This window comes from Hyperoodon ampullatus (assembly GCF_949752795.1).
Source record: "Hyperoodon ampullatus genome assembly, chromosome: 4".
In the NCBI taxonomy this organism is placed as follows: domain Eukaryota; kingdom Metazoa; phylum Chordata; class Mammalia; order Artiodactyla; family Ziphiidae; genus Hyperoodon; species Hyperoodon ampullatus.
Genome location: NC_136917.1, coordinates 47,673,053 through 47,817,231, shown reverse-complemented (window position 1 = coordinate 47,817,231; position 144,179 = coordinate 47,673,053). Strand labels below are relative to the sequence as shown.

Sequence of the window (144,179 nt, the reverse complement as noted above, 5' to 3'; positions counted from 1 at the left end):
GGTATAATAAGGAATATGTAATTTGACAATATTCTATATACATAATTTGTTCTACTGACCATTCAGTTCATGACTTTAAAAGCTTTACATGCCATGGTGAAATGTCCTTCATTTATGTAATTATTTCCCATAATCTCTGCTGAGTTAGGTATCACCACACTACAGACACGAATTCTCTTGTAAAATTTTCTCTATAAAGATGTTGTCCACAAATTTATCAAATTAATCAGGTTTCTGTTGTTTATTAAGGCTTGAGCTAATACTGAAAGCTTGTCTGTGTTTTTAGTTTATTATTATTTTACCACTGCTGTGAATTCTCTGATGTACAGTGAGTTGTGATTTCTGGATGAAGGCTTTCCCACATACAGCACACTGATAAGGTCTTTCCCCAGTATGAATTCTCTGATGTAAAACAAGGTCTGACTTCTGAGAAAATGCCTTTCCACATTCAGCACATATATAAGGTTTCTCTCCTGTATGAATCCGCTGATGTCCTGGGAGGTGAGACTTTTGAGAGAAGGCTTTCCCACATTCAGTACAAACGTAAGGTTTTTCTCCTGTGTGAATCCTCTGATGTCCAATGAGATGTGATTTCTGACAGAAAGCTTTTCCACATTCACTGCATTTATAGGGCTTTTCTCCAGTATGCGTTCTCTGATGTATAATGAGCTGTGACTTCCGGGAGAAGGTCTTCCCACATGCAGTACATTCGTAAGGTTTCTCCCCAGTGTGAATTAACTGGTGTGTAATGAGTTCTGTCTTCCTGCTGAAGGCTTCCTCACACTGAGCACATTTGTAAGGTTTCTCTCCAGTGTGAATCCTTTTATGTATGATGAGGTGGGACTTCTCACAGAAGGCTTTCCCACATTCAGTACACTCATAGGGCTTCTCTCCAGTATGAGCTCTATGATGTATAATCAGCTGTGACTTCTGGGAGAAGGCCTTACCACACTCCCTACATTCATAAGGTTTCTCTCCAGTGTGAATTCTCTGATGTATAATAAGGGGTGATTTCTGGGAGAATGCTTTCCCACAGTCACTACATTCATATGGTTTTTCCCCAGTATGAACTCTTTGATGTATAATGAGGGATGATTTTTGAGAGAAGGCTTTTCCACATTCAGAACACTCATAAGGTTTCTCCCCAGTATGAATTCTTTGATGTACAATGAGGTGAAACTTCTCACTGAAGGCTTTCCCACATGCACCACAATTGTATGGTTTCTTCCCAGTATGAATTCGTTGATGTACAATGAGCTGTGACTTCTTAGCAAAGGCTTTTCCACATGTAATACATACACAGGTTTTCTCCTTAGTTTCAACATTCTGATACTGAATAAGGGATTGTTTCTTGCTGAAAATGTTTCCACACTCATTATCATCACAGGGAATTACTTGATTGTGAATTTTCTCAAGATCAGGATTGGACACACCATGGATGGATGATTTTCCACATCCAAAACTCTCATCAGGGTTTTTTCCTGAATTGCTCTTATTACAACTAGGTAGGTCAATACTAGATTTCAAGTCATTTTTAAATGCACCACAGTTATGGGGTCTTTGTCTTGAAGTATCTGACCCTATGCATTCTTGAAATATTTTCCCCAATGCATTATATTTGTGGTCTGACTCCACAGTCATTGTTTTGTTGTTGATGACTGTTACTTGCCTGAAAAGTCTGTTTTTCTGACATCTCTGCAGGTGGCCATCACCTTGACAGACTTTTAAAATGGAGTAAAGTGAACCATCCTTTGTGACTCCTTTCAGTATCTTATTATGGAAGGAAACAGACCCCAAAATACATGATTGGGTGTTGTCAAGGTTACTTTTCCTGTCTAAAGGAAAGAAAGATAAAATAAAACAAGTCATAAAGAATAATTAACAGAATGCAGAGGAGTATAAAAAATGACTGATCCAATGAAGGTGATGAACTCAAAACAGGGATGGAGACAGGCCATTTCATAAGACAGACAGCAAATAGTATGATGAGGGAAATGGTTAGACAAGGATGTTAAAGTGAAATATTTATGGAAAAACTATACCTGAAGGAGATAGAAAACTATCTGAGTTATTATCACTCTAATCTTGGATTATTCTTCTAGAGTCTTCCCATTTCTCCTGCTTTCTGAAGGGAAATGCTTTTCACCTTTCAAATGCGTTTATTTTATAATTTGCTCTATATACTTGACTAGTATTATCCTGCCACCACTAGCCAAAGAAACAAGGTCTCTTATGTATTCAAAATACTTTAACTCTCCTCAGTCTACTTTCCTAATTAACGACTAATACAAACAACAGAAAAACCCAAAATCCTGCTGTGGATTCAGTATCAGATTCACACCAAGAATCCAAGCTTGAATTCCACAGTTCCCCATAAATTCTTTCTATACATTATCAAATAAAACTAGCAAAGTTCTCCCAGAAAAGCCATATTTCCCTAACTTCAAGGTTTCGTTCATATACTCTTCATGCCCACCCCCCATCAACCGTTTGTCTTCACCTCCCTCTCTCAGCATCATCAATACTCAATATATTTTTCAAAGCAGCTACAGCTGCATGCTCTGAAAAATGCCTTTTCAAATTCTGTTTCATTTCTTTAGACTCTGATTGTCTCTGAACTTTTAAAAACAGTAGCAGTATTTGACATTTAATTCTGTAATGCAACCTGTGTTCTTAGAAGGAATTTGCCTTCTATTGCCTATTAAGCCTTTTCATAAAATGCATTAAATATATATTAAATATATTAAACAAATATATATTTAATACATAATATATACATATACAATCAATAAGAAATAGCTATCCCCTATAAAGGTTCACAGTTATTTGATAAATTATTTGTTGAATGCCTACTAAATTCTCAGCACAGGAACAAAGAATAAGAGAATTCACTAAGGAGAGAAACATAAGCCTCAGGCATCAATCAATTAAAAAAAAACCTGATATTTCACTTCCCTTGTCGCCCATCTGCCTGATCTTCATATGGGTAGATCCAATTTGGTACGTCTCTCTTTATGATCCATGGATCTTCTCCTTGTTCCAACTTGGAGATGACATCTGGCTTGGAAACTGGATGCCCTATTAAATGGAAATCACAGAGGAACTGGGATAGACTGCACAGAAGGCAAAAGAGAAGGTGCAGTTTAAGGAGGTCTACAATGAAGTAGTACGTTTGGCCCTCAGCAAAGTAATGACCTCCATTGGGGAAGGTACGAAGATCATAAAAGTCATTCATATGTCAGGAACCACCTAACCACAGAGACTGATAAGGAAAGGCACTTGAATGGACAAGTCTGAGTTATACAGGGAAGTCATCCTTACCCATTGAGACAAGGTGGCTGTAGTTCTCCAGCATCACATCCCTGTACAGGGTCTTCTGAGCAGGGTCCAGTTGCTGCCACTCCTCCTGGGTGAAATCCACAGCCACATCCTTGAATGATACTAACCCCTGTAACAGTATATTCCTGTTCAATCTAAAGTGATCATTCTTATAATCTCTAATACAGTATGCAAAACTATACCTACATCTAGTTTTGTATCAGAGTATTTGGGAGAACCAATGTAAAATCCTGCCTTTAGCAAGAAGACCCAGACAGTACAAGAAAACAGAAGAGGTAAATCATAAAATGCCTACCTAATACAAATGGTAACTTAGTAAGTGATAAGGGCAGCATTAAAGCAGCCGAGAGGAATTTTGGAAAACAATTCAAGTATCTAATAATAAGGAAACAATTACTTAAATTTGATGGAATAATATACAGCTCTTTCAACATGTGGAAATACTTACATGAAAGAATAAATGAAAAGAAACAGCGTAAGTTAATATGTACACACTGAATATAACTATGAAAATGTATCTCTGTGCACTAATAAATTAGAAAAGAACTAGCATTACATAAAGATTTGAGTTTAATATTAAAAAGAACACACAGCTGAGAGGAAGATGTATTATTCAATGAATAGTACTGAAACAACTGGACAGTTAACAGGAAAAGAATAATGTTGAAGCCATATGTTAGAGGCTGAATTGTATACCCTGAAAATTCATAAGTTGAAGTCCTAACCCCTAGTACCTCAGAATGTGACCTTATTTGGAAATAGGGTTACTGCAGATGTGATTAGTTATATGAGGTTATTAGGGTGGACCCTAATCCAATATGACTGAGATCCACATCAAAAGGAGAAATCTGAACAGAGAGACACACACACACAGAGGGAAGACAGTATGAAGAGACATGAGGAGAAGATAGTTATCTACAAGCCAAAGAGAGAGACTTGGAGCAGATCCTTCCCTCACAGTCCTCAGAAGGAACCAACCTTGCTGATACCTTAAGTTTTGACTTCTAGTCTCCAGAACTGTGACACAAAAAATTTCTGTTGTTTAACCCACACAGTGTGTGGTATTCTGTTAGGGCAGCCCTAGCTGCCATAATAAAATACATCAATTATAACTAATACAATGATATCTTATGTCTTGGAAAAGAGAAAAAAATATATTCTGGATGGGGCAAAAATTTCAGCTCTAAAAATACCCAAAATTATATAACAACAAAACAAAACCTGGCTAGGAATATTTTCATTAATAATTTTTAAAATTGATTTATTAGTTTATTTATTTTTGGCTGCGTTGGGTCTTTGTTGCTGCACACAGGCTTTCTCTAGTTACTGGGAGCGGGGGCTATTCTTCCTTGTGGTGCGCGGGCTTCTCATCATGGTGGCTTCTCTTGTTGCGGAGCATGGGCTCTAGGGATCACAGACTTCAGTAGTTGTGGCACGTGGGCTCAGCAGTTGTGGCTCGTAGGATCTAGGGCGCAGGCTCAGTAGTTGTGGCGCACGGGCTTAGGTGCTCCGCGGCATGTGGGATCTTCCCGGACCAGGGCTCGAACCCGTGTCTCCTGCATTGGCAGGCAGGTTCTTAACCATTGTGACACCAAGGAAGCCCTTTATTAATAATTATAGAGAAGGATTTTTAAAGTATAACATATAAAAAAGAGAAAAGCCGCATTTAGAGAATCAGAGAATGTCAGAGTTCTTGAAGATTCTAATCCAATCCCCTCATTTCATAGGAAAGAAATCTTAGCTTCTTCTAAATCTCACAGTTCTCCTATATATATGCAATAGCTAGGAATATAATGAAATACATCAATTATAACAGCAATATTGAAAAACACACTTAAGAAATATGCAAGCAACATTCACGAGAAAACTATAACAAATTATTGACATGACACTGAAATAAAGGACTTGGGTAACTGCAGAGCCAGAGGTGTTTCTGGAGGGTAAACTGACTATTTTAATTATGCCACCATTATGTATGTTCATAATAGTTGTCACCTAATAGTGGAATCTGAGTGATTTGTATTATTTTAAACTACTTCTGAGGGTTTTTCCCTAATTATTCCATTATTATCAAATATTGCTTTCAGAATAAAAAAATTAAATATCAACATTCCCCTGCTTAAAAGACTCCTTTGAGTCCATCCTTGCATATATAATTAGTCTCATCTCAATCATCCCAATGTTAAGGTTTCTCTCACCCCACATCAAGTCTCATATTCACACCATCAAGCTGCCAAGCATTCAGTTTGTTCCCATAACAACCCCTTTAGTTTTCCCACTTTACATATGAGAGAATTGAGGATTACAGTGGTTAAGTCACTTCTTGCCAGAGGTTACACTGAATATATGACTGATTAACTGTCAGATTTAAAAGTGGGTGTCCTGACTCAGTAGCTGGGTTCTTGACCACTGTACTTATTCCACAATGCCTTCCTTGATACTGTAAACAAGACCTTTTATATTTTATTACCTTAATGCTGCCTTCAGACAAACTTGCCATGAGACACCCTCCGCTTTAGTTTTCCTCAAATTCTCAGCCTTTTCTACTTTTTCAAATGCTGTTTCCTATCCTCATCCTACTTCCTTCATGATCCAGAGTTTAATAATCTTTTAAGACTCTTATCCTTGACTTATTTATAAAGCTGGCTGCTCCCCCTTATCGACTATAAAAGTTCCTTGCTCCCATGTCTATTATAGAGCCTTTATGTGTTAATGTTAGTTTCCACATCTGTTCACCTCATTTTTCTCTGCATTCTTCCCAAGAAAGAACCATGTGTAACTCTTGAGATATTCCACAGCCAGCCAGCACCTGTGACATATATTGACTACTCAAGAAATGTTTGCTAAAAAGGAATGAATGAAAATTATAGAGAGTAAAATAAATTTCATGCTTAGTTAAGAACAGTTTTGTGCACTGTCAATAATATTCTTGTGATCTAAAGAACAGTAACATGAGGAAGATAAATGTAGAATGTAGAGGGAAACCATTCTGATAAGAAAATTAATAAACGTAATGCTGACATTCTAATTTTGCTTTATCAATGATACTAGAATGCTTTAATATACTAAATATGTATAAATTTTGTTAATTTTGAGTAAAATTGAGTAAAATAGTGCATAATCAGTGGAAAATTGTACTTTCCAATCAGCTACAAGCAATTTTTACAGCTTGAGTGACTGGAAGAATGGAAGAGATGGAGGAAATGGAAGGGGAGTAGGTGTTAAGAGGGAGAAAAGAAAGATAGGTATGTGTGAAAATGATGACTTCACTTCTGGACTGTATGGAAAAAATATAAATCTTTCTTCCTGAGCTAACAAGCAAGTTAATTAGCCATGATAGTTGGATTTATTGGGCCAATAAAACATCCATTTTCATCTTTAAAGCAGCTCTAACAGAAATATAAAGCCAACCAGATAAGTAACTTTAAATTTTCTGGTAGCAACATTCAAAAACTTATTTTCAATAATATATATTTATCCCAGTATATTCAAAATATCATTTCAACATGTAATCAATCTTTAAAAATTATTAATGAATTTCTGCAATTATATCTTCAAAACCCACTATGTACTTTACACTCAAAGCACACTTCAATTCAGACTAGCCAATTTCAAGTGCTCAATAACCACATGAGGCTGGTGGCTCTGTATTGGACAGCACAGCTCCAAAGCTACTGAGATCCAAAAAGGAAAAACACCTGTCTTTTCACAATAGAACTCATTTGTTAAGCTCCATTGTAAAATATACATAAGAACTCCTAATGCAAAAGCTGATTCCAAGATTTGACAATAATAATGGTGATATAATAATAATAGCTAACACTTAAATATAAAACAAACCATCCCCAGTTACAGTTCTAAGCGTGGTTTTTACTCAGTTTTCACAACCACCCTATGAGGATTACAATCTCCATTTTACAGATGAAGAAACAATTCCAGTCCACAAGGATATATTATGGATCTGCTAAAATAATAAAGGAGAATTCTATATACTGGCATAGGAAGATATTCAAAATGTATACAAAAATTTTTATACTGGACAGTAAAGTTAAAAATCAACTTGCAAAACAGAATGTTTACTATAACATTATTTTTCCCCAAAGAAGAAATAAGAAAGTAAGAGACACCCCTGGCACTGGTACTATTACACATGTACGCTCCATCACAAGGTTAGAAACAAATGGCTAACACTTATAATCTCAGGAGGAGGGGAGTTTAAGTTAAAAAGTCCCTCAGTGTTTAAATTTTTATCTTTTTATATAGTTAAAGATTTTTATACCACATATATAGTGAATATTGGCAGGGAGAAAAAATAACAGACTGTTAAAAACAGAAACACAGAGAAGGAACTAGCCCCAAGTTAGACAGTAATCCTACAAACTCTGAAACCACAGTAAAGGGTACAGAGCATCAGTGACCCTTGCTCTCCAAAGCTCTGCCAGACAATTATATTTCAAGAACTGCTTTTTGAAAGAAATATGTATTTTGGAAGATCATTCAAAATGTATCCATCCTATATTATCTAGACTTTATCGGTAGAGAAAGCTGGCCAATAGGAAGCCTCTATAATCAGTCTGGTCCTCTAAAGAAGAGGTCAACAAACTTTTTCAGTAAAGTATATATTTTCAGCATTGCAGGCCATATGGTGCCATTGTAGTACAAAAAAAGCCATAGACAATATGTAAACAAATGGCATGGCTGTGCTGCCAATAAAACTTTATTTACAAAAACAGTTGGAGAACTGAATTTAGGCAATAGTTTGATGACTCCAGCTCTAAAGGATAAAGTTAAGGAGTTTGGCTATGACATTATGATAACTTCCCTCTAAAAGAAATCACTGTGTGATACAGCTACAAGAAATTTATTATTGCATTTACCACAGGAGTGTTGGTGAGAACACTGCACGCTCCACCACCTAGAGAAAGATCCAAAAATGAAATCTTAGTCTTATATGGCAAGAAATAATTTCTTCCCATGGGAAATGTATCTGCTTTCTCTTCAGAGGTCTGCAAATCATGTAACTGATGTCAGCAAGAAAGATAAGAAAAATTGGTACCTCAGTTTTTTTTAATGGTTTCAGGCCAGGTTATCTAAATATTACCTAGCAACTCTTTCTAGGTCTGGGTCTTTATTTTGGCTGTCTTTCCCCAATCCAAATTTTAGCTATCTTCATTTTTCCATTTGATTGTATGAAGAACCAAAAAAAGAAATTTAAGAAATTAAAAATTAAAGCAACTCACCTGGGACTTCATCATTTTCTGCTCTCTTCTAAAAAGGTAGATGCCTGAAAAGGCAAAATTGGTTATCAGAAGGACGTTTTCACAGATCAGACGCAGACTGCAGGTTCCACAGTCACCAGTCTAGAAACAACTACCACAGAAGTCAGGTAGATGTTAGGCCAACCTGTGGGAGAAGACTGTTCGGTCTTTATAGAAAGATAAGCACGTATCATGTGAAGGAAGTCCTCTTGTGACTACATACTATGATCATACAGAACTTGGACAAGGTTTTTTAATTTAATTGTATAGATGTGAACATATGTTTCCTGTTGATTTATTAACAACTTATTTTCCCCACTATGAACCAGCAATTCCACTGTAATGTTTTCATAAGGCAATACACACACACACTCACACACACATACACAAAGATGAAGCTCCCCGGCAATAAGAATGGCTAATGACCAAATGAAAAACTGAGGAATGTATTCCCTTATTCCCCAGAAAGGAATCAGCAGCTGAATTCTAATAATCTCCCAAGAGCTCTCATATTTTCCTTCAACTCAGCAGACTTTCCTGCCAATCAATATTCATGGACCAAAATGTTAATTTTAAGATGTTTTCCGTTTAAATTTTTATTGCTGATTTCAACAGTATGGTTGTCTGCATATAAAAATGGTGGTATGTTGGAACCACTGATACAACGGAATATATCCTAACGTAAGAAGGTACATACCTGGGAAATCCTTCTCAGTCCCAGAAGGAGTCAGGTAGGTAAGACTTAACTGGTTCAGAGGAAGTGGGTGCTCCCATGATAGACAGACTGTTTTATATGGGGTATTCCAGGCTTTGTCAAAATAGATCTGGAAGGAAACAACCAGGAGAAATAGTCATACTTATCTCTGGGCACCCAACAGGTGTTCAATAAATGTTTCTTGAATAAAATATAAAATGATTTCAATAAACTTAGAAAGAGGTAGGACGAAAATCACACTTTTCATAATAATCCTATCTTTTTTGATTTGTTTGGTCTTGTTTCAAAATGATCATTTTTATGCAGGGCACCAGACTAAGGGCATAATGGTTGAGAAGAGATTTGACCTTTAAGGCTGCCTATGACCTGTGGAAATTTTAATGTATGTAAAAAAAAGTAGGGCTGATCATCAAGACGCCCTGATCCCGTTACTGCGCCCTCCAAATCTCTGAGTCCTCGGACCTAGCAATCACATACCCCACAGATCTGCCCCATGCCCACCACATCACTGACTGCCACATGGATGCCCTCATCATTTAGTCCACAGTCTCCCTCACCAATCACTGATTCCTCAGAGTCCCCTAAATCCCTGACCCAGTCATCACCAGTCAGTCCCCCTACACACCATTTCTGATCCCACAGACAACCCCGTCACTGACACACCGTTATCCAATTACTAACCTCATAGCTCACCCCATCCCTGACTCCCAAATAAGCCCAACCCTAATCCTACATACCTTCCCCACCAGTGACTTCATCAGTCTCCAATCACTGACACTCACGGACCCCTCCCTTCCCATTACCAATCCAAAAGACTCACTCATCACCACACATGTCCGCCTTCTGACCTGCAGTTCCGTTATCAGATCTAGAAACGCCCTTCACGGCTTAACCCGGGACAGCTGTCACATCCATAGCGGCGAACTCTCCCGCTTCCTGTCTGGGTGAGCAAAGCACTGGGCTCCCGGGCCTGCGCTGTTCGGTACCGGGCAGCTTTGCCCACTCCGCACCCTGGGTGGCTTTGTTCAGGAGGCAATGTGGCCGCTCCCATGCGCTGTGTCTCAGTGGGAGCCGCCATCTTGAGAGGCCGGCCAGTTCCGTACAAGCAGAGGAATTCGGTTTATTCGGAGGCTGGGCTGTACCACCGCGGCAGCGAGGGGAGGGGGAAAAGATGACATAAAGGAGAATTATACAAACCAGTAACATGCAAAATTTTGCAGAGAGATTTTATAGGAGGACTTGGTAAGAAGTTTGAGTGAATGTCCTCTATTAGAAAGCTTCATTTGGTGGAAGATGAAGAATTTGGAACAGTAAAATATTCTCATTGGCGACTTTACCTAAAAGTGTTTGTAAATGGCACAGCCCTCTACCGGGAGATTCTACTTGCTGAGAGGGGTGAAAACGTGGAATGGAGATTCCACTGCGGGAAAAAGGGGCCAGAGTGATGGAAGAGTTCACTGAGGAGCAGAGAAAGAGGACACACAGAAATAATGAACTTTACGCTAAAAACGATTATATGGAATTCTCTAGGGGAAACTACTACTACTACAGTAACAAGTTGCAGAGGCCGACTGAAGAAAATAAAGTGAGAGGGAAGAGGAGATGAGAATCAGAGACTAAGAGAAAACAAGAATAATGGGGGCAAAGGAGAAGCTTGTGGAGACAGAGAGATGGGAAACTTAAGCGTGAAAAATGGAAGCACAGGAACAGAAGTGGGAAACCGGACACAACACGGGAAACTCAGAGGGAGACTGAGACCGAGAAGGAGGAGACTAAAACAACAGAAGGAAAGAAAAGAGAGAAAGAGAGTGAGGAGGTTAGACTTCAGGGGAAAATAATCACTTGATTAAAAAAAAAAAAAAAAAGAACCAACGAAACACTTATCATAACCTATACCTTACATCAAGCTTTTTTACTTAAAAAAAAGGCATACTAACAAACTGATGTTTCCTGTACATAAATAGATACAATTTTGAATCACCATAGATTTCACAAGAGCCATGATTTCTGGCTTGTGTGTAATTAAATGAGCAGCAATTTTACATTAGCAGTTTTGTTTCCCATGTCAAATAAAAACATGTCTGGATTTAGATATGAAGAGATTTTATTCAGAAAGATTATTGCAATAGGGAGAATGCACCAATCTCAGAAATCTGCAAGCACCTCACAAAATCAAACAGAAAAAGGCTTTTCTTTAGTAGGGAGGTGTAAGAAGGGTTAGCAGGAACTTTCAAGAGATGGAGGCGTGGAAGTGGCAAAACCAGGGTACTTTAACAGGAAATGTTTCTAGGGTCTTCGGATTCTGAGAATAAGCTGTTGAGGGAGGATGTTGTGCGTATCCTTACCCTCTAGTGTATGTTTAAACCTGGGGGCAAGCCAAAATTTAGGAGTATGAGGGGAGGAAAAAGGCCTAACATTTGGTCAAGACAAAGAAGAGGGTAAGAAATGGGCAACCAACAGCACTCCTATTTAAACTTCCACAGTTACATCAATCTTTATTGCATGTCTTGTGCGTAAGACACTGTAGTCACTCCCTGTGTTATGCACTAAGGGTATAGTAATGATTAATTCAGAATCCTAAAGCAGTGGTACCAGTGGAAGTTGATATGGGAAGGGATCAGATTGTGCAGAGCCATTTAGAAATTGTGAAAACGTTAGCTCTTTATCCTAAGCATGATGGGAAGCTGTCCTTATTTTAATATTTAATTTAAAAAGAAGGTGGAGAGGAGTCCTCTCCTATAATGAAAGAAATAAAAATTAAAGCCACAGTAATTTACTATTTCTCATCTATTACCTTGTTTAAAAAAAAAGTATTCTTAGTTTGGAAATACACAGTGTTAGTAAAGTCATGGGAACCTGGAATTCTCATATATTACTCATGGGACAGAAAAATGGTATAGCCCCTACATAGAAGATTCAGCAATAGTTAACAAAACTATATGTATTCATTATCTATTGCTGTGTAACAAATTACCTGAAATTTAGCAGTCTGAAACTATATACATTGTTGTAGTTAACTGTTTCATAGTTTCTGTGATTGGAGAATGTGGGAATAGCTTAGCTGGGTGGTTCAGGTCTAGTCTATCATGAGGTTGCAGTCAAGCTGTCAGCCAGGGCTGCAATTATTTCAAGGCTGAACTGGAGGAGGTTATGTTTCTAAACTCTATCAAGTAGCTGATGACAAGCCTCAGAATTTCAGTTTCCAAGCTCAGTTGCTCACCATGGGGGGATTTCCTTCGGCTACTCTATTATCCTCATGACATGGTAGGGGTCTTCCCTCTCAAGCCTCCCTCTTAGTATGGAAGCGGGCTTCTACCCAGACCAGTGAGTCAAGGGAAAGAGAGTGAGAGAGCAAACACAAGATAGAAGCCATAGTCTTCTTATAACCTAAATTAAAAATGACATCTCATTACTTCTTTTGTATTCTATTTCCTGAAAGTGAATCACTAAGGGTGCCCATAATCAAATGAATGGGAATTGAGCTCTACCTCTTAAGGGGAGGATTATCAAAGAGTCTAAAACCACAACACTACATGTAAGCTTTTGCCTTTTAACTCAGAAACTCCATTCCAGGAATATATCCCAAATACACATTGGCAAAAAAAAAAAAAAAAAAAAAAAAGTTACTCATTGTGCTACTATTTTTAATACCAAAAGACATCAGTCAACCCAAACATCTACTAACAGGTCTAGCTGTATAAATTACAGTATACACACAAAACAGTACTATTCAGCTGTAAGAGAGAGACAGAGAGAAGTGTCTCTATATACTAATATGGAGGTAACTTCAGGATATAATGTTATATGAGGGGAAAAAATGAAAATAGTTTGTTATTACCATTTATTTTCTAAAAATGTGAATATGTATACAGTTAATTCTACTTATTCATGGTAGCTATGTTCAGTTAAGTTGCTGCAAACACAGAATTAGTGAATACTGAACCATTTCTCCAAAGGGGAATAAATCAACATAAAATAGATTATAATCTTAAATTACAACTTTGTATAATTAAGATTATAACCTTAAAAACAACTTATGTTGGTGGATTCTATTTTCTTTATTTTACCAAAAAAAAACCCCAAGGTTCAGAACAGTTAAGTAATTTGCCTGAGGTCCAGTAACAAAGGCCAGAGTTAGATTCAAACCCTATCCAACTGACTCCAGAGCTGGAGTTTCTTGCACTACACTGAATTGCCCCTACCATCCCCGTCATCTGTTCATCTCTGTATGAGAGCTGAAGCAAGAAGGCAGAGCATCCCCTTGTTTAAACTCAGCCGGGAATGTGTGCATGGGGTAACTCAAATTTTTTGCTACTCTGTGCATGTCTGCCAATGACTGAAAAAGCACTGTGAGTATCGATTTTGAGATTATAAATACATTTTAGCAAGTAGGTGAATTTACAGATACAGAATCTGTGAATAATGAAAATCAACTGTATATGTTTACCTTAAAAATAAAAAGCAAATGATGGAAGAATAAGCCATCAAATAAAATATAATCTACAAAAGGTATTATTAGTTATCTATTGAATTGTAGCAACCTACCCCAAAACTTAGTGGCTTAAAACAACACACATCTATTGTTTCACAGTTTATGTTGGCCAGGAATCTGGACGTGGATTATCTGAGTCCTCTGCTTCTGGGTTTTCTACAAATCTATAATCAAGGTATTGGCCCAGGCTGGGGTCTCTCTCATCTGAAGACTCAAATGGGGACAGATTCATTTCCAAGCTCAATTACATGATTGTTGGCACAATTTAATGCCTCAAGGATTGTTGGACGAAGGGCATTCATGTCCTTGCTGGTTGTTGAGAGGAAGCCACCCACAGTACTTTGCCATCCAATTTACAACTTGCTTATCTAGGGAGTCAAGAGAAGAGTCTGTAAGCAAGATGGAAGTCACAAACTTTTATAACCTTATTATCAATATATAAGTGACATCCCCTCTATATTGCCATATGCCATTGGTTAGAAGCTGCTTACTTATGCAGAGGGTATTACAAAAGGCCATGAATATCAGGAGGTGGGAATCACTGGCAGCTACCTTAGACACTTCCTACCCCAGGGAGCAAGGAAATAAGATAGAAGAGACAGAAATCATACCTAATTTTCTTTGAATATACCATGTTCTGTTGATTTGACTTTGTAACCACAAAAAATTGTACATAATTATAAAACAAAATTAAATTTTATAAACCAATTCCAAACTTCTGCTTCTGATCAAAGTGAAGTAATAGGGAACGGATGGGAACTTTCACCTGAACCAATGGAAAAACCAGAGAAGTGTATGAAGCAATGGCTTTAAAGGTATTAGACATCAGGCTGTGAAGGACAGTGACCCTTGAGAGATGGAAAACAAATTGAGGTGACCCCTCTGATTGCCCAGTTTACTGCCTTGAGAACACTTCTAGGTATGACACAGGACAAGAGAGTCCAGGCAGGGGCCAACAGACTTCCAGAGTGGAGGAGAAAGAACTAATAGTACAGAAAGACCAAGGCAGCTATATTCACAGCAGAGGCCTAAGAGGAGAAAGCTGCACAGAAAGAGAGCTCCAGAGACTTGCAGAGGGTCCACTTCAAGTATTTAGGAGAATACTGCTCAGTGCACATATGTAAGGAAAATCAGAGTGTGGGAAAAGAGACACCAGAAAGGAAGGAGGAAACAGTAACTGGAGCTCACAAAAAGCCAAGATCAATGCCTGTCCCCACCAGCCAGACTGGAAAACTTTACAATTCCCTGGGAAGAATACACAGAAGGGTCTTGCCTCAATAGTGGGAAATTATTAGCTCTATATTTAAAGCTTGCTCTGGTGCCACCTAACAACTGTTTCCAAGTAACTTAACTGAACTATAGAAAAAAGCTTCAAAAATACGTATTGGAACACAGAAGTATCTATCATCCAACAAGGTAATATTCACAATGTCTACCACTTAATCAAGAATTATCAGGCATGTATAGAAATTGGAAAATGATACTCATAATGAAGAGAAAAATCAATCAAAGAAGAAAAAACAGACCAGAATTGAAAAAGATGTTGGAAATTGTAGAGATAGATATTAACAAGTCACTATAGATCTTGCAGTCATTAAAAGGATAATGTGAGAATATTATGAACAACTTTAGCCTCATAAATTTGGCAAGGTAGAATAAATGGACCATTTCTTCAAACACCAAAACTCAACTAAGATGAAATAGATCATCTGCATGGTCCTATAACTATGTAAAAAGTTGATTTTTAAAGACCTCACAAAAAAGGAAAAATGGTTTCACTGGAGAATTCTACCAAAATTTAAAGAATTAACACTGATTTTACACAATCTCTTCCAGAAAATAGAAGAGGAGAGAATACTCCCCAAATCATTTTATCAGGAAATTATTGCCAAAACCATACCAAGACTGTACAGTGAAAGAAAACTACAGATCAATGTGTCCCATGAACGTAGACATAAAAATCCTCAAAAAAATATTAACAAACCAAATTCAACAATCTATAAAAAAATTATACACTATGACTAAGTGAAATGTATTCCAAGTATTCAAAGCTGGCTCAAAATAGAAAATTAGCCAACAAGATACAAAGAAAAAGTAAATGATTATATCAATTGACACAAAACAGGCATTTGACAAAAATCTAATACTCATGAAGGATAAAAAAAATTCTCAGCAAAATAGTAACAGAGAGGAATTTCCCTAACTTAATGAAGAGCATATACCAAACAAATAAAAAACAAAAAAATACAACCCACAGAAAATATAATACTTAATGATGAAAGACTGAATGATTCCCCTCTTAGATCAGGAACAAGACAATGATGGTTGCTATCACCATTCTACTTCAACATAATACTGGAAATTCTACCCACTAAAATAACACGAGAAAGAAAAATTAGAAGCATACAGATCAGGGGGCCTCCCTGGTGGCGCAGTGGTTGAGAGTCCGCCTGCTGATGCAGGGGATACGGGTTCGTGCCCCGGTCTGGGAGGATCCCATATGCCGCAGAGCGGCTGGGCCCGTGAGCCATGGCCACTGAGCCTGCGCATCCAGAGCCTGTGCTCCGCAACGGGAGAGGCCACAACAGTGAGAGGCCCGCTTACCGCAAAGAAAAAAAAAAAAAAAAGAAGCATACAGATCAGAAAGGAAAGAAATAAAACTGTCCCTATATGCAAATGACATGAATGATTGTCTATGTAGGCAATCCAAAGGAATTTACCAATATTATGCATAAAACTAAGTGAGTTCAGCAAAGTAAGAGGATACAAGATCAACACAAAAATCAACCACATTTCTCTATACTAATAATAAAAACATGCAAGCACAAATAAAAACAGTACCATTTTTAATCACTCCAAAGAAATTGAAACACTTAGGCTTACACTTATCAAAACATGTAGGATTTTAGGAAGAAAATCACAAAATGTCATTAAAAGAAATCAAATAAATAGAGATATACCATGGTCACTGATATGAAGACTACAAACAGTAAAGATGTTAATTATGTCCAAATTGATCTATAGGCTTAAAGCAATTTCTCTTAAAAATGACAGCAAGTTTTGTTTTGATTTTTGTAGACTTAGACAAAATTATTTTAAAATTTATATGGTGTTCCTTAAAAAAACTAAAAATAGAGTTCCCATATGATCCAGCAATGTCACTCCTGGGCATATATCCAGAAAATATGAAAACTCTAATTTGAAAAGATACATGCACCCCAATGTTCATAGCAGCACTATTTACAGCAGCCAACACATGGAAGCAACCTAACTGTCTTCAACAGATGAATGGATAAAGAAGATGTGGCACATATATACAATGGAATATTACTCAGCCATAAAAAAGAATGAAATAATGCCATTTGCAGCAACAAGGATGGACCTAGAGATTATCATACTAAGTGAAGTAAGTCAGAAAGAGGAAACACAAATATCATAAGATATCACTTATATGTGGAATCTAAAAAAAGATACAAATGAACTTATTTACAAAACAGAAATAGACTCACAGACATAGAAAACAAACTTATGGTCATCAAGGGGAAAGGTGAGGAAGAATATATGAGGAGTTTAGGATTAACAGATAGACACTACTGTATATAAAACAGATAAACAACAAAGACCTATTGTATGGCACAGGGAACTAGATTCAATATCTTGTAATACCCTATAATGGAAAAGAATCTGAAAAAGAATACATATATATATAAACGAATCATCTTGCTATACAACTGAAACCAACACAACACTGTATATCAACTATACTTCAATAAAAAGTTGCTTGTTGGGCTTCCCTGGTGGCGCAGTGGTTGAGAGTCCGCCTGCTGATGCAGGGGACACAGGTTCGTGCCCCGGTCCAGGAGGATCCCACATGCCGCGGAGCGGCTAGGCCCGTGAGCCATGGCCGCTGAGCCTGCACATCTGGAGCCTGTGCTCCGCAACGGGAGAGGCCACAACAGTGAGAGGCCCGCATACCGCATTAAAAAAAAAAAAAAAGTTGCTTGTTTTGAAAAAAAAAAACTTACATGGAAAGGAACAGGCCCTAGAATAGCTAAAACAATCTTGACAATGAAGAAAAAAGTGGAAGGAATTACTCCCACAACTTCTATTAAACATTGTACTGGAGTTTCTAGTCAGTGCAGTAAGGCAAAAAAGAAATTAAAACTGTCTGGTTTGGAAAGGAAAGGGTAAAACCACATTCACTTGTAGATAACATGATCTTCTATGCAGAAAATCCAATGTATTCTACCAAAAAATGGTACTAGAACTAATTAGTAAGCTCAGGAAGGTTGAAGTATACCAGATCAATTATACAATAATTAGTTGTACTTCCATGTACAATCAATAAATAACCAGAAATTAAAATTTAAAACATCTACAGTAGAATTTTTAAGTATGAAAGGTTTGGGGGCAAATCTAACAAAAGATGTGAAACACCTGTACACTGAAAACTATAAAACAATGCTAACAGAAATGAAAGAAGACTTAAAGGAGCTACATCACATTCATGTGTCAGCTCATTATTTTTATAATGTCAAATTCTGCAAATTGATTTATAAGTTCAGTGCAATCTATTCAAAACAGCAGCAAGCTTTAGAGGAGAAACTGACAAGGAAAGAAATAAAACTGTCACTGTATGAGAAGGACAGTTTTATATTCATATGGAAAGGAAAAGGACCAAGAATTGCCAAAACAACTTTGCAAAAAAAAAAAAAATTAACTTTGAGGCTTCACACTACCTGATCTCAAGGCTTATTATACACACACTGCAATAATCAAGAGAGTGTGGTATTGGTGTAAAGATAGAAAAATGTATAAATGAAACAGAATAGATAGTTCAGAAATAGATCCAACTGATACAATAACAAGGCAATTCTGTGGGGGAAAGAATCACCTTTTCAACAAATAGTGCTGGAATAATTGGATATTGATCACTTAAACTGAACCCTAATCCATTCTTCATACTACATACAAAAAAATTAACTCAAAATGGCTCATAGCCCTAAATATAAAATCTAAAACCATAAAACTCCTAGAATAAAATTTAGGAGAAATCCTTTGTGACCTAGGATGAGGCAAAGATTTCTTAGTTGACACCAAAAGCATTAATCATAAAATAATAAATGATAAATTGGACCTCTGGTATTCAAAAGACACAGTTTAAGGGAATAAAAAGAGAAGCCACAGACAAGGAGAAATTGTTTCCAAGTCATATATCTAATAAAGAACCATCAGCCAGAATATATGAAGACCTCTAACAACGAAATTATTTAAAACTGACCAAAAGATTTAAACAGACACTTCACTAAAGATATACTGATGGCAAATAAGAACAGGAAAAGATGCCCAACATCATTATTCATCAGGGAAATGCTATGGTATCATAATGAGATACCATTAATCACTTACTAAAATGACTATAATTTTAAAAACGAATATTACCAAATACTGGCAAGGATGTAATGAACTTTTACACACAGCTAGTGGGAACGTAAAATGGTGCAATCCCTTTGGAAAACAGGCAATTCCTCAGGTTAAGTATTCACTGACTATATGATCCAGCCATTCCATTCCTAATGTTTATCCAAGAGAGTTAAGTATTAGGCATGTACACAATACAACATACAATATCCAATACATGTGCATGCAAACATTTGTACAGGAATGCTCATAGCAGCTTTATTTGTAAAAGCCAAAAACTAAAATTAACTAAAATGTCCATCATAGGCATCCATACGATAGAATACTAATCAGCAAGAGAAAGGAATGAACTCTTGGTACACATAGAAAATCGGATTAAATTCAAAATAAGTATGCTGAGTGAAAGAAATCAGTAAAAACAAGAGTGCATACGTTATGATTCTACTTATATCAAATTCTAGAAAATGCAAATGAATATATAGTGGCAGAAAACAGGTCAGTCATTGCCTGGGGATGAGGCAGAGAGCCAGTTGGGGAAGAGGAATTAATTTCCAAGCGATAAGAAGAAACTTTGGGGGATGACGGACATTTTCATTGTCTTGACTGTGGTGACAGTTTCACTGGTGTATACATAAGCCAATGTTATCAAATATGTGCGATTTATTGTTTGTCTATTAAACCTCAATAAACCTGCTTTTAAAAAACCCTACAGCATGCCTTAAAATGCCCTACATTATCTTCCTCAATTTTTTTGACATCATCATAAACCACTTCCTCTCATTCATTCCACTTCAGACATTCTTGTTCTTCCTCAACTCACTTTCACTTTAGGGCTTTTGAGAATGCTCCTCTTACTAGTATACAGATTTATCACTACTCTCACCAATTACCATAGCAAATAAGAAATATTTAGATTATCTCCCCAAAATGAAAATACCTTTTTCTTCTGGTCTTCCCTTCTCTTCTCATCTTTCTTACTCCCAACTTAGCCACACCTTAAAAGCTTTCTGATGTATAAAATTTTGGGTAGGGCTTCCCTGGTGGCGCAGTGGTTGAGAGTCCGCCTGCCGATGCAGGGGACATGGGTTCGTGCCCTGGTCGGGGAAGATCCCACATGCCACAGAGCGGCTAGGCCCGTGAGCCATGGCCGCTGGGCCTGCGTGTCCGGAGCCTGTGCTCCACAACGGGAAAGGCCACAACAGTGAGAGGCACGTGTACCACACACACAAAAAAAAATTGGGGGGTAATTCCACTCAGGTTATTAAATGAGTAAAACTGTTCATTCACTCTATCATTTAGTTGTTCAGCAAATATTCAGTGAACATCTACTATGTGTCATGCACTCTTCTATAGCTTCAGCTATATCATTTTAATGTAGCTAAATATTCCTGCTCCATTCATGCTTAAATGCTACCAAAATAGATAGACAATACACAATAAACAGGATAAGTTACAATATGACAAAAGTACCCTTTAAAAAGTGAAATAAAACAAGGAAAATTAGGAATGCTTAGGGGAGTGTTGTTGTATCAAACATGGAGGTCTGCTAGTCTTAGAGAATTCTGATCTAACCAGTCATCTAAGAACTCAGACTCATAATACAGTGTAATTCTACAGTGATAAAACACAGTATAATGATAATTAAGAGTCTATGCTCCCTAGATCTACCAGATGAAAGAGAATAATAAAGATTAGAGCAGAGATAAACAAAATAGACAATAAAAAACAACAGAGAAAATTAATGAAACCAAGAATTGGTTCTTCAAAAAGATCAACAAAACTGGCAAACCTTTAACTAGACTGACTAAGAAAAAAGAGATTTAAATAACTAAAATCAGAAATGAAAGAGGGGACATTACAACTGATTTTACAGAGCTTAAAAAGATTGTGAGAGAGTACTATGAACAACTGTACACCAACGAATTGAATAATCTAAATGAAACAGACAAATTCCTAGAAACTCAAAACTTACCAGTACTAAATCATGAAGAAACAGAAAATCAATAGATTTAAAACCAGTAAGGAGATTGAATAAGTAATCAAAAACCTCGCAATAAATAACCCTGACTACAACTGTTGGGGGCACTTTCCTCCACAGTAGAGGTCAAGGAGACATGAAGGTCATATTTCACCCCATTAGAGATGAAGAGTCTGAAACGCAAAGAAAAGCAAGATCTAGACAAGCAAGACAGTCTAGAAGATCAACACAGCATAGATTGATCTTTAGGAAGCTGAAAAAACAACATGAAGAAGTCATTGTACCCAAATCAGAGAACAAGAAAAAGAAAAAGGGGGAAAAGGAAAGCAGGATAAAGAGAAGGAAGAAGAAAAGAAGCAGAAACATCTAGAGAAGATGAATATGAACAAAAGTACTTCAGAACATATGATAAGATTTATCAGCCTTGTCTCCCAAGGCAATAGAAATAAAAGAATAAACAAATGCGACCTAATCAAACTTATAAGCTTTTGCACAGCAAAGGAAACCATAAACAAAATGGAAAGAGACAACCAACAGACGGGGAGAAAATACTTGCAAATGATGTGACTGACAAGGACTTAATTCCAAAATATATAAACAGCTCATACAACTCAATAACAAAAAAACCCAGTCAAAAAATGGGCAGAAGAGCTAAATAGATATTTCTCCAAAGAAGACATACAGATGGCCAACAGACACATGAAAAGATGCTCAACATTCTAATTATTAGAGAAATGCAAATCAAAATTACAATTAGGTACCACCTCACACCAATCAGAATGGCTGTGATTAAAAAGTCTACAAGTAATAAATGGTGGAGAGAGTGTGGAGAAAAGGGAACCCTCTTACACCATTGCTGGGAATGTAAATTGGTGCAGTCACTATGGAAAACAGTATGGAGGTTCCTCAAAAAACTAAAAATAGAGTTGCCATATGATCCAGCAATCCCATTCCTGGGCATATACCTAGACAAAACTATAATTCGAAAAGATACATGCACCCCTATGTTCATAGCAGCATTATTTACAATAGCCAAGACAGAGAAACAACCTAAATGTCCACTGACAGATGAATGGATAAAGATGTGGTATATATATGTACAATGGAATACTACTCAGCCATAAAAAAGAACAAAATAATGCCATTTGCAGCAACATGGATGCAACTAGAGATTATCATACTAGGTAAAGTAAGTCAGAAAGAGAAAGACAGATACCATATGACATCACTTATATGTGGAATCTAATATATGACACAAATGAACTTATCTATGAAACAGAAACAGACTTACAGACATAGAGAACAGACTTGTGGTTGCCAAGGGCGGGTGAAGGGGTGGGGAGGGATGGAGTGAGAGTTTGGGATTAGCAGATGCAAACTACTATATATAGAATGGATAAACAACAAGGTTCTACTGTATTGCACAGGGAACTATATTCAATATCCTGTAATAAACCATAATGGAAAAGAAAAAAAAAATGTATCAGCCTTACAGACAATAACTGACTTCAAGTTCAACCACTCCATCCTGTTCACTTTCTTTTTTTTTTTTTTTTTTTGTAACTTGTTAGTTTGTTTATGTCTCTCTGGGCATCGTTCCCCACATGTGGGGCCCAGCTCTCTGGAACCTTCACTGGCCATCCTTTCCTCGTTTCTCCCCTGGGCACCAGAACCGCGTAGGTAGATACATCCACGCGTCTCCCGCATCTGTAGACGCCTCCTGCCTCTTGTGCTATTTGGCCAAACACTGAGGCTCCCCCCACACCTTCATCTCCAGGTCTGTCCTGGTGGGGCCTTCCTCCCTGGGGTAGTAGCGCAGGGGATTGGGCCACAGTTCCTCGCCGATGATCTCAGCAATCCTGTTAGGCCCTGGGCAGTTGTGGTCAGACAACCAGTTGAGGAAGTTAAGGCTGGTGGTGTCCTGCCTGCAGGTGGGGGCTCCTCATTCATAATCCCAGAACCACTGGATGGGAGTGGAACGAGAGGCCCTATATCCAGCAATGCTAAGGTGATACTCTTTAACGATCATGTCATTCCAGAAGCAAGGGTTGTTCCGAAAGAAAAACATCAACCTGCAGTGGTGCCTGGGATGGCCCAGTTCCTGCACCTCCAAATTGATCATGCAGTTGAGCATGTCTTCATCTTGGTCACTGATCATGGCCGATATCTGGGAGTGGTTCATAATGGCTCTGGCCCATAAGCCAGGAATGCCCTGGATGATGGGCCTTCTGCGATCCAACTGAGGATTCCGCCTTTGAGTGATCTTGCGCTTGCCCTGATGGCTTGGGCATTCAGAGTGCTCAGCTCTAACTGAAGGGCCCCCAGTGCCTCCAGCAGGGGCCGGGCGGTCGTGGGTCCCGGCTCTGGCTCTTCCTGCCCCTGCTCCTGGGGCTTCTCCTCCCACTCCTCTGCCTGCATCTCCTTCTGCTCCTCCTCCGCCACCACCTCCACCACTTGCAAGATGTCCTCCACCAGCGGCCCTAACTCCTCCCGGATTCCCGCCACCTCTCCCTCCTCCAGGGCCACACCTTGTTGCACGACCTCCACCCTGAAGATTGTGGCCTCCTTGCCTGACCCACCAGCTAGTGTCCGTGCTGTACCCACCTCCCCCACTGCACCTGGGGACCCGCGGGCCCCTGCTTCCTGAGCACCCTCTCCCACAACTAGGATGACCCAGGGTCCCTGGGCAGCGCCGCCTTCCCCAGACCCCACCTCACTCACCGTGTGGCCCTGGCCCTGAGCTGGGGCAGCTGCGAAGGAGTGGGAGGTGGAAGCACAGCACATGGCCCGCAGAGCAAGCAGGCCCAGCGACCAGGGTCACCCTGTGCCACAGACCTCAGGGTGGGGGGCGAGGGCATCCTGTTCACTTTCTACCATGAACAGTTCACTCTACGATTCAAGTCATCTAAACAGGCCAAACAATCTTGTAGGTATAACTTCTGCGTATTCCAGAAGATTAACAAAAGAAAATGAAAAAGAGGGAGAAAAGAGAGAAGAAAAAGGAGAAAATAAAGCACACCCTAAATCAATCAGAGAACAACAGTGACCAAGAGAGAAAAGAAGATCTACAGGAGTTTTATTTTGGACACAAGATAGAGATGAAAATGAAAAAGAACAACAATCAGATACAGATGGGAGATCCAATAAGAAAGAAACTTAGATGGATTCCATTTCTAGATGTGAAAAAAGTTCTATGTCATCTAGTGATTGGTATTAATTCCTTGCTGGGTTGCTCTGGATCATACAGTTACTTTACAAAAAGAAAGACTTACAGTAGCAGGCTAGAAAAGAATGACTCACCTGACTTTAAAAAGCTTTATGAACAAATTCGAACTGAAAATGAAAAGCTGAAAGCATAGCTACATGATACATATATGGAACTGACAGATCTTAAACTGCAATTGGAAAAGGCCACCCAGAGACAAGAAAGATTTGCAGATAGGTCACTATTGGAAGTTGGGAAAAAAGAGGACAGAGAGCTCTAAAAAGAATATCTCAAGTGAAAGAAGAGTTCAAAATATTAACAGATCTAAAAGCAGTCAACCAGAGGCTAAAGGATGAAAATGGGGACTTGATCAGAGTCATAAGCAAACTTTCCAAATTAAATAAAAAGCAGCAAGTAATGGAATTGCACATATTTGTAATCCCATGGACCATAACTGAAAGTCACTGGAAACTGGGAAGGATTCTTGGAGGCTATCATTTTTGGATATGCTGCCAATTGCCTACTTATCTAGGATTTCTGTTTCATTTTGTTTTTCTTTTTTTTCCCTTGTATCAAGGTCATTGTTTCATGTTAATGCAGCTGCTGAGAAGTGGGGTTTTTCATTTATTTATTTTAAATAACTGAGAAAACTTGTGTACAACTCCAGCATATAAAGAAAGTGTTCAAGGCCAGATATGCCTCAGATATTTAATCAGCAAGCCTTAGTTGTACGTAAATACTTTTGTGTCAACAAAAACTTTCAGCTCTCACAGAAGACAGTTATTCAGCATTTTTTGATCTGCCAGTTTTCAGTTTTTCAATATTTAGGATTTTTTGCTTTACATCTAAGTTTGGGTTTGTATTTTTTCTTTATAACTCTTCATGTGGCAGACATTTCTATGTTTTCATACCTTTATCATTTACAGAAAAGAACATGTGCTCTTCTGAGATTGTTGTTAGGTGCAGGCTAATGCTGCTGTGTTGTCCCCCAGCTGGAACTGAGTTGCTTGGAGGAAAATTTTTTCTCATTGTTTGTGCAATATGCATTTATTTCTTATATGAATGCTTTAAAGTCAATTGAGATTAGATTCTTCTAAGTCCTACTTTCTGCCTTCACTGGTAGGATGTTGTTTCTGTTGTTTATTATTGTAGAATAAGAGATTAGACCCTGTAATCTTCACGTTCATTTTGCAGGTACTGATTGATACTGTATATGTAAGTGTGTGTTGCTTGATTTTTAGAAAACCCCATGGCACACTTGACTATTTTCTTATTTCAAAAACCTGTTAACACAAGTAGGCTATTCCATAATAGTGTTAAAAACAAAATTTGCTAACAATGTGATGTAAAGACTTTAAAAGGTACCCTATCTTTACAAAACTTTTCTACTATAAAGTGCTTTTATTTTCAGTTTGCATTTGATAGTTTTCAACCACAATTTAAGTTGCATAAGATAAATCCTTCACATTTCAAATACCTATATTTATCTGAGTGTTGTCTAAAATTGTTGTGCTAGCCAAAGTAATGCTATGAAGTCATTTCCAGATTTAACCCATGAGTTAATGTTAAATGCATTGTTATTGCCATGGGAAGAGGCACTGACTTTGATACTACCAGCATGTCCAGACTATACATGTACCAGTGACCTTTAAAAAAAAAACCAAGTACATAATGAATATGGCTTTTATTTGGACAAATAGCTTTATATTTTAATTAAACCATGCAAAAAATATTACATCTTTCTAGCACATAACTGTCTCCTTATCCACTGAACATTTCAGACTTTTGAATAAATTGTACATTGGAAAGCTTATGGTCACTAGTTGCATTACTGATTGTAGTGTATATTATACAAAATGTGAATTTGTCCCCCCTCATTTTAGAAGGTCACTGTGTTCTACTGCCAATTTGAGATTATTTTGGGGTTGGGAAAGAGTGTTTTCCCAGAGGATTTTAAGTCTTCTCTCTCGATGGGTTTTATGAAGACGTGAGGTTATGTTCTTACCACCAAGCTCAGGATTCTAGATTTTTAAAGGTACAAGGATAGTTATGGGAATTTTATTTTGATTTGAACTGTATGAATAGAACATCTGAATATAGAGAATTTCCATGATCTTATGTGGGCCTAAAATACACAGATAATTGAACAGTTTGAGTGACTGCACAACATTTAGGCATGAAAACAGGAATAAAATTAAGAAAACAATTTCATTTATAATAGCAAGAAAAAGAATAAAATACACGGGACTAAAGTTAATCAAGGAGACAAAAGACTTGTACACTGAAAACTACAAAACATTGCTGAAAGAAATTAAAGAAACACACAAAAGGAAAGAAATCTCATATTCATGGACTGGAAGATTTAATACTGTTAAGATGTAAATATCATCCAAAGTGGTCTACAGATTCAATGTAATTTCCATCAAAACTCCAATAATGCTTTATGCCGAAACAGAAAAATCCATCCTAAAATTTATATGTAACCTCAGGAAACCCTGTATAACCAAAACAATCTTCAAAAGAAAAACAATGTTGTAAGTCTAACACATCCTGATTTCAAAACTTATTACAAAGCTACTGTAATCAAAAGAGTGTGGTATTGGCATAAGAATAGGCATATAAACCAACGTAATAGAATAGAGAGGACAGAAATAAACCCTTGCATATGTGGTCAAATGATCTCAACAAAGATGCCAAGACCATTAAAAGAGGAAAGAACAGTCTTTTTCGATAAATAGTGTTGGGAAAACTGGATAGCCACATGCAAAAGGATGAATTCGTACCCTTATCTAACACCATATATAAAATTATCTCAAAATGGATCAAGGTCCTAAACAAAAGCCACCTGTCAAAGCTGACTTTCAGAAATGAAGGGGAGATAAAGACTTTCCCAGACAGCAAAAACTGAGGAGGTTCATCACCACTATACCAGCTTTACAAGAAATGCCAAAAGGAATTCTTTAAGCTGAAATGAAAGGATACTAGCTAGTAACAAGAAAATATAAAGCACAGTTGTAAAGGTAAGTACATAGTCAAATTCAGAATATTCTAATACTATCATACAATGGTGTATTAACCACTTAACTCCAGTAGAAAGGTTAAAAAAGATAAAAGTATTAAAAATAACTGTAGCCAAAATAATTTGTTAATGGATATACAAATAAAAAGACATAAATTGTTACATTAAAAACATAAAATGAGGGGGAGTAAAGGGTAGTTTTGTATGCAATCAGGTTATCATCAGCTTACAATAGAATAAAATATTTTATGTGAGCCTCATGATAATCACAGCAAAAACCTATAGTAGATACACAAAAGATAAAGAGAGGGGAATCAAAGAACACCTCTAAGGAAAATCATCAATTAACAAAGGAAGACAGTAAGAGAGGAAGAAAAGAAAAATAGAAATACAAGACAGTCAGGAAACAATTAATAAGATGGCATCAATAAATCTTTGCTGATCAACAATTACTTTAAATTGATTAAATTATCCAGTCAAAAGGCATAGAGTGGCTGAATAGATTAAAAAAACAACAACAAAACAAGACCCAACAATATGCTGCCTACAAGAGACTCACTTCAGCTTTAGGAACATGTATAGGTTCAAAGTTACAGAATGGGAAAAGATGTTCCAAGCAAATGGAAACCAAAAGAGATCAAGCATAGCTATACTTATATTAGACAAAATATATTGTAAGTTAAAAACTGAAAGAGACAAAAAATTCATTATATAATGATAAAAGGGTCAATTAATCAAGATAATACAATATTATAAATATATATACACCCAACATTGGACTAACTAAAGATTAGGCAAATACTAACAGATCTGAAGGGAGAAATAAAACTACAGTAATAGTAGAGGACTTCAATACCCCACTTTCAACAATGGATAGATCATCCAGACAGAAAATCAACAAAGGAACTTGAACTATATTTTAAATAAAATGGACACATACACAACATTTCATTCAATAGCAAAGGAATATACATTCTTCCCAATGGCACACAGGACATCCTCCAGGATAAATCATAAGATAGATCACAAAACAAGTCATAGCATATTTATGAAGAGTGAAACCATATCAAGTATCTTTTCTGACCACAGTGGTATGAAACAAGAAATCAATAACAGAAGCAAAACTGAAAAGCTCACAAATATGTGCCCACTCTTGACACTTCTATTGAACATAGTACTAGAAGTACTAGCCAGAGCAATTAGTCAAAAAAAAAAGAAAAAAGCCATCCAAATTGAAAAGTAAAAAGTAAAAGTGTCTCTGTTTTCAGATGACATGACCTTATATACAGGCATGCCTCAGAGATATTGAGGGTAAAGTTCAAGGCCACTGCAATAAAGTGAAGAGCGCAATAAAGTGAGTCACACAAATGTTTTGGTTTCCTAGTACATATAAAAGCTATGTTAAAAATATACTGTAGTCTATTAAGTATGTAATAGCATTATATCTAAAAGCATGTAATACTTTAATTTAAAAATAACTTATTGCTAAATAATGCTAACCACCATTTGAGCTTTCAGCGAGTCTTACTTTTTGTTGATGGAGAGTCTTGCCTCAATGTTGATGGCTGCTGACTGATCAGTGGCGGCTGCTGGAGGTCGGGGTGACTGTGGCAATTTCTTAAAATAAGACAACAGTGAAGTGTGCCACATTAATTGACTCTTCCTTCACGTATGATTTCTCTGTAGCATGCAATGTTTGATAGCATTTTACCCACAGGACTTCTTTCAAAATTGCAGTTAATCCTCTCAAACCCTGCCATTGCTTTATCAACTAAGTTTAAGTAATATTCTAAATCCTTTGTTGTCATTTCAACAGTCTTCACAACATCTTCACCAGGAGTAGATTCCATCTCAAGAAACCACTTTTTTTGCTCATTCATAAGAAGCAACTCCTCATCCATTACAGTTTTATCATGAGATTGTAGCACCTCAGTCACATCTTCAGGCTCCACTTCTAATTCTGCAAGAATTACCAAAATGTGACACAAAAAGTGAGCAAATGCTGTTGAAAAAATGGCACCAATAGATTTGCTCAACACAGGCTTGCCACAAACCTTTGGTTTGTAAAAAACACAACATCTGCAAAACATAATAAAGGGAAGCATGATAAAGCAAAGTATGCTTGTACAGAAAACTAGAGACTTTACCAAAAAACTTGTTAAAATAATAAACAAATTCAGGAAAGTTGAAGGATACAAAATCAATATGCAAAAATCAGTTATTCATCTATATACAAACAATGAACTATTGGAAAGAGAAAGTAAGAAAACAATCCCAGGGAATTCCCTGGCAGTCCAGTGGTTAGAACTTAGTGCTTTCACTGCCGAGGGCCTGGGTTCAATCCCTGGTCAGGGAACTAAGATCCTGCAAACCACACAGCATGGCCAAAAAAAGAAATCCCATTTACAACAGCATCAAAAACAATAAAATACTTAGGTATAAACTCAAACTGTAAACTGAAAACTATACGATACCAATTTAAAAAACTGAAGAGGACACAAATAAATGAAAAGATAATCTGTGTTCATAGTTTGGAAGATTTAATATTGTTAAAATGTCTATAGTAGCAAAACAATCTGTAGTTTCAATGCACCCACTATTAAAATTCCATTGGCATTTTTCACAGACATAGAAAAAACAATCCTAGAATTTATTGGGAACCACAAAGACCCTGAATAGCCAAAGCAATACTGAAAAAGAAGAACAAAGCTGGAGGCAACATATGTCCTGATGTCAAACTATATTACAAATCTATAGTAATCAACAGAATGGTACTGCCATAAAAACAGACACATAAACTAGTGGAACAGACTAGAGAGCCCAGACATAAACCCATACATATACAGTCAGCTAATCTTCATCAAGAACACACAATGGAGAAAGGATAATCTCTTCATTAAATGGTGCTGGGAAAACTGGGTATCCACATTCAAAAGAATGAATGTAGACTCCTACCTTACACCACTCACAAAAGTGGTGTAAGGTAGACCCCTACCTTACACCACTCACAGAAGTTATCTCAAAATGGATTAAAGACTAAATTTACCTAAAGACTAAAAAACCATATAGCTCCTAGTAGAAAATAGGGGAAAAGCTCCTTGACATTGGTCTTGGCAACGATTTTTTTGGATATGACATCAAAAGCAGAGGAAATAAAAACAAAATAAACAAGTGGAACTACATCAAACTAAAAAGCTTCTAACTACAAGTAACTCAATTTCGTTTCTTTTTATGGCTGAGTAATATTCCATTGTATATGTCATACAGAGTGAAGTAAATCAGAAAGAGAAAAACTAATACTGTATGCTAATGCATATATATGGAATCTAAAAAAAATGGTACTAATGAACCTAATGGCAGGGCAGGAATAAAGACACAGACATAGAGAATGGACTTGAGGACACGGGTGGCAGGAGAGGGGAAGCTGGGGTTAAGTGAGAGTAGCACTGACATATATACACTACCAAATGTAAAATAGATAGCTAGTGGGAAGCAGCAGCATAGCACAGGGAGATCAGCTCAGTGCTCTGTGATGACCTAGAGGGGTAGGATAGGGAGGGTAGGAGGGAGGCTCAAGAGGGGATATGGGGATATATGTATGCATATGGTTGATTCACTTTGTTGTACAACAGAAACTAACACAGCATTGTGAAGCAGTTATACTCCAATAAAGATGTATAAAAAATTTTTTAAATAAAAATAATTAGAAATCTCAATAAGTTAATTACTTAAAAGCCTTCTGAAAAGAAAAGGAAATAATGAACAAAATGAAAAGACAACCTATGGAAGAGGGGGAAATACTTGCAAATCATTGATCTGGTAAGAGGTTAATATCCAAAATATATAAGGAACTCATACAACTCAATAGCAAAGAAACAATCTGATTATAAAATGGGCAGAGAAATTGAAGAGGCATTCTTCCAAAGAAGACATCCAAATGGTCAACAGGTATATGAAAAGGTGCTCAACATCACTAATCATCAGAAAGAGCAAATCAAAACCACTCTAACCTCATACCTGTTAGAATGGCTATTATCAAAAAGACAGATAACATGTTGGCGACGATGCAGAGAAAGGGGAACTCTATACACTACTGGTATGAATGTAAATCAGCACGGCTATTATGGAAAACATATGGAGGTTTCTAAAAAAGTCCTGCTTGTGGGCATATATATCAAAAGGAAGTGAAATCACTACTTGAAGAGATATCTACAGCCCCATGTTCACTGCAGCATTAATCACAATAGTCATTTTTATAACTACATGACAGGACTTCCCTGGTGGCACAGTGGTGAATCTGCCTGCCAATGCAGGGGACACGGTTTCAAGCCCTGGTCCAGGAAGATCCCACATGCTGCGGAGCAACTAAACCCGTGCACCACAACTATTGAGCCTGTGCTCTAGAGCCCACAAGCCACAAGTACTGAGCCCGTGCGCCTAGAGCCTGTGCTCCACAAGAGAAGCCACCGCAACAAGAGAAGCCCCTGCACCACAACAAAGAGTAGTCCCTGCTCACCACAACTAGAGAAAGCCCGTGCACAGCCACCAAGACCCAATGCAGCCAAAAATAAATAAATAAATAAATTTATTTTTAAAAACTACATATGACTATATATATATATATATATATATATATATATATATATATAATTCAGCTATAAAAAATGAAGGAATTCCTGTACAATGCGGTGGCTATAGTTAACAATACTGCATCATATGTTTGCAAGTTGCTAACAGAGTAAATTTTGAAAGTTCTTAGCACAGGAAAAACACCTGTAGCTATATGAAGTGATGGATGTTAGCTAAATTTATAGTGGCAATCATTTCACAATATATGCATATCATTATGCTGCATACCTTAAACTTATACAATGTTTGTTATATGTCAGTTATATCTCAATAAAACTGGGGAAAAAAAGGAAATCCTGCCGTTTGTGACAACATGGATGGATCCTGAGGGCATTATGGTAAGTAAAGTCAGATAGAGAAATATAAATATTCAATGACCCCACATATATAAAATATGGAAATGCTAAACTCATAGAAATTGAGAGTAGTTTGGTGGCTGCCAGGGGCTGAGGGCCAGGGAAAATGCGATGTTGGTCAAATGGTACACACTTCCAGTTATATAATAAATAAGTTCTGGGGATATAATGTATAGTATGGTGACTACAGCTAACAATACTGTATCATATACTTGAAAGTTGCTGAGAGTAAATCTTAAGTGATCTCACCACAAAAATAAAATGATAACTATGTGAGGTGATGAAGGTGTTGACTAACCATATTGTGGTAAATGTCGCATTATAAATATATATTGCATGTATCAAATTAACACTTTGTATACCTTAAACTTACACAATGCTATGTCAACTATATCTCAATAACTCTAGGGAGAAAAACAAATTTAGGATTATAAGGTTTTTACTTAACATCTTTGGTATGTAATTTTTTTATCATACACCTGAAATCTTTGGTTCCTAAAGACATTCATAACTACAGTAGTTCTCCCTTGACCACAGGGGATATGTTTCAAGACCTGCAGTGGATGCCTGAAATTGAGCTCTGTTTTTTCCTATACATACATCCTATGTAAAGTTTAATTTACAAATTAGGCACAATAAGAGACAATAACTAAAAATTAAACAATGATAACAATATACTGTAATAAAAGTTATCTGAATGTGGCCTTTCTCTCAAAATATCTTCTTGTACAAATTTAATGCCTTTTCCATCTTAACTTAAGCATTTATCATGCACTGTGGCCATAACTTTTGAAGTCTGAGGTGTGACAGCAAAACCAGCATGAATTATTTTTCCATCTTCACAATTTCAGATTTGTTCTTACCATAGGTCTTAGCAATCTCAGCATACAGTTTTTTTCTTTCCTAAGTCAAAAATCTTTACCTTTTCACTTTAAGAAAACATTTCACAGCCTCTCTTTGGCATATCTTAATTGCCAGCATCACTACTATCGTGCTTCAGGGCCATTACTAAGTAAAATAAGCAATACTTGAACACAAGCACTGTGATACCATGACAGTTGATCTGATAAACGAAATTACTAAGTGACTTCACAGGCAGGATACACTGGACAAAGGGATGATTTATGTCCCAGGGAGTGGGACAGTAAGACTTCTTCACACTACTCAGTATGATGTGCAATTTAAAACTTACAAAGTATTTACAGAATTTTCCATTTAATATTTTTAGATGGAGGTTGACAACAGGTAACTGAAAACACAGAAAGCGAAACCGCAGATAAGGGGGGACTACTGTATTTATTTGATCCATTCCTTCATTTCTTTTTCTTCTCTTTGTATGTGTATGTATCCAATATTATTATCAATACCAGTATTATGAGTAACAAAACAGTTACCGAAAAAAACCTTCTTTGCCATTCCTTTATCCTTATGATATATCCCACCAGGGAAAAACAGACAAACAGTTTAAAGTTACTTGAAATTATTTCTCGGTATGGTTAACCACCAATGCTATACATGTTTAGTTTCATTTTGCTAAATTTTTAGGTGTCACTTCATTTTGACTTTGTTTTGTTACTATTTATACTATTTACATGGTTCCAAAGTCAATTATACAAAACAAAGTTACATTTATGAGAGGTCTAAGGGCTATCACTATCCTTTCCACCATGTTCAGTCACCTTAGAGCAAAACATTTTAATTAATATTTGGGTCTTTCCTTTCAGCATTTGTACTTATATATAAGAAAATATGTCCACTTGTTCCCACCACTACCTGTCTTTCTTAGAAGACAGTGTACTGTAATTCTTCTGTGCCTTGCTTTATTTAAGAACATGACTGGAGAGTATAAAAAGATGTATCTCATTCCTTTTTAGAGTTGCACAGTCCCCAGTGTGCAGATATACTATATTAAACATTTTCTATCAATAATCATTTAGGCTGTTTATTGTCTTTTTTCTGTTGTGTATAGTGCTATGATGAATAAACATAAGTATGCACCTCTTTTTTTAAGATTTTTTTTTGATGTGGACCATTTTTAAAGTCTTTATTGAATTTGTTACAATACTGCTTCTGTTTTATGTTTTGGGTTTTTTGGCCCTGAGACATGTGAGATCTTAGCTCCCCAACTACAGATCAAAGCTGCACCCCGGCATTGGAAGGTGAAGTCTTAACCACTGGGCTGCCAGGGAAGTCCCAAGCATGCATCTCTTAATATTTCCCCAACATATCTTTAGAAGATTCCTAAAAATGTTTAGAAATTGCATATGTAATTTTGCTAGATACATCCAAGTTTATTCCAAACTAATCACTTCTTTTAACACAGAAGAAATTTTAATATTAATATAAGCCATTTTATCAATCTTTTCTTCATGCACAGTGTTAAACATTTTCCCCTATCCTAAGGCTATGAAGAGTCTCCTATATAATTACCTGGAAACTTTGTCATTTTGCATTTCATATTTATATTTAAATGACCCAGAACAATTTATTAAAAAGATAATTTTTCCCCTTCTGATTACAATGCCACTTTTATCATAAAGTTACTCAAATATAATTTTTTCATTCTCAGGCTCTCATTTCATTAATCTATTTTTGTCACTCTTGTGTCAATACTATATTGCCTACATTACTACAGCTTTGTGGGAAACCTTAGTCTGATCAATTCTCTAACATTTGTTCTTAATGAGTGACTTGCCTATTCTTGTCCCTTAGTATTTCCATATATATATTAGAATCAACTAGATATAGATATATCACAATTTGTATGTGTTTGCAAAATAAAATAAATGAAAAGTAATTGAGGTCTCTTTAACATAGCATGAGTTAGATCACCAGACACAAAGGCAGTGAAATGGACAAAGGAGAAGACAGGAAAGCTGAGATCAGAAGCACTGTGTCTTAAATGCAAATCAAATTTAAATGTGTGCACATTGGAATTAGTAGCCTATTTCAAGAAAAGAGAGAGGGATAAACAGGACAAATATTAGCTAAGAATGTGCTGTCTGCAGATGTAGAGAACAAACGTATGGACACCAAGGGCAGAAAACCATGGTGGGGTGGGGATGGTGGTGTGCTGAATTGGGCGATTGGGATTGACATGTATACACTGATGTGTATAAAACTGATGTCTAATAAGAACCTGCAGTATAAAAAAAAAAACAAAAAAAAACAACTAATACTAAACTTTCTTTGGGTTATTTGTATGGAAATATGTTAATATAAATGTTTCAGACATTACATGAAATTTCTAAAAATCTTATATGTTCTGGTATAATGTTTTAAGTCATAATTCTAGTTATTACTTTAAAATGTATATATCGGAAATAACTAAAAAACAATGCGCTATCTGCCAGGATTTCACATACAGGTGAGCAAACAGACACTGAGGGTTAAAAAGGTCTTCATAAATGTCACACAATCTATTAATAAGGGAACAAGGGTTAAAACTCAGGGCCATCTGACTTTAGAACCAATGTCTTTCCACCACACCAAGCTCCTAGAAGGGCAGGGTAAAAGGGAGAAATGAGCAAGCAGTGTCAATTCCAAGGTCCTGGGTCCATCCACAGACACAAATCAACTTATATTATCAAAATTAAAAAACACATAAAGACCACATTTATTGAACCTTTTCAACCCATCTTTCCATCATTCTATAAGAAGAATTTTACATATACTTTTAGGGTCTGATGGTCAAGTCCCCTCCCCTTAGTGCAGTTTCTAGGTCTTGGCACTTTTTGACTCATGCTTTCTTCATGTCCTCTTTGGGTAATTACTGCATGGCCGTAATTATGAGAGGCTAACATTAACAATATTACCACACGCCTAACTTATTATGTAGTATAATCAGGAACATGTAACTTCAAAATAGACCATATGTAATTTGTTCTGTTATGCTAATCATTCAGTTCCAAATCTTAAAAGTTTAATATGCCAAAGTGAAAATTTATATAAACAAAACTTTTTATTGTCTTGTATTATCTTTGATAAAAAAATTAAATACATTAGAAATATGATTTCACTTGTAAAACAGTACCAACAAAGATGCCTAGAAACATATTAAATCTGTGAGTTTTGTGGTACTTATTAAGGCTTGAACAGATACTGAAGGCTTTTCTATGCTTAGTCCATTCTTATGATTTCACCACTATATGAATTCTCTGATGTACAGTGAGTTGTGATTTCTGGATGAAGGCTTTTCCACATAAAGCACATTGATAAGGTTTCTCCCCAGTATGAATTCTCTGATGTACAACAAGGTCTGACTTCTGGGAAAAGGCTTTTCCACATTCAACACATATATAAGGTTTCTCTCCCGTATGAATCCGCTGATGTCCTGGGAGGTGAGACTTTTGAGAGAAGGCTTTCCCACATTCAGTACAAACGTAAGGTTTTTCTCCTGTGTGAATCCTCTGATGTCCAATGAGATGTGACTGCTGACAGAAGGCTTTTCCACATTCATTGCATTTATAGGGCTTTTCTCCAGTATGCGTTCTCTGATGTATAATGAGCTGTGACTTCCGGGAGAAGGTCTTCCCACATGCAGTACATTCATAAGGTTTCTCCCCAGTATGAATTATCTGATGTATAATAAGTTCTGACTTTCTGCTGAAGGCTTCCTCACACTGAGCACATTTGTAAGGTTTCTCCCCTGTGTGAATCCTTTTATGTATGATGAGGTGGGACTTCTCACAGAAGGCTTTTCCACATTCAGTACACTCATAAGGCTTCTCTCCAGTATGAGCTCTATGATGTATAATCAGCTGTGACTTCTGGGAGAAGGTCCTCCTACACTGATTACATTCATATGGCTTTTCACCAGTATGTATTCTCTGATGTATAATGAGGGGTGATTTCTGGGAGAAGGCTTTCCCACAGTCACTACATTCATATGGTTTTTCACCAGAATGAACTCTCTGATGGATAATGAGGGATGATTTTTGAGAGAAGGCTTTTCCACATTCAGAACATTCATAAGGTTTCTCCCCGGTATGTGTCCTCTGATGTACAATGAGATGTGATTTCTCACTGAAGGCTTTCCCACAAGCACTACAACCATAAGGTTTCTCTCCAGTATGAATTCTTTGATGTATAATGAGCTGTGACTTCTTGAGAAAAGATTTTCCACATTCAATACATACACAGATCTTCTCCCCAGTTTCAACATTCATATATTGGATAAAAGATTGTTTATCACTGATGATTTTTCCATATTTACTATCTGCACAGTGTTTCACTCTATTATGAATTTTTTCATGCTTAGAATAGGAAGAACTAGTAGTTCTCCCACATCCAAAATTCTCATCTGTGTTTTTTCTTGCATAACCCCTATTACAACTGAATAGGTTTACAGTAGGTTCCAAGCTCTTTTCAAATGAATCACACTTATACAGTCTTTGTCTTGAAGTATCTAGGTCTGTGCAGTTATGAAATATTTTTCCAAATGCATTATATGTATAGTTTGACTCTTCAATAACTGTTTTGTTGTTGATGACTGTGACTTGCCTGAGAAGTCTGTCTTGATTTTCCTGATCTCTCTCCAGCTGGTTGCCTTGCCAGACCTTTAAAACGGAGTACAATGAATGATCCCTTGTGACACTTTCCAGTATGTCCTTATGAAAGTAAACATCTCCAAGTGTATCCAATTGATGTGTGTCAAGTCTAGTCTCCCTGTCTGAAAGAATAAAATTGTAGAGATAAAATCAGAAAGATATAAAGATTGAGTAGAGGACAGAAGAGGTGAAACAAGTGGATGATCCAGGATGGTCCATGAAGACAGAGAACTGGGTGGGCAACAGGCCATTTAAAACACAACAAAACATGTAAATTTATTGGGTGAGTAACTAAAGATGGACTTTACTTCTGATAATGGTGGCATGAGATAGTCACGGAGTTCCCCTCGTCAGAAAACAAGTATAAAACTGAATAAAATAATTTTAAAAACATCCAATTCAGGGCACTGGAAAACTACCAAAGGCAGGCCACAAGGTGAAAAGTGTTTACTTGTCAAAAACTTCTACTTCATTAGGTAAGAATGGGGAGTTTGTGGCATTCTTTCCTAAGGTTTTCCTGTCTCGCACCCCTAGTTTATGGGGCATTGAGAGATAACACAAATCCACAAGATATAGTTTTATGCTGATAGTAGAGCAGCTAGGAATTTAACAAGGAGAATTTGTAAGCAAAAGAATCATAGAAAGGTTGAGATAATGAACTTGCGATACATTCCCACCTGACTGCTAAAATATTTGTGAAAAGAGACCCTAGTGAGCCCAGCAGTGATTGAAAGGCTGGGGAAACTTGCAAATTTCCTATGCTTTTAAAGTGTTCTGAGACATGCACAATCCAGGTGGCAAAGAGTAGAAGTCATACTGGCTTTAGGTGTCTAATAAACCTCTGTCCAAATCATTAGTTCACATCTATAGCCAGGCTTAATCAAACAAACAAAACTAAGCAGAGATATTAGTGATGACACTCCACAGGACAGAAAGATGTCACAGTTTAAGCCCAAGCAAGTGCCTCAAAAACAAAAACTCTCAGAAGGAATAAAAGGATCCAAAGACACTATAACGTACTGTCTACAATGTAGAGCTTTCAACCAAAAATTACTAGACATAAGGAAAAAAATGTGACCTATACTAAGGAACAAAATCAGTCAATAGAAACTGACTCCAAATGGGTGCAAATGTTGGATTTAGCAAAGACTTTAAAGAAGCTATTATAAACATATTCAAAAAACTAAGGGAAAATATTCTAAGGAACAAGTGAATAAACTGACAATTTCAAAAGAGGAAAGAAGAATATAAAAGAACCAGTTTGATTATAAGGAGGCAGGAAGAAGAATTTTTGAGAGTAATGGAACTTTTCTGTATCATGATTGTGGTGGCAGTTAACTTCCTCTATGCCTTTTTCAAAATTTAAAGAAAGAGTAACATTTATTTTATGTAAATTAAAAAATAAAAGAACCAAATGAAAATTCTAAAGTTGAAATGAAGATTTCACCAGATGGGCTCATTAGTAGATTTGAGACAGCAGAAGGCAAAATCAGAATCAGTAAACTTGAAGATATATCACTAGAAATTATTCAGTCCAAAGAACAAAAAAAAATTAAAAAAATAGAATCTCAAGATCTGTGGAGCAGTTAGGCATTCCAGTATAGTGTAATTAGAATTTAGAAAGGGGGGGGGGGAAGAGCCAAAAGAAATCTGGAGAAATGTCTTTAAAATTACCAAATTCGGTTGAAAACATTAGTTTACACATACAAAAAGCTCAACAGACCACAGGAAGGATACCAAGACAACCATCCAAATCAGAATTAAACTGCTGAAAAATAAAGGCAAAAAGAAAAATCTTCAAAGCAGCAAGGAAAAAAATGACACATCATGTATCAAAGAATAAGAGTACTGTTGGCTGAATTTTCAACACACACACACACACACACACACACACACACACACAAACTGAGGTCAGGAAATACTGAAATGACACACAGTCAAAATACTAAAAGAAAGCAGCCTGTCAACCAAGAATTCTACATTCCGTGAAACTTTAATAATGGCAAAATGAAGACATTTCCAGATAAACAAAAAATGTTACCAACAGAACTGATCTATAAGAAATACTAAAGAAAATCTTTCCTGCTGAACAAATAATACCAGATGATAACTCAAATCCACAAGACAACAGAAAAATTTTAAACTATTTGGGTAAATATAAAGGATTTAAATATCTATAATTTTAAAAATATTTCCTTCTAATTTCTTCAAAAGACTTAAAGCAAAAACAGTAACACTATACTGTCAAATTTATGACAAATACAAACGTAACATACATGACTAAAAGAACAAAACAGCACAAGGTGGTTCAGGAGGGCAAAAAATGGAGCTATGCTAGTGCAAGTTTCTATAATTTGTGAGAGAAAAAAAAAAGCAGTATCAACATAAGGTGGGTTATAAGAAGATAAATATATTGTAATCCCTATAGCAACATCACACACACACACACACACACACACACACACACACACACAGAACTACAACTAAAAAATAAACAGGGGAATGAAAATGGTCTATTAAGGACTTCCCTGGTGGTGCAGTGGTTAAGAATCCACCTGTCAATGCAGGGGACATGGGTTTGAGCCCTGGTCTGGGAAGATCCCACATGCCACGGAGCAACTAAGCCCACGTGCCACAACTATTGAGCCTGTGCTCTAGAGCATGCGAGCCACAACTACTGAGCCCATGTGCCACAACTACTGAAGCCCTCACACTTAGAGCCCACGCGCCACAACAAGAGAAGCCACCGCAATGAGAAGCCTGCACACTGCAAGAAAGAGTGGACCCTGCTCTCCGCAACCAGAGAAAAGCCTGCGTGCAGCAACGAAGACCCAGTGCAGCTAAATACATAAATAAATAAACAAATTAAAAAGTCTATTAAAAAATATTCTTGTAACAAAATAACAGGGACCAAAAAAGAGATTAAACAAATAGAAAACAAATAGCAAAATGGCAAATACAAATCAAACCAAATCAGTAATTATAAAGATTTAGGAATGGAATAATTTTCCAATCAGAAACTGTCAGACTAGATAAAACTAATTGTACGTTGTCTAAAAGAGATTCACTTTCAATTCAAAAATAAATAAATAGGTTGAAAACAAAAGGATGGGAAAAAAGTTTTAAGCATAAGAGAGTAGTAGCTATACTAAATCAGACAATAGAGATTTCAAGATAACAAATATTAGAAATTAGGTATATTTCAAAATTGCAAAAGGATCAATACAGCAAGAAGATATAACAATTATAAATGTATATGTACCTAACAACAGAGCCCCACAAAACATGAACCAAAACTAGCAAAAATGAAAGACAAAACAGACAAATTAACAATTACAGCTAGAGATTTCAACACCCCTCCCACAATGATTAATAAGACAAGTAGACAGGACTTCCCTGATGGAGCAGTGGTTAAGCATCCACCTGCCAATGCAAGGGACACGGGTTCGATCCCTGGTCCAGGAAGATCCCACATGCCGTGGAGCAAATAAGCCCATGCACCACAACTACTGAGCCTGTGCTCTAGAGCCCGCGAGCCACAAGTACTGAGCCTATGTGCTGCAACTACTAAAGCCCGTGTGCCTAGAGCCCATGCTCCTCAACAAGAGAAGCCACCACAGTAAGAAGCCTTCCCACCGCAACAAAGAGCAGCCCTCACTCGCCGCAACTAGAGAAAGCCTGCATGGAGCAACAAAGACCCAGCGCAGCCAAAAATGAATTTTAAAAAATAATAATTAACAAATAAATAAAATTCAAGTCATATTTTTAAAATATATTTTAAAGAAAGACAAGTAGACAAAGAAAATCAGTAAATATCAATGAACTTGAAAACTGACATCTACAGATACCCCATCCAACAACAGAACACACATTCATTTCAAGAACACATTAATCAAACATCAGAATAGACTATATACTGGGCTTCAAAACAAGCTGCAATAATTTTATAAGGATGGAAATCATACAGAGTATATTTTCCAACCATAATGGAACTAAATTAGAAATAAATAACAAAAAGAAATATCAGAAATCTCCCCAAATATTTGGGAATTAAATAACATATTTGTAAATAAACTATGTGTCAAAAAGTCCAAAGAGAAATTAGAAAATAACTTGAATTGAATGAAAATGAAAACACAAAATATCAAAATTTGTGAGACACAGCTTCATGCTTAGAGGACAAATTATATGCAGGTAATCCTCATTTTGCAAGATTTCAACAAGCATGAAATTTAGTTACCACAGTTTAGTTAAATAACACCAGTCTGCCAACAACATAGTTCACACTTTAATGACCACAGTACGTCTAACAGCATAAAGTACAAACTTCACTGCTAGCTCTTCGGTCCATAAATCACTAAATAAATAACAGATACACATCATGATCAGTACCCAATCATTTCACTTCTTTCAAAGTCTCTTGGTGATTATTAACTTCATATCTGTTGTCCAATATATATACAGACAGCAAAGTGTGTAGTTTGTTTCCTCCTTGTATCCCACTGATAAACCCACGTGACATTATCCAAATTATCCTAATCATCCAAAAATGCATAACTGAAAGAGGGAATTGACCAACAAAGATGTAAATGCAGCAAAGAAACAACACATAACAACACTGGATGTGATTAGAAAATAGCTGACCATGTTGGCATTGCCACTATTTATGAGACTTTAGATATGCAGCCAGAGGAACTTAGTGAAGGCAAACTTATCAACATAAATTTCTGGGTTGTGATGGAAAGGATAAAAATATTTCAAAGAAAGTGATGCCTAAATTTTCACATTACCTTCGACATATTTCACAACACTGAAAGCACAAAGGAGAAAATGTTGGAAGCTGACCCAACCTTAGAAAGTAATATGACAATTCACTAAGGCACAGAGAACATGTTAACTCCTTATCATAAGTTATACAATTATAAGAAGGCAACCACTGTTCAAACCACTCTACACAGAGTTTTTGGAAAGAAATTAAAGACATTTTCAATGCTTCCAATGTTTTAAATTGCAGGGTAGTAAATAAATATTAGTTTTACTACATTTCATCTCTATAAACAGTTATAACCAACAGCAAGATAACATTTTTTTTCAATTTTTTTTTTTGATGTGGACCATTTTTTTTTAAGTCTTTACTGAATTTGTTACAATACTGCTTCTGTTTTATGTCTTGGTTTTTTGGCCACAAGGCATGTGGGATCTTAGCTCCCCAACCAGGGATCAAACCTGCACCCCCTGCATTGGAAGGCAAAGTCTTAACCACTAGACCACCAGGGAAGTCCCCAAGATAACTTTTAATGTTTTGACGAAAAATGTTTAAAGGTCAAAATCAATTACAATTTTTCCCGTTGATTATAAAAATTACTTGGCAAAGTTCTGGCTTCCATGGTAATTTTTATGGCCCCTCACTACCATACAAAGTGAGGACTATCTATATTTAAATGTTCATACTAGAAAACATAAAGGTTTCAAATTAATGATCTAAGCTTCTACCTTAAGAAGCTAGAAAAAGAGCAAATTAAACCTAAAATAAACAGAAGACAGTAAACAATAAGGATCAGAGTGGAAATCAATAGAAGATAGACAAACAATAAAGAAAAATAAATGAAATCAAAACCTGATTATTTGAAAAAAAATTAATGAAATTGTTATGTTTTAGCTAGTGATGAGGAAAGAAGAAAACAAAGTATCAGTGTCAGGAATGAAAGACAGAACATCTCTAGAGATCCTACAGACATAAAAGAACAAAAAGGGAATATTATGAAAAAAATTTATACCAATAAATATGACAATTTAGATGAACTGAAAAAATTCCTTGGAAAAAAAAACAACCTACCAAAACTAACTCAAGAAAAAGTAAATAATTTACATAGATCCACATCAAGGAAAGAAACTTAATAAATAAAAATCTTCCCACAAAGAAATGTCCATATTTAGACTGGTAAATTCTATCACTGTAATAAACCATAATCATGAATATAACAGCTTTTCTCAGTCTGTGAGTCCTTCTAGCAAATCAGCAGAACTGAAGGTGGTCTTGCAGACCCCCAACACAACTAGCAAACCAAATCTAGCAACACATAAAAAGAATTATACACCATCACCAAGTGGAACTTATCCAGAAATATAAGGTTGGTTTGCTGTCCAAAAATCTATTAATTAAAATTCATTAACACATCACATAAATAGATCATTTCAACAGATGCAGAAAGAACATTTGCCAAAATGCAACACATTTTCATGATAAAAACACTCACCAAACTAGGAATAGAAAGGAACTTCCACAAACTGGCAAAGGGCATGACAACCTACAGCTAACATAACTTAATGGTAAAAGACTGGATTTTTCCCATAAGGTCAGGAACAAGACAAAGATGTCCACTCTCCATTCTATTCAACATTGTACTAGAGGTTCTAGCCAGGGTAGTTAACCAAGAAAAGAAATAAAAAGCATCCAAAAAAAGGGATATATAAAACGATCTCTATTTACAGATAACAAATTCATTTATATGGAAAATCCTAAAGAATTAGCTAAAAACTATTAGAACTAGTAAACTTTGTGAGTTTGCAGGATCCCAGACCAATATTCAAAAATCAATTTCATTTCTATGCACTTGCAATGGACAATCCAAAAATAAAGTTAATGAAATAATTTCATTTACAATAGTATCAAATAGAATAAAATACTAAGAAGTATGTTTAACAAAGATGTACACAACTTATACTCTGGAAACTATAAAACATTGCTGAAAGAAGTTAAAGAGGATCTAAATAAATGGAAAAACATTTCATGTTCCAAGTATCAGAAGACTTAATACTGTTAACATGGCAATTCTCCTCAAATCGATCTACAAATTCAACCAATCCCTATCAGAATCTGAAGAGGCTTATTTGTGGAAACTGATACTCTGATTCTAAAATTCATATGGACCCAGAAGAGCCAAAACAATGCTGAAAAAGAAAAACAATGTTGGAAGAATGATACTTCCCAATTTCAAAACTTACCACAAACAACAGTAATCAAGAGAGTGTGATATTGGCTTTAGAACAGATATATAGATGAACAGAATAGTACAGACAGTCCAGAAATAAACACTTTCATTTATGGCAAATTGATTTTTGGCAAGGGTACCAAGACCATTCAATGGGAAAAGGAGAGTCTTTTCTTTTTTTTTTTTCTTTTTTTTTTTTTTTGCAGTATGCGGGCCTCTCACTGTTGTGGCCTCTCCCGTTGCGGAGCACAGGCTCCGGACACGCAGGCTCAGCGGCCATGGCTCATGGGCCCAGCTGCTCCGTGGCATATGGGATCCTCCCGGACCGGGGCACGAACCCGTATCCCCTGCATCGGCAGGCGGACTCTCAACCACTGCGCCACCAGGGAGGCCCGAGTCTTTTCAATAAATGGTGCTGGAACAACTGGATTACCACAGGCAAAAGAATGAAGTTGGACCCTTACCCCACACCATATGCAAAAATTAACTCAAAATGTCAGATCAAAGACCTAAATGTGAGAGCTAAAAGTACAAAACTCTTAGGAAAAAAACATAGGGGTAAATCTTCACAACATTGGATTTGGCAATGGATTTTTGGATATGACACCAAAACACAAACAACAACATAAAAATAGATAAACTATACTTCATCAAAATTAAAAACTCTTGGGACTTCCGTGGTGGCACAGTGGTTAAGAATCTGCCTGCCAATGCAGGGGACATAGGTTCGATCCCTGGTCTGGGAAGATCTCACATGCTGCAGGGAAACTAAGCCCATGCACCACAACTACTGAGCCCACGTGCCACAACTACTGAGTCCACATGCTGCAACTATTGAAGCCTGGGCACCTAGAACCTGTGCTCCGCAACGAGAGAAGACACCGCAATGAGAAGCCTGCGCACGGCAACCAAGAGTAGACCCCGCTCGCCACAACTAGAGAAAGCTCGCGCTCAGCAATGAAGACCCAATGCAGCCAAAAATTTAAAAGAGTTAAAAACTCTTGTGCTTCAATGACACAATCAAGAGAGTAAAAAGAAAACATGGGAGGAAGTATGTGCAAATCATTTATCTGATAAGAGATTTATATCAAATAAGAATTCTATACAAAGAATTATATCTATATAACAAACTTAACATGAAAGTTCTATATAGGAACTTTATATAAAGAGCTCTTATAATTCAATAATAAAAAACAAATAACTCAATTCAAAAATGGATGGGGGGTAAGGTAGGGATAGGTGATTAAGAGATACAAACTACTATGTATAAAATAAATAAACAACAAGGTTATATTGTATAGCACAGGAAAATATAGCCATTATTTTGTAATAACTTTAAATGGAGTATAATCTATTAAAATGTTGAATCACTATGTTGTACACTTGAAACTAAGATAATATTGTAAGTTAACTATACTTCAAAAAAAAAGGACAAGTGATCTGAATAGATATTTCTCCAAAGAACATACATAAATGGCCAATAAGCACACGAAAAAATGCTCAACCTAATTAGTCTTCAGGGACCGTTTTGGTTCAACATAGAGTTGCTGTATTACCCAGCAATTCTACTCCTAGGTACACACCAAAGGAAAAGAAAAAGATATGTCTATACAAAAACTTATATATGAATGTTAATAGTAGCATTATTCACGTAGCCAAAAGATGGAAACAAGCCAAATATCCAACAACTAATGAATGGATTAACAAAATGTAGTATATCAATACAATGTAATATTATTCAGCCAAAAAACGAATGAAGTACTGATACATGCTAAAATGTGGATGAACCTTGAAAACATTATGAAAGAAGTCAGTCACAAAAGACCACATATTATATGAATACATTTATATGAAATATCAAGAATACGGCAAATCAATACAGACAGAAAGCAGATTAGTGATTGCTTAGGGCTGGGGAGATGGGAAGAAGGGGTGTGATAGCTGAAGGGTATAGGGTTTCTTTTGGAGGTGATAAAACTGTCTTAAAATTGACTGTGGTGACAGTTGCACAAATCTGCGAATATCCTAAAAACCACTGCTGACTTTAAATGGGTGAACTGTATGGCATATGAGTTATATCTCAAAGCTGCTTAAAAAAAATAATAACAGAAAATTTCAGGGTACAGCTAGTGAAACATAGCTGTAGTCACAATATGTAACCAACTTTATATTCCACTATTCCCCAATAAATATCTTTTATTAAAGTCAAGTAAGCCTAGAAAATTTCTATCAGAAAAGCCATGTTGATTTCTAACTCCAAGGATTTGTACATGTCCTTTCCTAGAGCTTGCCCTCACCTTCCTCCTTCTGCCTAAGCCACACTTCAGATATGCTTCAAAGTAGCTGGTTCATGCTTTGAAAAGTGCCTTCTTAAATTATGCCACATCTTTTTAGACTATAATTTTCACTGAACCCCTGAAGCAGTAACTATATTGGACATGCAATTTTGTATAGCTGTAAATCTTGATATCTTGTCTTTCTATGTATAACCTATCTTCCTGAAAAGCATTTGCCTTCTATTGTCTTTGAATCTCTTTTAGAAAGGTACTAAAGATATGATTGTTGAGTGCATCAATAAGAAATTTCTCTTCTGTACATGGCTCACTACTACTGAATTAACTAGTTGTTGAATACCTACTACATGCACAGCACAGGTGCAAGAAGGAATAGGAGTTATCAATCTGGGTGGAAATGGAAGTCTTAGTTGCCAACCAATTAAAAACAAAAACAAACTGCTATTTCACTTCCTTTGTCTTCCATCTGCCAGATTTTCACCTGGATAGATCCAATCTGATATGTCTCTCTTCATGATCCATGGCTCTTCTCCTTGTTCCAACTTAGATATGACACCTGGTTTGGAAACTGGATACCCTATGATAAAAAAAATTGAGGAATTGAGTTGACTACATTGAAGAAAGAAGAAAAGGTACAGTTTTAGGAGCCCTACAGTGAAGTTGTCCAGCTGGCCCTCAGCACAGTAATGATCTTCCACTGGAGAGAAGAAAGAGAGCAAAAAGTCACAAGTAGGTCAAGAACCCACCCAACTCAATCAAATTCCAGTGAGAGGCACTGGATTGGCTAACTCTGAGTTATGTTGGGAAGCCATCCTTACCCACTGAGACCAGGTGGCTGTAGTTCTCCAGCATTACATCCCTGTACAGGGTCCTCTGAGCAGGGTTCAGTTGCTGCCACTCCTCCTGGGTGAAATCTATAGCCACATCCTCGAATGACACTGGACCCTGTAATAGCATGCTCCTGTTCAATCTGAATTGATCATTCTCATCATTTTTACCATAGTATACAAAACTATATTCCCAGTTCTACATTATGCCTATTGAGAAAAATGATGTAAAGATCTATCTTCAGCAAAAAGAGTCAAATACAGCAAGAGAAGAGGAAAGCAAAAGAGACCTAATCACAAATGGAAATTTAATCAAGGCAGCATCCACTTCAAGTAAGTGGATTATTCAACAAATGGTACATGAGAATGCAAATCATGTATATGATATCCTCTAACTTTCCACTGTGTCTTCTCGAAATTTATATATCAAATATATATATGTGAACTATAGTTTAATAGTGGTTTCATGTGGTTTCAAAATATATAATCTGCATATTACATAGTAACTCTTTTCAAGTCTTTATCTTTCGTTCTCTCTACATTTTCCCTAATCCTAATTTTTGACTTTCCACTCTTTTCTATTTCATTGTATAGAAATCAAGTACAAAGTAAGCAAGCAACTCACCTGAGACTTGGTCATCTTCTGCTTCTCTTCCAAACGGGAAAAGGTCTGAGGAATCAGGACTAGGAGATAGAATGGAGCCTCCCGGAGCCAGAACTGACATTCACCAGTCTAGAAACACTACCACCAAAAGTCACGTGGATAACAGGCCACCCTGTAGAAGAAGGTCATTTGGTCCTTACGGAAGAGTCCTTACCAAACCACCACGTGAAGGAAGCCCTCTTGTGATTATAATATGATCACACAGAACTTGGACAAGGTGTATTTTTAATTGGATGAATGCTGATACGTTTTCTGTTGACTTACTAACACCTTATTGTTCCCCTTTGGACCAGCAATTATATTTGTTGTTCTATATGCAGAACTACCATAAGACAATAATCATGGATATATATGTAAAGATTTAACTGAAGATGGAGTAGATCCCTGGCAATAAGAATGGGAATGATGAAGTAGAAAACTGCTTCTGTTTAGGGAATATGCATTCCCATATTCCCTAAACAGAAGCAGCCAGTAAAATCCTAAGAGCTCTTTCATATTTTCCCCTAACTTGGCAAATTCTCTTGCCAAGTCAGTATTCATGGATTAAAATTGTTGATTTTGTTAATTTTAAGATGTTTTCTGTTTAAACTTTTATTGCTAATTTTTAATAGTGCAGTTGTCTACATTTAAAAAAAATAGTTATAGGTTGGAACTACTGTTAAACATGAACATACCACAATGCAGCAAGATAGTTACCTGGTAATCTTCTCAGTCCCAGGATGGGTCATGCAGACATGGGCTGAACTCATTTAGAGGAAGTGAGTGCTCTCATGATAGGAAGACTGTTTCATCTAGGGTATCCCAGGCTTTGTCAAAATAAATCTGGAAGAACACAATCAAACAGTCATGCTCATCTCTGAACGCCCAGCTCTGCAACAAGTAAACAGCGGGCATTTAATAAATGTTTGTTGAACGGAATGTAGAAGGACTGCAATAAACTGAGGAAGAGGCAGGGCTGAAATCAAATCTTACATGAGAAAGAGAAAAAGCAGCCCTTCCTATCTGAGAACTGGCCTGGCACTCATAACTCTCCTATTTAACACGAACAATTACAAGAATCACTTACATCAGACAGGCCACTCCCTGACCAGGATAGATCAAGACAAAAACAACACCTCTCTTAAATCACACCTGAACACAGACAAAACATCAACATTCTCCAATTCACAAAATACCAAACATCCCCCTCTCCCAACTGACATGAAGGATTGCTGCTTTTTTACCTATCACAGCTTTAGCTTCAATCTAGTCATTCTTCTCTCTAGATAAGATTTAATAAACTTTCCACTCACTGAATTACCCCACTTCCTGACAACATCCAATTCAGAGCAAGGCCCGTTCCCTACACCCTCCTCAAAATCACCTAACACAAGGCCAAATCCTACAACAAGTGTTTTCTAACACCCTCTTATCGAGACACCCTTAAGGCTCCCCACTGCGTACGTGTTCCTATCTAGATGCAAGAGCAATAAACCCAACTTATTCAACTACAGGGTGTTCCTGGTAGTTTTTGGCTCGACAGAATTGACAGTAATAGTCCTGTCCCTTTAGATTTGTTTGGTCTTACATTCAAAGGATGTTTTCTTCTGTGATGATATGAATGATGGAAAGAGATGATGGCTTGAAAAAACATCTGAGGAGTGGCTTCAACTTGAGAGCAGCCTCTGACCCACACACACTGTAAAGTGAGGCATTTCCCAGTAAACTGGGACTAACCTTTATCAGCTCTGGGCCCCATTAATAACCTCTAAAAATCACTGAATCACCAGGTGCAGAAATCAGAAAGCTCAAAGAGCACCTCCACCCCCACCCCCACTCCCATCACAGCACTGGCCATATAGGTCCACAAATCACTGGCCACACGGATACCCCATCAGCGCACAGGCCGGCCGTCCCTGACCCACAAATAACACAGCTCTCCCTATGACTGATCCACATACATACCCAACACTCATCCTAGAGACTCTCCACCACTGACCCCATAGACCTTCAATTACTGACCCTCATGGGTCGCCGTCCCAATAACAATTTCAGTCTTCCTCAGGTCTCAACCCATAAATCCCCCTTCTGACCCCCAGCTCGATTATCAGGTGCCAAAACGCCTGCCATAGCTTATCCCAGTACGGATGTCACATTCATAGCGGCGAACTCTCCCGCTTCCTGTCTGGGTGAGCAAAGCACGAGGCTCCCGGGCCTGCGTTGTTCCGTACCGGGCACTTTTGCCCACTCCACACCCTGGGCGGCTTTGTTCAGGAGGCAATATGGCCGCCCCCATGCGCTGTGTCTCAGTGGGAGCCGCCATCTTGAAAGGCCGGCCAGTTCCGTACAAGCAGAGGAATTCGGTTTTTTCGGAACCTGAGGCTGGGCTGTACCACCGCGGCAGTGAGGGTAGGCGGAAAAGATGACAAAAAGGAGAATTATACAAATGCGTAAGGTAGAAGCTATTGCAGACTTTACAGGATTGGGGAAGAATCTGCAGTAGGACAGTACTTTACTGAAAGACTGTAACTGGTGTAAGAGGAATTTGGAATGGTGCAATCCTTTCGTAGAAGAGTCTACTGAAAAGGTCTGGTAAATGGTCCAGGAGATTCCAGTGTGGGAGAGGGGCAAAAGTGATGGAAGACTTGGGCAGCAGAGAGGGGCATGAACAGTTACTTATGCTAATTATTATAGGAAATCCTCCTAGGGGAAATTACAATTATGGTAATAAATCGCAGGGGACGATTGACGAAAAAAGAAAAATTGATGGATAAACAACAAGATCCTACTGCATAGCACAGGGAACTATATTCAATATCCTGTAATAAGCCATAATGGAAAAGAATAGGAAAAAGAGTATGTATGTATATATAACTGAATCACTTTGCTGCTTTGCTGTAAGGCACAAACTAACACAATATTACTTCAATAAAATTATTCTAAAAAAAAAATTGAGACAGGGAAGAGGAGACTGAAACACAAAATAAAGGAGAAACTAAGGAAAAGAGAAAGGAAGCCTAAGGGACAAAAAGACCTAAGGCATAAGAACAGAGAATAGAGACTAGAGGACAAAAGCGGGGAGAATGAGGGACTGAGAGTGAGAGACTGAGGACAGAGGCAAAGGAGAATGAAGGAGAAGGGAGGATTGACAGACAGAAAAAAAGGAGAAATGAAAGGAGAAGACTGAGGTGGAGTGACCCACCATAAAGTTTTGCCTGGAACTGCCCCAGGAAATCCCTCCCAGGGACTTCAAAAGTCCTGCTTTGGGAGGATGGCTGGGGAAAGTTGGAGAATAAGTACAAAACCCAAAAGGTGGCCCCAAAAGTAAAGGTGTAAGCAACACTGTTATCCTCTCAAGTGGATAAGGCAGATTTTATGCCTTTCCTGGTCTTTACTATTGCTTTTTTTTCCCTTAGCTGTTGATGCTGGCAGTCATGATTTGCAGTTTACAAAAATGGTTTATCCACTGTTGCATCACTCCGGAGTGATACAATTTAAATGCATTGCAATCATAAGCTTTAATAATTAGTCTATGGCCTTGTCTGTGGATTAACTGTTGTGCTTTGTACTGATATAGTACTAGTTTAATTTCTAACAGTGTGACTATTTTGACCATGCTTTCTAAGAGTTCAGATAATGAAAACGAGAACATTTTTAATACCAATGACAGCATGACCCAGACGTCACCAAAAAAGACTCTTATTTTAATAACAGATGTAAAGACATATCCACATCTAGATTAGGGAAGTAAATAACTAAAACAGTGCAAACTGCAAAAGATGAAAAAAAGAATTTGGGATTGGGCATGGTGGAGGAGGGGAATAAAAGCACATATGGAGAATTAAATTTAAAAGTCAAGGATGAGACAGACAAATACTTCTAAGTAAATAAAAGGGTTTTTTTGTTTGTTTTTGGTCCCTCGAAAAGACACCAATGCTGAGTTGAAAACTGTGGCCGTTGAATTCGACTGGACAGATCACTCCTAAAGGGAATCTAGGCAGCAGAAAAGAAACCTGTCAACTAACTGGCCCAAAGTGCCCCCGACATTAGGTGTACCTCTCACCTGGTTGAGGTTGCCTACTGGGTGTTTAAAAACCAAAATATAGAGGACAAAAAGGCCTGGAGGCAAGCCCACCTACTGGTTGTTGCCCTTCAGTGTCAACCAGACGGCCTGCGAATTTGAACTAACTACCCACGGAGATTCTCGACCTGGTGAGTGATCCCCAGCCTCCACCAAGGTATAGCAAGTCAAGGAAACTAGTACCCAATCAGTGCACCATATGTAAACAAGAGGGACACTAGAAGAGACAATGCCCTCAGCGCCCCCCAAGGTGGATGGAAATGGCAGAACCCGGCCACAACCCTCGAAGGCAGATGGTCCAAATAGATGAAGAATAATGGGGCCAGGGGCTCCTAAGCCAGCACTCCAATTGACCCCCGAGGAGCCCCGTCTGAGACTGGACATTGGGGAAAAGTCTGTTGAATTCTTAGTCAACACTGGTGCCACTTTCTCAGTTCTGAACACCAGATCAGGCACTCAGTCGTAAGAGTTGTAAAATTATGGGAGTATCAGAGAAGGCCCAAGAATGGGCATTCATAGAGCCATTAAAATGCAAATTGGACAAACACGTCACCCATTCCTTTCTACACATTCCCAAATGTCCTATATCCCTGATAGGAAGGGATATCTTACATAAATTGGGAGTTACTATCCACCTAATGGGAGCAAACTGGAGACTGGCATTCCCCTAGACAGGGGGCACAAGATGGTAATGTTAATGGCTGAGGACAAACCTCCCTGGACAGATCTAAACAATTAGATCAAACAGCTAAGGGATGGTCTCCTTGCCTACAGGCAGTAGTAGCTACTGCAACCCTGCTAAAGGAGGTTGAGAAGTTAATGTTCAGACAGCCAATCACCATATGAACTCCACACCAGTTTCAAGCATTAGTAAGCTCTAAGGGAACAGAATGCTATCCCCCGGGGCAATTCAAGGCCAGGCTACACTTTTGGACACCTTAGTGGTTACTATGAAAAGCTGTCATACACTGGGAATTCCCTGGTGGTCCAGTGGTTAGCAGTCAGCACTTTCACTGGGGCACGGCGCAGCCAAAAAAACAAAACAAGATAAAAACAAAAAACCTGTCAAACCTGTCGTACATTAAATCCTGCCATCTTACTACCTACAGAAACAGGGCCCTTAGAACATGAGTGTATAGAAACAACAGACACAGTCTATCCCAGTTACACCGACCTAGGAATCAAGCCTCTCCCAAACGCTGAAGAGGAGTAGTTTTATGAGGGAGGGAAAAAGCCTGGTGGGATATGCAATAACCTCCCAGACCCAAGTCATAGAATGAAGAGGCCTACCCCCAGGGACTTCAGCCCAAAAGGCGAAACCGATGGCCCTCACCCAAGCCTTAGAGCTCAGGACAGGGAAGGCCTTAAATATTTACACAGATTCCTGGTATGCATATGCCACCCTACACAGACACAGGGCTATTTGAAGGGAAAGAGTTATGCTTACTGCAGAGAATAAACAGGTAGTACATGGCTTAAGCATACTGAAACTCTCAGAAGCAGTACAGATTCCAAAAAAGGTGGCAATGATTCATTGCTGGGGTCACCAAAAGGAGGATGCAGAGGATAATGGGAAACGACACGGTGGATGCAACTGCCAAAAAGGTGGCCTTAGAACCAGTAACTTGGCAACTACCCTTCATACTTTGAAGGTCAGATCCATCCAATAATTCCCCAATCTACACAGAAGAAATATTAGACAAAATCCCAAAATGGGGTTTCAATAGGGATTTGGGGAGTCATGGGTGGCTAGTTAATGCCCCAAACTGTAGCTTGCCAAGCCATCAGGGAGGACCATTAAGGATCTCACTATGGGAGGGAAGTCCTAGATAATTAGCTGGTTGAGATCATGGTGACCCCAAGCACGAAAAACATAATTGGTTGGGTAGTTGAGACCTGCCCCATTGGTGCAATAAATAACCCCAACACCAGAGCCCCCAGAGGCCCCCAGATAAGACCCATTCAAACCAGAGGGACAGACCCTGGAGAACACTGGCAGATAGATTTCACTGTCACACTGAGAGTACCGGACAATTTCAGATATAAGCATTCCCCACTAGAACTGAAAGGGCAGCTGAAGTGACTAAGGCATTACTAAAAGAAATAATCCCCAGGTTTGGGCTCCCAGGATCCCTACAAAATGATAATGATCCAGCATTTGTGTCTCAAGTGACGAGGGGGATAGTGAGTGCCCTGGGCATAAAATGGACCTTACACTCGGCCTGTCAAGAAAACTGGATTCAGGTTCTTCTGGCTGCTCTGCTCTACATGTGGTTAGTCCCCGGTGGGGATAAATTAAACTTAAATGCATCTGAACTCATGAATGGTAGATCCATTCCCCAAGCCCAAGAAGGGACACCTTAACCCCCTTGGAATGAAACAACTCAAGCTCTCCAGGTAGGAGAAACCATGAAAGCTCTCACAGAATACGGTAACCACGAGTGGCCTGCACACACTGACCTGGCCCTACATCCCTTCCAGCCAGGAGAGTGGGCGTACCTAAAAACATGGAAAACAGGCAGCCCACGAGATCAACTCACTCCTAAGTGGAACGGACCACGCTTCGTGATCCTAACCACCCATTCTGCCCTGAAGTTGCAGGGGATCACTCCGTGGGTACATCACACTCCAATGAAGAGGGCTCCTGAGCCCCAACCTCTGGAGAAATAACCCAAGACAACAGACACCATCCCCCACCCCCACCCCCCCACTCCACACTACTCTTGTGAACCTCTCTCCAACCTAAAACTCCTTTTCCAAAAAAAGGCAAAAGATAAGTAATTGTATATGCCAAGCAATAGGGATTTCAGGATGACTGGATTGCCCTAGATTATCTGTTGGCTGACCAGGGAGGGGGTTTGTGCATGTCAATACAACATGTTGCTTTTACATCAGTGCAAGTGGCCTGATTGAAGAAAGTGTAGACAGGCTACTAGAAAAACCAACTTGGCTAACAGAAGCCAGCCAGCCTAATCTGGCCAAACAAATTTTGGAGCAGGGTAAAACAAGCCCTCCCCAGCATCCTTGGTTTCTACGTTTCCTGGGTCCCTTAAGAACCATTGTCCTCTTGCTGATATTTGGGCCATGTAGTTTAAATTGTCTGGTGTCCTTTGTCTCCAAAAGATTAGAATCTATAAAACTTCAAACGGTGGTCGCTCAGGGATACGAAGTCAGGGCTGAGGCCAGTCAACAATCAAACATATCTCAAGGCAGCAGGGGAGAAGCTGTGCTCCTCCACCTGAGGTTATTTATGACAACACCCAAACTCGGCAGGAAGCAGTTGCAGAAGACAGACCCTCACCCCTCAGCACCCGTCAAGAATGAGGGGCAGGTCAAAAGAAAGAGGGGGGATTTGCCACTTTGCCAAAGGCCACTAGGGTCCCCTGGGGAAAATAAGATGGAATCTAAGTGATAAGGTCTAACCTCTTCTTTTGTGCTTAGTCTAGTTTCACTGGCCTGTAGAGGGCCGTGTGCAGAGGCCTTGCACCTAACCCATCGCATTAGCGCTCCCAGAGCAGAAGCGCTGTGCGCTGTGCTGGACACCCCAGCTTGGCCTGAGGTGAGCAGAAGCCTGCGCAGGACATTCAATTCAAGATGGCGGTGGCAGCAGCAGGTCGTGTGCTGACGCTGTACCCGGCACTCACCACGCCTGCCCCTCACCCAGGAGATCTCCACCCCGCCCGCCACTGACAAGAACCCTATAAAGTAGCCCCACTAATGGTCTTTCCGGGAGAACGTGTGCTCTAGAGCACCAGTTTGCACCTCTCCATTCTTTGACCACAGAATAAAGCTTTCTTTTGCTTCTGAAGTAGACCCTTCTTGGGGCCCGACTCCAAAGGGTCGGGAACACACCTTCTTAAATTGAACTCCCCTGAGGAGGAAATCTTGTCTCCAAGCTTTTTCAAATTTTTCTCTTTAAATATTACCCAGACGAGTTAGCTATTGGTCATCATATTTGTGTAATCAATATAAATTTGTGTTTGTGTTCTTCAGAATTATCCCACTCAGTTAGTACTAACTTCAACCACTGTTAGCTTCAATTTGCAGGCATTTTAATAAAATCTGTAAGATGTATTTCCCATTTTGTCGTAACTTCATACTCACAGGCCCACAACGAAAAGCCTTGGGTTCAAACTCAAATTCCAGAGTTAAGTCCTCAAATTTCTAGTGAAAGCCGTTCCTGCCAGGAGAGTTCTTAAAACGGAGTAGGTACGGACGCCACCGCAAGATTCCTGGCACAGTGCGCCTGTGCGTCATCGCCCAGTGGACCTTCTGCCGGGAAGGGAGTTGGGGACCGGGGCGAGAAACGCAGCGCTGGAATCAGGTGGAACGCGCCGGGACGACACCTCACGCCCGCCGGGATGACACCTCACGCGCGCCTGGCCTCTCGCTGCGCATGTGCGGCACCTCAGCGCGGGCATTCTGGGAGATGTAGTTTGCAGTCGGAGGAAACACGCTCCAGCGAGCCCCGCGCGAGGCGGCTTCTTCTGCGCATGTGTGCCCTCCAAGTCCTCACGGTGGTGACCCCGCGCGGCGGTGAGGCCCGAGAGGCTAAGCCCCTCACTTGGCTGGCCTTGATCGGGGCTGGAGGTGCGCCGTGCAGAGGAAGATGGCGCGGGTATGAGGTGGGTGGGGAATAATAGGGCTCAGCCGGACCTCGGGGTAGAGGCGTGGACCGGCGTGTGTCAAAAGCTACAGTGACCCTCCCCAGCCCGAGTTCGTGAGCCCCGGGTGGGCGGGCTCCCCGGACTGCGTTCTTACGGGTCGCGGATCGGGCGATGCAGGGGCTCTGCAGGTGTGGCGATCCGGAGCGCATCCGCCGGTGGCAGGAGCGCACAAGTGGTTAATGCCCGGAGCGCCCTCTGGGGTGTGGAAAGAGAACCAAGCTTTACTGAAGGTCTGAATTGTTGCTGGTGGAATGCTACCTGCTTTTCCAAAGGTGTCTAGCTTTAACCCCACAGCAACCCTGTAAGTCAGTTTTTCATACTATGGGTTGAAACCCAGTACGGTCGTGAGTATGGGTGATGAAATCTGTTCAGTTAGTAAAGACTAGTATTTTTATTTGCCAGTGCTTTTTAAAAGTTGGGTTATAATTTACGTAGAATAATTGGCACGTAACTTACAGAGAATAAAAATGTAAAAATTGTTGTATACACCCATTTAACCACCACACCATCAAAATACAAAACATTTTAATCCCCCAGAAAGTTCTGAACCTTCCCAGTCAATCATTCCCCCCGTATGCTGAGAAACAACCAGTTTTCCACTTTCTACAGGTTAATTTTGCCTTTATAGAACAACATATAAATGGAATTCTATAGTATGTACTCTTGTATGTGAACATTTAAAAAAATAAAATACTGTAAAATATCACGTATGTATCCCATGTAATAAGCATTGTTTTATGAAACTTACTATAACTACATATGTATTGTTTTTCAGTGACTATTTTTTTGAGCGTCTATGAGCCAAACACTTTCCTGGTGCTGGCTATTGACTATTCAGACAAAAATCCCTGCCTTTATGAAATTTTAGTTTTAGCTAAGTAGAGATAGTCAATAAACAATAAGCATAATAAATCAGTAAATTATGTAGTATACTAGAAGGTGATGTGTTATACACAAAGAAAAAGTAGATCTGGGTAAGGGAAATGGGAGAAGGGTTAATTTTAAATTAGGTAGACAGGGAGCCCTCCTTGGTATCTGACTAAAGTCTTGATGAAATAGTGGAAGTGTGTGCTGGCCAGAGGGAACAGCTAGCATGGACGTGAGTGTGCACACACAAACACACACACACCTACATTAACATTAGGTTGTTTTGTAAAATATATTTGTTAGCTTAATTTAAAAAGGGGTGGGCGGGTAAAGTCACTGGTACAACACAGGTATTATTTCCAATTTTACTGAGGCTCAGGAAGGTGAAGTGACTTGCTCAAGGTCAAATAGCCAGCAGGTAAATTCAAGCCCAGATATTTGTTTCCAACTCTCCTACTTTTTACAACATGTCTCCTAGCCTAAAACACAGCATTTGACTGAACTCTGCTCCTCCTCAGCTTAAACCACAGGGACCTGCACCTCAGTTCCCCTGGGGCAGATTCCAGACAGACTGGTGAATGAATCTCACCATGTGGACACTATATTTCCAAGTCTATAGATGTCTTTGCCTAGATCCTTGGTCCCACTGAGAACCCAATATTGGTGCATCCTACTTTCAAACTGTAGCCTATCTGTAGTCCTACAGCCCTGGTTGGAGTCCACAGAACTCATGACTAGAGGGTCAGAGAAGGGTGTACATCAACTACCACTTACATTTTGATAAATTTCTGACAACATCATTTTTGATTATTACAAATTTACTTGGGGGGTATATATCTATTTGACTAACCAGTTCTTTAATTTGTTCCAATTTTAAGTCTGTTAAAAAGTGCTACAACAGATATCCTTGTAGCTAAATCTTAGTGCAAATCTGTGGTTTTCTCTCAATGAATTCTGGAGGACCCAGGGGAAATTCTCCCACAGTGGCTTCTTCAACCCAACTGTTGAGGCAGCTGTGTATGGGTTGTTATGGTCACCTGTGTCAGGGTTTATTACACCAGTGATTCTGGAATCTTCAAGTCATACCTGGTCTCACATGGCTCATTCTCTTAAACCTATCTCTATCTTCATAGATCTCTGCCTTCACCCAAGGGTTACAGAAAATGACCAAGTCCCAGGTGAGTTAGTTTGTTTTGCTATACAGGACCAGTAGTACACGATTGTAAAAATGACCACATGAGCTGAAATAGTTCAAACCAATCTTAATAATCAATGAGATTTTCCCCATTGGTTATAATTATTCTGTGACCTTAAACTTTTTTGTCAAAACATTGAATCCTCTCTTGGTTATACAAGTATAGGGAAATAAAAAATAATAAAAACAAATATTTAGTACACTGTAATTTGAAACATTGAGAAAGTGTTTTATTCTTCGTTAAAAAGCTTATCAAGAATGGTTTGAACAGTGCCTTCTCATTGTATAACTTTTGACACTGAGTAAGCATTTTTTCTATGGCTTGACATATTGGCAAACTGGATCAGCTTCCAATATTTGATCCTTTGCATTTAGGACAGTCAGCTCTGGACATGTAGTGGGTACTCAGTAAATATTTGTTTAATGACTTATTATTAAATGAATGGCCTAATGGGTAATTATTTCACAAGTATAAAGTATTTCATATAGGAGTTTTGTGTCATGCACAAAATAGAACATAAATCTAGACAAACAGGCATCAAAGCACAGTGCTGGAGAAACAGAATGAGACCAGTTTAGTGTAATATCCCCAAAAACGAAGTGGGACTAAATTTTGGGAAGCATTGTCAACTAATGAACATGGTTAGAAACAAGTTGTCATGCGTTTTTGTCCATTTTATGCATTATAGATAATTTTAGTTGGAATAGGAATGTGTTGTTACAGAGACCAGTAACATTCAAGGACGTGGCTGTGGATTTCACCCAGGAGGAGTGGCAGTATCTGGGCCCTCCCCAGAGGGATCTGTACTGGGACGTGATGCTGGAGAACTATATCAACCTCATCTCAGTGGGTGAGGACCATTTCCCAGTGTTGATTGGTATGCGCCTGGTTGACTGCTTTTCCTTTCTCAGTTGCTCCAAATTGCCAGCCCTCTGAAATACTTTTACTAGTGTGGCTCTGAGTCTCAGTTGGTGACAACTGACAATCTTTGGGGAGATATGGCTACACGTTTGTTTAAAAAACCTCTTTTTAAGGTACAAGTGAGCACCTTTATCAGGCAGTCCCTGATGAAGCTGAGAGTTCAAAGGACCTGAAGCCCAAGTAGCTAGGTCCAAATCCCTTATCATTTCTAATTGACAGGATATAAAACCACCAAGCCTGCTGTGATCTACCAATTGGAACAAGGAGAAGAACCATGGATGGTGGAGAGAGAAATCTCAAGTTGGAGATACCCAGGTGAGTTAGGTGAAGAGTTGTGTGGATGGAAGTGAATGAAATGAAGTTCACAGTTGGTTAATGAGGGCTGGCATCTTTGAGAAATATCCTTCAGATTCTCTTCATAAAGGCCTCGGACCTTTGGAAATAACTAGGGACAGTTAACATAAATTTCATATCTACCTGAACACCATTTCTGTGTACCACCTTCACATATTAATGTGGTTTTTTTTGCATGGCTGTTAGAGTTACATTTTCTCCTTCAGGTGTATTCTGCCTGTGATCCCTATCAACTTCATTTAGGACCTTGAGAAGATATTTTTCTCTTTTTTAAAATTGTGACAAAATATAGTCAACATAAAATTTATTTTTTAAGTGTACAGTTTAGTGGTATTAAGTACATTCACATTGTTGTGAGACCATTACCACCATCCATCTCTAGAACTCTTTCATCATCACAAACTGAAATCATTAAACAATAACTCTCTGTTCCACCTTCCCCCAGCCACTGGTACCCACTATTCTACTTTCTATAGCTACAAATTTGACTATTCTAGATATAACTCATATAAGTAGAATCTTAGAATATTTGTCCTCTTGTATCTGATTTATTTCACTTAGCATAATATCTCAAAGTTCATCTATATTGTAGCATGTGTCAGAGTGTCATTCCTTCTTATGGCTGAATAATTTCCATTGTAGTATATACCAAATTTTATTTATCCATTCATCTACCAGTGAACATTTGAGTTGTTACCTTTAGTTGTTGTGAATATTGCTTCTATGAACATTGGTGTACAAATATCTGTTTGAGTCCCTGCTTTCAATTCTTTCAGGTATATACTCAGAAGGGAAATTGCTGGATCATGTGGTAATTCTCTATTTACATTTTTAAGGAATTCCCATGATATTTTCCACAGCTACTGCACAATTTTACATTCCCACCACAATGCACAAGTGTTCCAATTTCTCCACATCCTCACCAACACTTATTTTCTAGTTTTTTTAAATAAATAGTCATCCTAATTGGTATGAAGTGGTATCTCATTATGGTTTTGATTTGCATTTCCCTAGTGATTAGTGATGTTGAGCATCTTTTCATGTGCTTATTGGCCATTTGTATATCTTCTTTGAAGAAGTGTCTATTCAAGTTCTTTGCCTATTTTATTTTATTTTAATGTATTTATTTTATTTTATTTTTGGCTGCGCTGGGTCTTTGTTGCTGCGCAGGTTTTCTTTAGTTGTGGTGAGCGGGGGCTACTCTTCCTTGCAGTGCATGGGCTTCTCATCACGGTGGCTTCTCTTGTTGCGGAGCACAGGCTCTAGGCACACGGGCTTCAGTAGTTGTGGCTTGCGGGCTCTAGAGCGCAGGCTCAGTAGTTGTGGTACACGGGCTTAGTTGCTCCATGGTATGTGGGATCTTCCCGGACCAGGGCTCAAACCCATGTCCCCTGCACTGGCAGGTGGATTCTTAACCACTGTGCCAACAGGGAAGCCCCCCTCTTTGCCTATTTTAAAACTGAGTTGTTTCTTTATATATTCTGGTTATTAATCCTTTACAAAATATATGATTTGCAAGTATTTTCTCACATTCTGTGGGAATGTAAAATTGTGCAGTAGCTGTGGAAAATATCATGGGAATTCCTTAAATATGTAAATAGAGAATAGAGAATTACCACATGATCCAGCAATTTCCCTTAATAGTGTCCTTTGACACACAAAAGGTTTTAATTTTGATGAAATCCAGTTTACCTATTTTTTCTTTTGTTGCCTATGCTTTTGGTGTTACATCCAAGAAATCATTGCCAAATCCAACTCCATGAGGCTTTTTTCTGTATTTTCATCTAAGTGTTTGATCTTTTTTTTTTTTTTTTTTTGGCCACTCTGCGGTCAAGTGGGAAATTAGTTCCCCAGTCAGGGATCAAACCTGCACCCCCTGCAGTGGAAGTGCAGAGTCTTAACTACTGGACCACCAGAGAAGTCCCAAATAAGTGTTTTATCATTTTAGCTCTTTAAGTCTTTGATCCGTTTTCAGTTAATTTTTGTATATAACATAAGATAAGGATACAACTTCATTCTTTTGCATGTAGGTATCCAGTTTTCCTAGCACCATTTATTGAAAAGACTGTCCTTTCCCCATTGAATGATCTTGGTACTCTTGTAGAAAATCATTTAACCATATACATGAGGGTTTATTTCTGGGCTCTCTATTCTATTCCTTTGGTCTGTCTATCTGTCTTTATGTCATTACCACACTGTCTTGATCACTGTGGCTTTGTAGTATGTTTTAAAATCAGGAAGTGTTAGTTATCCAACTTTGTTCTTTTTTTGGAGTGTTTGACTACTCGGAGTCCCTTGAGATTCCATGTGAATTTTAAGATGGATTTTTCTATCTCTGCTAAAAAGTCACTGCAGTTGGACCTAGAGTTTTTGATCTTCATTTCTCTAGCATTCTAGCCTACCCGCCATCACCCTTGCGTTGTCATAGTGTCTTTTTTTTTTTAACATTGTATTAATTTCCCAGGGCTGCAATTTAAAAATTACCACAAACTAGGCTTAAAACAACAGAAATTAATTGTCTTACAGGTATGGAGGCCAGAAGTTCAAACTCAAGGAACTTCTGGCCTCATGGAGTTTGGGGCCCAGCATGGTGGTACATGAAAGCACTCTGGTTCCCCAACCTGTGAACTTTCTGAACCCCCTCCTTTAGGGTTTTTTTGGAGGCTCCATTACATAGGCACGATTGATTAAATCATTGGCCACTGGTGAGTACTTCAGCCTCCAGCCCTTCTCCCCTCTCTGGAAGTTGAGGCATGGAACTGAAAGTTCCAGCCCTCTAATCACATGGTTGGCTCCACTGGCAACCAGCCCCGATCCTTAGATGCTTCCCATAAGTCACTTATTAACATAACAAAAGACACCTTTATGACTTTCATCACTTAGGAAATTACAAGGGTTTTTGGAGCTCTGTGCCAGAAACAGGGACAAAGATGAAATATATATTTCTTATTATAAATCACAGTATCACTGGGATAAAAGATATGTGTTGAAGCCTCTGGGGTTCCAGTGGTAGATATAGAATAGAAATTTACTCACTTTCTTTAAAGAGTGATGACTTACATGTTGGGAACTGGGCCAGGAAGCTCAGTAGCATTGTCAAATTCTGAGCCAAGGGGTGCCTTTATTGCTCCGGATATAGGTAGCATAAATGTAACAGTAGTCAAGTACTGTCAGAAGTTTATAAAATATCAATAGATGAAAATGAAGATTGATAGGAATTTAGATACAGGGTGAGAAATCTACTGCTTAAGATTACATTAATAGAATCCAGATGCTTGGAAAACATGATATAAAGCAGAAAGTGGCAAGAACATAGTTGTCTGAGGATCAGTAATAATAAATATAATAATATCTAACTAGTGAAACATTACATGCTAGGCACTATTCTGAGTACTTAAAGGGATTGACTCGTTTAATCCTCACAAAACCCTGTAAGATAGGTGATATTATTATCCTTTTTTATAGAAGGGGAAATTGAGGCCCAAAGAGATTAACTTGACCTGTGTCACACATCTAATTAGTGATGAAACTAAGATTGTAATCTGGATTGGGAGCCCACATGCTTAACGACAATTCATTTTCCATCTGTGGTAGGTAGAGAGCAAGGTAGGGAGAGCATTTAAAGTCAGGATTGATTCAGTATCTATGAACTATTATAGAATAATATACACTCAGTAATCAGAATTTAGCAGTGACTCTAATCCTGAGGCAAGCTTGGCTTATCCTATGGCATATTTTCCTCTTACTGGACATAGGAATTCCTGCGCCCTCACACCTATACAAGAATGAATTACCATTATACTGGCTACAAAAGTGTTCCTGTTTACAAGTAGAATTGATGGTTTTATAAAATCAGTTTCATGCTGCTGGATGAATAGACAAGAGCTCAAAGACACTGGAAGCAAAGAGACAAGTGAAGATTAAACTACAGCAATCCAACAATGAGTTGATGAGACACTAGCTCAAATCTCTCTATTCCTCATCCAGTCCTTCCTTTATTTCCTCTAATCACCATTTTACCTTAGTCACTTTTATTTCTCCTAGATGGGCTCTTCCCATTGACCCTGTAGCAGCTGTTCTTCTTTGTTCCTTTTTACTACTTCTTGGCATTATTTCCATTTTTCTCCCCAGTTTACAAAGTCTTGTTTGCATATAGTCAAATATATTTATGTTCATTGTCATATTATCTAGTTCTTTTACTACTACTACAGTTTTTTTAAAAGTTGTGCCTTTCCTGCTAAGCTCAGGGGTATAGATTCCATTTAGCCTTGGTATTTCTGTTAGATATGGATACTGGGTCTGCAAGTAAAGATTCAATCTCACAATAGTGCAAAAAGCTATGAGTCATAATACGTTAGCAGAAATATTCACCGACATATAGTTTATTATGCTCCCTTCTAGAAAAAGTCTGGCAAGTTGATGACCACATGGAGAGGCACCAAGAGAACCAAGGAACACTTTTCAGGCATGTTGCATTCATTGACCAGAAAACTGTGACAGAGGAAAAGTGTAACAATTGTAACGCACTTGAAAATAGATGTCATCTGAGCACAGCCTTTGTTTCTTCAAAACAAAGACTCCAAAGACATGACTCATATGGTAGAAGTTTTAACTATTTAGACTTATTTAGTGGTAACAGAAGATATGCAAGAAAGAATGAATGTAGTGAATGTGGGAAAGCCTTCTTCCAGAAGTCAGACCTCATTATACATAAGAGAACTCATACAGGAGAAAAGCCCTTTGTATGTACTGAGTGTGGGAAAGGCTTCAGCAAGAAATCAAATCTCGTTATACATCTGAGAATCCATACTCTAGAGAAACCTTATGAGTGTACTGAATGTAGAAAAGCTTTCTCCCATAAGTCACACCTCATTGAACATCAGAGAATTCACACTGGGGAGAAACCCTATGAGTGTAATGAGTGTGGGAAAGCCTTTTTCCAAAAATCACAGCTCAATATTCACCAGAGAACTCAGATTGGGGAGAAACCCTACGTGTGTGATGAATGTGGGAGAACCTTCAGCATGAAGTCACACCTCTTTGTACACAGGAGAGAAACCTTATGTGTGTACCAGGTGTGAGAGAGCTTTCAGTGAAGTGTCCTGCCTTATTAGGCATAAGAAAATCCATACTGGGGAGAAACCTTATGAATGTAATGAGTGTAAAAAAGCCTTTTCTGAGAAGTCTGACCTCATTATACATCACAGAACTCACACAGGAGAAAAACCCTATGAATGCAATCAATGTGGGAAAGCCTTCAGACATAGCTCAGCCCTCTGTCGCCATAAGAGGACTCATAAAGAAAAAGTTTCTTAAAAGAGAAACTAATGTGGGAATATCTTCAACTAAAAATTACAGTGACAGAAAGCCTTCATTAGAAATCAAACCTTATTATGTATCAAGAAGTCTTAAGAAGAAGCCTATTAATTCAACAAATTTAAAGTATGTAGCTATATTTCTGTAGAAATCATATTTCAGATGTGATGCCAAAGTATTTCTTGAAGATATTACAGAAAGTACACCTCCTTGTTAAAGGATAAATGCTTACTGTGGACTACAAAGACTTTTGAAATATTAATAAGTGGGCTAGTCAAAACAAAATTAGAAAATCATATATGGACAGTCTGCAAAATATGAAAGCATTATATTCCAAACTGTTTACATTACATTATGCACCACATAACGTAAATCATATAGGTATTGGAATTGCTTATGTGAAGCTAACAATTACAAATATAAAATAAGTATTATATATGTAAAATGCCATTACCAATTATTTTCCACATTAAATAGTACTATTTTTTCTTTTTTTAATTATTTATTTTTAATTTTTTTTTATTTTTTGGCTGTGCTGCACAGCTTGCAGGATCTTCATTCCCCAACCAGAGATTGAACCCAGGCCATGGCAGTGAAAGTGCAGAGTCCTAACCACTGGACCACCAGGGAATTCCCTATTTTTTCTTCTTTTAACAAAGTATGAATTGTAACAAAACATAGGGCATCCTAAATAAGAATTCTAAAGTATAAAGTAAACTTTTTTCCTGTTGTTTGTTGGCATATATAAAAGACTCCTGCTACTTCTTGATCAGTGATAAGAGTATGTAAATGTATTGTTATTTACATAAAGTATATATGAGACAGATATCATATGAGAGTGAGCAAAAGAAAGTAGCCATGGCCTCTTACAACACTCACTACAATTTAAATAGTTGTTTTTGGTGACTAAATTACCCCCCCTTTTTTTTTTTTTTGAGGTACGTGGGCCTCTTACTGTTGTGGCCTCTCCTGTTGTGGAGCACAGGCTCCGGACGCTCAGGTTCAGCGTCCATGGCTCACGGGCCCAGCCGCTCCGTGGCATGTGGGATCTTCCTGGACTGGGGCATGAACCCGTATCCCCTGCATCAGCAGGCAGACTCTCAACCACTGTGCCACCAGGGAAGCCCAACCCCTTTTTATATACTGTTATTGTCCCCCCAGATCCATATGTTGAAGCCCTAGCCCCCATTGTCTCATAATGTGACTGTATTTGGAGATGGGGCCTTTAAAGAGTAATTAAGTTAAAATGAGGCCATTAGGTGGGCCCTAATCAGTCTGACTGGTGTCCTTATAAGAAGGGATTAGGATACCAGGGATACAGATACAGAGAGGAAAGGCCATGTGAAGAGACAGCAGGAGTGTGGCCTCAGAGGAAACCAACCCTGCCTGCCCCTTGATCTTGGACTTCTAACCATAACTGTGAGAAAATAGATTTCTGGTTTTTTTTTTTTTGGTTTTTTTTTTTTTTTGCAGTATGTGAGCCTCTCACTGTTGTGGCCTCTCCGTCGCAGAGCACAGGCTCCGGACACGCAGGCTCAGCGGCCATGGCTCACGGGCCCAGCCACTCCGCAGCATGTGGGATCTTCCCGGACTGGGGCACGAACCCATATCCCCTGCATCGGCAGGCGGACTCTCAACCACTGCGCCACCAGGGAAGCCCCAGATTTCTGTTTTTTAAGCCAGCCAGTCTGTGGCATGATTTTTTGGCAGTCCTAGCAAATTAATATACATACTATTATTCATTTTCACTGGATTACTTCATAAGTTTGAGTATACAAACTGTAAATACTACACAATCTAACAATATGATTGGAGGCGTGTTGTACTATGCACCATTTCTATCTATTTGGCATTTCCTAATTCACCTGTGATAGAATAATAAGAAATACTTTTCATTAGGATTTTACAGTTCAGAAATACAGGGACTTTTTTCAGAGAGAAGTATTCATTTTAAAAAATAAAATCCATTCAGTGGTGGGGGGGTAGATACCCTGTAAATTTCCATGTAAACATCCATGGCATTAGAAATCAACTTCTCCCTTATTTATTAATTTTAAATGAAACCTCATTTTTTCCTAAAGTGAGTTTTAACAGAGAATTATGTACACAGGTGAAAAATATACAAGAGGTGGTGTAGGAGCTCTCGTTCTGCAGGCAACCATATTCTAGATTCTAGATCTTCTTTGAGCCTTATTTTCTCTTCTGTGAATTAGAGATAACAATGCCCTAATTTGTTGGGTTATTGCAAAGATTATACAAGATAGTCTATGTACGGTATTCATAAGATGTTAGCTATTTTTATGTTTTTCAAGGGTACAATTGGAGCTTTAATTCTAATTAGAAAGATAGGGAAATGATTCACTGTAATCAGGGCTGTGATAGAGGGAGATAGAAAGGACTTGGGGGAGGGGGTGTCACATGCATCATTCTATTTCATTCTCACAAGGCTATGAGCCTGGAACCACTGCCCTACATTGCCCCGATATTAAGTCACTGATTTAGGGGTTGGTCCTAGAAGTGTATTGCCTGTGTAACAAAATAAAATATGTGACATTGGCCTAGCACTTGGGCAGTGAGAAAACATGTCAAAGGCTGAAAAGATGATGACAAACTGGCAAAACAATTGGTAAAATTGTCTCCATTACATACACCTACTGTGCTAACAGCTCTAGAAGATATTAGAGAACAGAGTGTTAGTAATGTTTGCTCACTGATACTAGCTGCATTTGGCAAGCTTTTACAAGAAAGAGATAAACTCAGGAAAAATTAGTGACTGACAAGCCAAAATAAAAGCAAATAGTCCAGAAATTTGGGGGCTACAGAATTTTTTTAAATTAATTAGTTTATTTATTTTTGGCTGCGTTGGGTCTTCGTTGCTGAGCATGGGCTTTCTCTAGTTGTGACGAGCAGGGGCTACTCTTCATTGAGGTGCGCAGGCTTCTCATTGCGGTGGCTTCTCTTGTTGTGGAGCACGCGCTCTAGGCGTGTGGCCTTCAGTAGTTGTGGCACGCGGCCTCAGTAGTTGTCGCTCGTGGGCTCTAGAGGGCAGGCTCAGTAGTTGTGGCACATGGGCTTAGTTGCTCTGCGGCATGTGGGATCTTCCCGGACCAGGGCTCAAACCCATGTCCCCTGCATTGGCAGGCGGATTCTTAACCACTGCACCACCAGGGAAGTCCCCCTACAGAATTTTTTTTAAAATTATTTCTAAACTTCTAATAGTTGAGAATGATTTTAAAGGTTTTGAGAATCGACAACCTGATAAACCTTTCAGTGAAATAAAGTGACTTAGAAGAAAGATCTTGTTGAAGTCTGATATCTTCAAAGTGTCTCATCTGCCCACCCCAGCTCCATGTTACAGGAGCTCAATTTTAGTCAGCTCCAACTGAGAAGACTTGGGCTCCCATTCCCAGCCTAGCTCTTTCTTATACAGTAGCTCTACCCAAGACAAGGTAGGCCAAGAATACTGGGGCCCTGATCCACCCCCCTCCAGGCTTTATGTTTGTAGGGCAAATGTTCCACGCCAGGGGGTGATGGAGGACGGAAAGCTGAAAGGACAGCAGGCTATTTTCCCAACTCCCACTCATAGAGCAGAGGTTCCATACGGGGAGGAGTAAATCAAAAAGACCTCGGGCTTCCATTTCTCCTCCCAAATCCCACTTGCAGGGAGGAGTTTCCATGCCAAGAGGAGAAACCAAGAAGCTTCCTCAGCTCCAATGCAATAGTGTAGACATCTGTCCAGGGAGAGAGGCAAGAGGGAGGACTGGAAGCTCCAGAGCTCCACAGAGGGACCTGACTTATTTTGTACACAGTGTGGAGGAATGCTTGACTTCAGACATTGTTGAAAACAGAGATCTTAGTGGCAAGCAATTAGAATTCTATTCCATAAAATAAGTAGCAACAAATGAAATAGCAGGCCACCCGAAAGTTTAACAGAGGGAACCAGAGAAATAGCTTAAAAAGTGCCCTGGAAGATCACAGTTGTCCCTGTCTGGAAAGCTGTGCACACATCTAGGTTTCACACTCAGAACCAACCGGAGCAGGCACTTGAAAGGTATAATCACTAACTGAACATAGGCCAGACTTGAAAGAATTCTCTAAGTCACACACAGATCCATTAGCAGAGAGTGGAAGCTTTACTGGCTCAAGGGACTTAGGCACACCTCTGACCAATCACTGGCTGAACATTACAATAATTTGGACCCAGGGGTGACTTCTAGGAAGCCAGGCTTGGGGTGGGAGTTGGGGGAACTGAGCAGTAACATCAGAGACTATACATGGTGAAGGAAAATAGACTTCACAAAATTAGTCCAGGCAAGCTACTTTAAAAAACTAACAAAATGAAACAGAGCAAATTCACAAGCCCTGAAGGGGACGTATCAGAACCTAAAGTTCCTACTAGGATCTAGTTCCTACTAGTATCTCAAAAACTGTGAGAGATGCAAAGAAACCGGAATAGTATAACCCTTGTACAGGAAAAACAGTGGCAATAGAAACTACCTTTGAGGAGGCCCAAATGTTAAACTTTTAAGGCAAACACTCCAAAAATAGCTATTATAAATATGTTCAAAAGCTAAAGGGAACTATGTTCATGAAAGTAGCTCATGAATAGAGAATGTCAATAGATAAAATTATTTGAAAGAACCAAATGAATTCTGGAGTTGAGAAGTACAATACCTGAAATAAAGATTCACTGTAGGGGATCAACAGTAGATTTAAGTTGGCAGAAGAATGAGTGAATTTGAAAATAGATCATTAGAGATGATACGATCTGAGAACAGAGAGAAAAAAAGAATGAAGTAAAATGAACTGAGCAGACTTCTGGTTTGTTATCTGACAGAAAGATCTTAGAATTTGTCACTATCATGTTCACAACCAGAAAAAAATCTGAACAAGTTGGAAATCAACAATTCTTCTCACTTCCTATAGAGAATTTAGGTTACAGGACAAACTCCTTCCCTGAAAACTAGAGAAAAAGGAAGATACTGAGAGGTTACTAGGAACAAGCTCACCAGAGGAGCCAGTATAGGTAGGAACACTTAGATTGTAATTGATGAATTGCTGGAGACTCAGTGTGAAGTAGACTGAGAGTTAAAAACTCTCAGGGTTCAGTCTTAGGGGGACCTCCACACTTTCATGAGTCGTCTCCAGGAACCGCCCCAAGTTCTTCAGGTAATGATCAGAAAAAAGTTCCTTCCTGCCTCTGACAGAGGGAGCAGAAAAGTAACCATTTTGAAATATACCCAGAGGATTCTGTTCTTTTTAAGATAGGACTTGCATCCAAAGAAACTGTTTTCACCAGAGCCTAAGGGAAGAACTATTTTTAAGAAGGGGCTTGCATCAAAAGAAACTATTTTAACTTGAGGGAAGGAAAATATTCCACTCCGCCCCTCTCTAGTCTTTGACATGAAGGAAAAGAAATATCCAACACGGCCCCCCTTTAACCTTCATGTCTCACCTGGGGGGCAGGAGAAGCTAAGAACACTTGTAAAAGTCACAGCCTCAAATCACAGCCTCACTAAAAGACTGGCGCCTAATCATAGGATTATAGAATGCTCCCCTCCCTCCACATCTTACCATCACATCAATCAACCTCTATAATAACAGTGGGTTACAGCTAAAATAACTGCAAAGCTCAGATGCTATTTGAGCAGAAGTGTTTAGAGAAAACTAAAGATAACACAGGAGACAAAAATAAGGACACGAGGAAATTTTACCTCTCACATCTACAGCTACAGCAAACAAAAAACTCAGCCAAGCTGCTAGCCAGGTAAACATAAAATTGGTGTTGGAGAATTGGTGTAGAAAAACGTGCACATTTGGCATCAGGAGTGGTGTCAGAAAAAAGATACCAGACCCTTCAAAAGTTTAAGGAGAAATGCTCTCTCAAACAAAATTTGAGGGAACTTGTTGCCAGTAGACCTGTCTTGCAAGAAAGGTTAAAATATCTTCCCAGAAAGAAGGAAAATGATATAGGTCAGAAACTCAAGATCTCGGGACTTCCCTGGTGGCACAGTGGTTAAGAATCCGCCTGCCAACGCAGGGGACACGGGTCCGATCCCTGGTCCGGGAAGATCCCACATGCCAAGGAGCAACTAAGCCCGTGCGCCACAACTACTGAGCCTGCACTCTAGAGCCCATGAGCCACAACTACTGAAGCCCGCGCACCTAGAGCCCTTGCTCCGCAACAAGAGAAGCCACAGCAATGGGAAACACGGGCACCGCAACAAAGAGTAGCCCCAGCTCGCCACAACTAAAGAAAGCTGGCGCGCAGCAATGAAGACCCAACGCAGCCAAAATAAATAAATTTATAAAAAGAAAAGAAAAGAAACTCAAGATCTCCATAAGGGAAGGAAGAGTGTTGGAGAAGGAATAAATTAAGGCAAAATACAATTTTTTTATTTTCCTTAGTCTTAATTGATCTAAATAATAAGTTTGTTCAAAATAATAATGGCAGTATATTGGTTGATTACAGCCTATGGGTAAATGAAAGGAATGACAGCAATGTCATAGGGATGGAGGGAGGAATTATCTTTTAATCTGTGTCTTTATACTTAAGTGAGTTTCTTGTAGACAACATGCAGCACTGCTTGCTGGTGGGAATGTAAAATGATGCAGCCACTTTGGAAAACACTCTGCAAGTTCCTCAAATGACCAAACATAGAGTTACCATAGGACCCAACAACTCCACTCCTATGTATATACCCAAGAGGAATGAAAACATATGTTCATGCAAAACCTTGTACACAAATGCGCAAAGCACTACTCTTCACAATAACTAAAAGGTATAAACCACCTAAATGTCCACCAACTGATGAATGAGTAAACAAAATGTGGTATATCTATGTAATGGAATATTATACGGCCATAAAACAGAATGAAAGACACAATTCAACATAGATGAAGCTTGAAAACATGCTAAGTAAATGAAGCCAGTCACAAAAGACTACATATCACATGATTCAATTTATATGAACTGTCCAGAATAGACAATTCTGCAGAGACAAAGAGTAGACTAGTGGTTGCTTAGGGTTGGAGGAGATGAGGAGATAAGGGGATTATGGCTAAAGGATATCAAATGTCTTTCTGAGGTGATGAAAATGTTCTGATATTGACTGTGGAGATGGCTGCACATGTCTGTAATTATACCAAAACCATTGAATTGTATATACTCTAAATGGGTGAATTGTGTGGTGTGTGAACTATATCTCCATAAATCTGTTTTTAAAGATTGAAGTGTTGGGCCTATAACATATAGAGGTATAATATATTTTACAGTGCAAAGGAAGGGAGAAAGAAAGAAGTTCTAGGGGAGTAAGGATGTGACATCAGGTGGTAACCTGAAACCACAGGAAGAACTGAAGAGTACCAGAAATGACAAATGTTTGTTTGTTTTTTTTAAGATTATTTGTGTGTATCCTTTCTTCTCTTAGTTTCTTCAAAAGACATAAAATTAGGGACTTCCCTGGCGGTCCAGTGGTTAAGACTCGGTACCTCCACTATAGGGGGCATGGGTTCGATCCCTGGTCGGAGAACTAAGATCCCGCGTGCCCCGTGGTGCAGCCAAAAAGGCATAAAATTATATAAAGCAACAATTATAACACTGTATTGTTGGGTTTTAACATACATAGACAAAATATATAAAACATAGTAGCACAAAAGTGGGCAGAGTGGAGCAAATTTTCTATATATCACTGGAATTAAGTTAGTATTAATCTGAAGGAAATATGATAGAGAGAGATTGTCTAAATCCTAGAGCAATATAACAAATAACAAATAGTTTAAAAATCAATAGATACTTAGCCCTCAAAAATGGAGAGCCTAACTTCTCAGTCCTTAAGTGTATGCTATGCCTAGTGATTTCCAAAGTGAATAGTATGGAAAGAAATGGGGAAATAGTAACTTTACAGTGGAGAAACGTGGGCCAACACTACCTCAGACAGATGACCAATGTCAATATCAACACTGATAAGTCATGTTGATAGCATGAACCCTCGATATAATGTGATGAAATGGTGCTTTACCTCTGTGGTCTTCCTGCCTTTGCAGTCCAAGCATGAGAAAAACATCAAGAAAATCTCAACAGGGGAACATTCCACAAAATCCTTAACCAGTACTTCTCAAAACTGTTGAGGTTATGAAAACAAGGAAAGTCAGAGAAACTGCTTCAGCCAAGAGGAGCCTAAGGAGACATGATCGCTAAATATAATGTAGTATCCTAGGTGGAATACTGGAACAGAAAAAGGACATCAGATAAAAACTAAAGAAATCTGAATAAAGTGTGGACTTTAGTTAATAATGATGTATCACCATTGGTTCATTTATTGTAACAAATATACCCTAGTAATGTAATATGTTAATAGTAGAGAAACTACTTAAAGTAATGGGATCAATGGTATATAAAGTCTTGACTTTAGATCTACATGCTAGAGAATCCACGAATGGAATCACTCTCTAGAAGTTGCAAAGACAGCCCTGTAGAGTGGAACAAAAGAGGCAGGGTAGGAGGGTGCTGGGCCCCTTCCTTTTTCCTTAAACAGAAATTACTTGAGAAGCATCCTGACACCTCCCCATACACAGGACATGATGGAAAAAGAGAGTTGGCAGGATTGGGAAGACCTAAGTGTATGAAGATTAAAGCATGATACACCTGTAGAAGATGGTATGAAGAACGGAATGAAGTCTGAGTAACACCCTGAAGGAGGGATGTCCAAAAGGGGGGTTGATGTGTCTAGGTGAACACATGAGCAGGAAAGGTTTTCTGTGATATATTTCTGTTAGGTTAGCAGATGGAATGCACATGTGAAGGGGGAGGCAGGGGAAGCATGTGGCGGCGGGGGTGCATGAGTCTGGGATTAGAGTGATTTCAGAAACAATTTGAAGCCCGGGTCTTACCCTCTGTTCACCTGATAGAACAGAAAAATCCCTTGGGGTAGGACAAACCTTGATGAAAGACCCAGACCTCCATCTCTTTCTCTCCCGAGTGACCAGTGTTCCTTCTGGCCCTGGTCTGCTGCAGGGCAGAAATCTGCTGAGTCTTCTCCCCTCCCAGGGAGTTATACCATCATGCAGCCTTGGCTCTTGGAAAGAGTCACCATCTTGTATTCTAATATGGGTCCCATATATTCTAATACGGATAAGGCCATATTGACCACTCCGTTCATACTTGCATCTCTCCCCACAAAGGCATCTGAGTCTGGTGGCTAATAGACTATTTCTTTCTAAAAAAAAAACTTACCCTGAGTACTTTATTCATGTCCTTTCTTCTCACTGGAATTTGCCTGCCTTATGGAACACAAAGATGGTTTTTGTGGTCTTCTCCTTATAAAATAGGTCACATAGATCTACAGGTGGGCTGTATTCACTTTCTCTAAGAAGATGTCACTTGGCTTGGGAATACCAGCCAGCCATGTCTGAAATTCCAGACACAAGAGAGCCCAGAGAACTGGGTGAGGCTGCCTATAACTGCCTTGACAACTAAACCACCGATGGATTAGAATTTTTAAAATCACAGCACCGTGGAAACAGAATCACAGAATTTTGGATCTGGGTGACAGAAATCTCACATAATCCAACACCTTAACAACAACAAAAAATCCTTATTTACTGATTGGAAGAAGTTTTTGCCCATGGAAATTGTTTGTTTGTCTGAACTTGAATACACAGGACAGGAATGGAAACATCTTCTTTGGTTGCTTGATGAAAAAAATAAAATAATCTTGAAACCCTGACAAACAGAAGCTATGCGGGAAAAGGAAAATTATTTGATCATAAGAGTCAAAAGCATTTACTCTATCAGGGTTTGAAGGTGCTGAAAGTGGAAAATTGAAAGTGAATGAGGTGGGGTGAGGAGATCAAGACAACTACTTCCTTCATCTCTTCCCTTGAAATTTCTTCATAATTAAGACTTTCATTCATCTACCTTTGGATTTAACAAATAAGGTATGAACTTTATTTTAACATGGAGGTGTGAATACCGCTACTTCTGAAATCAAGTTATAATTCCAGTCTAGTGGCAGCTTGCCTGGTGTGTCTCATGACCTTACGTAGACAATGGATACTTAAATATGACACCAAAAGCACAAGCAACAAAGTGAAAAAGTAAATAAATTGGATATTATCAAAATTTTTAAATTTTGTGCTTCAAAGGATACCATCATGTAAGTGAATAGATATGGAAGAAAAGAATGGGAGAAAAAATTTTGCAAATTATATATATGATAAGGGACTTGTATCTAAAGTATATAAAGAACTCCCATTGTAAAGAAAAATAACCCAATTTAAAAACAGATACAGAATCTGAATAGACATTTTTCCAAAGAAGGTATACAAATGACCAATAAGCACATGAAAAGATGCTGAACATCACTAGCCATTGGGGGAAATGCAAATCAAAACCACAGTGAGATACAATCTCATACCCACGAAGATAGCTATAGTTGAAAAGATGGACAACAGTAACTGTTGGAAAGGATGTATAGACATTAGAACCCTCATACACTACATTGCTGATAAAAAGGTGAAATAGCGCAGCTGCTTTGGAAAACAGTCTGAAAGTTCCTCAAAAGATTAATTCACTTCTAGATATATATCCAAGAAAAATGGAAACATATATCCACACAAAAACTTGTACACAAAATGTTCATAGCAGCATTATTCATAATAGCCAAGAAGTGAAAGAACTTAACTGTCCATAAACTTATGAATAGATAAATAAAATCTGGCATATCCCTCCAACGGAATATTATTTGGCTATGAAAAGAAATAAAGCACTAATGCATACTACACCATGGATGAACCTTGAAAAATTATGCTAAGTGAAACAAACGAGTCACAAGGACCGCATGTTGCAATATTCCACTTACATGAAATGTCTAAATTAGGCAAATCCAGAGTCCAAGTATATTGGTGGTTGCCTAGGGCTGGGAGGGCTGGGGAGGTATGGAGAGTGACTGATAATGGATACAGAGTTTCTTTTGGGGGTGATGAAAATATTCTAAAATTGATCATGGTGATGGTCGCACCGCAATACACTAAAATATACTAAATATGCATACTAAAACCATTGAAATGTACACTTTAAATAGGTGAATTTTATGTATGTGAATTAAATCTCAATAAAGCTCTTATGTAAAAATGAAGTCAAGATCTGAGTGCTGGGTGTGCTTGTTGGTATTGTAGTGTCACAGCTTCTAGGCCCTCCCAGCTGAGAGAGCCAGATACATACGTGTTTATACTAACCCATGGATATACACATACCTATAAATATCTGTATATGTACCCATCTCTATCTCCATTAAGCTAAACATGATTTCATACTGATGTCTCCAACTCTAATCCAATATCACGTAGATCATTCTAGCCTTCCCCACTAGCTTAACTGTAACCTCTCACTCCTGGGTCCCACCATCTGCCATCCATTTATTTAATTGTTCAGTTCCAGTATGCATGTGTAGTAGCTTCAGGATTATTAACCTGAACCCCTGTGGAAAACAACTTTAGCAACCAGAGTACAGTACTTATGTGTAGTTTACTTGCCTTTAATCTTACTTCTCCACTCATATCCAAGTTTATTATTTTCCCATCACCCCCTACGGTGAATTTATTTCATACAGAGATTCTTTTATCAAAGTTTAAATTCCATCATGAGATCCCCCTACTGCCTAAATTATTTTTAAAAATTGATTATATAAGGTTCAATTCTTGTGCTGCTAAGTTCTATGGGTTTGGCAATTTCATAGTGTCATGTACATCCATTATTATAGTATCATACAGAATAGTTTCACAACCTAAAAACATCTGTACTTCACCTATTCAACTCTCTTCTCCTCTTTCAACATCCCTGAAAACCACTGATGTTTTTACTGTCCATATAGTTTTTCCTTTTCCATTATGTCATATAAATGGGATCATACAGCATATTGGCTTTTCAGATTGGCTTCTTTCATCTAGCGATATACATTTAAGAGTCATCCATGTTTTTGTGTGGCTTGATAGCTCATTTCTTTTTGTCACTGGATAATACTCCATTGTATGGATGTGCCAGTTTTTTTTTTTAACTTAAAAAAAATATTTATTTGTCTGTGCCGGGTCTTAGCTGTGGCATACGGGATCTTCATTGCCATGTGTGCGATCTTTAGTTGCAACATGTGGGATCTTTAGTTGCAGTATGCGGGCTCTTAGTTGCAGCATGCAGGATCTAGTTCCCTGACCAAGGATGGAACCCAGGCCCCCTTCATTGGGAGCGCGAAGTCTTAACCACTTGACCACCAGGGAAATCCCCAGGTGTTTTTTGTTTGTTTGTTTTTTGCTTATTTTTGGCTGCATTGGGTCTTCGTTGCTGAGCACGGGCTTTCTCTAGTTGCAGGGGGGTGCTACTCTTTGTTGCCGTGTGTGGGCTCCTCATTGCGGTGGATTCTCTTGTTGCAGAGCACAGGCTCTAGGTGCGTGGGCTTCAGTAGTTGTGGCTCACAGGCTCTAGAGCACAGGCTCAGTAGTTGTGGCACATGGACTTAGTTGCTCCTTGGCATGTGGGATCTTCCCAGACCAGGGATTGAACCTATGTCCTCTGCATTGGCAGGCGGATTGTCAACCACTGCGCCACCAGGGAAGTCCCCCAGTTATTTTTAATAGACTTGATTCTTTTGAGAAATTTCAGGTTCACAGCAAAATTGAGAAGAAAGTACAGCTCCCCTACACAGGCACAGCCTCCACCACTATTAATATCCTACCAGAGTGGTACATTTGTTATAATTGATGAACCTACATGAACATATCATAATCACTCAAAGTCCATAGTTTCTATTATGGTTTACTCCTGATGCTATATATTCTGTGGGTTTTTACAAATGTATAATGACATGTATCCACCATTATAGTATCATATAGAATATTTTTACTGCCCTAAAAAATCCTCTATACTCTGCCAATGCATCCCTCCCTCCCCCTAACCCCTGGCAACCACTGATCTTTTTTTAATGTCTCCATAGTTTTACCTTTTCCAGAATGTCATATAGTTGGAATCATACAGTATATAGCCTTTTCAGATTGGCTTCCTTCACTTAGTAATATACACTTCAGTTCCCTCCATGTCTTTTCATGACTTGATAGGTCATTTCTTTTTAGTGCTGCATAATATTCCATTGTCTGGATGTGCCATTTCTCTTCAGTTCCTATTTATTTATTTTTTTTTTTCGCGATACGCGGGCCTCTCACCGCTGTGGCCTCTCCCGTTGCGGAGCACAGGCTCCGGACGCGCAGGCTCAGCGGCCATGGCTCACGGGCCCAGCCGCTCCGCGCCATGTGGGATCTTCCCGGACCAGGGCATGAACCTGTGTCCCCTGCATTGGCAGGCGGACTCTCAACCACTGCGCCACCAGGGAAGCCCTCCTTTTTTTTTTTTTTAATCATATATAGGTATTGAATTTTGTTGAATACATTTTCTGCCTCTATAGATATGATCTCATGGTTTTTCTGATTTAGTCTGTTAATAGGATGAATTACATTGATTTATGAATGTTGGACCAGCCTTGCATTCGGGAATGAACTCTATAAGATTTCCCTGGGGCTTCCCTGGTGGCGCAGTGGTTGAGGGTCCGCCTGCCGATGCAGGGGACGTGGGTTCGTGCCCCGGTCCGGGAGGATCCCACGTGCCGCAGAGAGGCTGGGCCCGTGAGCCATGGCCGCTGGGCCTGCACGTCCGGAGCCTGTGCTCCGCAACAGGAGAGGCCACAGCAGTGAGAGGTCCATGTACCGCAAAAAAAAAAAAAAAAAAAAAGATTTCCCTGGCTTGCAGATATTATCTTGATTTCTCAGTGTTCTGGACAGAAGCAAAGGGCAGGAGGACACTATGTCATAAGCTCTGGAGAGTAGGCTAACTCTGCTGCTTGTACAAGTCTGCGACTTAGAACTCCGACATCACACTTTCTGTTTAATGGGGAATGAGGTTCTGTTTGCAGTGAAGACACCAAGCACCTACACTTAAGCTTGCCTCATATGTTCATGGCTCTATAAATGGCTGTTCTCCCTGAAGCCACTGGATGTAACTGTCAATTATGACATTCACTGGCCCTCTGGTACTACTGGAATCAGCTTTTGTCATTCAAGTTTTAAAAGCTCTCTGGACAGCTGGGAAGGTAGTATTGCTCACTGGTTAAGAGCACAAGTCTGAGTCCCTGCATCCAATTCTTTTAGGTATATACCTAAAAGTGGAATTGCTGGATCATATGGTAATTCTGTGTTTAATTTTTTTGAGGAACCACCATACTGTTTTCCACAGTGACTGATGACCTACAGTTTTAAGTTCAGATTTTTCTAATATAGCAGAAAGAAAAAGAAAACAACCAGAAGTAAAATTGACCTTCCCTCGTGGAGCCAGATATACGCACTTCAGTTAAAGACTAAAAGTAGTACCGTCCCTCCCACTGATATGAGAGTATTACTTTTATATAATTTAAATTTTGTTTTAAATAGTGACTAACAAAAAAAGTAAAATGTATAATCTTCATATGCTCTGGCTATCCATTAGGTGGCCCTTGGGTGCTGAATCTTTGAAAAACCCTGGGTAAAATGCTGAACAAATGTGTATCCAGCTTACTTGCAACCTCCTCTGGGAACTTCCTCAGCCCCCTGACTCCCAGGAGGTTCTTTCTGTCCCCTGAGCTCCAAAGGTCCTCCTGGTCTCCAACACTTACCACATTTGTCCTCTTCATGCTCCAGTGCTCCCCCAGTCTAAACTGGAGCCCTAGAGGACACACTTGCTCACTGGTCAGTGTCTCCAGCAAGGCCTGGATGGTTCTGGGATTTTGTCTAGGCTGCATGTCTGACTGGGTCTGGGAACAAAGGGTCCAATTCAGGACTTAAGATCAGCCTAGCCAAGAACCGTGGATGCACAGCTCCCATCGGCCCACTTATGAGAGGCTCCCAGAACTCCAGCCCAAGATCCTTTATTCCCCTTGGCTTGCTGTTCCCACCCTCTCCTGCCCGGGCTCTCTGCATGCAGCAGGCCCAAGGAGCAGATATTTACCTGTTATCATTTAACTGTTGATGCTGCCTCTCAATGGGATCCGCATATCTGGGGTTGACTTCAGCATTAGTTTGCTGTGTATGAGCATGCATTGCATTGGAACATGAAATATTCTTAGAATCCATGACTCAGACTACTCCCTGATTCAGATTGGCCTGTCACAACAGGTAATTAAGGGGTTTCTTGTTTTACAGATAGTTTCCCCCACAATTAAAATGTTCTAATAGCAATAAGGTCATTGTTAACAACTCAGACATACAACTGTAGAGAAGAAGGTGAAAAGCAACTGAATTTCACTACCCAACATAAGCACTATTAACATTTAATGTACTATCCTTTCATATGTGTGTAGACTCTTACAAAACTGTGCAAAGTTTATGTGTTTATAATTAAGGTTTTACTTAGAAGTACACCCTAGACATCTATTTCATTATACTCAAATGGCTCGATAATTTCCCCCGTGTGCATGTATATGTAGCCAAACTCCTGTTTGAAGGCCTGGTTTGTTTTCAGTTTTTCAGTGATATAAACAATGCTGAGATCAACCTCTGGCTCCCAGATTATTTATATTGACTGATTTTAACATGTAATTTGAATTTTTTCCACAAGGGGGAAGCAGGCTACTGTGAGAAAACTAAGATTCAAAAAACAAAAACAACTAAAAAGTTCTTACTCTTTTGCTTTCAGGAAAGAAAAAAAAAAAGGAAGAAAGAAAGTTCTTTGACACACAGAAGCTCACCCCAACCTTGTGAGGCTGGTGGTAGTATTTTCCTCATTTTATGGATATGGAAACTGGGTGATGTGTATGGATTCTTACCAACCAGTGAGTGCCAAGGTGGAATTCAAAGCTCTCTTCTGGTTCCATACAGCTGGCTCTCTTTCCTTCACAACACTTCCAAATTGACATTGGCATTCTCCTTACATTCAGTTCAGGTCTAGGTACTGTGCTGGGGACACTCTGAGGCATGCAGAAATGAATCAAAGGGACTTCCCTGGTGGTGCAGTGGTTAAGAATTTGCCTGCCAATGCAGAGGACATGGGTTCGAGCCCTGGTCTGGGAAGATTCCCACATGCCATGGAGCAACTAAGCCTGTGCACCACAACTACTGAGTCCATGTGCCACAGCTACTGAAGCCTGCACGCCTAGAGCCTGTGCTCCGCAACAAAGAGAAGCCACCGCAATGAGAAGCCCACGCACCGCAATGAAGAGTAGCCCCTGCTCGCCACAACTAGAGAAAGCTTGTGTGCAGCAACGAAGACCCAACACGGCCAAAGATAAATAAATTTATTTTTTAAAAATGAGGGACTTCCCTGGTGGCACAGTGATTAAGAATCTGCCTGCCATTGCAGGGGACACAGTTTCGAGCCCTGGTCCAGGAAGATCCCACATGCCGCGGAGCAACTAAGCCCGTGTGCCACAACTACTGAGCCCACGTGCCACAATTACTGAAGCTCACATGCCTAGAGCCTGTGCTCCACAACAAGAGAAGCCACCGCAATGAGAAGCCCACGCACCACAATGAAGAGTAGCCCCGACTCGCAGCAACTAGAGAAAAGCCAACGTGCAGCAACAAATGCGGCCAAAAATACATTTATTTAAAAAAAAAAAAGAATTAGAGGATTCCTGATCCTCAGGGGGCCATTATCAGGTGTGAGGACAGACTTAGACATAAGAAACTGAATGACTAGATGCCCACTAGAATAAAGAGAGCCCAGGAAGGCAAGAAAGTCCCTTTAATGGTGAGACCAAGCACAGCTTTATAAAAGAAGCATGATGCCAATAAGAGTTAAGGTTTATTTAGCATTTACTCTAGGGGGCACTGTGCTAAGTCCTTTATATGCATAATCTAACTAAAAGTTCCCCACAGATCTGGAAGGTGTTAATGTCCTTTTTATAGGGAAGAAAATGGATGATTAGAGAGGTTAAGAAACTGGCTACTTGTGTCAGAACCCTGGAACCCACATCCTTAATGTGTATTTGGCAGGTCCTAGAAGGAATGGTAGACCTTCAATAGGCAGAGCTAGGAGAGAGACTTCTAGGAGAGGAAACAGAGAAACAGAGTGTTGGAGGCAAGAAATAGGGGCACATTTGGGAATGCAAGGGCATCGGTGTGCCTGGAGTGTGAAAGAGGAGGGATCTGAAGAGATAAAAACTAGAGGGAGAAAACTGAGCCAGATTGTAGAAATCTGTGAAGAGCAAGCCAAGGGGATCCTACTGTGTTTTATAGTGGGGGGAACCAACCAAAGAGAATGACATCACCTGTGTTTTATGAAGATAAATTTGATGCATTGCATAAGGGAACAAGGAGACTATTAGGGGATTGTTAAAATAATATCCTGGCCAAAGGTAACCAGAGAAGAAATGAGAACTGAAAGACATTACCGAGATAAAATCCACAAGATATGACATCTCATTAGACAATGGGGAGAGAGGAGAGAACCATGATTACGGTTTACACGTTTGGGCAACTGGGAGAATAAGCGTGTACACCAGGAGGGGGCCATGGGGAGAGAAGGTGTTTTTTCCTATATAGGATTGAGGAACCTGAGGGACTTCTGGGTAGAGATGTTCAGTGGGGAGTTAGGAGCAGGAAGCTGGTGATTTAGATGTGGTACCCAAGAATCAGAGGAAATGACTGGGAGCAGGCCAGGGGGAATCTATACTTAGGATTCAGCAGGGGATGTTTGTACCCTGATAACCTGTAATTCCACTGTCAGATTTCTGTTGCAGAGAAATAAAATCACAAGTGCACAAGAAAGTGTATGAAGGATGTTCACAGCAGCACTGTTTGTAGCAGTGAAAGGTGGAGTGAGGGGAGGAGTGAGTAAATAAACCATAAAACAGCCACATTGTGCAGTGGTTGAAAATTAAGTAGATAAAAAAATGCTAACATGGACAGATCTCCAAAACATAAAGTGGGAGAGAAAAGCAAGTTATAGCACAATAATAATAATGTGTAGTGCTACTTATGAAAAAAGAAGAAAAGCTAAACAGAAAATGTTGTCACATATATTTTAAATATTGTGTGTGGGTGTGTGTGCACACAGAGAAAATTCTGGAAGGATAAACATATTGTTAATTATGCTGGAGGAAAAGAGTTGTGAGAAAAATGAAGAGCAAGAGGTGACCTAAATGGGAAGGAAATCCAAAAAAAGAGGGGGTATATGTATACTTATAGCTGATGCACTTTGCTGTACAGCAGAAACTAACACAACATTGTAAAACAACTATACTCCAATTAAAATTAATTTTAAAAAATGAAGAGCAAGAGGGGTGAAATGGGATTTTAGCCTTAGTTGCCAGGTTTTAATTTTATAAGAAGAATGCAATCATAATGACTTATGTGAATAAAAGTATTAAAAAATACATAGATTCAATGGGAATAAGAGAGAATGGAAGAGATGAGGACATATTCCAAGGCTCTGGGGGGTAGGAAAATATTGGGAACACTGGGAGAGGTTTCTGGAAGTGCAAAATGGAGGGGGGAATCACAACACTCACCGACTCTGCAGAGGCAACTAGCAGGATGAGCCCTGTGAGCTCAGCTAGTTTTCAACACCTTTCAATTATAGCCACAAGCTCCTGTGTCCTGGAAAGGTCACCATGTCCCACCACTAGCCTTGGAATGAGCCGGTGTTTGTTCTGTTCTTTCCTGAGTTGTAAATGTCCTATGACTTTTCATCCAATTCTTGTGTTTGCATATGCCCTCCCTTTCCCAGAAATTCCAGCATTCTTCGTGTTCTCATTTCAGTCCTTCAAGCTACCAGTGAAGTCCACTTCCTCCTGTTCCAATCCCAGCCAGTTGCTGCCTCATCTCTTGTCCCCCATTCAAAAATATTCCTACTCCAGGTTACTTACAAGAACATTGTGGGAGGCCTTTTATGGAATTTTTCAAGAGACACCTGGCAATAGATGTTGCTAACACTGATTGAGCACAGAGAGGTGCCGGCAGTGGTGCTAAACTTTATAGAAAGTATCTCATTTGATTCCTCCAGCAACCTAGTAGGTCAATACAATTATAACCCTCATTTCACAGCCAAGACTTAGTGTGTAGTGGTAAGCATGTAGTGGGTGAGTGTTAGGACAAAATCGCATAAGCGATTGAATGGGGGTCAGAGAGATGGGGGAGGTATAAGGGGCTGGGTGAGGGAACAACTTCTCAGGTGCTGGACTGGGGGTCGGGGGCGTTCATTTTGCCAAGTGCCTTTATAGCCATGATTTCATTTGGTGTCACCACATTGATCTAATGATGGGGATCATTAGGGAAGATAATGAGTGAATCAAACTGTAATTCCCTTAAAGTGGCAACCATTGGGTCAAGGGCTTTTCCAGCCTATTAACCCACCATGCTGCCTTGAGCAAGTCTGCAAGGGAGTGGAATGCAGACAGAGTGGGGACTGTCTGTGGCTGCTTTTGGCACAGTTCCTTAAGGATCATCAAGTTCCTAGCAGCTGCTCCTCCCCGTCTGGAAACTCTTGGCCAGGCAGCCCCTGCTCTCCAAGCCCGACCATTCCAGGAGATAAAGCTAAGTGGCAGAGGAGCCAGTTTCCTGGGGTTAATAAACAGGCTGTTTATAGCCAGAAGCGGTCACGGGGCAGGGACAGACAGGCTGGGAGGTCACGCTCCTTCTCAATGTTGAGGTTTCTCATAAACATTCTCCCAGTGAGCCTTCTGGGATGCAAGGACAACTCTGGGCCCGTTGCCCTTGCTGCGGGCAGAGTGCCAAGACACCCACACCTCACTTCCTCCTCCTTTCTCCCCACTCCCCCACTCTTTCCTTTCTTCGGTCATTCCTTTCCTATCTTCTATAATGGAAAGAAGATACATTTTCACAATAGATACACCCTGTAACTTTGGGCAGGTAATCCATCCCTCTGAGTGCCAGTTTCCTCCCTATAATATGGGGGTAATGACAGGGCCCTCCCTGCAGGAGGTATGGGAAGGTCTCTAGCACTGTGTTTGGCACACACAGTGGGTATTTAAAACACATTTGTCTGGACTTGAGGACACGGGGAGGGGGAAGGGTAAGCTGGGATGAAGTGAGAGAGTGGCATGGACATATATACAGTACCAAATGTAAAATAGATAGCTAGTGGGAAGCAGCCACATAGCACAGGGAGATCATCTCAGTGCTTTGTGACCACCTAGAGGGGTGGGATAGGGAGGGTGGGAGGGAGATGCAAGAGGGAGGGGATACGGGGATATATGTATAGTATAGCTGATTCACTTTGTTATACAGCAGCAACTAACACACCATTGTAAAGCAATTATACTCCAATAAAGATGTTAAAAAAAAACAAAACAGCACACATTTGTCTTTCCCTTTTTCCCTCTCCACCCACCCCATCCCTTCTCCCTAACTCTGGTCCCTGCCCTTTTCACTTTCTAATCTCCTGCCCCAACTAGCCCCCCACCCCACCCCCGGGCACTTCCGGCCCCTCTGACTGTGCTTCTGCTGCCTGGGCTGATGGGAGAGGCAGTCAGGCTTGCCCTGAGGAGGGCGGCCCACTGTAGGGCCAACCAGCCAGCCTTGGCACTTACCACAAGGCCACACCCTAGCCTCTCTGCTTTTAGTAAATAGCCCACAGGATTTGGGGGTGGAGGGAGGATGTAGAAAGGGAGAGGCCAAGATACTTTACTCTTTGGCTTATTGTTGCCCTCAATATGACTCTTCCAGTGGCTTAATGATCAGAGATCATTGCGTAAGTTACCGTGGGGTAAATTTTGGGTGTAAGTTACCGAAGGGGACTTTAGGCAAGTCCCCTTCACTCTCTGGACTCAGAACAGCGTGCAATAAAAGTGGAGAGTATCAGGCCCTGGAGCCAGACTGTCTGAGCTGGAACCTTGTCTCCACTACTTACTAGCTTGGGTTGCTAACCTCTCTATCCCCCAGTTTCCTCAATTTTAAAATGGAATTTATATGTATTTTATAGGGTTGTTATGAGGATTAAATAAATTAGTCTGTTTAGATCACTTAGAACAGAGCCTAGCCCATAGAAGGCACCCAGTTAATCTTAGCTATTCTGTGTAAATGGGGAGGTAGAACAGGGTGGGTACAACATTATATGTCAAACATATTTCAATTATTAAAAAAAACTCTAATATGTAAAAAAAAAGAAAAGAAAAGAACGTGTGGTGTGCACGTGGGAAGAGCAGGACATCCTCTCAGAGTATTACACAGTCCTGAAACCTCACATTCCTCCTCTTTGTTGACCTCTGGATGAGAACAGATCAGACTCTTGTACACAAGAGTCTGCCTAAATAAAGGCAAAGTACAAGGATTAAGGGACACTCCCAAATCTATGTCTCCCCTTTCTATTTCTCATTCATTCATTCACTCATTCATTCTTAAATAACTATTAATTAAATACCCTCTGTGTGTGCCTGGTACTTTTCTAGGGCTGGAGTTACAGCAGAGAATAAGACATAGTCTCTGACATCATGCTGCTTACATTCTAGGTGGAAGGAGAATGGGATAGACCATAGTAGGTAGATAAATAAATGAATGGGAGCACTTAAAATTGTGGAAAGTAATAAAAGAATAGCAAAACAAAATGATGGAGCGGGGAGTTTTCTTCTGTCTATTGTCCTCAAAATAAAGTCCAAGGCTGCGAAAGCCTATCTCCATCTGCCCTTATTTACCTCTCCAGCCTTACCTCTTGTCACTTTTCACCTTGAACTCTCTGCTTCAGCCATGAAAAACCTGCGTATCAAAGTTGGAAGGGGCCCACTTGACCCTTGATCTAGTGGTTCTTTTAGCCCCAAACACAATCTCTTTTTCGCTACTTCTTTCATGTCTCTCACCCAGCTAACTCTTGCTCCTTCTCAGTCACTAGTTACTTCCACCTGGAAGCCAGCCCTGCTCCCACGAATCCAGGTGAGGTGCCTCTCTTTGTGCTGCACTTTCTCTTTCAAGAGTATCTGTCACCCTGTGTAGCCAGTTTGCTGTTGTCCCTGCACCAGACCGTGAGCTCCTGGAGGGCAGGAATCACATCTTGTTCTCCCTGAATCATAGAATCCTCAACAGTTGGCACAGTGCATAGTACATAGTAGATGCTTAAGAAACACCTGTTGAATTAATTAACACTCAGTTTAGTAAGTTGTTTTTTGTTTTTTTTTTTATGCGGTACGCGGGCCTCTCACTGTTGTGCCCTTTCCCGTTGCAGAGCACAGGCTCCGGACGCACAGGCTCAGCGGCCATGGCTCACGGGCCCAGCCGCTCCGCGGCATGTGGGATCCTCCCGGACCGGGGCACGAACCCGTGTCCCCTGCGTCGGCAGGCAGACTCTCAACCACTGCGCCACCAGGGAAGCCCCTAGTAAGTGTTAAGAGCTCATTAATATGAGGAAAAGACATGGACAAGGCATGGCTTTGGAGACAAAGAATTAATTGGAAGAAAAAGTTATAATTTCTCAGTCCTTTCTGGAGTCCATATTCTAGCATCTTGCAGCTCTAATACTCCACCAGAGCCTCCTAAAAGGCTTACAGAGCAGTCAGGGCAGAAATTATTGACCCCACTTAACAGCTAAGGAAGGTCAAGCCCCAGAAAGGTGAATCTACTTTAGCAGAAGTTACCTAGCCAGGTGGCGGTAGAGTGCATCTGAACAAGTTTAGGGCCCCAGAGACATCAGGCCCAACCTCTTCATCATACAGGGAATGTGGATGGGGGTGGTAACAGGCAGACTCTGAACTAAGTGTCCTGGCTCATCTAAAACTCAGAATAACTGCTTGAGGGTGACAGTGATGGTAGCCACAAAGGAGGAGACAACATGATTTACCCACAGTCCACCCTCACACTGTAACCCAACCCGACTAGGCAGATTCTCCAGGCCACCACTCCATTTGTCCTCAGGGACTCCTTCCTGGGGTCAGTTCATGAGACACTGCACAGTCAGAGACTCACTAGGATGGACAAAACCTCAGAATTCTAACTTCTTTGTTTCAGAGTTGGGGACATCAGGGCTCAGAGAGATGGGACTAGCCTATGGCACCTATGGAGATAGGATCAGGACTCCAGATTCTCAGTCCAAAACTTTCTCAAGTATACCCTTGACATGAACCTCTGAGTTGGGGAAGGGGTGACAATGATGTGGACCAGACCTGGCCATTTGTTATCTGCGGTCATGTTGGGAGAAGTGAGGGAGGAGGGGTGATGGACTACCCACTCCATCTGGTTGTCCTACTCTAGAGTTTATTAGTTCCCACTAGTCCTCATTGGTTTTGTGCATTGTCAGTTAACCAGAGGAAGCAGACTATGGGTTGTCCACTGTTTAGTGACTGTTTATGAAGGTCATTATTGCTACTCTAGCACAGTAGTCTCCCAGCCAAACAACAACATAGAGAGGATGGAGCGCAGGAAAAATGAGGCCAGCAGAGACATAGGTAGGGCTCCCTACTACTAAGAAATGGGGAAAAGTGTACACGTTTTAGGTTCTAAGAGAAGGGAAGGGACATTTTGTCTGAAAGCTTGGAATTGTATCCAGCATAGGTATGACTCTTGCAGATGCCTGTCTTTGCTGTGAGTCCCTGGACAAATCACTCAGCCTCTTGGAACCTCAGCCTCTCAAATGAGAGGAGAGTTGAATGAGATAGTTTCTAGGGACTCTTCCCCTTTTTTATAATTCTCCCTCCAACGAAGTGGGCATTAGACGAAGTGAGAGTCATTAACTCCATTTCAGGTAAATTCAATAAACCTAGGATTTGCCAGGCCAGGTCCTGCTGAAGTTTAACTGCAAGATCTGAGGAAAAGGGTTAACATGCAAGCCTGAGATTGCTATGCTTAGAAAGATCTGCTTGCACAACTGGCCCTGGGTTGATGTTCAGCGACTTTGATTTCAGGAGGATTTCCACCGTTCCCAGAACTGATAAGAGTGGCGCACTATGCCTAAACTATTTGGACAAACAATGTGGCTTGTGCTGAATTCCTGCTTTCCTTCTGGGAGTCTGGCATCTTGGTACATGCTAGGCAGAGGATGCCTACATGGCCAGCCCCCAGTAAAAACTGAGCACTGAGTCTAATGGGTCTCCCTGGTGGACACTTTACATGTGTTGTCACACTTTGTTGCTAGAGGAATTAAGTACAGCCTGTGTGACTCAACTGGGAGAGGCCTCTTGGAAGCTTGTGCCTGATTTCACCCAGTCTTTGTCTCATGCACCTTTTCCCTTGGTTGATTTGTTCTGTAACCTATTGCTGTAATAACTCATAGGTTTATTATACAGCTTAAATATACAGCTTAAACCCAGCATGATCCAATAGAAATATAATGTCAGTTGTGAATGTAATTTAAATTTTTCTATTGGTCACATTTTACAAACTAAAAAGAAAGAGGTGAAATTAATTTCAAGAATATAGTTTCTTTAAGCCAATATATAAAAATATTAACGTTTCCACACGTAATGATATAAAAATGTATTGAGATATTTTTACATTCTTTTTTTCTTACTAAGTCTTCAAAAACCAGTGTGTATTTTACATTCACAGCACATCTCAGTTTGGACTAGCCGCATTCCAAGTGCTCACAAGCCACATCCAGCTATTGGCTGCCATGTTGAACAGCGCAGGCTTACAGATAATGACAAGGACTCTGGAAACAGGACATCTGGGTCAGAATCCTGGTTTTGCCACCTACCAGCTGCATGACCTTAAGCGAAGTGATTTAACCTATGTGTTAGTTTCTTCATCTCTAAAATGGGGATAATAATGTTAGCTACCTCATGAAGTTACAGGGATTTTTCCAAAAGTTAATAAATCTAAGGCAGTACCTGGTACATATAGGATGTTGGGTGAATGCTGGCTGCTCCTCTTATTATCCAAAAGGTTGGCCTTTGAGGTCAACTTGCCCAACTCTTTATTCCATAGATGAGGAAACGGAGGCCCAGAGTTTGGAAGGCACTGGTTTGAAAAGCAAAGGCTCTAGCCACCTCTTTTCCTGTCCCCTGGCTAGCTCTAAGACAGCACCTGCCAATTATTTAGGAAACCAGCAGCTTCAGGGCCCCACCTAGGTTCTGCAATCCTGTCTTGATTGCAAAACAGGGCCACCATTTGAGTTGGCACTGAAGTGGTGGGGCTGAGCCTCCCTTCTGCCACTGCCATCTGGACCCAACAGTTGGGCTGGCTGACTCCGTCACTGAGTCCAGTGCTTACTCAGCACTGATAGGGCTGCCTTCCATTGTTTTCGCTTTTTACGCCCTTCTTATTTATTAACTCATGTTCTATCTTCCTCGAAGATGCAGAGCATCAGCACTTTTTTTTTTTTTTTTTTTTTTTTTTTTTTTTGCGGTACGCGGGCCTCTCACTGTTGTGGCCTCTCCCGTTGCGGAGCACAGGCTCTGGATGCGCAGGCTCAGCGGCCATGGCTCACGGGCCCAGCCGCTCCGCGGCATATGGGATCCTCCCAGACCGGGGCACGAACCCGTATCCCCTGCATCAGCAGGCGGACTCTCAACCACTGCGCCACCAGGGAGGCCCTATCAGCACTTTTTTAAAAACCTCCTTTTAATCATCTACAGTCCCCATCCACCCACCAAGCAGGTAGATAGGGAGCTCCCCAAATATGTCTATAAAAGAGAGAGTAAAGAGGTACTGGGTGCCCACTTATCTGGGATACAGTAGGGCATGTTCTCAGGCTGGAAACAAAACTGGCTTATGATTCCTCTAGAGTATCTGTCTCCACCCTTCCTTTCCTGAAACCCAGATGAAATCATCTACTTTCCTCTGACAAACTCACACGTCTCAAATCTTACTAGCAGCTGGAATCAGACCAGTTTCGTGGGCTCAAATTTGACAGCACATGCTGACCTGAAGATCTGCTTATTCCATTTACCAAATAGTGTTTTATTTGGCATTTGTTTATTTAATAGATAGTTACTGAGCATCTACTGTGTATTAAGCCCTCTGCAAAGTGGTAAGAATGAAGCCTTTGTGGACCTTATGATTTGTTGTAGAAAACAGACAAACAAGAAATGCTGGTAAAGTACAACAAAGGCTTGATGTGGAAAATTCAAATACTCTAGGAACTATAATAGAATAAAGCAAGAGGACCTGAATAAAACTCTTTCCATGGTGTTGACATGATGCTGAAATCTGAAAACGGTAGGAAAGAACCAGTAAAAGAGAGAGAACATAGAGAGTTCCAGACAGAACTCAACAACATAGACAAGACCTGGAGGTGAGAGAGAAGAGCATGTTGGAAGAACTGGAGAACAGTCCAGTACAGCTGGGTAGAGAGAATAAGAAGAGTGTGGCAAAAGATGAGGAAGCGGCTGGATTTGGAGGATACTGTCTGAAGCGCTAAGGAATTTGGACTTTAACCTGAGGGCAAGGGGAAACATCCTGGTGGAGAATAACATCTTTCAAAACATAGGGTTCCTGGGAACAAATCAACCAAATGTACTAGAAAGGCTGATGATGAAAAGACTGGCAAGTGTTGTTTTCAACCTTGTCTTCATGATCTTTGTACTGAGGCTCAGACCTCCTTTGAAAGTAGTCTGCAGCATGAAAGCCCAACCCAACGGCAGGCCATGCTCCCTCAACCTCCCAGCCCACTGTCCATGAGATCAGTACTCCCGAGTCTGGGGCAGCACAGGTCTTCCTTAGACCCTTGGAATTGTAGAGGCACAGAGACCACCATGGAGAGATTGTCAAAGACTCTTGTCTAACAGATTGACCAACTGAGGCCCAGAGAAAGAAGGTAACTTGTCTGTGGCCCCACTGCAAGCCTCAGGCTCTGACTCCTTCTTGTCTCCCCCAGAGAAACCAAACACTAGGGCTAGGACTAGGGTGAGGCAAGTCAGGCACTCAGGCTGCACCATTTAAGGAGGCACTCACTCGCGGGTGCCAGCTCTGCACTTGCCTTACCCTCATCCTGGCTCTGTTGGACACACTTCGAAGGCAGAGATTGTAACTCCAGAAACCTTTTTGACATCTTTCATCGTGTTGACATGATGCTAGGCACATTTTTTTTTTTTGCGGTACGCGGGCCTCTCACTGTTGTGGCCTCTCCCGATGCGGAGCACAGGCTCCGGACGCGCAGGCTCAGCGGCCATGGCTCACGGGCCCAGCCGCTCCGCGGCATGTGGGATCTTCCCAGACCGGGGCACGAACCCGTGTCCCCTGCATCAACAGGCGGACTCTCAAACATTGTGCCACCAGGGAAGCCCCTAGGCACATATTTTGAGGGATCCTAGATGCCTGCTGATGCTAATGAACAATGGATTTCTGACAAACTGATATGTATACAGATGTTTGTATCTTTGGTTAAATATGACCTTCAGGAGACACCAGAACAAAGTCAAGAGGGCCTGAGAATGGAGTCTAGACCTGGATTCTGGTACCCTCTCTGCCATCAGTTTGCTTTGGGAACTTGAGTAAATTGTTCCCCATCTCTAGGCTTCAGCAAAATGAGGTGGTTGAATAAATAGCATTTATTGACTACATACTCTGTGTCAGCCACTGTTCAAATGCTTCTGTGCTTTAACTCGTTTAAAGAATTCCTGGCCTTCAACACTCCCTTCACTTCAACAGGCTGTGGTTTGAGGTAAGGAAGCCTTCACAGAGAATGTGGGATTGAGACAGACCTTCCAAATTCCCATGGGGACAATACTATCTTAAATCATAGTAAAGGCATGGTATCTCAAATCACTTCTCCATCAGAAGACAGAGAATCACCTGCCTCAGAATCACCTTTGGAACATGTCTGAAGGTGGAACCCCAGCCTCTGCCGCTAGAGATTCTAATGCACTGATCCTGAAGAGGGACCTGGGAATCTGTATGAAAATCTTCTCAGGTGGCTGGTAGTCTGATTTGGGAAGCACTGATCCCAATGCATTCCCCTATCGGTGGAGAGAATCATACCTAGACAGCACAGACCTAGAGCTCCCTGAACCTATCATCAGCATCTTGAAGCAGAGAAACGAAGTCATGGATTGATTAATGCTGCAAATATTAAGCACATGTTGTGTTCTAGGCCCTGTGCCAGCTGGTGATTATGGTTCCTGCTCTCAAGTGACTCCTGGTCTAGGTCTGTCATTTATTTTATTTATTTGTTTATTTTTGCGGTACGCAGGCCTCTCACTGCTGTGGCCTCTCCCGTTGCGGAGCACAGGCTCCAGACGCGCAGGCCCAGCGGACATGGCTCACGGGCCCAGCCGCTCCGCGGCATGTGGGATCTTCCCGGACCGGGGCATGAACCCGTGTCCTCTGCATCGGCAGGCAGACTCTCAACCACTGCGCCACCAGGGAAGCCCTGTCACTTATTTTTAGAAACAAGTCATCTAGCCAGAACCAGAAGGGACTTAGAGAGCATCAACCAATCCCATCATTACACAGTTGGGGAAACTGAGGCCCAGAGAGGGAAAGCAACATGTTCAAGACTACACAGGGAGAAAATGTATTTTCTGCTCTCAAACCAGCTGAGGAATCCCAATGTTCTTCCCAGGAGAGGGCTGCATTCAAAATTCTAGGGAGGGCATTCACTCTGCTTTTTAAGCACTAAACCTACATAGAGTAAATAAATGTTCCTGGAAGTCTCACTTCAGATCTTGCTGACATTTTAGGTCCTTAATATCCCTTCAACCAGAATGGAGGCAGGAGGGAACAGGGAACACCTTGGGGGTGCCATCAACTCTTCGGTGCTTTTCAAAGCCCTTTCCCCGGCTGTGCTGAGGACATTGTGCCTGCCTTTTCTAGCACTTTAGAGTCTAAAGAAGAGGGTCCCGCCTCACGGGTTCACAAGGAACTGGCTCCCATCTCTCTGTCCAGACTTGCTTATGTCACTGTCGCCCAGGGCCTGGGGAGGGGGAGAAGCGGAGGGTAAGTTGTGTCCGCCCCTGAAATGCCAGACGCCCTGCGATTGGCTGCAAGGACTCCGGCCCGGCCGCGGATTGGTCATCGCTGAGGGCTTGAAAGGTGGATGAGAGCGGACGACACCTCAGACGGACTGTGGCCGGGGATCAGACAGCGTCTCCGGCGAGTCCGAGACGCGGCCCCCGCCCACCATGGCCCGGCTCTTCCGGGCATCCTGCCTTCTCTCCCTGCTCCTGGCCGGCTTCGTTCCGCCGAGCCGAGGACAGGAGAAGTCGAAGGTGAGTGAGCCTCGGGGATGGGTGGCCGGGGGATCGAACGTGGTCCGCAGGTGTCCATCTCTCGGTGGTGAGGCACCCTTCTTCCCGGGCTCCCCACCAGTAGGGTGACACCTAGGTGCGAGAGACGCTCTAACTCCCGTTGCCTCCCTCTTCAGCATACCCAGACCGTCGTCAGACTCTTCGCGGTTCCATCTGTTGGAGACCTGGGTGCCCCGGGTGGGCAGAATGAATGAGGGAGGAAGGGTCTTCTCTCCCGGTCCACACTTTCATCCCCACGGCTACCTCCGGGTCGTCTTGCTACCTCCAAGTCACTGTCTGTTTCTGAGATATTCCCCTCCAGTGGGGCCTGAAGGGGGTGGGGGTGGGCACAGAAAATGGCCTGGAGACTCAGGGTCTGGGTTGGCTGCAGAGGTTCCCAGGGAGAATGGCAGGCAAGGTGAAAGGGAAGGAACACGCAGCTGTGTGGTCCCCGTCTAGCCCAAGCATAAACGCAGGTAGAATTCTGGGATACTGGTAGAAGACGCAGAGGTCTGTGACAGAAGGAGCTCTGAGCTGGCAGCACAGAATGCCCAGGATGCTGACTAGACTCCCTTTTCCTTTGTGGACTTCAGTTTCTCCACCTGTAGCAGGTGGGAGGACAGGGCACAATGAGGCTGATGATTTCAGAGGGGATGCTTGGAGAAGCTGCAAAATCCACACGCTGTTCTGACGTGTCTCCTGTTTGGGGGCAGCCTCACTACCCACAACCCACTGCCCATCTTGGCCTGAGCAAACCTAGTAGTTGGAGAAAGCTGGGGACTGCCAGCTCGATAGGAGAGGCAGAATTCTCCTGAGCCTTAGTCTATCCCCAGCAGATTGTGTGGCCCTTAGCTAGAGTGGAGATGCTGAGGCCAGGAGCAGGGGTGACCACACATGCTTATCTCTTTGGACAGTATATGCCAAAGTGGGCTATGTAGATCTCTCCTCTTCCCCAGGGTGGGGAGGCAGAAGCCAGGCATAGACCCAAAGAGAGAGATGTATGTTTCCAGCAACCCAGTACACACACACACACACACACACACACACACACACACACGTATAAGCTGAAGAAGCTTTGCACTTGTGTTTCTCAAATCTTCCAGATCTTAATTCTAAGATCTTATAACTCCATGATTCTGTTTCCAAAAGCATATCTACTGTTCAGGAAGCCCATTCCAAACACAAGGTTCCTTCTGTCTGTTTCTATCCCCTGTCCTGTCCTCAGCCTAAATTCCCATCAGTCTGTCCCTGCTTGGAGCCAGCCTTGAGACTGGATGGTTATGAGGCCACTTCCTCTAAGCCTCTGGCTTTGTATCCAGTCCTGTTCATAATCTCCAACTCAGAAGGTATTTTCCAGGGCAGGGATGGTACTGAATTTCAATATTGGGGTGTGGAGTAGAAGTGAGGGTAGACCATGGGTAGGGCAGTATCTTGGAGTCCTATAACCTCAGTTTGGGGAGAAGCAGAGAAGGGAAGATGGGCCCTGCTTCAAGAAGGCTGGTGGTAAGAACATGGATCCCATGAATAACTAACTCATCATAGCCATGTGTTCTCTGTAGAACTCTGGGGAGTAGATGGATTCAGAGAAAACAGGATGGGTATGGTCTAGAAAAGTCTTAGGGTGAGGTGTGATCATATCAGATACAACCAGCTAGGAATTGCTAGCTAATGACAGTCTGGGCGTGCCTATTTCTCCTCCAGGTCCTGAGAGAGCTGAAATGTCATGGCCCTAGGTTCTAGGACTCAACCACTTATCCTACCCCAACTCCAGGGCCAAGCAATGGGGCAAGGGGCAGGTGGAGAATGGGATGGACAAAGGGTGAGAGCCCCAAAGGGATGTTTGCCTCCTCCCAATTCAAAGGGTAACAAAGGGAATCCTCCTTTCCTTGCCATGTCCCCTCTCCAGTCCAGTTTAAGGCTGCCCAGCCTCCCTGTCTTTCCTCTACAAAAGGACTTTGCAGAGGCTAGAGAGAATAACAACTGCTGACGTGCGTGGGATCCTAGTAACCGCTGGTTTCTAGGTGACTAAAGCAGGCAGAGAGAATCATGGAACCACCGGCTGACAGTCAGGGCTGAAGAGCCCTCAAGACAGCACTGAATCTGACCCCGCCTCACAGCTGAGGAGCCAGAGCCCCAGAGAAGGGACAGGAGTCCTCACACAGAATCAGAAGCCCAGCCAGGCCCAGAACTCAGGTCTCCTGCCCCCAGTCCAGCTCTCCTCTCACACTTTCACACTGATGGGAGTGGGCAGATGGGTGAGGAGAAAGACACAGGACCAGCAACCCAAGCCAGCTGGGGTCCTGGCAGGGTCCCCCCTCCAACTCTCAAGCCATCGAAACTCTCCTGTCTTGTGCAATTGTGGGAGGATAGAGGGACCCTCACTCCCTCTCCCCACCGCCACGCACAACTCCTCTGACATCCGGGTTAAGGTGCAGGGTTCTGGGACTCCATGGGCCCAGAAAAGGGGAGGGGGCTTCCGTAAGGACTGGACGTGTGCTCAGTGGTGAATGCAGGCCATGGCTTCCCCCACCATAGGCGCTCTCTGACCCCTCTCGGTCGGAACTCACAGCACTGGCTTCACTGGCCCAGTAGAAAGGATGGAGGCTTTGTCACACATCCATCCCTTCTCCTGTAAACACCCTGCCCAGTGCATCATCTTCTTCATACTGGCTGGGGAACATCAAAGCCCTCTTCACAATAAGGTAGGAGCGTCAGGGCCCTTGACCCTATCTATCCCTTGATGGGTGGGTGGGGCAGGGGGCGGGTACAGATTTCTTTCTAAGAGGCTTGCAAGACAGTTTTGACCTGCTAGTAAATTCTCGCAGCCATTTTGGGAGGCAGGTGGTATTATCCTCTCCCATCAGCAGACGGAGGCTCAGACTGAACGTGACTTGCCCAGGGCCACACAGCCAGCAAAGACTCAAATCTAATGAGAGGAGATTCCCACCCTGAAACTGGTTTCAGAAGCTGATCCTCCCGCTGTTTACAAGTTTCCATTATTTAGACAAGCTCTTGGCTTTTTTTCTCCCCATTTCATGGTTTGTTTTCAGACCGGGGTGGAGTAGAGAGGCAGGCGGGAGGCCTTTCCTTCTGGCTGCTAGACCTCTGTGGCCAGCTAGGGTGTGTTTGTTGTGCCCTGGCTGTTTGTATTTTGAGGTGGAGCTGACCCCAGCTGGGGCCCACGAAGCCCAGGGGCTGAAGGAATGTCAAGCTTAGGTCTCAGGCCGGCCTCCAGCAGCCACCAGAAGTCACGGGGCATGGAATATTAGACTCACGTGTAGCAGGGAATTTGTACCGGAGCCAAGAAGAGAGCTTGCAGCTGTCAGGGGATGGCCGCGTGGAGGGAGTTCCAGCTCCCCTGGCTCAGCAGGCTACGGAGTCTTCAAGACAGAGCCTGCTTTTTTACACCCTGCTGGGGCCACGCCCTGCCAGCCCAGATGGCTCTCTTCACGCAGTTGGGCAGAGGTGTGACTGGCTGCAACAGCAAGTCTTCCAGGATTGGTGGGAAGAGAGGGCGTGAATTTGCTTCTCTAACTCCAACCACCTGGCTCTGTCTCTCTGGTCTATAATGCTAGTTTGCATTCGATTTGTTTATTGTCTTCTCATCTCCTCTCAGATGTCCAGGCCAGGACTACCTGCCCAGCTGCTAATTATGGTAGTGATGCCATGACACTCTTTCAAGAGTAGACCCAGATTTTTGTAGTCTGTACCAAAAAATGGCAGAGATGAGATGGGGTAGAGTGGGGTAAATGCAGCATCCCGCTTGCCGGCAGCAATCCATCCCCTCCTCTCCCACTAAGAGTGACGCTGTCAAGCCATGGTGGTTGAGAACAGCTGATCCAGTTCAAGGTTCTCATTTTATAAATGAGGAAACTGAGGCCCACAGAAGAGAAAGGGCTAGTCCAAGACCACACGGGGAGTTAGTGGCGGAGCTGGTCATGGAATCCAGGTTCCCCAACTTGCAGCCCATTTAGCGCTCTCTCTACTAGTTCTGGAGGCTGACCGTGGAACAGCTTGGGCAGAGGAAGGTATAATGGTCATCGTCACAGCTGCTCGCCCACAGGGAACATTGAATCTATGCCAGGCAGTGGGGCTTTACCCTGACCATCCCATTTAATCCTCATGGCAGGCCTCGCCCCATTCCTGGCTACTATCCTACTTCCCTATTTTCTAACAGCCTCAGTTTTCCAGTCCCCCAGATCGGGAACCTCTGAATCACCACTGTCCATACTGCTGCTTCCTCATTTCTGTTCAGTTCTTCCTTCGCGATGGTCTAGTTCAGGCTCTCCACACCACTTGCCTGCATTATTGCAATAGCCTCCCCGTCTCCACCAGCCCATCCAATAACACAACACCAGCATTGGGGGAGTCTCCCTCAGAGCCTGCCCAGTGACTGTTTATAAATTGACATGTGATGCAGAAGTAATGACCAAAGTAAGTATTTCTCCAAGTTTCCATAGCACCCACCAGCTTATTAAGTGTTTTCAAAATTATTGTCTTGTACAAGGAATTAGGAGACCTCACTTCTAGTCTGGCTCTAATTCTTGGAGTGGTCTTGGGCAAGTCAAGACCACTTGGGCAAATCAGTTCCACCTCTCCCTGTTATCTTGAAAATGGTGGAGTCCAAGTTCCCTTCCAGCTCTAACCACTCCCCGGCACTGGTCTTCTCTTCCAGATGGACTGCCATGCTGGTGTGAGCAGCACCATCTATGAGTATGGAGCCCTCGCCATTGACGGGGAGGAGTACATCCCCTTTAAGCAGTACGCTGGCAAATACATCCTCTTTGTCAACGTGGCCAGCTACTGAGGCCTGACGAGCCAGTACATTGGTAAGAGCCCATCCCTCTTCCCCTGCTTGATTTGGGGCTGTTTCTGCCGATTGGGCACATTCCAATCACAGGAGCTTTCCCCGTGCAAGGGGGAAGGGGTGACTGTGCTCATGAGATTCCAAACCCCGTATCTTAATCCTACTGTGTTCCATGGTTCTTTGAAAATGATTATATAAGCCTGAGGTCTGATCACCTTCAAATATGTTCTGGAAGATTCTCAGTTATCCTTCATCCCTGGGCACCTCAACTGCTCTAAAAGCAGAAGGAGGGAGGAGATTGGGTTTGTGCCTGGAGTGTCCTTTCATTGGAGTAAGAAATAATAGCTTTGTCTTGCTGAGAATTCCTCACCTGTCCTCAGCCCCATCTGCCTTAGTGCTTCTCCTGGCCCCTGGAAAGCAGGCAACTGGCCTGAGTCCCCAGAGTACGGGTGTTAGTGACAGAACCAGGTGTTGCACCCAGGTTTCATGATCCTTGGTATCCTCACTTCTTTCTCCTTAGCTGGGTCAGAGTCAAGAGCCTGAGGGAACAGACAGGCGAAAGGCATCTGACAGCACCCACAAGAAAATGCTTTGGGGGGTGGGGTGGGGTTTGAGGGAGGCAAGGGCAACCTGACCTAGGGCAACCTGAATGTTCTGCCTGGCAATCATTGGACCTTGGTAGTGGGTGACTGATTACTCATTTGATGAACCATATTGCTCTCTTTTCCCCCAAACCTCCAACCTATCCAGATTGGAATCCATAGCATGGGACTTGAATCCCAGCATTGCCACACTCAGTGGATGATCTTGGGCAAGTCCCTTCCCCTGTCAGGCCTCAGTGATTTCAGCTGTACAATGGGTGAGCAGGTGGAGTGGTACACAGGAGGGAGGGCTCCTCATCAGGCTACCCCGGTCTCTGCTCTCTCTCTCCCTGGCCCAGAACTGAATGCACTACAGGAAGAACTTGCACCATTTGGTCTGGTCATTCTGGGCTTCCCCTGCAACCAATTCGGAAAACAGGAACCAGGAGAGAACTCGGAGATCCTAGCCACTCTCAAGTGAGTGCTAACTCAGTGTCCTGAGAAAGCGCCCCAGCCTAGCCTCCAGGCACCTCTTGCAGCGGCCCCTACTCATGATGGATATTTATCAGCCTCCAAGAACTACTCTCCCCTTCCAGGAACCCCGTTTAGTGGAACGAGTGGAAGAGGGGCCAGGAGAGGGACAGAGACAGGGACGATGGTTGTGAGCACGTGACCGGGGAGGGGGAAGGGGAGTACATGTGGAGGGCAGGGGTTATTGAGAAGGTACCAGACTGGAAAAAGACTAGACCCACATTACGCCTGTGCCCATTCAATATTCGCTGGCTCCCACTGCCCACTGTAGAATAAAATCCAGACTCCCAACACCCCCTCCCCTGTTCTGTCCCTTCATTTCTGAGCCCTGTGCCCATTTCCCTGGGACCCACATAAAAACATTGCTCTTAGGCATGTCCGACCAGGTGGGGGCTTCGTCCCCAATTTCCAGCTCTTTGAGAAAGGGGATGTGAACGGGGAGAAAGAACAGAAGTTCTACACATTCCTGAAGGTGAGTACACAGCCACCTCTATCAGAGCCTCTCTGCCCAGCTGATGCTGGCTCTGGACCAGGCTGCAGCCGCTCCTGGCTCCAGCCCACATAAAGACAAGGCCTGTGCAACCCTCCTCTGCTCCTGGGCTCTTGGGGAATTTCTTGGCATCTGATTATTATTCCAACTAGAGGGCTTTGCAAACCCTAGGGTCTCATCAACCCATTTTACAGATGGGCCCCAGAAGGGACAAGATTAGGGTCTCACAATCTGCTAGAGCCAAAACTGGTTCTGGGATTCAGTTTTCTAACTCCCAAACTGGTGCTTTTTTCTCAGTGCCGGGCTATTCTCCTTCCTCCAAGAAGTCCTGGGAAGGAGGCAAGATAAGAGGGTGGGAGGGGTCCCAAGCAGGGTTGACTCTATTCTCATCTCTGCTCCAGAACTCCTGTCCTCCTACCTCGGAGCTCCTGGGCTCATCGGGCCGCCTCTTCTGGGATCCCATGAAGGTCCATGACATCCGCTGGAACTTTGAGAAGTTCCTGGTGGGGCCAGATGGCGCCCCCATCATGCGCTGGCACCACCGCACCTCGGTCAACACTGTCAAGATGGACATCCTGACCTACATGCGGCGCCGGGCCACCCTGGAGGCCAAGGGGAAGTAACTGAGGCCCACCCCACCCCATGTCCACCACGCAGGGGCTGGGGAGGACTCTGTTCAGGAAGGAATCCATTTCTCCACCCACACCATACTCCCGCATTAAACCCCTTACGATTACGCAAGGCCTCAGCTTGACACGAACGTGTGCATACAATTGTGTCTGTACTGCTGTGCACATGGGTGTTTGCACGCATGCCTACAGCTGTGTGTGACCAGGTGTGTGCACACACGTAAGTGTACGGCCCCATGGGCTGACCTGCACGAATACCCAGGAACGTGTACCGTGTGTGTGGCGACAGCTGTGTGCCGTGGAGAGTGCCAGAGAGTAACTCCCCTCTTTCCAGTTCTCTGTTCCAATGACAATTCACTTCCTGCTGAGCCCAAAGAAAAAAACCAGCTCTAGATTCAACTGTTCCTCTCTAACCTGGACCTCAACCCCTGGAGCCGGCACCTCCCACCACCTCCAAACACCACCCCTGAAGTGTCCAAAAGTTTCTGGGCCTGCCACACTGCCCGACCTCCCTCCTCTCCATCACACAGCCTCCCTCCTTCCTGAGGGCCCTGCCAAGCCCCCTACCCCACCCCGCAGTGTTCCCTGAGAGTAGCCAAGGCAGATGTGAGAGCAAGGGCCATGTTCCCCGTGTCAGGGGTGGCATCTCCATGAAGGAGGGGCCCAAAGCCCTTGTGGGCGGACCTCCCTTGAGCCTGTCTGAAGGGCCAGCCCTTAGTGCATTCAGGCTGAGGCCCCCGGGCAGGGATGCCACCCCCGCTCCTTTGAGGGATGTGCCCTCTCCTCTCACCCCGACCCACTGGCATTAGACTCACCCCTGTCTGCCTAGTAAAGGCCTTTCTGCAGCAGCTGAGCCTACTGTGATGCTTCCTCAATGGGGCCACCCTCGTGGTGGGGGGGAAGGGAGAAGAGGAAGAGGAAAAGGAATGAAGGGAGACCTTTGGGCCCTTGCTTTTTGGTTTCCACCTAGGCCCACTCTGCTTCCTCACTCGGCAGTTGGAGTTTATAAAACCAGCTCACGTCTACTCTCATCCCACAGTTCTCCACGGCAGCTAGGGCTCAGGTGAGGTGTTCATGTGACAGATGAAGAAACTGGCTCGCAGAAGGTCCAGGCCTTGCCCAATGTCTCCTGACAAGTGAGGGGCAGGACTAGAATGTAAACCCAGGTTGCCTGACCCCCAGCCCCTGGATGACCCTCACGGAGGCTCTGAGCAGGGCCCCAGAGGATATCTGCCAAGAGTAACGGTGATGCTCCTGGGGGTGTCTGGGAGGAATGGGGTATGGAGGGAGGGGGCCAGGAAAGCAGCACGCTGGTTGACTAGGAGGGGAACATTAATCAGGGCATAAAAGAATACCAGTCACAAAATGTTAATCTTCAACTTGGATTTATGTCCAAGATTCGTGCAAACAGCTGCCCGGGGATCAATAGCCACCCCAAACCGGGCCTCCAGCACCACAAGCCTCCAGCTGAGGGCCTGGCAGCTTCAGGCTGGGGCCCCTCAGCCGATGTGGCTGGCATGGGCTTCATCCCAGGCTGCAGTGGTGCTGGCAAGGCTGCCATGGGTGGAAGTGGAGGGCCCAGGAGGAGAGCATCCTGTCTCTTCTGCTCCCAGAGGCAAACCCGCTCTTCCCGCAGCTCCTCAGAGTGGGAGGGGATGTGCGTGGGGCAGGTCCTGCTACTGCAGAGCTTGAAGCAAAAATTAAACACACACATGAACTGAATGTGGTCCCCAGAGGGGCTGCTGAACCACTTCTGGGGAAGTTGTGAAAGGAAGGGGTCTTGACTGCACCCCACTTGAGATTAACATCTGCCAGCAGTTTCTGCAGAGGATGGTAGGTCAAGGCCGGATGACACTTGTCTCCACCCAGTGGCAGAGTAGTGAGTTTTTCCCAGTCACTCCAAAGGAAAGGCCCAGATGGACGCCTTCTGGATGGAGCCTCCCCAGTCTCTAAACAGTTCAGGTTGGGGCCAGGGCTCAAGCTGGCCATCCATCTCAGCCTCCCGAGTGGCTGAGGCTCGGAGAGCCCATGGCCTCTAGTTTTCCAGTAAGCTGAAGTCAGCTGGCTCTGCAAGACGAAGGTGGAGCCAATGGACTGGTTTCACTGAGGTCCCTCACGGTCATTTTTGGTGGGCTCTAAATAAACAAAAATTTTGAGGATTTGAAGATGAGGTGGTACAGCAGGTTTCAAAGTCCTATGGAAACCAATATAGTAAGAGTGGAAAGAAACCAGTGAGGGTTGTTGGGTATCACCAAGTGCCAGGCCCCAGGCTAAGTGCCTTAGGTATATCTGTCATTCAGTCCTTGCCCAGCCCTATGAAGCAGACAGATTATTATCCCTTTATGAGGGGGGAGGGAACTGGGGCACAGAGAGGTTTTTAAAAACTTGCTCAAAGTCCCAGGTCTAGGAGGTGCTGGCGCCTAGTCAGTCTGGTTTCAGATCCCAGAAATGGAGTAGTTCTGGGGGAGGGGACAGTCCTGCCCACTTGGCCACCCTCTGCCCTCATCAAAGCAGGCTCCGAGGGGCTCCACAGAACCTCTAGGGCTCCGCAGGGAAACATCAGAAAATGCCCAGCCCAATACCTCCTCCTTCCAACCACGAGATCCTCCACACCACAGCCCTCTAAGTCCCCCTGTAGTCTCTGCTCCCACTCCTTCTGCAGAGGGGCACTCGACCTCCTGGCACAGATGCGACCCTTAGAAAACTCCTCTTACTGCTGAGATGGACTTGGCCTCCCTATTGCTCCCCTTAGTTGCAATTCTGCTCCCAGAAGCCCCACAGGCAAGGCAGTGCCTTCTGCCCCACGAGAGCCTCGCAGAAAGTGAGGGAGTGACCAAGGGCCCAGGGTGCTCTTATGACTAGCGAACAGACCTCCAGTCCCCAACTGTTTATGGCGGACACCGTGGCCAGAGGGAGCTTTACAAAATGCAAATCTAATCTCTCATGCCGCTCTGATTTTATTTTATTTTTTATTTATTTATTTTTTTGGCCACACGGCAGGGCTTGTGGGATCTTAGTTCCCCGACCAGGGATCGAACCTGGGCCCCCTGCAGTGGAAGCACAGAGTCCTAACCACTGAACCGCCAGGGAATTCCCATGCCACTCTGATTTTAAAATGTCCAAGGACTGCACATCATCCGTAGGATAAAGACCAGCCCTCCTGCCGTGGCCTGCAAGGCCCTCTCGGCCAGGACCCACCAACCTCCCTGACCTCGCCTTGCCCGTCCCCGCCTTCCCCACCTTGTTCCTGGCTCCAGCCACACCAGCCTTCTCTCAATCCTCAAGTTGGCCACATTTCTTCATCCCCTCCCAGCAAGGCCTTTGCATTTGTCCTTTCTCTGCAAGAACACCCTTGGCTTCTGCCTCTTTACCTCGTTAATGCCACTCATTCTGAGGGTCTCAACTCAAACACCATGGCCCCCACGCTGGGTCAGGTCCCTCTGCTATCTGCTCTCATAGAAACCTGCTCTTCTTCCTTCAGGGCACTTGAGTGCAGCTGTATGCCCACTGGTGTGATTTTAACCATTCATTTCTGCCTGCCTCACTAAACAGTAAGGTCATAAGGGCTGGGACCATATCCGAGCTTCCCCAGAACCTCGTACAGCACACAGCATTTAGACCCTGAACTGTAATGAAGGAAGGAATGGTTTCAACCCCCTCATGATGCAGTCACCATCCCTTTCTTCTCAACACTATTTCAGAAAGCTGGGCCTCCTCCTCCTCCACCTAGATCAGAAGGTAGCAACATCGTCGTCCCCAAACGGGGGTGATCCTGGCAGATAAGAAGTTATCTCCCTCCATGGAAGACAGGGCCCATTACCAGGGGATCATGCTCACCTGGTTCCGTAGGCCTGGCCGTGGGTGAGCCCATCACTTGGGAGCTCTGATTGTGTATCCCTCCACATGGCAGCCGCCAGGTGTATTCTGGCTGCAACAACACTGGTGCTTAGTAATCAATTACTATAGTCGAAAATTACAGTAGCAGCTACCGTGCCAGAATAGTACTAAGTTCATATTAATCGAGTATAACTGAATCCTTACAACTACCCAGGTTGCCACCCCCATTTTACAGGTTAGCAAACTGAGGTTCAGATGGGTTAAGCAACTTGTTGAAGGTCGTCCAGTTAGGCAAGTGGTCAAGCTTTGAGTCCAGGTCTCTATAATCCTGGAGCTAATCTCTTAAGCCCCACAGTACACTCCAGTGTTTAAAGATGCATGTAAGGAACGGTCATGGGGGAGAAGCTGGATGGAAGGCAACTGTCACCAGGTGAGAGCGGGGGTGCCTGAGGGGGCTGTGGCAGAGGCACTGCAGAGGATGGGACAGGTGACAGCAGCTCTTTGGAGACAGAATGATAAGCAAGAGAAGAAAAAAGCAGCCAAAAAAATGGAGTAAAAGAGAAAAGGAAAGGAAACTGAAAAGGGAAAAGAGAAAGAAAAGCAAAGGGAGAGAATGCATGGTGAGGATCTGGTACCTGGTTCCATGCGGAGGTTATAAAGAAGGTCAAACCCAAACTCCAGTACCCATGGCCTGGTGGGCGGGAGAAAGCCCTCCTTCTGGGCCCACTCCCTTATTTGGCCTTTTCTGTCCTACACCAGTGACCCTGAGCAGCCCTGGGCTGGAAGGTCCTGCCCCTGGGACAGCAGGCCACACACCACAGTGCTGTTCAGAAGGGGCCGAGGATGCAGCTTCTGACTCCCTCACTTGACCTTGCCCTCTGGAATGTGTCTGGGTGGCCTGTGTGTGTGTCCTGGAGTGAAAGAGGGGCACAGACTCACCAGGTGGAAGAGGCGTGAGTTGGGAAGCGGGGGTGGGTGCTCCATGGCCGTGGGGGGAGGCGGGTAGCGGATCTGGGACCAGTCCTCAAAGCCACGGTGTTGCACAACGGGGGGCATGGGCGGGTAGGCGTAGGGGTAGGCCCCGTAGAGATGCTCCGGGTGGGTCTCCACGTGGTAGCGGTCTGCCGAGGTCTACAAGAAAGGCTGACATCTGGCTCTGGCCTGTGACAGGCTGCATGGGCCGTCCCAGTGACACCCATCCCATCTCCCGTTCTCTACTTAGAATCTCAGTTCTCTAAAGACTGGCATGTGGCCACGGAAGGCTGGCACATGCACACAAGAGTGGCACATGGGCATGGAAAACTGGTACATGGGCACAGAATATCAGCTATGATAAGTTAGTGTGTCCTGAGCACTTATTCTGTACCAAGTACTGTTATGAATGCTCCACCCGCATTACCTCATTAGTTAGCTGGGCACCTGAGCAAACGATGCCCCGCCCAGTGACTGCAGCACCCTGAAGGAGGTAAAATGCAGTAAGTGCTGCTTCCTCCCTCAAGCCTCCTCACCTTTGCTTTCCTCTTCTGCTGTCTCAGGGCATCTTTCGCCCTTTCCTCATCTTTGAAGGCTTTTAGCTGAGAGAAAGAGGGAAGGAGAGAAGACCGTTAGCCTAGGTGTTTCCTGGCCAGGCCTGGATCCAGGGCCTAACCAACCACAGCGTTGACCAGCCAGTGCATAAGGCACCGCTCTGGGCTGTCCTTCCTGGCCCGGCCCCGGGAAAGGGCCCTATGAGACACAGCACAGCCCAGGCTGCAGGCTGCAGGTGAGGCCTGCTCACCCATCACGGGGTGGTCTGAACACAGGTCAGGTGGGTTGCGTGAGCCTCACTGCTTCTGTGTTTTCGCATTAACACCTTTTAGTTCCAATGTGGGAGACAGTGGATGGCTCAGAGCTAACTCCTAAATTTGCTCTTTTAAGGCATGAAAACTGATTGTGGAAAATCAGAGCTACAGGTCAGAGAAGGGAAGGGCCTTTCTGAGGGCCACAGAAATGTGGCAGCAGAGCTGAAAGGAGAATCAGTGAGTGTCCGGACATCCAGTCTCACCAGGGACCCTTCAATCCATGCCCCCTCCCCGTGAGGACAGCCAGCTGCCCCCTCCTTGGTCCAGCTCTTGTCACCTGGGCATGCAGTTTCTCCACCTGCTTCTTCAGCTCTTCCTTCTCCTCATTCATACGCTCCCGGTCGCTGCGCTCCCTCTGGAAGTCCTCCTCAAAAATCTTCACCTGAAGGGGTGGGAAGGGGTGGGGAGGTGGGGAGAAAGGGATGAGGCAGGAAGGGCAGTTCTGAGTGGAGGCTCAGACCTGCTCAGGCCTAGAACCCTGGGCCTCCTGATGGGAGTCAGACATCAAAACTGGTTTCACCGCATCTCAAAAATCCCCGTGGGGAGGGGAACGGGTGTACCTCTGGCCCCCCACCCCCAAGTTCAAACAGAGTAGTTCTGGGTCTGTCTATCTTATATTCTGGGCTTCAACATAGGGATTTATTTGAAAAAAGGATCCATGCCAAAAAAGAAAACAACAGGTTGACAGCCATCAACCAGTCCCATCCTCTCCTTCTGCTGAGGCCCACAGAGAGATGGAGGCCACAGAAAAAGAATATGAGTGGAGGACTGGAGTTCCAGTCTCCTGGCTCCGAGAGCAGAGGGCCTACAAAACTCTCCCAAGGCTTTGGGGTGCCCTGGCAAGGAAGGGACGGGGTGGGGCCCTGTCTCTGCCTCTGCAGTTTCACATCCTTACTGCAGATCAGTGAGAAGCCGATCAGGCTCAAAATGATTTAGAAGGATCAAAAGCATGGCACCAAACACCACAGAAACACGTGAGAGAACCAAAACCTTTTCAACTTCCTTTCAATTCTCTGTATCCCTCAAGAAGAAAGTCTGCATTTTATGCTACCGTGTCTTTAACAGGTTTCTAGTACTTAACTTCCCTTAAATAAAGGGAGAGACGACTCAAGCTCAGAGTCTTCATCAGGCAACACTCAAGTTCAACAACACTATTTTACCTCTTACTGTATTTATTGTTTATAGTTACTTTCTATTTATGGCAAATAAACAGGTTTTCCCATTTATAGTAGAAATGTAAGTTCCCTTTTAAATAGATTTATTGAATTTATTTTAAAATTTGTTTTCAAAATATTAGGTAAATAATAGCACAGCTGGGGCACAGAAATGTTTAAGCCATGATGGTGGTAGAGGAATGACCTAGATAGGGATACACTGGTAGTGAGGATAAGCCTATATCCAGACAGGGGTCCTGGCCAATGGTCAGAAAGTGGATGACAGATTACAGCTTCCACATGGTTCAAGGCCCATCCTGGGCCCTCAGGAATGCTCCAGCTCCCACTGGGCACCTCCTACCTGACCTCTTCCCCCTAGCCTCACCTGCTGTTTCAGCAATTCATTCTGCGTGACCAGTTCCTGTTTCCTTAGCAGGCCTCCAGCTCCTTCTGGGCTCCCAAATGCTGTTGCTGGAGATGATGGGGAGGCCTGGATACTCAGTGCTTCCTCCAGGGCCTGGAATCAGGAACAGAGGAGACAGACCCATCATCAGAAAGCCCCTAGAAGTCAGGCCTCATTGGAAGGGTCAGGCCCCCTTGAAAGATCCCTTTCCTGATAACAATAATAGTAATAATAACCACCACTATTTAATAAGTGCTACCTTATTTATGAACACTATACACACATCATTTCACTGAATCCTCGCCACAGTCCTATGAAGAAAAGATTGTGACCATCATCCCCATTTTATGGATGTGAAAACTGAGGTTCAGAGACCTGAAGTGATTTGTCCAAAGTCACACAGCTAGTAAGTGGCAAAGCAGGGATTCAAAGCCAGCGTGTGATCTTAACCAGCAGCCTAACCTGTGGTCTTTATGTAGAAGGGAGAAATCTCCTTCCCTGAGGATGAGTGGCTCAATTCTTAGCACCCAGACCTAGAAAGAATACTAAGTCCTTTGGGGGAAGAAATTTCAGTCTCCTCGACAACTGCCTGCCCTGTGATTCTTCAGCTTCCGTAACCCATTCCCACCAAGCCAACCTCTCCAGCCCCAGCTCTTCTGTATTAGATTAGCCTGGATTTTAATTTTGACTTAATTAATATTTTACCTTTCCAACCATGAAAATGGGCTGAAACATCACCAAATCGCATTTTGAAAATTTAAAAAGCACCCCTATTTTACCATGTCCACAAGATACCTTTCCTTACGTAAACAGTGTGCTCACATTCTCTTATAAGTTTTCCATTAACTGGCTTTCTCCTTCAACCCTGCTAACGTGTTGCTTGAGAACTTTGGAACACCTCTCAAGACAACACCCTCATCACCACCTGGACTTTAGGCCCCTAGACAGCAGGGCCTCTGCTGGCCATGCGTCAGCACTGCTCACAGTGCCTCCCTGGACCTTGGGGAGATAAAGGAAACCTTCCCCAACTTGGACTTGGGCCCCACTTGGTCTCCAAGACTCCCCCAGAAACATGAGGAAACTGCTGAGCCAAGAGTAAATTCAGGATGCTCAAGGGGTGGGCTATGGCTGCACTGCACCCTTCTCCTCCGTCTGCCCCATTTTTCAGATGAGCAGGCTGAGGTCCAGGGACAGGGAGAGCCTTGCGTTAATCATCCCCACCAGCGTCTGTCCCCAGCTATGCCACAGAAACCTGGAGGGCAGCGACCCTGTCTGAGTCATCCCTACAACCAGCAGCATGTACGACATTCTGCCTGGATTTAGACCCCCAATTCCCCCAGCTCAGGACAGATCGTTCTTTTCCCTGAGAACAGGTCCCAGGGCCCCACACTCAGCATCATCAGCGCTTACCAAACACCAAAACCAAACAGAAAGGGTCACCCCCGGGGCCTAGTGAATGCAAACTCACAGCAGAGCTCGCTGTGAGCAGGAAAAGCAGGCAGAAGGGAGAGGCAGACAGACAGGACGGGAGGAAACGCTGAGCACAGGCTCCACAGCAGGAAAAGCTGAGCCTTAGGAGAAAGTTTCCTTTCAAAGCCCCTCCTGTCAGCTTGTTCCTTGAGCCCCTGCACTGGAAGGCGGGCAGGGGCTATAACCTGGTACCAGAAACAGCCCCCAGCCCAACCCGGCCCACTGCCTCTCACCGTGGCTCAGAGGAAAGGGCTCCCGCTTTACCTGGGCTCTCCCACCCCCACCCCGAGCCCCATATCTCCCTGGATCCCCCTTCTCGAGGGCAGAAACCTCAGGCCAGTGGTCATCCACTCCCTTCAGTAAGTTTTTCCTGAACACGGACGGGCTTGGCGCCAGGTGCTGGGGGATACATACCCTGGTGAAGACGCACACCTCCCACAGTCAGATGGGAAGACAGGTCATCGATAAGTAATCACAAGAAAATGCCAGAAGGGGTGTGAAAGAAGCTGCCGGTACTTTAGACACAGAATAGGGAGCTCAAAGGAGACTTGGGTTGGGAAGGCCTCACTGAGGAAGCAGTGTTAAAGCTAAACCTGAATGATGAGGGGGTGGCACTGTGTGAGCGAACAGCACGTCCAAGGGCCTGCAGGGGAGCAAGCATGGGGTCATCCCAGCCTGGCACTCAGCATGCAGGGAGGGGAAGGCAGAGGTGGCAGAAATCACGGGGCAGCACCGAGAGCCTCAGCGCCTTCGCCCTGACCCAGGAGTCGCCCCTCCTGAGCTGAGGGTCTGAGGCACCGGCCACAGGGCGGGCGCCGTGGCTGGCTCAGGGAAGCCCTGCCCGCCCAACGGACCATAGCCGAGGCACCCACCTTGTTGAGCCGCTGAATTTCCTTTTCCTGGTACTCCCGCTGCCGGGTGAGTGGGCTCAGCTGATCCTGCAGGTATTTGACCTTCTGGCGGAGCTCCTTGGCCTCTGCTGTCAGCTGCTCCTTGTCGGTCTGCAGGGAACACAGGACTGGTAAGCAGGGAGCCTCTCCAAGAGGCCTAGACTCCTTGACTGCCCGCCCCGCCCTGCGCGCGGCCATGCCTCCCCTCTCGCTCTCACTCTGCTGCCCCAGGATGCTCATGCACAAGGCCCCAGGCGACGCACCCGGGTGAGAGCGGTAATGTCTACATGGTCCTGTCCTCAAGGAAGGGGAGCTCAGTTGAATGAAAGGCCCCGGGTTCTGCCACCAGCTCCTCCAACAGTGAGCTGAGCCCTTGGGCGCTGTCCCAGCCCTCTCTGGTCTAAGCTCTCCTATCTGCCATACGTAAGGGGTTCGTAACAGGAGTCACAGGTGGGCTTCAGGAGGTCTGTGAGCCCCTAATCCGAGCACACAATTTTTTTTCTTTTTTTTTTAATTTGCGGTATGCGGGCCTCTCACTGTTGTGGCCTCTCCCATTGCGGAGCACAGGCTCCGGGCACGCAGGCTCAGCTGCCATGGCTCACGGGCCCAGCCGCTCCGCGGCATGTGGGATCTTCCCGGACCGGGGCACGAACCCGTGTCCCCTGCATCGGCAGGTGGACTCTCAACCACTGCACCACCAGGAAAGCTCCCGAGCACACAATTTTGACTGTGCAACTTTCTAGAGAGAAAAGCCACAGTTTTTACCAGATTCGCACAGGGGTCTTCTATGATGCACAGAAAGTGATAAGCCACCGCAAGTCTCCAAAGGACCTTTCAGCTCTTACAGTCTCTGAGCCCAGAGGAGATAAGACCCTCATAGAAATAAATGCAGCACAAGGCAGAAAGGGTTCCTCCACGGAGAAACAAAGTACTACTGTGAGGTTAAAGGAAAGAATACTACAGCTGAAAAGAAACCAGGGAAGGCTTCAAGGCGGAAGCACTGCTTCCATACCTACTATGGAACAATCCAGGTTCTTCATCGCAAAGAGCCACACCTGGAATGGCCCTCAGAGAGCATCAAGTCCTAGCCCCTTTATACGACAGGAAATGACTATCCAGAGAGGGGAAGTGACTTACCCAAGGCCACGCTGTGAGCTGGGGCTAGACTAGAACCCAGGTCTCCTCATTCTGGTGCTCTCTGTCCCCTTGCAAGTCAAAGGGAGTTTTTAAAATAGAAGAGGGCAGCACAGTGCAGAGGAAAGACCAGGCACACCCATATTAAACTATTTCTGTGTGTTTATTTGTGATAAGAGGCCTGGAAAGATACACCAAAATGGTAACCATGGTTACCACTGGGAAGAGCCTGGAATTGGGGGGGTGGGGGTGATGAGGAGAGACGGTCCAGGGAAACTCTCACTGTATCTGTATCGTGTGAACATGTCAATATCCTACAAACTAGCTGGTGAGCTGCTTTCAGCCAAAGATGGCCGAGGGCAGCCTTGGTTGGATCTTTGTGGGAGTTGTTGCGGACTCCCCGCTTAAGAGACTCCCGGGTCAGCACGGCCTCTATGGCCACGTGTTCCTACCCACAGGGCCATGCTTTTGTCTTGAAACATCCCGCCTTTCCCCCAGCTGACAGGGAAGAGTGTCAGATGCCAGGAACTTACCCCACCCACTAACGTGAGCCAGGGTCTGGCTGACAATCCCAAGCTGTGACTGTGCACTCACCAGAAAAGACAGGCAGTGTCCTCCCTAACACACATCTCCAAGGTACGGGGCGGTCGCCAAGGCAGGCTGACCGCTCAGAGAAGGCCCCTGAGTGTCGCATACTGATGGGAAGGAACTCTGCTGGAAATGGCCATTTCTAAGTCAGGCAAAAGCAGCCTGTACACAGTTCTCATGAAGGAGAAGGCATGGTGACAGAAATAAAATCTCCAGAGAGCCTGGGGGTCAAATGGCCTTTCCTCTTTAAGCTGCTCCAGGACCCTGAAGGGCCTTGGCCGGTGTCAGTCACACACATGACAGATCAGATGCTACTTCTTCAGGGGACCTGTTCCTGGGCCCCCCCAGAATGAATCCAGGCCCCCTTTATGCTCTCACTCTGATCCCTGTAACTTCTCCTGTGTCATACTTAACACACGTCTACTCATTTGCTTCTGTAATTAGATGTCCCACGTCTCTTCCCCCGAGGGCGGGGTTGACTGTTCACTGCTGAGTCTGTGTGCCCAGCACGGTGCCCAGGGCATGATCTGTTCAACAGTGACCAGATGAAGGACCGAATGAAGCTCTAATGGTGGAGCCCCTCGCCCACAAACAGCCATCACCATTGTACACATTCAGCAGCACCCAGCCCATCAAGTGTACTAGAGCAGGCCTGCAGAATCTCTTTTATATTCCGTGCTTCCCTGTGCAGTTCCCTAGATCATAAGATTTTAACTGAACCAAAGCTCTTCGGTATAAAAACAAGAAAAAAATGAAAAGAATAACTAATCCAATCTCAATTTTCAGATGGGAAACTGAGGCACGGGGAAGGAAAGTGCTTTTGCCTCCAGCCACACGGCCCTTGAGTACTGGAGTCAGAGATGGAACCCGCGTCTCCCGAGTCCCACCCCTGATTGTTTACTCCCCTAGCTCCAGACTGCTGGGGAGGAGAGGGCTGGCCCCCCGGAGCTGAACCTGGGGGACCAACAGTCACACTTGCCTCCTCCATTTCTATCTTGGACTTGGCCAGGAGGAGCTTGCGGTCAAAGTCGCGCTGTTTCTGCTCCCGCTCGGCCTCCAGGTCAGTCACCTGCTTCTGCAGGTCCGCCAGCTTCTGGCGCAGCTCAGTGATCTAAGTTCAGAGGCAGAGAAAGGGAGTGTGTGAGGGCCGGGGTGAACATCCAAGGTTCAAGGCTGCTGTGAGGGAAGCAGCATGCAGGATGCTGGGGATGCCCGGAGAGCCCAGCTGTGAAGCAGGACTCCAGCCTTGAGTTCCCATCACCCCCACAGTACCTTCTGCTCATACTGCTGCTTCATGGACCGGAAATGCTGGTCCCATTGCTTGTTCACTTCCAGCAGCTGCAGGGGAGAGATTGGGGTGGGCAGGAGATAAGCAGAGAATGACCAAAGAGAGCCAACTCCTCCAACACCAGCTTTGCAGGAGTGTGCAGCGTGCGTGGACGGCAGCTACACACACTGCCTCGATCCTGCGCTTCTCAAAAACGTCCCTCAGAGCAAATCACCTTTATCAACCACCACATTTTACCCTTGCCGGGAAGGCAAGACTAACACCAAGACACAGAAAGAGTATATAATTTTTATTGTAGAATTATGGAACACACACCCACGTGGAGGGCAATTTGGGACTCTGTATTTAAATTTCCAATTCTCGTTCTCTTTAACCAAATAATTCCACTCTGAAAAATGTAACCAAAAGAAGTACTTGTACAAGTGTGTAAAAAATATGTGTACTGTTGATCATCTCAACAATGTTTATATTGCAAAAAAATCTAGAGGTCAACCTCAGCATCAGAAACAGGTTAAGGAAATGATAGAATAAACAGAAAATGGAGCACTGCACAGCTCTTCAGAAATTCCGGTGCCTAATACATTGCCTCCGTTCTGAGATGATACTAATTATTTGCCATAATCTTGATATAACAACAATTCGAGGAAGAAAAACAACCCAACATCATTAAATTAACAATGGAAAGGGCATCCCAAGTTCAAAAACATTAAAATATGATAAAAAGTACTCAGAATTAAAGAAACACAGGGTATGTTTTACATATAAATAAATACCCTCAAGATATAGTTAATTTTAAGGAAAGAAAGAAAAAAAGCAATCTGCAATGTGGTATGTATGATATTTTTACAAACATCATACATTAGTAAGTACATAGAGAAAACTGAGGAATATGCAATGAACTGTTATCAACTGTGGTCATCTCCAGGAGGTGAGATTCTCGATCTTTTTATAATGAACATTATATAACTTCTGTAATCAGAAAAAAAAAAAACTTACAGTAATACAAAAAGAAAACTAAAATGAATATGCATACAAACAAAAGACCAAGGGAACATGACTCTCAGATGTGCTGGAGGATCAGGGAGGGCAGAAAGGCCCAGGGACTGGGACAAGGACCGGGCTGTGTGGAGAGGAGGGGCTCAGAGAATAGAGAGGATGGGGCTCCTACCTCTGGTCCAGAAATACCGGGGGTGGGGGACAGAGGAAGACTATGCACGAGACACAGGAAAGAGCCTCAACTTCTGGAGACTCTCAACTGATTAGAAGCAGTGCTGCAAGCAGGTATGGGATCTCTCATTCTGTGACAGTCCCTCCCTGAACCAGCTGCATGGTGAACAGATGAACCCCAGACTCCCCATTCCTGATGCTAAAACTTGCCTCTTATCACAACCTCTCTCCACCATCCAGGGTTTACCATGGGAGCCTTCCTAAGCTATCCCCCGCAGCAATTTTAGGCCATACCCCAAATGCCACCTCCTCAGAGTGACTCCTGTGGGTAGGGGAACTGATCAGGAGACAAGAGCCAGGGAAATGCAGCATCTCTCACCCATGGGCAGATGGTTCAGTAGTCACCATGGCAACGCATCACAGAGACCTGGGCCTAGCCAGAGCCAGAGGGCCAGGGAGGGTCTTTGTCCTGCTGGTCCCAGGAGTGAGGAAGGGTCTTCCCCGACCACCACCACTCCCTCCAGCCACCTACCTCTGTGCGCTGCTGCTCCAGCATCCTCACCTTCTTCTCAGCAGCACCCAAGGCTCCCACCTCTGGGACTTTACCTGCTGTCACACCAGCCTGAGGAGAAACACAGAGGGACCTTCAGCAGAGCCTCAAGTAACAATTCTCTCCCCTCAAGTAACAATTCAGTGCCCCTCTAAGGCTGCTCACCCATGAGACCCAGCCCTCCGTCTCTTGCCTCTCTACCCTCCCACCCACCAGGACACTGTTACTCGTCCCAGCTATGACTGAGTCCCTTCGGGAAGTCCATGGAGATCATTATTCCCCCTCCCTGACCCTCAGGGGCTCCCAGACCCTTCCCTCTCCCTCCCCCCCGCACCATGGCCACTTCTTTTCCTGCTCAGGCTCTATCTCTAAGGCATTGCCAGCTGCCCTCTCCTCCCCTACCCATCAGCCAAAAATGCTCCAGCCTGGAAGGCAAGAGTTACACATTTTTTTTAACATTTTATAAAATGTTTATTTTTAAAATGTTTTTTAAAAGATACACAAATAAAGATCTGTGTGCATGTGTGATTAGTACATGTATTTCCTAGCTCTGACCTCTGAGAGGGCCTAAAGCAGTGTCACTCCAATAGCCGTGAACACAGATCTTGGTTTCTAAATACCATTGTCTAACAAAAAGAAACAGGACTCCTTGGAGGAGTGGTTAAGTTCAGGCCTGGGGCAGGGAAAATATAAGGTGATTATGGAGCGACTTGTGGTGCCAGAAAGTAAGGAAGTGCTCAATCATAATAATAATAATAAGAAGAAGAAGGGCATGTCAAATGGGCATAGGAGACAACCTGAAAGAGCTGCCTATGACCAAAGCTGGAACTATTTGAACAAGAAAACAAATTGCAATAGTGCTGGATTATAAGCCAAAGAATAAAATAAATATCCTTGAGTCCCTATTAATAGAAAAAAATAAGTGAATAAATAGATGCAGGAGAAGAAAAATTCCAATTAGTAAATAGAGAAGGAATGAAGGAAGCACAAAATCACCATTAGAAGACTATAGTAATAATCACTGCAGGTGAGACCCGCCAGTGGATACTAAAATTAGTATAAGGAGAAACAGGACATCTGCAGTCTCAAAGTGTCTCCTCAAAAGTAAATATTTAGGGGCTTCCCTGGTGGCGCAGTGGTTGAGAGTCCGCCTGCCGATGCAGGGGACACGGGTTCGTGCCCCGGTCCGGGAAGATCCCACATGCCGTGGAGCGGCTGGGCCCGTGAGCCATGGCTGCTGAGCCTGCACATCCAGAGCCTGTGCTCTGCAACGGGAGAGGCCACAGCAGTGAGAGGCCTGCATACCACACACACACACACAAAAAAGTAAATATTTATTAACTACAAAAGGAAAATTAGTCCCTTTATTATGGAGAAAGCTGACAGACACCCCTTTAGCCAAATGGTCAAGATTGAATGTAAATAGACACATCGATATCATGTACCCTTGACATGATGCAAGATGTCACTCCAGTGATCTTCTTGTCCAAATCCATAACATCAGTCTAATCATAAGAAAACATCAGAGAAACCCAAGTTGAGGGACATTCTACAAAATAACTGGCCAGTATAACTCAAAAGCCTCAAGCTCATGAAAGACAAGAACCACTGGGCGCTGTCACAGACAGAGGGAACTAAGGAGACAGGACAACTATTGATAAATGCAATGTGGGATCCTGGATTCGATCCTGGTACAGAAAAAGGACATGAGTGAAAAACTGGTGAAATCTGAACAAAGACTGTAGTTTAGTTAATAGTATTGTGCCAATGTTCATTTCCTGGTTTTGATCACTGAACCACGGTTAGGTGATATGTGAAGACGATGGGGAGATGGGCACTCTCTGGACTATTTTGCTACTCTTCTGTAAGTCTAAAATTATCTCAAAACAAAAAGTTAAAAAAAATTTTTTTTATACATAGGAAGTGTTGGCAATTCCCTGGCGGTCCAGTGGTTAGGACTCTGCGCTTCCACTGCAGGGGGTGCGGGTTCGATCCCTGGTCGGGTAACTAGGATCCCACGTGCCGCATGATGCTAGCAATTCAGAAATTGAACACCAGCTCTATCTCCAAGGCTCTGCTTGATATAGGCCAAGACCCACACCCTTTCTGGGCCTCGGTACAAAGAGATCAAGCGAGATGGGCCCCAACCTCTGACATCCTGTGGGTCCGACAGCATTTGTCCTGGAGTCGTTGCCCACATTCTCTTTGTTCCTTGCCTTCCCATTCGCGTCCACACTCCCCTGTGGCTGGTGGGAGTGGGGGGCGGTGGGGCACGGTGCTGAGTGAACTTGTGAGGCTCAAGCGCCCCTACAGGCTAAGGTCTGTAAGTACACCATAGAGCCCGGGAGTAAGGGGAGAAGGCTGGGGGAGCCCTCCAGGGACCGTCTCACCTCCTTTAGGAAAAGTGAGAGATGGGCCTGCCCTTACTGGGGAAGGAGGAAGGGGGGTGCCGTGCTCCTGGGTGTACCCTTAACCTCCACAGAGAAGAGAGGCATCAAATCTGCCATTAAGAGCGACAGCCAATGTTCATTGTTTACCACGTGCCAAGTGCTAAACCTACTGTACAGGCATCACATCACTGAATCCTCCAATGACCTTCTGAGGTAGGTGTCATTATCTCCATTTCACAGAGGAGGAAACTGAGGTCAGAGAGGTTATGCAACTTGTCCAAGGTGGCAGCATTGACCAGAGGTAGAGTCAGCATTCAACCCACATGCAACTCCAGGGCACAGACTTCACCACTGCCGAGAACGCATGCCTCCTACGGGACCTTCCTCCCCGGCAGGGCAATAAGGGCATCTGGCCTTTCGAGAAGTCAATGATGTTAAGGGCTTTGGAAAAGTGAAGAGGCCTGCCCGCACACTTCCGAGAACCCAGGGGAGATCAGGAGAGTCCACAAGTCACTTCCTCAAGAGGGCAGACAAGGCAGGCTCTGACTTGAGGGGTAAATGGAAGAAGAGAGGGGCTTCATGGGCTGGGATTCAGAAGGCCATTCATCGGCATGTTGCCCTCTCACACCCCACATCTGCCTAATAGCAGGTGGATGCAGGAATCTAGATGATGTGATGTCACAGGACCTCTCCAAACCTCCTGCCATAGCTGTCTCACGGAGTAAGAGTCCCAGCCCTGCCTCCCTGACATGTAGAGAGGACGTCCGAATCACATAATGAGTTTGCAAATCCCAGGTAAACTCTACATTGCCATTGCACATAGTAATAAGGAATTGAGTTATTAGGATAATTATTACTATTACACAAGTGTGGGGTTTGTTAAAGACACTGAGTCCTGCTGTACAGCCATTAAACCCCATTAAAGAGGAGAAACATGTCAGTAAAAAGTTGGGACTCAGCTCTGCAGCACAGCACAGACCAGGCAAGGGGCCAGCCAGCTCCTAGCTGGGAACTGGATGTGAGCCAGCGCTGGGAGCTGTGGTGGGAAGGGGGCAGGTGGGCCAGCCCAGGGCATTAGCAGGCCTTGCTGCGTCAGCCCATACCCTGTTCTCTGTATGTCAGAGGCTCCCAGGCAGGAGCTTAACAGAGTCCCTTCAGGGGCTTTCTCAACCTAACACCCTAATACCACCAGGGGTATCTGAGACATTAAACTGGTTTTTGGGAGCCACCCTGTAAGAGAGACCTTGACAAACTGGAATATGTTTAGGGGATATGCCCAGACTGCACAAATGACACGACACCACCTTTACGAGAAATGACCAAAGGAACTGCAGCTATTCAGCCTGGAGAAGAGAAGGCATGTGGGGGCCAGGGAGCCAGAGTCACAGCCAGCAGGCTGAGCGTGCGTCCCAGGGAATGGGATGCTCCATGTGGCTGGCAGCAGAATAAGGGCTGAGGAGTGGAAGCTACAGGGAGGTGGACTCTCAGGACAAGCCAAGGAAACACCATCTAACAACTAGAACCTTCCAGCAGTGTGGCTGGCTCACTGCCTCTGGAGGCTGGGCACCAGCCACTGCAGTGCTGGGGAAGGAGTTTCTGACCACATACCTGCTGCTGTGCAGCTGCCCCCTTCTTGCCCGTGCCTTCCGTCTTTGGTGAGCCTGGCCATCTGGAGGCACCATCTTTGCCGCTGCTCATCAACAACTTCCTGAGCTCCAGGTTTTCCTCCCTGGTTGGAGGCAAAGAGAGAGGTCATATTGCTGGCCCTGGGTCGAGGATCCTGGGGACCTCAGACCTGCTACTCATCTGAGTTGCAGCTGAGACGTGGGGAGTAAGGCGAGTCCCTGAGACCTGCCCTCAGGTGCAACCACAAAGGGCATCCTTACGCCACTTTGCTCGGCTTCCCTAGAAGTCTCTGACGCTCACCAACAGGGTTTCCCCAACTGTGAGACGTCTGTATACATGAGATCTTCAGGATACATCCACACTGCATTAAAGAACCCTGCATCACACTCTCTGAGAAAATTCCACCCTTTCCAATTATCCTCAGACGTCCTGTGTGGAGCATGGGGAAAGTCTCAGTTTGGTGCTGATGGGTCCTGAGTGCCTCTCTAGTGCTTGCTAGTCTCCCGTGTTAACAGAGAAAGAGCAGCCTTCAGCCTCAGAGCCTTGAGCGGGCAATTCGCCAAAATTAATTAACATCCTTCCGTTTTTGTTGTGTTTATTATTGTAGGTATCTTCTATATATTCCAGGTCATGCTGTTTTCCAGTTACTCTAGTGCAAGTTTTCATTATAATAATCTTAAGCAAAAACATGATGCAAATTAAATTCTTAAGTAAATAATAAGGTAGGTGATACAGGACATAAGAAAAATGGTGATGTGGACTCAGGTATGACTGAAATATGGAAACTATTTCTTCGTATCCTATTTGCCAGCTGGTTTCCATGTGATAATAGGAAAACAGAGAAGTAAAATGGCTTTCCCAAGGTCACACAGTGGGGACTTGCATCCTCACCTTCTAATCATGGGTCTCTCCTCCAGCCTGGGTTTTTGGATCCATGGATGGAGTCATTATGGCTATAAAACTCCAACTGCTTGGCCATCCAGAAGTCAATAAATATATGCTGATTCAAAATGGCACAGTGGATCAGCAGTCACACCTGACTCCCTCTGGGCTTCACAGGCCTCTCCCTGGACCTCAGTTTCCCTCTGCAGGGTGAGGGGTTTGGCCCACATGATCTCAAAGGGCCCTTCGAGCTCTGACAGTCAAGATCAGTGCCTCTCAGATGTGATCCTGGGTCTACCTACATCGTAATCACAGAGGCCCACTGGAAAATGCAGATGCCTAGGTCTCACCCCAGACCCACTGAATCAGAATCTCAGCACAGGAGAGAGGCGTGGGAGTGTAAACTTGCAGTGCCTTTCCTGACCGTCAGTGATTCTGATGCACAGTTAAGTGTGAGACCCAGTAGTAGCCCAGGTGAGCAACCCCTGACTGTTCTCAGGAAACAGAGCGGGTCAGGATGGTGACCAGCAGGGGGCAGCAAAGTCCAGAGCCCTCTCTCCAACAGCCAGCTAGCTGCTGTTAACAGGCGGAGGGGTTAAGTTCCCAAGGAAGGAGTGCACTTTGTACAGACCTTCTTCTGAAGCTCTCAAGGCACTTTATACACAAACACTCCCCAAGGTATTAAAAGGACCAGAGAGGAAACACCCAAGGAGAAGGACCAAGAGACCTGACATCCAAAGCAGGGCTCTGGGCACAGGCCTCAGAGCGCTCAGCCCGGAAATCAGTGCCACGCACCACCGTCTTCCTCCTGCCCATCCGACTCCTCACCCCTCCTCTGAGGAGCCTGGACTTACCGGAGCCTCTCAGCAGCCTGATCCCGCTGTTCCAGGCCCTTGTCCAGCTTGGCCTTCAGGGCCTCATTCTCCTTCCGAAGCTGCTCACACAGGGTCTGCAGGGCAGAGAGGGAGATGGGGGCAAGGTAAGGGAAGGGGTGCTGCACCCCAAATGCAGGTTAATGCTGGGGGTGGGGGTGGGGGCGCTATAGCCATGCCAGGTCCTGACACGGTATCCCTTGTGCAGTGGCCTCACCCAAGCCCTCTTGGGACAGCAGGAGCCGAGCCACAAGGCCCACCCAGGCTCCTCTCTGCATCCTCTCCCTCAGAAGCCAGCCATGAGGACGCCGGACCAAGAATCAGCCACAGCGCCTTCTGTTCCTCCAAGGCAGAGAGCACCATCCCTCCTCCTCCTTCACTGCTGTTCCCACAGCCTAGAATGCTCTTCCCCACCAGCCTTCCCCTGGCTGACTTCTACTCCTGCTTCAAGTCTTAGCCTAAACGTCACCTCCTCCGAGAAGTCCTCCCTGACCCCCACATCTCAGGTGAGTTAGGTCACCTCCATTATCCTCACTCACAGTCCCCTGCTCTCACCCTTCCTGGTACCCGTGACAATTAGAGCTAAAGAACCATCAGTGTCGTTACTTTCTTAATGTACCCCCCACCCCACTAGTCCATGAATTCCCAGACGGCTGGGATCCTCTCGCTGCTCTCTTGTCTACTGAGGGATCCTCAGCCCAGGGCCCAGCTCAGCTCGACACTTTGTTGAAGGACTGACTGGCTGAATGGACCCGAGTCGTAGTAGGCCTAGAGCTCAGGCGATCTGGAGAGTACTCAAGGCAGCCGGGGTGCAAGGTTGTCAGCCGGCAAGTCAGAAGACAGGGCATCGGGTCAAGACCTCACCAGTTCCCAGTGTGGCTCAGGATTCCCTCACTTCTGAGACACAGTTAGTTCCCCCACCTACAAAGTGGGGCAACTGCTCCTCCCCTGCCTCCTTTATAGGGCTGCTATGAGTACAAACAAGACCGGGAGAGTGCAAGTGCCTCATGAGCTGCCAGGCGCTTGATAACCTTTGAGGACATGTGTTTGAAGTGCTGCAAGGTGGAGGGGGCATGGAAGATGGGCAGCCAGACTCAGGGCCTCACAGATGGAGGGAAGGGAGGTTCTGACTAGTAAGGGTGATGCACCAGGTCAGTACTAAGCGACTCAATCTCTCAACAAATACCTAGTGAGCACCTAACCCATGACCCGTAAATGGCCAGGTGTTCTTCCACTCACCACCTCGGTGGAGCCTCACAGCTTCCCCAAAGCTATGTAACTCATCTCTATTTTAAATGTAGGCTAGGGAATTCCCTAGCAGTCCAGTGGTTAGGACTCGATGCTGCCACTGCCGAGGCCCCAGGTTCAATCCTCCGTCAGGGAACTAAGATCCCGCAAGTTGCACGGTGTGGCCAAAAAAACACCAAATGTAGGCTAGTGCAGGTGAAATAATGTGCGTGAGGTTGTACAGCTCTTGGGGATCACCAAGGGGATTAAACTCCATCTGGCAGATCCTAAATGGTACCTCTTTCGCCTGTGATGAAAGAGCAGAGAAGGGAGGTGGCAGGCTGTGAGCTGGGCTGAGGGCAGAGACCGTGAGCGATATTCACCAGACCTTCTACCTGCTCCCTTCCATGTCCATTTCCCAGACTTGCTGTGACCATGTGACCAGTTCTGGCCAATGAAAGGTGAGTGGTAGTGACAAGGGTCACTTCTGGGCTGGCTCAGGCACAACTCTCTGGTCTCTTTTTCCCTATGGCTGCCAAAGGGCACAAGACGGCTGGGGCCTCAATGTGATTGTGGAGCAGAAACAAGCCCCTGCCACACAGAATATGAGGGAAAACTTTCATGTTATCCAGGGAGATTTCAGAGTTGTTTGTTTCCACAGCAAAACCGAGCCCTTTCTGACTAACCCAGGAAAGACTTGAGAAGGCTGGATGGAGAATACAGCCTGGAACTGGTGAGTGGTCAGACATGGAGGAACAGAAAACCATTATGACTGGCTGCAATGCCCAGCAGAGGCCTCATGCCATACCTGGCCTTGGAAACGCTGAGTGAACCGAGAAACAAATCAGTGAATGAATGAGGAGGAACCAGATTAATCTACCTCCACCCACAGGCTGGGCAAATACCCAGGATGCAACAGCCCTTCCATCAAAGGGGTTAATAGAGCTCATGTGTGAGTTCATTAGTTCATTCATTCATTTGTTCATTCACCAAATGTACATTCAGCACCTATGAAGTGCCAGACACTGGGATGCAGTGGTGAATATGACTGACAAGGTACCTGCCCCTCTTGTGAGGCCTACATTCTAGCAGGGAACACAAGGGAAAAAAACAAACACCAAGCAAAGAAACCAATTAATAAAATTATTACAAACTATGATAAGAGCTAAGAAGGAAACAAACAAGAGCCTAATAAAAAATAACAGTGGGGGCACTTTCCTGGTGGTTCAGTGGTTAAGACTCCGTGCTTCCACTGCAGGGGGCACAGGTTCAATCCGTGGTCAGAGAACTAAGATCGTGCACACCGTGCAGCACAGCCCAACAACGATAAAAAAAAAAATTTGAAAAAGAATATATGTGTATGTGTGTATATATATTTATATATAAAACTGAATCACTGTGCTGCATACCTAAAACTAACACAACATTGTAAATCAACTATACGTCAGTAAAAAAAATTTTTTTTAAATAACAAGGGTTGGCAGGACCCCTTTTATGAGGCCCAGTATCAATCCTTATTTCAAAGCTGAAAAGTTGGGACTCCCCTGGTGGCGCAGTGGTTAAGAATCCGCCTGCCAATGCAGGGGACACGGGTTTGAGCTCTGGTCTGGGAAGATCCCACATGCCATAGAGCAACTAGGCCCGTGCGCCCGCGAGCCACAACTACTGAAGTCCACGCGCACACGTCTAGAGCCTGTGCTCCGCAACAAGAGAAACCACCGCAACGAAGAGTAACCCCTGCTCTCTGCAACCAGAAAAAAGCCTGCACACAGCAATGAAGACCCAACGCAGCCAAAAATTAATTAATTAATTTACAACCACAACAACAACAAAGCTGAAAAGTTGACACTCAAAGTGATCCCACCACAAGCAACGCACCAGGTTCGCCTCCCCAGTGGCTCGGCCTTGACACTTGACATCTCTGGGCCTTGCTGACACCTGAAGGCGGTCTCCCTCGGCCTGGCCCTCCAGGCTCCAATCACTCCTCCAGCCTCCCAGTGTGGCCCCTCACCCAAGGTGGGGGTGGGAAGCCTCTGCTCCTCCCGTCTCTCCTCACACCTGTCTCCAGCCTGGATGCCCCTCCTGCTTTTGTCAACCCAGGGCCCTTCCCAAAGCTGCACACAGTGGACACCCCAGCACCTCATCCGTCAACTGGGCACTCGAATGTTTGCTGACATGAGTGAGACAACAGGGCGGTGACTGGCCCAGAGGAGGGTCTAGGAGGGAGGAAGGCTTGGAGTTACAGCTCTGTCACTAAGGTGACAGATACTCAGGTCCTGAGCAGGTTTTCTCGGAGCCTCAGTTTCACCCTCTGTGAATCATTCCCTACCCCCAAGCCCTGAAGGATCAGATCCCCTGCCCAGTGTGGATGAGCCATCACCATAAAATCTTAACAGTGACCACTTTTTGAGCACTTACTATGCCCTAGACTGTACAAGGGGCTTCATTTAATACTCAGAGCAATTCCACGAGGGAGGCATTTCCAGCCCCATGTTACGGATGGGGACAGTGAGGGACCGAGAGCATAAGTCACTTGCCCAAGGTTAGAGAGCAATAAAGAGTCTACTGGAACCAAGGACCATATGGTTCCAAGGCCTGGCCTGGCCTAGGAAGGAAATCTGACTTCATTCCCACAGCACAGGAAGGGTATAAAAGGAAGCCTCCTCCACTGGGGAGGCAGGTTGGGATGGGAGTTAAGAGCATGGACTTTGGAATACGACAGACCGAGGTTCAAATCCCAGCTACACCATCTACTAAGTGGGGGGCCTTAGGCAAAAAAAAAAAAAAAAATCACCTCTCAAGGGCTGTGGCCCCACCTGTGAAGTGTGGATAATGATGGTCCTGGCTCAGGGGGCAGGGACAGTAACATACAAGGGGCCGGCCTCTGTCCCCTCCCTTTCCCCACCTGTATGTGAAGAACAAAGGCAAGGGTGCTGCCAACCTACCACATCCACAGCCTCGAGAGTAACCCCAACCATGAAATCTGCATCACCCACACCATTATTTCCCGGTTTCCTGCCTCTTCCTCGTCCCTTCTCACAACTTCCTTACCCTGCTCACTGCCCTGAACAAGAAGCCCAAGTCGGGGGTCCCCACCCTCACCCTCGGAAGTCCCCGTGGTACCCTGGACTCTCCAGAAGAGCTGGAGGAAGCAGAGGGGGAACCACATGGCAGACCCCAGGCCACCCTCCCTGGGCCCGGCCTCACCTGCAGGATGGAGGTGCGCTGCTCATTCTTGTGCACCTTGGAAGCCAGCCGGTTGAACTCGAGGGCCATGCGGCCCAGGTGCGTGAAGAGCTGGCTGTGGTCAGGCTCCTCGGCACACACGCTCAGGGTGGTCTCCAGGCGCTGCAGGTGCAGCATCAGGTTGCTGTCCTCGTGGGGCAGGGGGCCCAGCTCCTGGCGGGGGGAGGGGATGCGGACCGCTCTTCACCACAGTCTGAGTAGGTGCCGCCAGCCTTTCTCCCTCTGCTTCCCCACTCCTCATGACTCAGTTTCCCCCTCTGATCCCATCTCAGCCCAGGGACATTCTCCAGTTATGCAGGTTCCCTGTCTGGGGCTGACTCACAGGGCAGGACCCGGGACTCGCAGGCCACTGGCTGGCTTACCAGTGCTGGAGCCACCTTCCTCCCACACGTTGGGCCTTGCTGAGTGCCTGTGGGTAAATCACTCATCCACTGGGCCTCAGAATCCTCATCTACTACATGTACACATCCCTTTTCTTCTCTTCTACCCCACAGGGTTCTTATGCAAGTGAAATGACACATGAAAGCAGCAAGCCCAGGAAAGGGGTATCACTCAATACACAGCACTGCTTCTTCAGCTCAGGAAGGCTTGACCAGCAGACATCAAAACTGTCTGACTATTATGTCTATACATGTGTCTTCTTGGGAGTGGTCCAAGCATTCATCAACTTTTCAGAGGACCCAAGACTCAAAACACGTTAGGAATCACAGATAGTTCAAAGAATCCCAATCTAGCAGAGAATTGAGATAGGAAGCAAACCGTGGGCAATATAGTCCAATCTCAGAATCTATCAGTCCCTGTCTCTCTCTTTCTCTCTCTTTCCCCTGTCTAGAACACTCTTGGCAAAGACAATGCCTTAGCTATGCCAACACCACATCCAAGAAGCCACAGGGGTAGCTGACAGCTGACTGCATCAAGCCCCTGCCAGGCAACTGAGTCCCCCTCTTCCCCTGCCTGAGACCCCACCCATCAGGCCCCACGCCTCTTCGGGCTTCATTCCTGTGGTGTCCCCTCTGTTCATCCTTCCCAGCACCCCCGTGTTTCAGCTGCTCTAGCAGGCCTCCCCTACCACTTATGGCAGTCACAGGCCGTCAGAGCTACAGGGAGCCTCAGGGTTCCAGTTTGGAAATGAAGCTTTGCGGAGAAGGAGGTTGCTCAAAGTTGCCCAGTGAGTCAGCGGCAGAGCCAGGACTGGAACTTGGGCTTCCTGACTCTCCATCTATGGCCACTTCCCTCATCTGAACTCTGCAGCAGTGGAAATGCCCTGGCAGCCACAGCGTGATGTCCAGTGAATGCCTCCATGATACTCTTAGCACCTTATTCTATCAGATGCTGCTGCTTCTTCAATTCTGCCTTCATTCCCCCACTGCCTCTTCCCACACAGGATATGAGGTGGTGAACGGTGCTCTATTGAAGGCTGGTGAATTGTTTCATCGCCCTGACTTCTCCGACTGGCCTACAAGCTCCCAGAAAGCAGGGAGGCTGTCTTGTCTTTGCTCAGCACAGACTAGGCACATGGTGGGGCTAAGGAGGAACCTATTAACGAGGTGAAGTCTGAGGTCATAGAGTGAAATGCTTTCTGAGCAGGGGGGTCTTGCCTCCTTGGCCAGCTTCTCAGAGCCCTTGGGGATAGAACAGGACAAGGGGACAGAAGTTCCCAGGGGACAAAACACAGAACATTTCTGATACTCAGAGCAGCCCCTCATCACTGAAGGCATGCTAGTGTAAGCTGCATGACAACTTGATGAGGACCTTGCACTGGGGACTGATAGACACAAGATGCAAACAGTGAACTAAACAGCAACATTTTTTTTTTTGCCTTGTTAATTCAATATTTTAAATTTAATTATATTTTAACTACTTTTTTGGCTTTTAACTTAAAATTTTAACATTTTAATCAACTATTTGTAGCTTAAAAAGTCAAACTGTTTTGCAAGGTTTGTAATGGAAACCAGCAGTTTCCTGTCTCACTTCCCTCCACGTCCCAGTTACCACTTCCCAAAGCCATTCACTTTACATGTAAAGAGCAACATTTGTGCCCCAAATCCTTGGTAGAATGAGGCAGTGGAGACCAAGGTATCAGTGAAGGGTTATACCACTTATTGCCTGTATAACAATCAAAAAATCTCAAAGTGAGGAAGGAGGAAGGAGGAGGAGAGGGCAGGACCTGAAGACTTTTGAACAACGTTCCACACCTTTCTCAGTGGTGCTCCAATAAGTCTGCCATTTTAAGAGAGACCAGGACAACATAGTTGGAATAAAGGCAGCACGTAGGGTAAAGCAGAGAATGAGGATACCAGGTGGACACCCCAGAGCTGGAGGGGAGTGTGTGTGTGCACGCGCACGCATGCATGCACGCGTGTGTGTGTGTGTAAGTGCAAGGTTTAACCTCCTACCTGCATGCCCCAAAGGGGAACCTGGGAGCAGCCAAGAGCCTGCACAGAAGGGCCACACCTGCCTCAAGCTGCTCTGGGTTTTTCTGACCCTTTCTACTCTACCCAAGCTACGAGTCCATAGGCCCAAAGGCTGAGTCAGAGCCTGCGGAGGTGCCCGGCGCTTGGCGGAGGCCAGTGGGGCTGGCGACGTGCCTAGGCTTTCACAATGGTCGGGTGATTGTGTGGCTCACAGGGAAGTCACCAGCCACGGATTTGCATATGTGAGCGAGAAGCACCCCCTGGTGCTGGCCCCTCAAGCGTATCCCTAGTGACTCCGGGGTGCCCAGGGGATATAAGCGGGTCCTGTGCCTCTCACGCGGGGCCAGGTGACTGAAACAGAGAGGAGACGGGGGACATGCCCAGGGACGTGCCGTCCACTCACCATGGTATTTCTGGTGTGGCCGCCGCTCTCTGGTGAAGAATGCCCCTCGGCAGGGACCACTTCAAATTCGGAGGAGGTGCTCTGTGCAGAAAAAGGGGGTCAGGGGCTGCCTGAGAGAAAAACACCTCGCCCCTCCTCTGGAGCCCCATGGCTGAGAGTACAGCAGGGTCAGAAAATGGAAAGAGGAAACCCCTTCTCACGTCCAAGTCCTCTGGGCAGGAGGGGAGCCGGCCCAGGATGAGCTCACAGACCACGAAGCAGTAATGAATCCCAGCAAGTCAGCCCGCAACCCACTGTGTGACTCAAGGTCACACCACATCCCTCTGTGGCCAGTTTCCTCATCTGTAAAACAGGGATACTGGACTAGCTGACTTTAAACCACTAGCACTTTAGGATCGTATCTTTCTTAATGGCTTTGCACTTTTAAAATGTTTTCATGAACTCCCATTTTTTCTCAAAGCAACCCATGGAGTGGTCAGAAGGTTATATCCCCATTGGGCAGATGAGGAAACTGAAGGCATATCATTAATAAATGCAAAAGTAGGACTGCATTCCAAGGACTGCAAATCTAACATTCCTGCTATGGCACCAGAGCTGTCTCCTGGGCCTAGGTGTCTCTGACTGGTCACCTGGAGAACACAGACAACAGTTAGTGTGGCCACAGCCATGGTGGTCCTGTGCCAGCCTTGCCAACCCAGCCCCAGAGATCCCAGGGGAGTGGACTGATCTGGGATAAGTCCCAACAAGACATCCACAAATTTGGAGAGACTTTTTCAGGACACACCTAAATCCAGGGAGGCCAAGGACTCCAGTCTCCCCGAAATCTCCCAGCCACTCCAAGTAGAAGGCACTGGTTGTGCCACCAGAGGATGGGCCGATGGTCCCTCTGGACCAGCAACTGGCTCTGGGATTGCTGTTAAACCTGGTTGAACAAAGGCTAATTCAGCCTTTCTTCATCCCAGGAAAGGGCAGGGCCGGGAGGACCTCCGTGCTCAGCTTCTGCTGAGCCCCATGGCCACCAAGGGCCCAGCTTTGGATCTTGGCACCACCCTAGAAAGTTTCCCTTTCACCTCTACGTTTCCTCAGCTGTCTGCATGACCTCACAAAATGTTCTTCTCTCTCTGGATCTGATCTGATCTGTGGTATGGAGACTCTAACTGATATGACTGGGACTTCTCTGGTAGTCCAGTGGTTGAGAATCTGCCTTCCAATGCAGGGGACGCGGGTTCAATCCCTGGTTGGGGAACTAAGATCCCACATGACGCAGGGCAACTAAGCCCCCGTGCACGCGCACGTGCCACCTACAGAGCCCACGTGTCACAGCTAGAGAGAAGCCCGCGCACCCCAACGAAAGAGCCCACGTGCTGCAACTAAGACCAGATGCAGCCAAAAATAAATAAGTAAATAAATATTTTTAGAAGTTTAAAAATAAAAATAAATGATACGACCACCTGGGTCCCTTCCAGTCCTAGGATACCAAGCAAAACTTCTCAAGGCAAATCTGCAGAAGACAGTTTCTGAGCCCCTGTTGAGAAGGTGAGTTCCCTGTCACATCCGCCTACTTTCTGAGCACTGTGCAGTCGATACATGCTTAACATTATGCAACCTAGCAAATGGGAGGAACTCCTTGTACATATCAGGGTCTTCCTGGTAAGATTTAACTCTGACCTTCATTTGAAAATGGGTAAACCGGGGCCCCAGAGAGATTGAGATCAACTTGCCAACATCACCCAGCAAGTCAGAACCCAGGTTTCTTGACCCCAAACCTCTCTCTTGCTGTTCTGCCAATGGGACCTTGAAATCCAGGTAACTTTCAGCCATGACTCCAAATGCAACTTACACTTGCTGGAGGTTTGGGGACTGGCTCTGGCTTGTCGCTGGGGTGTGCAGGGTCAGCGGGGGGTGCTGGGACATCTGCATCCTTTCCTGGAGAATTGAGAAAACATGGGTGAGCAGCAGGGAAAGGGGAAAAGCCCAGATGCTGCCCCCTTAAGGACAGCCTTGGCCAGGAAAGTTCTCAGACAGAGTTCCCTACACGAGTCTGGGAAAATGGGAGGTGGTCCCAGCAGGGCCCCACAGCCTGGGAGAACGATTGGCTCTGGAATGACGGGGTAGAACCTGGGCAGAGAGACCATCTTCCCTGATTTGCTGGGAAAATCCCAAGGTGGCCACTGCTCCTTGCTTCCCTGGACCTGCCTCAATGATGACAATTTACAATTAACAAAGTGTTTTTATATTTATTATCTCAGCCAATTCTCAAGACGGCTCTGTGTCCCCATTTTAAAGGTAAGAAAACTGAGGCATGGAAAGGTCACCAACTGGCCCACGGTCACACAGTTGGCAACTGCAGAACCAGGACTCAAAATTAGCTCTCCTTCCCTGAATTCCTGGGGCTCTGGCCACAGGGGGCCCCTTGAGGGGAGTTGCACGGCTCCCTCTGGGGATGGTCCCGGCACCCATCCAGGACTCAGAAAACGCTACTGAATGGACAAGTGGAAGCTGGAAACATCCATTGCCTGCAGAACAGTGGACTCTGCGAGCATCACTTTCCTCCATGTGTCCATTCAGCAAATATAGCCAGCAGCCAAATGGAAGGTTGGCACACTGGCCTGGGCTGAGACCGTAAGGTGGGGCTGCAGCAGGAGGCATCTGAGCCCCATGTCGGGGGGCACCTTTTCCTCCCTAGTCCCAGACTTTGTCCTGGACTTGGAGACATGCCAGAGGACTGCACGGTGATCACACACAGGACTTTAACCCTAAGTCACAGTCATCGCTTTCCTTTAATAGGTAGCATATGGACCTGACATCTGAAAGACACTGCAGCAGACTGATAGGCAAGTCTAGTTCTTCCACAGGCCTCGCTTCCTAACCTGTAAAACGGAAGGAGGGGGGCCAGACCAGAGAGCTCCTGACTCAGATGCCAACTCTAGTGACCCGAAGTGGCTGCCTGGAGCACAATGCCTGGCACATAGTAGCTGCTCATTAAATATTTGCTGAATAAGTTACGCTGATAAAGATCCTGAGTCCACATCCTGGGTGCAGTGGATTGTTGTGATCCATTTCTAATGTCTGCCACAGCCTCAGGACTGCTGAGTCACCAGCTATTTTCGGACAAGGTTATTTTTTCTATTTTTTATTTTTTTACAACTTTATTGGAGCATAATTGCTTAACAATGGTATGTTAGTTTCTGCTTTATAACAAAGTGAATCAGTCATACATATACATCTGTTCCCATATCCCTTCCCTCTTGCGTCTCCCTCCCTCCCACCCTCCCTATCCCACCCCTCCAGGCGGTCACAAAGCACTGATCTGATCTCCTTGTGCTATGCGGCTGCTTCCCACTAGCTATCTACCTTACGTTTGGTAGTGTATATATGTCCATGCCTCTCTCTCGCTTTGTCACAGCTTACCCTTCCCCCTCCCCATATCCTCAAGTCCATTCTCAAGTAGGTCTGTGTCTTTATTCCTGAAGTCCTTTCCAAATGTGACCTTCTGGGGGATTCTATAGCCAGAACATGACTGGGAGGATGGCCTGTGGCCTAAGGATAAATGAAGGAGAGGTGGATTTCTGATTAAGAAGGAAGTCCACGGTTAAGGGATTAGAGAGTAAGGAGTACGGGCAAGGCAGAGGACCGCCTGGGCTCCTCTTGTACCTGTGAGCTCAGCCAGGTGGTCGAAGGAGGCCAAAGAGGGAGACGGCGGTGGGAGCAGCTCACTGTCCTTGACCAGCTCCTCTGCCTTCTGCCGCAGCCTGGACGCTTCCATCTGGGACTCTTCCAAAAGCTCCCCTGGGGAGACAATGGGGGAAGGAGGAACAAAAGGAATTACTCAGTTCAGTGTGCTCGTTCTCCCATCCCAAGCCTCTAAGCCTTGGGTTCTGGAGCTGCAGGCCCTGGGTTTCACTCCCTGCATCACCTTGTTGGCTGAGTGGGACACACGTCATTCTAGCCCACAACCAGAAAGAGGCCTGATAAGAAAGAGCCCTGCAACCAGGGGAAAAGGAGCAGACGGGAATCTAGAACAAACTCCTGGTCCCTGGCACCCTCTTCCTGCCCCACTCCCACCGCACCTGGCTGGGGACTCCACAAAACCAGGGGCTCTTTTAGGCCCACCATCATAGTCCCGGGGGGCTACCCACAGCCTACGGCCCGCAGTCAGGGACTGCCTGAAGGGAGGAGACCCTCCATAACATCAACCACCCCTCTGGGCCTCGTTTGCCTTCTTTTGTAAGTGGAGACAGGGAAACTCCATCCCTCCTCCCCCAATCTGCCATTCCAAGGAGAGATCTGCCAAGCAAGGAGAAAGCATTTGGAAAATCGGGAGCTGTGCTCACCCCCAAAGCCTAAGCCCGGAGAAGGTGGCAGCAATGCAAAGGAAGAGTTTTAGGAGTTTGGAGGAAAGAGAATCCCCTCTGGATGGGGAAATCAACGAAAGCCTCTCATGGAGGAAAAGACGGCATCTGAGCTGGGTACTGACAGATGGGGACTAGTCTGTCATGTGGAGGTAAGCAGGCTTGCTCTGGGCAGTGGCGACAGCTTGAGGAAAAGCCATGAACAGAGAAACCAAGGGGCCTCGTCCCGCCTTGCTTCAGGCCAAGCTCAGCTCCCTGCTCTAACACTTGGGGACCGTACCCTGGTTGCCCTGGTGATGCCAGCTCTCCCCATTTCTGGTGCTTCTGGAAGATGGGCCATTCTGTTTCCCTGTCGGCTAATTGGGCCTGCCAGCTCCCTCTCCGCCACCCCAGGCCTCCTTCTCAGTCCCTCATGGTATTCTGAGTCTTGTCATCATGGTTCTGGGGTGTGAGGGACTCAGGGCTGGGAATACTGCCACCGTGCTACAGAAGTACACAAAGACACAGCTGTGGGGCAGGAGGGAGAGGGATGACTTCGGCAGAAGCATATGCCAGCTGGCACTGCAGGCTGCAGGGAGGAGGCTTGCAGGCAGAGTGCAGGGTCTGCTTTACCTAACATCTTTATCCCTTGCATTTTTTCCTTCAGTCTGGAATTCTCCTCCACTAGGCGCTCAAAAGCTGCGGACACCTCGCCCAGAGGTACGCCGCCCCCAGGGTCGTAGATCCGGTATGGTCCTCTCCCTTCCATGATGGTGGCTCAGCCCCTGCCGTGGTGCCCGCCTGGCTGTAAGGACAACAGCAGTATGTCAGGGGGCTGGCCAAGCCACTGAGGCGTCCTAGTCAATCAGGGCCTCAGAAGGCAGTCACCATAACCCAGAAGAGAACACAGCACTTCAGACTGCCTGGTCACAGTACAGCAGAGCAGAATAGTCACCTCCTTTGATCTGGAAACTTTGCCTCTATTAATGCAACCTAAGAACGGCATCAGTTTCTTTTAGCAGCCTCACTGTACCACCGGTTCATTTGGAACAGCAGTCAACTGTGAGGTGCAATGTGGAGTACAAGAAAGAGCACTGGCCTTGGAGTCAAAACACTTGAGCTCACATCCTGTTGACAGGGTCCAGAAGAAGAGGACCCTGCATCACTGCATCCGCAGCGCCCAGCATGGTGTTAGCTATGACAGGAATGCCCAATAAACTCTTATCAAATGAATAAATAGTCTAGCTATTAACTCACTGTGGGATTGTGGGCAGTCCCTTGCCCTCTCGGAGGAGGGGAAATGAAAGTCTTACACTAAATCAGTGATCTTTAAAATGAAATGTTTGTGCCCAAAGGGATAAGCAAGTCAATCCAATCCGAAGTTCCATTTATATGTGCACTATCTTTTTTAAAAGAAAGAATAAGAAGAAAACCCCGACTAATATTTACTATACGAATTGACACTGTCAACCTCCTCCTTCCAGTTCTAATGAACAGATGGACTTTCCATCAAAGCACCATCTACTTGTGCAGCCAGTACTCTGCATTACTCTGTTCAATTTCACCAGCTTTATTTCATTTGAAACCACCAAGCAAAGTGATTGCAGAATCTGAGTTCTGTGACTTAGCAGAGAAACTTCTTTCTTGCATTCATTCATTCCACAATTATTTATTGAGCATCTATTCTGTGCTGGGTGCTAGTCTAGGTGCTAGGTAATTATCAGCAAACAAAATAGACAAAAATCCTTCTTGGAGCTTACATTCTAGTGATGGAGGTAGATAAGTAGATACATAGTGAGAGAGATGAACATAGTATCAGGGGTGATAAAAACATCTACGGACAAAAATTAAGCAGGAAGTTTGAGGCCAGGACTTTACAGAAGGAGGTGAGGGAACTAGCCATGCAGATATCTGGGGGAATAATATTTCAGGCAGAGAGAACAGTAAGTGCAAAGGCCCTGAGGATGAAAAACTGATTCAGCCTCCAGCCCTACAAAGAGCTTACTAACCACGAAAGAGCTCCAAAGGCCTCCACCGGGGACTTCAGAAGGACTTGGGGCCCCGAAACCTCCCTCCCAAGATCACCACCCCCAGGGCCAAAACGATTTCAGTCATGAGTCCTCAAAGGCCCTTTGAACACCCACAAGTGCTCACTGCAAGAAAAGAGTAAAAAGGGACTAATAATAACAGCCACCATTCATTAACCTACTTGCCAGGCACTGCATTAAGCCCTTCAGATGCATTATCTCAGTCAAACTGCACAACAACCCTAAAATACATAGTAAATTATCCTCACTTTATAATGGAGGCTTGTTGAGGTTAAGTAACTCAGCCAGGATTACACAGCCAGCAAGTGAGGGTCAAGATGAAAATCCAGTTCCACCTAAGAAAGCCGAGCTAATCACCCGCTATCCTCACACAGCTGCCAAGACTCAGGCCAGACGGGCAAAATGCAAGTTCAAGCCTGTTTGTAGGGTAACATGGGTACCCTCTGGGCTGTTTCCCCTGCCTTGCAGCACAAGAGATAAACAAGGAGTTTGCCCAGAGGGTCCACATTACCATGGGATGCCATAAGCCAGGAGGAGAAACAAAGTTCTGGTGAGAGGGACCCTTCCCCCAAAGGCTAACGAAAAAGAGAAACACACACTTGAGAGGCACCCACACTCTGCTGAGCCCCACAGAGGCAAAGGACAGCTGCCCACACACCCAACACAAAAGTCACCAGTCAGCTTAGGGGGGACTTATTTTTAACTTGAAAGGTCAATATTACACAGCAGAGCAATAAAGCTTTGAAGTGGTCACTGAATTAAAAGACAGTGTGGGTAAGGCGCTTGGCACAATGACTGGCATATAGCAAGGAGCTTGAAGTGTGGGTAGACGTTGGGGGCGTCCTTCCTCTATGCTCCCCTTTCTCCTGCGTGCCTCTCCAGCAAGCCCTTACGCCCAGTATGGAATATATATGACTGGGGTAAGCCTATGTGCATCTGACTGAGAACCTCCTGGGGGCAGGAGCATGCTCTCCTCATCTCTGTTGCCAGCACAGGCCTGGCACTTGGGAGGTGAGCCGTGATTCAGAGCTGAATGGAGTTCACAAATGGGGAGGCCAAGAGCTGGAGGGGCCGTAGCCACCTTTGGTGATAAGTGACAGCAGGTGTCCGGGTTCCTGCTCACCACTCCACACTCACCCTACGTGGAACTCACAGCTGACATGGTGTGATGATTTGGGAATGTTTTTACTCCACATCTGGCTTGCCCAATAGATTAGAAGCTCCATGAGAGCAGGGGCCGAGATCACCTGGTCTACCAGGGTATCTTCAGAGTGGTCCAGAATAGAGCCCCAATAAACCTCTAATCAGAAGAGAGAGACAGAAGGGGCCAGAGGAACCCTTGACCCTATGCCTGCCTCCTGACAGGCCATGTGCAAACATCCTGAGAGCCTAACCGTGATCCATGGACCAGAAGCACCTGCACAGCCATATACTTCTAGAATCGAAGCTGGCACAGCCAAGATCTCTCAGAGATGCCCAGATGTAAGGCCAAACGACAGAGCAGGATGCAGGATACAGGAACTGAAACCCCACCTCCACATCCTCCAAACCCCGCACGCTCTCCCTCAGCAGGGGGAGCCAACAGGGAAGCGGACTCACGGGAAGCAGCGGAGGGACAGGCAGGGCTATTCTCCTGACTCCAGCCTGGGCAGCTTGGGGGCAGGGGGAGAAACAGGCTACAGGCAGAGGGAGCCCAGACCAAACAGTCTACTGTGAGAAAGTCCTCTCTGGAGATCAGAGGAGCTGCCCAAGGGAGGGTCTGGACTTCTGGAGGAAAGAAACACAAAGACAGGAATGGGGAATTTCCACGTCCTGCTGACCTCATGCCCAGATGGTCAGTGGCAGTTCCAGGATGACTGCCGGGCAGATGGGAACTCTCCTCCTGGTCTGTGTGGTTTTTAGCCCTTTCCTGGAGAGGGGACTCATTCCCAGGATGACAGAGCTGGACAGGAATCTCCAAGGGCAAGCCCGTTACCAGGCGCCCCAGGGCTCTCGGAATGCGGGGCTGCATCACTGTCCTGCCTCCCCGGCTGACAGCACATTTCCCCTCCGTTACAGACCGCAGGAGTGGGTGTGGATAGGAGAAGGAGGCGCTGACCACCCACACGCCTTGCATGGGGCAGTACGGGAGCTCAGCGCCTAGGCATCCCGGGGCATGAGCTCATCTGACCCTCCCTCATGGTGTGAGGGCAGCAGTCAGGCCCCAGAGCAGGAAGACCAAGGTCACACAAAACATCAGGATGGAGCTGGAAGGTGCCTGCTCTCTCTCCAGTCTGCCACTGCCCCCACCCACCATTTCTGCTCCTGTGCTGCAATCCCACTGCAAAGCAGAGGCCCCATCCACATTCTTGCCACGTCTGGCCTGGACTCCATAACCACCTGAGCCTGGTTCCTTTAAATTTAAAGCTACAGATCAGGTGACCCGCCAGCAGCAGACACCAACCTGCCTTCCAAAAACAGAAACCGTGGGTGGGGAAGAGGCAGCCAGCTCAGACCTTCTTCCAAGACAAGATCTTGGCTCAGGGCAGGGGTGTGGGATCCTACAGCCCACCCTGAGAGGCCTGGGGGTGCCCGCTGGAACCAGAAAGTCCTGATTTAGGGGCAAAAAAGGGCCCAGAGAGATGGCAGGCCAGGCAGCGACCACAGAGTGAAACGACGGAGGTGATCCTGTTGAAACTGAAGGAGCCACCAGCCCAAAAAAGGAGGAGGAGCCGGCATGACAGGACGACAGGTGAGCAGCTAAGGGGATGGGGGTGTGGGAACGTGGGCCCAAATCACAATCTCCACCCAAGAGGACGATGACGGTTGAAAAAGGCTAGATTCAGAATTAAATTTACATTCCAGCTTCTGCAGTGAAATGCTTCAGCCCATCAGAAGCTGCCTTGTGATCAGCCATGTGCTGGTGCCAGAAGTAGGGGCTCCTAGGTATGAATGAATGATATGAATTTGCATAGCCAGTAACATTTGCAAAATACCTAGAGTTTCCCAAGCGTTGTTTTTCTGTCACAACAGCCTTGGACAGAAGGCATGGCTGATGTCTGTTCGACAGATGAGGAAACTGAGGACCACTTGGGAACTTAGTCTGATCTAATGCCACTGGGCACTGGCTGCATCCTGAGGTCAGTTAGACGCTGCAGCTCTGGGGGAAGTGAAGTTCTCCCTGGACCAGAGGAAAACTCCTGAGTATATCTCTGGTACTGGGAGTTGTGAGGTCACGGTGGCCAGCAGCCTCATCCCCAGGCAAAGGCAGGGGCTGGCAGGGATGCTGGTGGGTGGGGGTGACAGCGTGGTGAAGGGAAGGGGTCTTCAGGAGGAAGGCACAGGACAGGAAATCAGAGGTCCTCATGTCTACTCTGTTGCCCGCTCTGATGGGCATGGGCAAGCTGTCCACTCTCTGTACCTCAGTTCCCTCATAGGCACAAGGAGGAGCCTGGACCAGAGAGAAACTGGGTGATGACTTAAAACTGGCCTAAGGATCCATGGAGACCCAAGCCTTGGCTTGGGAGCCAGCCACAAGGCAAGGAAAGAGAGGGGACCCAGCACACTGGAGATAAAACAGCCTTGGAGTCAGGAAGAAAGGGGCCCAGTAGGGTGGGATCTGGGGGTAAGCAGGTGAGGCACGCAGGGTGCTAAACAGAAGGGGGAGCCCAAGTGCATGCAAGAGACCCTGAGCGGGAGCCCTCCTTACACACTGCACCTGGGGCCTCACCTGCGCCTGCCTCCCCCTGGTCCCTCTGCCCACTCCTGCAGGCTGTGTGATACTGGACCAGCCCCTCATCTTTTCTGAGCCTCAGCTGCCTCATCTGCAAAATAGGAATAATAATAGAATCCACTGCAGGTCAGATTAAGGAAGTTAAGTGAAATAATATATGTATAATTGGAAGGGAGTTCTCACTTTCTACTTCCCAGTTGTTTATTTGACAAAGAAATGTATTCATTTTTTAATAAAATTTTCTAAACAATAATAATAATAGTACCTCACTAAGTACCTGGCACTCAGTAGGTTCTTACTAAAAGGTTGAGGCAGTCCCATAACTGTGCCCAGCTGATTGATTATGGCATCCACTTAATTTCTGTAAACTGCAAATAACTGTTAAGCAGGGACACTGGGACAACACCATAGCTGGTGAAGCTGAAGCTACAAGAAGCCCATGGACAAAGGCGATGCTCATGAAAGATTAGGAATCATGTGAGTCTCATTTTCCTCAATTGCAAATGGGAATATCTTGCAAGTCTCCCGAGGGCTAACGGGAAGTGAGGCATCATGAAAGCAGCTCGCAAACTAAAGCAAAAATCTGTCCACATCTGCGCTTCGTGATGACCTCCAGTCCTCCTCACCCATTTCACAATCAGGGAAACTGGGGCTCCAGGTCCATCCATCAAAGAGCAGGCGGTGCCCTCTTGATGACTGTCAGCAGAGAGACAGCGCCTACTTTAGATGCTCTGTACCCAGGGAGCCCGCCTTAGCATCCTCACCAGTGAGGAGCCAAAGATTTAATCAGTCTTTCCAGCCAATTCATTAATAAAGAGGCTGCAGGCATGGGGTGTAATATGAGGAACAGGTGGGGCTCAGGAATCGTAGGATCTAGTCAACGTACACCAAGGCAAATATCTTCCATCACCCAGCCTCAGTTTTCTAAAAGGAGAGGTTAGCAACAATGGCAATAATACAACATAAGGGGGAAGACTAGACAAACTTTAAGGCCCCTTCTAGTTCTAACATTCCAGAACTTGCAATTTATTGTCATCCCTTTCTAAAACCTTCTGACCTTGAAAAGCCTGCTCTCCCCAGCTCCAATCCCTCCCAATGCCCAAGCAGATTTCCCTGCCTCATCGATCCTCCTGCAGTGCTATCAGGGGTGCTGTCGCCTCCCCAAGAGCAGTGAGAAACCCCTGGATGATGTCTGCAGCCCTTCCCCAGGTCCTGCCCTCCTCTCTGGCCTGCACCCGGGCTCTCCAGCTCAGCCTGAGAACTGTGTCCTTCAAACACAGCACACGTCTCTGTGTCCTTCTTCCCCTGCTCCCCTCCACTGACTCACCCACAGAGGGAGCCCCACTGCCCCCACTTAGCCTCCAAGACCCAGGCTCTACACTATCAGCCTAGGGACAGTGGGGAGGACCAGGGCCATCAGCTGGCTGGAAACGCTGCAAAAGTCGACCAAAGAGCATCTAACTAAAGCTGGGAGAGGGCCTGACAGTTGTGTGCTACCATATGCCAGGCACTAGGCTGTTAGTGGCAGAACAAAGAATCCAGCCTCGATCTATCAGACTTCAACATCAGTGCCCTTTCCACTGGCCTGCACTGACTGAGAGGCACAGGGCTCTGTGCCTCAGGGAGAGGACACCAGTCCTGCCTGTTGTCCCACTATCAGGAACATGCCCCAGGTTCTAGGTCCCTACCTCTATGCATTGCTAACTTTGCATCAGGTACCAGTCTGCCCTTGATTGCCAGCAGTCAACAAGGCTTAGACTCTCAGGATGAAAGGAAGCTCAGGGGAAATTCGGTCCTGTGCTTATCTGGTCCCCAGGGGAGCCAGGGGACTCTGGTTGACCATCTTTAGTGACCCAGACCAACTTCCTCCTCCAGGAGCCTCCCCTGGGCAGCCAGCATTGGCTGTAGTTAGGCTACTCCCAGTTCTGCTTCCACTGACCCTTGCTCTGCTTGCTGGGGTCCCCTAGAATAAAGAACAAGATGACCCTCTTCTCCATCTCAGCCCTGAGGAGATTTGGAACCTGCAGCATTCTCTCAAAGCAGATTAGCCCTTGTTCCCTGCATCGCCCTTTGTAGGGACTGGCTTCCAGACCCCTCCCCATCCACCCCCTCAACCCTCCACCCCCACCCTATCTGCAGCGGGCTTTGAAACTGGACACAACACTCCAGGTGTGGTTTGCCTGACCAAAGAGAGCAAGTTTCACCTCCACCCTTTTAGGTAGTCTGTTTCTATTGATGTCGCCTTGTGGACATTTGCTTTTCTTATAGCTGGCTGCCCACACTAAAGAATGTCCTTTCTCAATGACGTCAACAATCAGGCTTGTATGCCTGATTGGATGAGAAGAAAGTTCTCTTGTAGAAAAGTATGCTTGAGGAGGTTTCAACTATCTAAAGGGTCAGAGGTAACTGACTGGGTAATCACCTATTTAAGTAAGCTGGGAACCTCTGTGTCACTGTACACAGAGACTGGACAAAGATGTGCACTGCCACACACTTTGTAACAGCAAAAATGTCCTGAATGTTCATCAAGTGGGGACTAGTTTAATAAACTACGGTGCATTCATTCAATGGACTACTTATACAGCCATCAAAAAGAATGGGGCAGACTGCTTTGCAGTGACAGAAAGGTGCCCATAAAATATTGTTAAGGGACTTCCCTGGTGGCGCAGTGGTTAAGAATCTGCCTGCCAATGCAGGGGACGAGGGTTCGAGCCCTGGTCCGGGAAGATCCCACATGCCGCGGAGCAACTGAGCCCATGTGCCACAACTACTGAACCCTGTGCGCCTAGAGCCCGTGCTCCACGACAAGAGAAGCCACTGCAATGAGAAGCCCACGCACCACAATGAAGAGGAGCCCCCGCTCGCCACAACCAGAGAAAGCCCATGCGCAGCAACTAAGACCCAACGCAGCCAAAAATAAATAAATAAATATTTATTAAGAAAAACATTGTTAAGGAAAAAAGCAAAGTATAGATTTATATGTATAATAGGATACTATTTATTAAACACACAACTACCTGTGCATATATGTGTGTGTATATATATGTATACATATATGTATAAAATCTTAAATGTGCTTAGAAAACGGTCTGGAAAGATACACACCAAACTGCTGCTAGTAGACAGATCTAGAGAAGGACTTGGGCTAGGGGACTGTAATCAAAAGAAACTTTTTTTTAACCTAGTTTTTTAACTCTTTACAATGGAATCTAGTTCTGTTCTATTTTTTAAATTAATTTTAAAATACAGGCAGGAGAGAAGGCGGAGAAAAGAACACAACTTTCATTTTTTATGTTATACCTTTAGTATTGCTTGAGTTTTTGGAGTTTTTTCTCTAATGAATATATGTTATTTTGTAACACTTTTAAAGGGAGAGTTTAATTTTTTGTTTGTTTTTAATTTAAGTGGCTTGACAGGGCCAGAACAATAGGAAAGGTGCCAGAACATGTTCTGGCACCACATGAGGCTGGAGGGCTGCGGGCAGGGATGAGAGCCTCCTTATTATGAATCTGCTTCACGTGGACAGACAGGCTATAGGGACTGAATCATAAATAAGGAGGGAAAGTCCAGGGACAAGTTTTCTAGTCAAGGAATGCGGTAGATGGAGACCTGGCAACTGTGAAGGAGAGTTTCAACCTGGAACCCGCCAGAAAGGATCTGGCTTCAGGAAGGTCAGGGCTGGGCTTGAGGTGACAAAGGCGGGAAGAAAAGCAACAAACTTTGGTGCTGGAAACAAGGGCGAAGCTTCCCACCCATTGCCTGTGGGCCCTCACACAGGGACTTATACCTGTTTTGCTGGAGAGGAAGCCGAGTCAAAACAGGTGCAGAGCTGGGCTCAAGGTGGCACAGCTCCCAAGGGACAAAGGAGAACAGCCCCACCTGATCATCAGTCCCCAGCCTGTACTCCCCACTGCCAACAGCCCCCTAAGAAGGGCTGAGAAGGCAGCCCAAGCAACCCCAGCCCGCTTTCTTTCGCCTCCTCACAGTTCTTGGGATCCACAGGTACAAATACTCTGCTCCGGGAAGCCCGGCTTCCCTCCCAGCAGCTGTGACTCTCTTAACCTAGGAGGAGCACATCCACCATCAGCCACAGGGACACAGAGCACTAGGCCCAGCCTTGGGACAAAAGGGAAGGGAGACTCGACTGTCCTCCTGTCTACCTGACCCCAAAATGCCCAAAGCTGGTTTATCCAACAAAGGCTTTCACCAGCCCTGTAACTCCCTCCTCCAAGGGGGAAGATGACAACTTTTGAGAATTCCCCTCATACCAAATATGGCGAAAAGAGGGTTTAATGGGTTCAACTCCTGGTTCTGCTCCCTTACCACTGCTCACCTCACTGAGCAGTGACCTGCTCAGTGACCCTGAGCAGTCCTCACTTTCCTGGTTTCTCCTCCCTATGGAAATGCTGTGAGGACCTACTGGGAA

At 43.8% G+C, this 144,179-nt stretch overlaps 3 protein-coding genes across 5 annotated transcripts; 2 read left to right on the top strand and 1 right to left on the bottom strand.

The window, feature by feature from the left end:
• Positions 1-57,758: 57,758 nt before the first annotated feature.
• On the top strand, positions 57,759-74,304 carry LOC307051345 (zinc finger protein 300-like). The gene is made up of 5 exons (XM_079701632.1): positions 57,759-57,766; positions 59,466-59,510; positions 60,252-60,378; positions 60,669-60,764; positions 74,166-74,304. The coding sequence occupies exons 2-5, from the start codon at positions 59,496-59,498 to the stop codon at positions 74,174-74,176; spliced, it is 249 nt and encodes an 82-aa protein (XP_079557758.1). The 5' UTR covers positions 57,759-57,766; positions 59,466-59,495; the 3' UTR covers positions 74,177-74,304.
• Positions 74,305-95,137: 20,833 nt separating this feature from the next.
• Positions 95,138-103,121, top strand: GPX3 (glutathione peroxidase 3; the record flags this gene model as incomplete). Of its 2 annotated transcripts, none has more annotated exons than XM_079704059.1 (5): positions 95,138-95,224; positions 99,918-100,071; positions 100,990-101,107; positions 101,534-101,633; positions 102,053-103,121. In XM_079704059.1, the coding sequence occupies 5 exons, from the start codon at positions 95,138-95,140 to the stop codon at positions 102,272-102,274; spliced, it is 681 nt and encodes a 226-aa protein (XP_079560185.1). In that variant the 3' UTR covers positions 102,275-103,121. The 2 variants fall into 2 exon arrangements, with proteins under 2 accessions (XP_079560185.1, XP_079560184.1); XM_079704058.1 differs by having other exon boundaries at positions 95,138-95,263.
• A 527-nt stretch (positions 103,122-103,648) lies between these two features.
• On the bottom strand, positions 103,649-134,762 carry TNIP1 (TNFAIP3 interacting protein 1; the record flags this gene model as incomplete). Of its 2 annotated transcripts, XM_079702184.1 has the most annotated exons (17): positions 103,649-104,415; positions 106,118-106,208; positions 107,057-107,248; positions 107,626-107,691; positions 108,215-108,340; positions 109,498-109,629; positions 111,858-111,986; positions 114,577-114,708; positions 114,870-114,935; positions 116,585-116,674; positions 120,601-120,721; positions 122,355-122,449; positions 126,807-126,998; positions 129,663-129,743; positions 131,503-131,588; positions 133,317-133,451; positions 134,627-134,762. In XM_079702184.1, the coding sequence occupies 17 exons, from the start codon at positions 134,760-134,762 to the stop codon at positions 104,381-104,383; spliced, it is 1,905 nt and encodes a 634-aa protein (XP_079558310.1). In that variant the 3' UTR covers positions 103,649-104,380. The 2 variants fall into 2 exon arrangements, with proteins under 2 accessions (XP_079558310.1, XP_079558311.1); XM_079702185.1 differs by lacking the exons at positions 106,118-106,208; positions 107,057-107,248.
• Positions 134,763-144,179: the final 9,417 nt, after the last annotated feature.

Excerpts from the sequence above, each read along its gene's own strand:
- LOC307051345 (XM_079701632.1), top strand. Across the intron at positions 60,379-60,668 it reads TATCAACCTCATCTCAGTGG|GATATAAAACCACCAAGCCT; the intron begins GTGAGGACCATT and ends TCTAATTGACAG.